General features: G+C 56.8%; 4 protein-coding genes across 12 annotated transcripts; 2 read left to right on the plus strand and 2 right to left on the minus strand.

Moving 5' to 3' along the window:
• The first annotated feature begins 5,339 nt into the window (after positions 1–5,339).
• Positions 5,340–26,745, plus strand: GRAP (GRB2 related adaptor protein). Of its 2 annotated transcripts, XM_032498967.1 has the most exons (5): positions 5,363–5,556; positions 12,446–12,543; positions 16,535–16,657; positions 23,234–23,402; positions 25,361–26,745. In XM_032498967.1, exons 1-5 carry the CDS (start codon positions 5,479–5,481, stop codon positions 25,544–25,546), a joined length of 654 nt encoding a protein of 217 aa, XP_032354858.1. In that variant the 5' UTR covers positions 5,363–5,478; the 3' UTR covers positions 25,547–26,745. The 2 variants fall into 2 exon arrangements, with proteins under 2 accessions (XP_014406934.1, XP_032354858.1); XM_014551448.2 differs by lacking the exon at positions 23,234–23,402 and having other exon boundaries at positions 5,340–5,556.
• SLC5A10 (solute carrier family 5 member 10) lies at positions 26,694–76,490 on the minus strand. 5 transcript variants are annotated; one of them, XM_032498964.1, is made up of 16 exons: positions 76,334–76,489; positions 73,488–73,559; positions 73,130–73,234; positions 72,741–72,800; positions 71,955–72,059; positions 69,644–69,749; positions 69,306–69,386; positions 67,670–67,875; positions 62,449–62,584; positions 33,591–33,698; positions 31,542–31,751; positions 31,279–31,429; positions 27,655–27,823; positions 27,337–27,552; positions 27,089–27,146; positions 26,694–27,003 (listed from the first exon to the last, which is right to left on the minus strand). In XM_032498964.1, the coding sequence occupies exons 1-16, from the start codon at positions 76,445–76,447 to the stop codon at positions 26,897–26,899; spliced, it is 2,004 nt and encodes a 667-aa protein (XP_032354855.1). In that variant the 5' UTR covers positions 76,448–76,489; the 3' UTR covers positions 26,694–26,896. The 5 variants fall into 5 exon arrangements, 3 of the variants coding, with proteins under 3 accessions (XP_032354855.1, XP_032354856.1, XP_032354857.1); XM_032498965.1 differs by lacking the exon at positions 31,542–31,751; XM_032498966.1 differs by lacking the exon at positions 27,337–27,552.
• Positions 39,842–68,108, plus strand: FAM83G (family with sequence similarity 83 member G). Its single transcript, XM_032498963.1, has 5 exons — positions 39,842–40,498; positions 53,104–53,271; positions 59,901–60,025; positions 60,654–61,902; positions 67,114–68,108. Exons 1-5 carry the CDS (start codon positions 39,977–39,979, stop codon positions 67,519–67,521), a joined length of 2,472 nt encoding a protein of 823 aa, XP_032354854.1. The 5' UTR covers positions 39,842–39,976; the 3' UTR covers positions 67,522–68,108.
• A 13,348-nt stretch (positions 76,491–89,838) lies between the features above and the next one.
• Positions 89,839–123,966, minus strand: PRPSAP2 (phosphoribosyl pyrophosphate synthetase associated protein 2). Of its 4 annotated transcripts, none has more exons than XM_032498969.1 (12): positions 123,823–123,957; positions 119,356–119,447; positions 118,962–119,112; positions 118,083–118,135; positions 115,903–115,969; positions 113,673–113,845; positions 111,561–111,676; positions 106,948–107,003; positions 99,478–99,626; positions 96,490–96,560; positions 94,204–94,350; positions 89,839–90,517 (listed from the first exon to the last, which is right to left on the minus strand). In XM_032498969.1, exons 3-12 carry the CDS (start codon positions 119,078–119,080, stop codon positions 90,359–90,361), a joined length of 1,110 nt encoding a protein of 369 aa, XP_032354860.1. In that variant the 5' UTR covers positions 119,081–119,112; positions 119,356–119,447; positions 123,823–123,957; the 3' UTR covers positions 89,839–90,358. The 4 variants fall into 4 exon arrangements, with proteins under 4 accessions (XP_032354860.1, XP_006175679.1, XP_032354862.1 ...); XM_006175617.3 differs by lacking the exon at positions 123,823–123,957 and adding an exon at positions 123,560–123,762; XM_032498971.1 differs by lacking the exon at positions 119,356–119,447 and having other exon boundaries at positions 123,823–123,966.
• Between the last annotated feature and the right edge of the window lie 15,168 nt (positions 123,967–139,134).

Raw genomic sequence — 139,134 nt, forward strand, 5'->3', positions numbered from 1 at the left:
TGACTCCCTCCTGGACACCGGCCGGCCTGCAGTCTGGCCTGCACCCCGAATCTCCTCTCTGCTGCCTCCCCCAGAACCTCCACTCTTCTTGACAGACCTCTAGGCTTGAATTTCCTCACTCTCTGCTGCAAATGAGGTCAGTCCCTTTGGGAAGAGAGTGGGAGCTCTCTGGGGGGCTCAGGAGCCAGGGCAGGGCGGCCGGGGTGCCGGGAACCTCAGCACACGGACTCAGGGCGGAGCCTCTGTTCCACGAAGGCCCCCCCCACACACCCAGGCTGAGCCTGCTCCTCCCAGGAGCTGGGGGAGGGGCCCTGTGTCCCCGGCAGGGACGGGAGGGGGCTCCCAGGTCTTGCACAACCTTCCTGAGTGGAGTCGGACTTGGAACCAGGAGGAGGTTGAGGGGCAGGAGGTCAAATACCGCAGACTGTCACTTTTCTTACAAATTTTCATAAATGTTCTTGCACAGATATTTCTCCATTTCTGTTCATCCTTTGGACAATTTCCAGAAAGTTTAAGTATCTTCTAGGGTTTTTTCCACCACTTTTCACCAGTCTCATGGGGAGCAGTTCAGCGGAGCTTCTCTGGCCGGGTGCTGAGCTCCGAAGGCAGGCTCTGCCATTCACCTTCTTGTCACTGGCAAGTGCACACCCCTGCCTGCCATCGGGCCAGGCACAGGGGACAGACTCAAGCAGCAGCTCGAGGACCTTGCTTTTCCCTCCACTCTCCTGTCCAGCTTCCCCTGACACGGCTGGCTTCCCTGCCCCAGGATGGAGCCCAGGGGATGTTTCAGTCAACCTCGCAGGAAAGTCCCACCTCTCCGCAGCGGCCAAGCTTCAGTCCAGTCTCGTAATTATAGAACCCAGTTTTCACGGGCAGTGTGGTCCCCCGAGCCCGCACCCAACTCCGGGCCTGGAAGGGGAGACTGTGGCCAATTCCAGCTCTGTGTCCTCATCTCCGGGTCCCCAGCTGCCACTTCTGACTTAGCCCTGGACCAGCCCTGGGGTTGTGGGGGTTCCTGTGGCTACTGTGACAAGTCACCGTAGGCTTCAGTGGTGTAACACCACCAGATTATTCTCTACAGTTCTGGGGGGGCCAGACCTGCATCCCCAGGCAGCGCTGGCTCCTCCTGGGGCCGCCGGGAGCACCCCTCCTGCCTTGTCAGCCTCAGAGCTGCGTTCCCTCCAGCCCCGGGCTCCCGGCCCTTCCTCCCTCTCCGAGCCGACAGCCTGACGTCACCTGCTGCTTCTGCGTCACGTCTCCCTCTGCCTCCCTCACAGGACACTTGAGATCACATCTTGGGCGTCCTGGTTAACTCAGGACCACCTCCCCATCTCAAAAGCTTCCACTTCCTGTTTGCCATCACATCGAAAAGGATGAGATACCTAGGAGCAAGCCTGCCCAGGGGGCACAGGACCAGCTCTCCCAAACCTGTAAGGCGCTGACTAAAGACAGTGAGGACATAAACCAGTGGAAAGACGTGCTGTGCTCTTGGATTAGAAGACTCGGTGTTGTTACAGTGGCCGTGCTGCCCAAGGCAGTCTGCAGGCTCAGTGTGGTCCCCATCAAGTTATCAACGACATTCTTCACAGCGCTGGGACAAAAAACGTTACAATTTGTATGGAAACACAAAAGACCCCAAATAGCCAAAACAATCTTGAAAAAGAAGAACAGAGCTGGGGGAATCACGCTCCCTGACTTCAGAGCATACCACAAAGCTACAGCCATCAAAACAGCATGGTGCTGGCACAAAAACAGACACACAGATCAGTGGGACAGGATAGAGAGTCCAGAAATAAACCCATGCACTCATGGTCAATTAACCTACGACAAAGGAGGCATGAATACACAATGGAGAAAAGACAGTCTCTTCAACAAGCGGTGCTGGGAACACTGGACAGCCACATGTAAAACAAAGAGATTAGGACATTCTCTAACACCATGTGCCAAATAAACTGCAAATGGATTAAAGACTCACATGCAAGGCCAGACACTATAAAACTCCTAGAGGAAAACACAGGCAGAGCACTCTTGGGCATAAGTCACAGCAAATTTTTTTTTTTAAATCAGCTGCCTACAGTCATGGAAATAAAATCAAAAATAAGCAAGTGGGATCTAATTAAACTCAAAAGCTTTTGTACAGCTAAGGACACCATCAACAGAACAAAAAGACAACCTAAAGAACGGGAGAAAACATTTGTAAGTGATGCGACCGACAAGGGACTTTGCAACAGCCGAGACACGGAAACACGCAGACGTCCGCCGACAGCTGACTGGGTGAAGAAGCTGTGGTGTGTTTACACAGTGGAACACTACTCAGCCATAGAAAAGAATAAAATACTGCCGTTTGCAGTATTCGCAACATGGTTGGACCTGGAGATCGTCATTCTAAGTGAAGTAAGTCAGAAAGGGAGAGAAATACCATATGATGTACGTGCTTACGAGTGGATTCTAAAAAACGGACACAAATAACCTTATCTACAAAACAGAAACAGACTCAGAGACACACAGAACAAGCTTATGGTTACCAGGGGTAAAGGGGGTGGGAAGGGATAAAGTGGGAATTTGAAACTTGCACGCCCGGGGGAGGGATGGAAACGCTGACCATCGTGACTGTGGTGGTGGTTTCATGGGCGCACACGTCTATCAGAATTCATCAAACTGTGCATCTGAAATATGTGTAGTTTGCTGTACAGGACTCATACCACAATTAAGGTGTTAAAAAAAAAAATAAAAGAGCCTCTACTTAATTCGGCTGCAAAGCCCCTCTGTCACCTAAGGGCATGCTCACAGGTCCAGGGAGCAGGACCCGGTGTCTCTGGGCGTTAGTCAGTTGGCCTACGGGGGTTTGGGGTCTCAGGACCGAGACGGTCTTATGTGGCCCGCACCCCACGGCCTGGCCTGGTCAGTGTCACCGCTGCCTTTTCCTCCTGGTGTGGGGGGCTTCTGAGGGGCCTCCATGGGGACCCAGCTGCGGCTGCTGGTGGGGCTTGGTGCTGTCCCAGCTGCTGACCCTGATGCCCCTCATTCTAGGCCTCCGCGTCCACCCTCAGGTGGGGCGCCCAGGCCCCGGGGGCCCTCCCAGCCAAGTCCCCTGGTGGGCTCCTGTCTGGCCTCTGGGAGTGGGGTGCATCAGCCCTCCTGCGAAGACTGGATGCTCGCGCCCACCCCGACCCCGGCTCTCCCGACTCCCCGCAGCCGGGCTGCAGGCGGGCCCGCGGGCACGGGGCCTATGGAGCCGGCCTGGGCTCCGCTCGCCCGGACTGGGCACCAGCCCTGCCCCCAAGCAGCCGCGGGCCCTTTGGAGAGACGCTCTCCTTTCTGCACAGAACAAGTGCTTTGAAAAGCAAAATAAGCCCCCTGCTGGGCCCCAGGCCCCTGGGGACACACACTCAGCTTCATAACAGGGGCCCTCCCCCGCCTCACCTCCAGGCACCTCAGATTGGGGGCGAGGTGGATGCCCCCACGCCCCGCATGGCACCACTCTGAGGCTTTGAAACCTCACTGAGAAGGAGCCGGAAAGAAGCGCTTTGTAACATCCTGTCCTGGGGGTCTGGGGCAGGGGAAGGAAGCATGAGGGGCTGGAGGAGAAGTGGGGAGGGGCTGGGGGGCGCCCCGCCAGGCCCTTAGGATGGGGGCGTCGGGGGGTTCTAAGGCACCTGACGGCTTCTGCCATCTTCCTTGTCTTCCCCCTCAACATTTTTTTTAACTAAACCTTTTATTTTGAGAGCACTGTAGATTCATATATATGTATATATATATATATCTTAGCAACTTTCTACATGGAAACATTTCAGACCTTTAGAAAAGCTGTGAGAATGGCAGACACCCACAGACCCCCCCCACCTGCACTCCTCGCTTCACGTCTGATTGGGTCCATGGCTTTTACTCTACCATCCACAACTCGGCAGGTACAGGCAGAGACCCATACAGAGCACGGCCGTGCTTCTGTCCGCCAGGAAACAGGACGCATAGTTCTAAAAATGTATATTATATTTTACATATATGTTCTGTATATGTATAAAGTTTTATATTATATATACATTTTATTTTATTATTTATTTTAAAATATTATATATATTTAATTATAATATAGATAAATTCATTTTACATATATATTTATATATATATATACACACACACATACATACATATACACACACGTTCACTTTTATGTTTATAAATTTTTTCCTTTCTCTGTCTAGGGAGAGGGTCTGGAAGCAAGGACACCTCCACAGTGACAGGCGCACGTCACACTGGGACCCTGGTTTCTACGCCTCATCCTCCTTCCCGCAGAGAGGGCTGTTCCAGGGCGGGGGCAGAAGTCCTGGACGAGCCGGAACAGTCTGTCGGAAAGGCAGGAAGTGCTCAAGAACAGTGGGGGTGTATCAGGAGGACAAGGGGCATCTGGAAGGGGATCCCACAGGCCAAATCTGGGACAGTGTGAGCCTCAAGAATAATAACAGTGACGGCTCATAATCCGTTAACTAAAACATGAAAGCATGTTGTGACCATATGGATGTACGTGAGGGAGGAAAACTCCTTTTTTACCCAGTCTGACGTCACAGTGATCAGCCCAGTTCCTGTCCGACACCCTGGGGCTCTTCCTCGTGTTCTCCTTGCAGGTGCCTGGAGAAAACTGCAGTTCCAAACAGCGTTGCTGTGTTATTTACACCTTTTCCCAGGATACTCGCACACCTGTTCCAGAATTGCCACACTGCTACCACCGCCTACAGCAAAACGAAGGGAAAGTCGAGATTTATTTGCAGGCCTTTTTCACCTTAGAATCACATCCCACTGAAGGTGCCTGGTGTTTAAACCAGAAGAGGCATTTTCTGAGTGGGCTTTGATGGATGAATAGGAGTCTTCTGGGCAGAAAAAGGGAATGAGAATACCAGGCAGAGGGACACGCACGTGGAAAGGCTGGGGGACGAAACGGGTGACATGGACATGTGGGGTGTCCCCCCGCTGCGGCTGGAACTCAGTGTTTGTTCAGAGGGAAGGGGAATAACAAAGGGGTGTCTGGAGAGTTGGGGTGGGGGTGGCGCCTTGGAAGGGGTCTGGTTGTGGGGTGATGTGGCGGGCAGTGGAAAGTCGCGAGAGGCCATCAGCATCTAGAAAGCGCGGAGGACAGAGGCAAATTAGTGGGGGTGGCGGGGACCACGAGGCAATGCCGGAGCTGGGGGAGGCTCTGCGTCCTTTCTGCTCTGGGACCTCGTTTCATCACCTGTAACGTGGGTGTGGGGGGAGGGCCCGCCACCAGGGCTGCCTGGGGACTCCCTGGGGTCTGGGGTGGGCCCGCGGCTCACGGCCCTGCTCTGGGACATCTCTGCTTCCTGTTTCCCCAGTCAGGGGAAGTAGCAGCCTCAGCTTCAAAAGCACAAACACGCTCGCAAAACAAAGGAAGACCGTCCTCAACCGCGGAGGAAGCAGGAAGCTGCCGGCCCTGCTCGGGGCCCGCGGCCGGCTGGGGACGGCGGCATGGAGTCGGTGGCCCTGTACAGCTTCCAGGCCACGGAGAGCGACGAGCTGGCCTTCAACAAGGGGGACACGCTCAAGGTAAGGGGGGCGCTTAAAACCGGGGCCCAGACAGACCCCTAAACAGAGCCCAGCCTCCGGAGGAAGACAGGCCCAGCCCCTCCGGTGACGGCTGTGTGGTTCAGGCCAGGCCACCTCTTCCCTCTGCGCCTCAGTTTCCCCATCTGGGAAATGGGAGATAATGGAGGATCCTTCCTTTGGGGCCGCAGTGAGGATTCGGGGAGACGTTAGTGCCTGGCAGGAGGTGATTCAACACCCAGTTTCCCTGGAAAGAATTTGAAAAGAGAGTGGGAGAAAGAGTGAGCGCAGAATTACGTGCACACTGACTTATCAGGGCCAAGACAACCGTGACGTCGGGTCATGCTGGCTTCCAGGCGGCCCGGGCGGGCGGGCCCCTGGGCGCTCTCTGGAAATGCCCTGGCTACAAGTCTGCTTCTGGAAACAGAGCTCAGGGGCCCTGCTCAGGAGGAGCCACGCCATGAGTCGGGCGCTGGACCTGCCACTGTCACGCTGAGGAAGTCCCTGCCCCTCCCTGGGCCTCCGCTCCCCTGTGGGAGCAGTGGGCAAGAGACCCGACTGTCCTTCCAGCTTCACGCACAGGAAGGGATGGGGCCTCCCGTGTGCTGATACCGTGCGGGGCCAGTGCCGAGGCCAGCAGGGCACACCAACGCCCCTTCAAGCTGCTGAGTCCCCATTTCACAGGCGGCTAGGCGGAGGCACAGCGGGTGGTATGACTTGCTTGGTTTGGGGTCAGATTTGAACCCCCTGTCCTTTGACTCTGGAACCTGTGTTCTGAACCCTGTGAGACTGAACAGGCTGGGCTGGGGCCAGGAGACTGGCAGTCCCCAGGAGGAATCACATCCTCTCAGGGGAATTCCCCCTTCTCTGTGCCGGGACACCTGCCTGGCCCCCTGAGCTGCTGGCTGGGGGCCCCGAGGACATGCAGCCAGCTGGGGATGGGGCAGGCTTAGTGCAAGCACTCTCCAGCCAGGGTATGAGGCGCTGTGAATGGATGGTCCACTTCAGCGGCCTCATTTTCCAACCTGAGAGCTGTCTGGGGTCTCTAGACCCAGACTTGGGGCTTGGGAGGGAGTGGAATGGGGGGGAAATTGGAACGGGGTGGGTGATGGGCTCAGAGTGATGGACTGAGGTGGGTGACATGGATTTGTGGGGTCCCCCCCAAGGCAATTGTTGTAAAGACCGTGACATCCCCGCTCTCCTGCCCTGACTCCGGTGCTCGCCACCCACCCCTAGATGAGTCGAGTTTCCCACTAAACTTTGCTCAAGCATTGGCTAACTCCTGCCGAGTTGGCCTCTAATGGGGGCTCCTGAGGGCAGGGACATAAAACAATGCCTGGCAGGGAGCAGACTCCTGGCAGGAAAGGAGGGAAGGAGGGATGGTGGAGAGAGGAAGGAGGGATGGAGATGTTAGCTGACACGGGGCACCAGGTCTGTGGAGACCGAGGAGGGAACCTTTCAAGGAATGACAAGCCATGGGAGGAGCTGCCTTTTCTTTCGTTCAACAAACACTTGCCAAGCCACTGAGCACCTGCTCCATGCCAGGCATTGTCCTGAGTGCTGGGGACTCAGCAGGGACAAAGCTGGGCCCTGCCCTCCCAGAGCTGAACTTCCTGAGGCTGAATGATGTCAGGCGTGACAAATGGACGGAAGAAATCAGTCAGTCAGGGAGCTGGAGTGCAGTGTTGTGGTGGAGGGGGCAGGGGGACCGCTGCAGATGGGGGGGTCAAATGAGGTGACACCTGAGCTGAGAGCCAAAGGATGAGCAGGAACCAGCCATGCGAAGAGCCGAGGGAAGGGGGGGAAACAGCTGGTGCAAAGGCCCTGAGGCAGGACCACAATCTAGTGTTTGAAAGTTAAAAGAAAGTTCTGTTGCTGAAAAGCAGTGCAGGAGTCGGGGCCTGTGGAGGATTTGGATTTTATTCTCAGCATGGGGTGTGCTCGTTGAAGGGTTTTCAGCCAGGAAAGGACTTGGTAAAATTTACCTTTTGAAAAGATAACAGAGGGGACAGGAGCAGGAGCAGAGGCTGCTGCAGTCTGGTAGGTAAGATGTGATGGCCTGGGTCGGACCCAGAGGTGATCACACTCAGTGAAGTAAGTCAGAGAGAGACAAATGCCACAGGGTATCACTTCTGTGTGGGATCTAAAAAAAGGACACAAGTGAATTTATTTACAAAATAGAAACAGACTCACAGACGTAGAAAACAAAGTTGTGGTTAACAAAGGGGAAAGGGGGGAGGGATAAATTGGGAATTTGTGATTAACAGATGCACACTACTCTACATAAAATAGATAAACAACAAGGTCCTACTGACCAGCATGGGAACTATATTCAATATCTTGTAATAACCTATAATGGAAAAGAATCTGAAAAAGAATATATATACCTATATGTATTCTTTTATATATATATAAAACTGAATCACTTTGCTGTACACCAGAAACTAACACAACATTGTAAATCAACTACACATCAATAAAAAAAAGAAACAAATGAAGTGCCTAAACTAAGAAAGAATACATGACAAAATGACTGAATATGGATGTCCTTCATATGTAAAGAGCTCTTAGAAGTCAACAAGAAAACTGCAAACAGTGTGATAGAAAAATAGACAAAGGATACGAACAGGAAAATTGCCCAAAAAGCAATGCAAGCAAGTAAGTGCCCAAGTTCACCAAGAACAAGGCGACTGACTGTTTCCCACTGGCCAGCTCAGCAACATTTTATTTTAGAAAGCATCTCCAAGGTTGCTGAGGGTGTTGGGAAAACATGCGCTTTTACACGTGTGTGGTGAACAGGCAGAGACACCACCATTCTGAAGGGCATTTAAAAACACATAAAAACCCTGAAAAATATCCATGCCCGGTGCGCCAGAAATTCCACGTCTGGGCTACTGGTGTCATCAGAGATGCACCTGCGTTCTTCCACGAGGACGTAGGGGCACGCAGGGTGCCCGTCAGGTCGAGGCACTGACGACGCAGCAGAGAAAACAGACACGTCACTGCTCACACCGCTGACGTCCCGGGGGCCACCACGGGCCGCACGCCAGATAAATAAGTAAAACAGTGTCAGATGGAGACAGCATGTGGAGAAAAACTGAAGCCAGGGGGCAGTGGAGACTGTGGGCGAGGGTTTGCAGCACAGAGTCAACCTAGCTTGCCTGCCCAGGGACAGCACAGGATACGACGGCCCCGAAACGTGCAGTTTGGGTGAAGATGCTCAGGAAGGAACGTGAAATGGCGAAAAGGCCGGAGGCCACGTATTTACACAGAGAACATGTGTCCACAGGTGTCAGCTTCAAGGAGGGAGACTGACAGTCAGCCACGGGGTCTGTGCCTAGAAAAATGACCAGAGAGAGAGAGACCTCGTCAGCCAGCCCCCGGATCTGGGCGACGTGCCCGGCAGTCTGTCCCTCCTTACTCTTCGGCCTTGCCCAGAGGGAATAGAAATAAGCAGGTGCTCCATCCAGGGCCACACGTGGCGGCGGGGCCCACGCCCTCACAGGCACCAGCTCAAGTTCTGCCTTGATTTAATTGTTTTAATTGAAGTATTGTCAGTTTACAATGTGTCAATTTCCTGCCTTGATTTAAGATTTTGATGAATTTTTTGTGTGTTAAATTTTAAATAGACGGTTTTTAGAACAGCTTTAGCGTTACAGAAAAATCAAGAAAATGATACAGAGGCACGTGCCTCCCCCCACCCCCACCCCACCTGGTGGTAACATTTTATGTGATTAACCTGGTGTATTTCTTACGTTAATGGACCAATACTGACACATTATTATTAACTAATGACCATATTCAGAGTTTTGGCATTAATCATGATTTTCGGATGGAGTGCCTTAAAATATTATTTGTCTTAACTCCCAGTATTTGGAGCTCCCTTAAATTCTGCACCCGAGGTGCCTCACTGGCCTCACGCTGGCCCGGGGTCCACTTTCTATCACCGTGAAAATGTGACTGTGATGTCTCCCGTGTCCCCTCTCCCGAGCCAAGGCCAGTGTGTGGGTTCGGTGACTGAGCTCCATGACCTCCATTCACGGGTCCAACGGGCGCCTCTCGATCATGCCCCGGCCAGGCCCCATCCCGGCAGCGCCCGCAGACACACACATCCCAGCCTCTGGGAGCCCGCAAGAAAGTGTCCTCCAAATCTGAGCTTTGCTCTTAGACAAAAGGTCAGTGCCACGTGGACCCGCTCTGGCCAAGTGGCCCCAGTGTCACTTCCCTGAAACAAAGAACCCCCACCCCAACAGGAGGCGTTTCTGGGTACACAGTACCTGCTGCTCCCCGCTGGAGAAGGGTTGTGGGTGGCGACTTCACCCTGGTCTCTTCACGGCCGGCCTGGCCCCAGGACCCAGACCTGGGAGCCCGCGGCCTCCTGGCACTTCCACCGAGACAGCTGGCCTGACTCCGGCCTCCACAGCCCGCCCTGAGAGCCCCACCTGCTCCCCGCAGCTGTTCCCCGTGGCAGCTGATGGCTGCCGCCACCTGCGGGTGCACAGGCCCAAAGCCTGGGGTCATCTCCGCAGCGCCCCCTCGCCTCACATCCAGACTGTCAGCGGCTTGGCCAGAACCCACCCCGTGTCTGACCTCTCCTCCACACCCCAGTCCAGGCCCCAGGGCTGCTCCCCCCGGCTCACTGGGCCCTCGCAGCAGCCCCTCCCTGCCGCCTCCCTCTGCCCCCAGCCCGGTCTCCACTCAGCAGCTCGACTCAGAGCCTGCCCTGCCCCTCCCCAAGCAGCCCTCCATGGCTCCTCTTGGTTCTAAGAATAAAATCTGGGGGGAGGGTACAGCTCAGGGGTAGAGCGTGTGCTTAGCATGCACAAGGTCCTGGGCTCAGTCCCCAGTCCTTCCACCACAATAAATAAATTCATAAACAAATAACTCTCCCCACCAAATAAATATTGTTTAAAAAAGAAACAGAAGAAAATCCACACAGCTTCCCTTGGGGCACAGGCCTCTGCGCTCCCGCAGGCCCCCATTCATCTCACAGCACCCACCCCCCTCACCAGCAGACTCACGGGACTCCTCTCTGTTCTGGGGCACAGCTTCCCCCCACCTCAGGGCTTTGCAATGGCTGTTCTCTCTGCCTTCGACACTGCTCCCCACATCTTCTCACGTCTGTTTCCTCCCTGTAACTCAGGTGTCTGCACACACGTCACCTCCTCAGAGAAGCCTTTACTAACCACCCCTCTGCCCCCTGTGGACAGCTCCCCCCAGCCAGATAGCCTCCATCTACATCATCCCGACGTGTTTTTAGACCCCTTACCACGACATTGTTACCTTGTTTACTGTGTCCTTCCTCGTTTGCTGTCTGCATCTGCCCGCTAGAATGTGATCTCCTTGCTCCCTGCTACCTCACCGGGCTGAGCACAGCGCCTGGAACACAGCAGGTGCCCAGAGCCTGCACTGGCCAGGGGACAGGCCCTCAGGACAGCCCCAGGGAGGACGGCATTCAGGGCAAGGCTCGGGGCAGGCCAAGGTGTGCGCCTCCCCAGGGAGGGGCGAGAATCCCGGGTCTCAGAGAGTCTGGGGGTTTTGAACAATGTTAACAGCAAGAATCCAGCTAATGTAACTGATCAGAACATTTCTGGGTCCTTATTTGGAGTGGAGGTGACAGGAGAGGAAAAAAAAGCAAAACAGACCAGGGATTGATTACTGTCACGCACCCACATAGGGCTCTGCAGTGTAGGCCATCCAGGTGCCCATTTTACAGGAGAGGAAACTGAGGCTGTGGTGAGAGGCAGAGGCCGACAGAGAGGTCTAGAGCCCCAGGGAACTGGCCCTGAATTGCAGGCCCTAATTTTCTCATTCATTTGGGGGAGTTTTTTTTGTTTTGTGTTGTTTTGTTTTCAGCAAAAGTTTCCCTGAGTCAGCCACCTGCTTCCGTCTGTCCCTGGGGCCGCTGACCTTGCCCAGACTGCGGGGCCAGGAAGGAAGGGGCTCCACGGGCCTGGCGGCTGGCGAGGAGCGCCTGCCTGCGCAGGCGGGGCCCGGCCGGGGCCCACGGGGGCAAAGCTCGGCCACTGGGGGCAAAGCCCAACTGTCTGAGCCGCTGCCTTTGCTCCCGCAGTGCCCCTGCCTGGGCGGCTGTTCCATGTCCGAGTCTTCTCTCTCGACAAATATCCCCACTGGGGTTGAGCTGACGTGGGGACCTGCTCCAGGACTGACGGGCAGATGGCCCCTGGGCCCGGGCCAGAGACCAAGTGGGAGGAGGAGTGAGGTGAAGCTGGGGGGCCTGGGGGGCCAGGGTCCTGGTGCGTGGCCCTGCTCCCCCCGCTCTCTGGGCCTGTGTCCTCCTCTGTGAAGGGGCCTCGGAGGAGGGAGCCCAAGCTTCACGCTGCCCCCGCGGCTGCCTGGCCGCCCGGCCGCCCTCCCGTGACGGCTCCCACCCCCGCTCTGGCGGTTTCGGTTCCTCACGGCCCACCTGCGGGCTGCGAGGAGCGTGTGACCTGAGTGGCCAGGCCTTCCCCTCGTCCCAGTACACAGACCTCTCTTATTTGCTCCCTGGTGCCTGAACCAGGTCAGCCCCTCTGAGCTCAGACGTGAGGGCTGTATAAATGCAAGTGACCCCAGGTGACCACCTCTAGGCCGGGGACCTCAGACCTGGGGTGGCAGAACCTGAGAGTCCGGCTCAAGCCCCCTCCCTCCAAAGCTCAACCCACCTGCCAGATCCTCCTGTGTTGCCCAGCTGTGCTCCCCAGGGAGGCTGCAACCCACCCCGGGCCAGGCTGGACGGTCCTGGGGCCGGGCAACCACAGCTGGCTCTGTGACCTTGCCCTCCTCTGTGGCTTGTCCCTGGGGCGGGCGAGGTGAAGCCCACCAGCGGGTCCCAGCAGGTGGCAGCCATCCCTCCTCAGTGACCAGGTGGCCGTGTCTCTCCCGCCCACAGATCCTGAACATGGAAGACGACCAGAACTGGTACAAGGCCGAGCTGCGGGGTGCCGAGGGCTTCGTCCCCAAGAACTACATCCGTGTCAAGCCCCACCCGTGAGTGCCGCCCCTGCCCCGCGTCCTCAGGGCGGCTCCCTGTCCCTGCAGCCAGACTCCCCACTCAGCCAGGCTAGGCTGAGCTGCCTGCGAGGCCTCACCCCAGCTCCCTCTGTCTGCGTGGGGCCCCCAGGCTCTACCTCGAGCAGAACTGGGGGAAGAGACGTGAGGACTTGCTGGGAGTGGTGGCAGCACCAGGGCCAGCCCAAGACACAGCACTGAGGGCCTGGGGCCCCCAAGGGGGCCCAGGGGAGCCCGGAGAGGACGGGGGGGGGTCCTAGAGCTCCCCCCGCGAGGCCGGCTCAGCCCTGTGTGGGGTGGGGGGTGCAGGACGCAGACCCTGTGGCCCTGCCTGTGGGGTGTCGGGGGAGCTGGACATTGCTGAGCAGAGCCTGGGACAGGATAGAGCGGGAGGCATGTGTGGGGCCCAGGTGTCCTGGGTCTGGGGAGCCCCCAGTCAGCTTCCAACGCTGACGCCCCATTCTCAGCCCCAGGACAGAACTAAGTGGCTGAGAATTTGTGAAAAACCACCGGGATGTGCCTGCAGTGAGGGCCGAGGCAGCCCCGCTACTGCTGACTCAGTCATTCACCAAACACTGGCCACGGCCCCAGGGGGCCCAGCCTGGGTGATGCTGGAGACACACATGAGATGCTGGGGTCAGAGCAGCCTGTCCCGCAGGAGAGACGGGACATAAAGTATGACAAGGGAAGGCAGTCAGCACTGAGGCGACTAACCAGGGAGGGGTTCTCAGAAGAGGTGGCAACAAATGAGGTTTTGAAGGATGTGTAGGAATTAGCTAAGAGGAAAAAGAGAAAGGCTCCCCAGGGAGGGGGACAGGGACGGCAGTGAGGCAGAACCCCCGGCGTGGGACTGGCAGGAGGCCCTCAAACGCCAGGTGGAGGGCGTGGGAGCCGCAGAGGTGTTTGAGCAGGGGAGGAAGTCAGCCAGATATGGGGGCAGGTGACAGGGCCAGGCAGGCTGGAAGGGGCAGGCTGGGAGCCGTGATGTGTGAGGCTGTGGGTTGGAGAGGGAGGGAGGTACAGGGCCAGGGTGGGGCCCGGAGCTTACTTCCTCTTTATCGTCTTCCTGTGCAGGGCACCCAGGTTCCCTGCAGGGCTCCAGGCACCCCCGCCTCCCCACGGGCACGACAGCCCCGGGGTCTCAGCCCCGCAGCACCCCTCTGGGCTGGGTGACATTGGGCAGGTGTCTGCCCTCTGGTCTTACGGTCTTTCTGTCGGTAAAGGGACAGCAGGAGGGGAGGGAACCCAGCCAGGGCCCCTAGACAGGGCCAGGCCAGTGCAGGACATGGTGGGAACAGTCACCACGGCTGGCTGGTCAGGGAGAGCCTCCAGGTGAAGGCCATGGCCAGCAAAGGCCAGGATGGGAGGACGCTGACAAGCCCCAGCAGAGGCTCCTGTCTGCTCAGGGAAGGAAAACGGACAGATTTGGCGGCCAGGCCTATCGGGGCAATGCCAGCTGTCAAGGTACTTTGGAGCCACAGAGGGTTCCAGTATCTGATGGCCCTGCGGTCCCTGGGGCCAGCTCTGGACACTCGTGTCGGGGACAGAGCACGGACAGGGGTCAGGCCCCCAGCCTGCCCAGCCGAGGCCCAGGTGCGTTCTCGGCCAACCTCAGCCCCTGCCCCGGCCCCAGAACAGCAGTGGGGAAACTCCAGCTCAACGCCCGACTAAGCCCGTCAGGTTCCGGGGCGTGTGGTCGGGGGAGCGCAGGGGTCCCAGAGGGCCTTGTGTCCACACCAGGCTGCTCCTTCCCTGAGCACTACTGTCACCCCCAGCTGCCCAGGGAGCAGATGCAGGCCAGGTGCTCCCGGAGCAGGCCTCACGGGCAGGGACCACGGAGGCCCCTGACCCAGCCATGTGGCCAGTGGGGTTCAAGGGGGGCTTCCTGGAGAAGGGCACTGAAGGGTGGAGCAGAAGTTCTCCAGGGGCAGCAGACAGGTGCGGGGGAGGGGGTCACAGCAGCAGCAGTGAGCACCTGCAGGCGGCAGCCCCCTTGTTCTCCCAAGGGCCCCGTGAGCTGAGCACTGCCATCACTGTCTCATGGGCAAGGAGACAGCGGCACAGAGAGGTTGCGTGGCTTGTCTGGGGTCACACGGCTGGTGGGAGGCAGAGTGGGCTTTGCAGGCAGGGTTGTGGGCCCCGGGCTGTGCTCACCAGGATGGGGTTGGGGCGCCGTCAGAGCAGCTGTGGGGCTGGGGGAGAGTCAGAGGCCAGAGACTTGCTGTGCAACCTTTCGGGGGATCCCTGCCCTTCTCTGGGGCCCTGTTTCCACATGAGGAAAATGGGGTACTGTGTGAGGCGGCCACGGGAGGGGTGGGCTGGGTGCTGGGGGCAGCAGGAGATGCTGGCTTCCCCCGCACCCTGTCCTTTGAGCCACTGAGGACCTACTTGGTGGGGGCAGGGCTGGCCCCCTCAAGGCTGTGGCTGCGAAACCCTTTGAGGATGACAGCCACCCACACACTGATGCCTCCTGTGGGGTTTTTGTGGCTCTGTGGAGACACCCAGCCCTCAGGAAACGCCCACTCGGGGCCCCATTGGAGTCCTGCTGCCGCAGCAGCGCCTACACCTGTGTGCTGCCGGGGGCTTCCTGGGGGAGCTCCCCCGGGGCCCCGAGTCCCCAGCCCTCCCCATCCCAGCTCAGCCTCCAGCCTCCAAAGTCCAGAGACCCAGGCCGAGCTCAGAGGGTTCCCCTGAGCCCCTCCCCCGGCAGTCACTTCCACCGCCTCCTCCCGGGGAACCCGCCCTGAGATGGACCCAGCCCCCCCTCCCAGTTAAGGGGCAGCAGTGGATTAGAACCTCCCGGCCGGCCGAGGTGTGGGCTCCCAGGAGCAGTGCCCAAGTAGTGTCAGGACCAGGGCTTTACTCCAGGCTGGGACGCGGGCAGGGATGGAGCCCCGTGAGGACAGGGCAGCTGCTGGTGGCCACTGGCCAGTGCTCCCTCTGGCTGGACCCAGGGGTTTGCCCGCCCGCTACCGCTCTCCCCGCCGAGACCGCTCCAGGGCCGGTCGCCCCGCGCAGGCCCAGGGCGTTAGTTGCCTGAAAAAAGCCCCTGGACGGAATCACCGGTTTTCGCGCTTGGCCGGGCGGGCAGGGAGCGAGCGGGGCTTGGGGCAGGACCTCGCGGGGCTGGGCTTGGAGGGCTCGGCTGTCACATCCTGAGACAATCGGGAAAGTCCTGCTTCACGTCCGCCAGGGCCAAGCTCGGACCCAGGGGGCGCTGGCGGAACGAGGGACGGACTCATGCCGGGAAGGAGGCTCTGGGCTGCCCGTGGGCACCAAGGTCCCGCTGCGAGACTCCAGCCACTTAGGGGCTCAGCTGCCCCATCTGAACGATAAAGCGTCCAAGCTGAAACCCGGGGGCCCGGGAGCCAGTCAGAGGCCACCCGGACCCAAAGAGCACGACGGCAGGGCTCCGCCCCAGGCCCTGCAGGGCTCGGGGGTTCACCAGGCACCACTGAACACCTGCTTCTGTTTGGTCAGAGGAAAAGGGACTCGAACCTGTGCGAGAACGTCTGAGCAGCCCCAGTCTGTGCGTCTGTGAAGCAGGCGCAGAGGGCGACCCTTCCTCACCCCATCAAAGCTGCTGGGGTTTTTTGGGTTTGTTTTTTTTTTTTATCTTTTAAAAAAATACTTTCTCACTTTTAAGAATCTACCGTGTGAAATGGAAACTCACCTGGGTTTGGCTGGGTCGGGGCTCACCGAGGCTGGATTTTCTGTTCTCATGAGGACATGTGTCTGTCCGGTGTGGTGGGAAAGGCTCAAGCTCAGAGGGCAGGACGCTGGGGGCGGACCCCAGCCTGCCCTTCGCGGTGTGGGAGCTGGGGCACGAGGACTCCACCTCTCTGCTGATCACCTGTACAGTGGGCACAGCCGTGCCTCCAGTGTCTTGGGACTGCTGTGCTGAGTGGCCTGGCACCGGAGGCAGGGCTGGCCTGGTGGCCTGAGGCCCTCACCTGTCCCCTCTCTGCAGGTGGTACTCTGGGAGGATTTCCCGGCAGCTGGCGGAAGAGATTCTGATGAAGCGGAACCACGTGGGAGCCTTCCTGATCCGTGAGAGTGAGAGCTCCCCAGGGGAGTTCTCCATCTCCGTGAAGTGAGTTCTGACCCGGAGTGTGCCGAGGAGGGTGGGACAGGCCCGTGGAGTGTGGAGAGAGTGACCTTCTGGGGGTCGGGGATGACATGGACCCTGGGGTGTGGCCCGCAGCAGTGAGAATGCTCCGTGGCCTTGGACACCGGGCTGAGGGCCCACAATTATTCTGTGAGTAGCTAGTCACCAGAGGGGGCTGATGAGCTGGACTGGGGGAGGGAGAGCAGCCGGGCACCAGGGCAGGTGTCCGGGATGTGCTCTGGACAGGGGCCCACCATGTGCTGACACAGTAGGGAGGATGGGCCCTAGGGCCGGGTGCTTTGGTTCAGATTCCAGCTCTGCCATTTCCCGGCTGTGTGACTTTGGGTATGTCTTAACCTCTCTGCCTATTTCCTCACGTGTAAAATGGGCTATTGCAAGGGGTAAGTGAGTCACTCTGTTTAGAGCAACGAGAACAGTGCTGGCACTGGAGCGGGGTGGCCATGGCGGGAGTGTCTGGCTTTGTGGCAGCAAAGAACCCAATCCCGGAGGCCACACCGGGGGCAGTGGAGGACCCTGGCTGGAAGGAAGGGGCAGGGACAGGAGTGGGGGCTGCAGGGGCCAGGCCCCTGGCTGGTCTCTGTCCTTCCTGCTCCCAGAACAGCAGGATCTAGGTGCCTTAATTCAAGGAATAGTCACTGAGCTACAAGCCACGTCCTAGGCTGTCCCAGGGACTTGGGAAATGACAGTGAAAAACCAAAGTTTCTCCCCTTCTGGGTTTGCATCTTAGCTGGGGAGGCAGATGGTGACTGAGGAGACAAGTGAACACAGCAGGAGCCGGGGTCAGGGACGGCCTCTGAGGACGGGGCGTTTGGGCAAAGCTCTGACCTGGAGGTGGAGGCAGCCAGGGTCAACGGGAGTGTGGACGAGGAGGAAACTTCCAGGCAGAGGGAATGCATATGCGAAGGCCCTGGGGTGGAAATGCACCCGGGGTGCTTCTGAGCCCCCTGGATCACCACTTCGTCCACAGCGCAGCCTCCATGTCCCAGGAGGTCCCCTGTGGAAGCAGGAAGTGGCGGGTTTCCCTGTGCCGGCCTCCAGGCTCTGGCCATCTCCTGGGAATGGCGCCTGCCAGGCAGGCTGGTCTGACTCCTGGTACAAGCCCAAGGTCACCCAGCAAAGTGGGGCACAGAGGGCTCCCTGGGACGGCCCCTGCAGCCTGAGCTGAACCCCCACCCCTCCTTTCCTTCCCCTGTGAGCGGATCCCACGGGCTGAAGTTCAGCCCGTGTGCCTTGGTGCCCTGCCCTGCCGTCTCCTGGAGCCTCCCTGTGAGTGCAGCCCCGCTGCCCATGGGCACAGGGTTGGCCCAGACCTGCCCAACCTAGGGGTGTGAGTGTGTGCATGTGAGTGTGTGTGTGCATGTGCGTGTGCATGCCACATGGCAGGTCGGGGAGCAGTCAGTCCGCGGAGCGTGGTGGTGCAGGGGTCTCCACGACGACTGAGTGAGGGAAGTTCGCAGACACACCTCGCAGGCTGAAGGAGGTGGCAACGTGGCTAGGTCCTGAAGCATGAATGGGAGTTTGGCGCACAAACAGGGGAGAGGGGATGCGGGGCACAGGGAACAGCCCGCGCAAAGCCGTGCAGGTGGGACAGTGAGGGGTGGGCTTGGACGGCACCTGCTTTGACCAGGAGGGGAGATGGGCAGTTCTAGGGAGCCGTTCTTGAGCTGGGAGCCAGCCCCAGTGCTGTCGTGGGACGGGGGTCTCAGAGCCACCCTCGAAATCCCAGCACCGCCAATCTGGCCAAGGCCCCTTCCCTAGGTCAGAACCCCCAGAGGCTTCCTGGGCCCCTGGGCCGCAGTGTCTGCACCGCACCGGCAGGTGGCACCCTCCAGCCTGGGTTCCGTCCCCCTGGGCCTGGGCTCCTGGGTCCTGCCCCCTCCTCCTAATTCTACGTCCATCGTCTCTCCTGGGCCCTTTCGGGGCCCTTGGTAGACCAGCAGGCAGGGATCAGAGCAGGAAACTGAGACTTGGGGCATTTGTGGCTAAGAGAGCCGGCTTTTGAGCAAGAATCAGCCCTGCTCCTGCGCCAGCTGCGCGAGCCTTGCCTGGGAAATGAGCACCAGCGTGAAGTGCTCGGGGTGAGCCGGCACAGCCAGGGCTCCAGAAGTGCCAGCCACCGCAGTAACCGTTACGTGCCGCCTGGCCCCCCCCCCGCCACGGCCCAGGGCCGTAGAGAAGGGGCAGGGGCACGTGGGGCGGGGGGCCCGGCTCGCGTCCCGGTCCTCATCTGCAGCGTGGAGACGGGAGCCCCGGAAGTCCACGGCCACCTAGAAAGGTGACAGCTGTGCAGACCCGTGTGAGAGCGGCTCCACCCGGGCTGGCTGGGCTGTTGGGGACTCTGACCCCACACGCGTGGCACCTCCTGCACGCTCACACTGAGCCCCATAAAGCTGCCAGAGGCGGGGTTTACGGGCTGTGTCCTTCCTCACGGGGTGACGGTGGCCCCGGCCAGCTGCCCTTTACCAGTTTCCAGAGGGCTGTGTCCCCCCGCCTCCGGGAGCACCCTGGCCTCCGCGGGGCGCACCGCAGGGCTGTAACGTGTGTCCCGCACCCCCATCCCGGCTGCCGTGGGCCCCTTCGCCAGAAGTGACAATTTGTTCCCAAGTGAGCTGCTTGGCTTCCTTTCCCACCGAAGGCGTCCTGGAGTCCGTGACGCGTGCTGGCTCTGCCCCTTGGCCACCAAGCCCCGCTGTGCACCGGGCCCTGTGCCTGGTGCTTGGGACTGAGCCACGAACAAACCAGATGAAGTTCAGGTCCTTTAGGCACTCACGTTCTACTGGGGTGACAGACAATTCTATATACAAACGATCAGAAAATTATATAAGATCTTGGAAGATGATAAAATCTCTTGGGAAAATGAAGCAGGGAAGAACTGGGGGGACACAATTTTACACATGCAAAGACAGGAAGTGACCCGGGAAGCCCAGCGTGCAGGTAAGGAAACAGAAGCTCAGAGACCTGCAGTAACTTGCCGAAGGCCACACAGCCAGAAACAGCCAAGCTAGTGCCCACCGACCTCTGTGACCTGAAAGACCGGGTTTATCCTCCCACTCTCCTTCCCTGAGGCCCCAGACCCAGCGGGAGTCTGTCTCCACAGCCGTCCCAAGGTCAGTTTGATTCGATCTCATGTCTGCTGCAGCACCAGTAATCCACCCCTTCCCTTTTCACAGATAGGAAAACTGAGTCTAGAGACGGGCTGGGTAATGCAGATCACCTAGCAGCAGTCAGCACCCAGGCCTCCACCCAGGGGGTCCACAGGCCCCGAGCGGGGCAGTCCTGGGGCTCCTGACCTTACTCCAGCCTGGTTTATCCTCCCTGGGCAGCCACTGTCACCTCTGCTACCGCCACCAGACCAGAATAACTTGCTAGGCGGGACGAGTGGCTGCAGCATCGGGCCTGGCTTCATCCTTGGGCTTTCCTGACAGCCCCCAGCCCCCTGGGTAGATGGGCGTGGGGGTCATAGCAGAGACCAGCACACCCACGTCCAGGCCCGCCCACAGAGCAGGGAGAGACAGGCGCACACTCCCGGCACAGGGGAGACAGACGCCACACTCTCAGGCCAGGACACACGCATGCACGCCCCAGGCTCTGTCCACGGTCTTGTGCCAGCTCCAGGGGCCCCCCGGCCACGCACGGGCCAGCCCCCCCAGGCTGTCCTCCCCTCCCCGAGCTCAGGCGGGCCTGCCCAGCAGGGCTGTCTGCACTGGGGCCGTCCCTCCCAGTCCAGGGGTCATCGGGACTCGGGCTTGAGCCCCCACGTGCCATGCACCTCCCTTGGGCCCGGGGAGGTGGGGGACAGGCTGGCTGGGGGAGAGAGACAGAGACAGAGAGTGCCCGGGGCTGGGTCCTCACCTGTCACGGGGAGGTGCGGTCACTGTCAGGCTGGGGCTGGCGCAGCAGGACAGGCCCCACCGCAGGCCTGGCTGCCCCCGCTGTGGGCAGGCTCCCCCAACAATGCGCGCTGCACACAGGCTGGGCTGGGGCCCGCCAGCATCGCGGGTCTGAGAACCCGCAGAGTCTCGGGCTGCCAGGTCCGAGAACTCCTGGGCCCCTTGCCCCTTTCCCAGGTCCCGTCTTCTGTTCTCGGCCCCCCGACCTCCGGCGATCAGGGGACGCTTCCTTCTGGGTAACCTTCCCGGCAACTGAAGATAACCCTAAAACACCTAAGTGTGCGAGCTGTGCTCACTTGCGGGTGAGATCTTTGCAAGCCCACCACACCCTCATCTGCGCCCTTGCCTGGAGGAGAGGGGCTGCCCGCGCCCCGAACTCCTCCTTGGGGCCAGCACCTCAGGCTCTGCTGTGGTGGCCCGGTGTGGAGGCGGGGCCCCTGCTCCTGGGCCTCTCGCCTGCCCAGCCGCTGGTCAGAGAGACACCCCTCCCCGGGCACCACAACCACAGTCCGGAGGTCAGGACAGGGCACTTGAAGTCTTGGGCCCAGGCAGGGATCTGTCTGCCTGCCTGCCCTGCTTCTATCCAGAAACAGGGACACGTGTGTCCCGCAGTCACAGCACAGCAGCTCAGTCACCTGGGAACAATGCCTGCTGGTCGCACATGAGTGGCTCTTGTCTCTGCAGGGATGATCGCTCCTCCCGGTCACAGAGCCTCAGGCATGCTCCCACCACAGTTCTGTGGGGGAAGGGGTTATCCTGAAAGTGGACCCCCCTGGAGAGGCCGGGACCACAGCTCAGAGCCAGCAGGGGATGGTCCAGGGACAAAGCACCCCATGAACACTTATGCCTTGGACTGCGACGCTCTATTCCCTGAGTCCAGCCTCTCCCAACTGAGCTAGACCCTTGGGCCTGTTCCTGCCTCCCTGCCTTTGGGTGTCTGGTCCACAAACCACTGTGTGCAGTGGGTTATAAGCAGGCTGTGCGAGGGGCTGAGGAACCTAAGGGGTCACCTGATTCGGACAGAGGCAGTCTGAGGCAGCTCGCAGGGTCTGGGCTGTTTTACCTGGGCTTTGAAGCATAAGTAGGAGTTTGCCTTGAGAAGAACTGGAGGACAGTGTATGCAGAGGCCCGGAGGCACGTTTGAAAGTGGAGAGAGGGCTTCTGTGTGGTTCAGACCCTTGACTGGGACCAGGTGGGGAGGACACACACACAGAACAGAAGGTATTCACCTGGAGCAAATCTCTGCCTTAAATCTTTCACCTTAACTTTTAACAAGGCAATCCGCCAGCCCCGGGGGCTGACGGGGGAGGAAGTGAGCCGCAGGCGGGGGTGGACAGCTCGGCATGGGTGGTGGACCCCGTGCTCCTGCTCAGTCCCTGGAAGCACTCGGACAGTCAGCCTGAGGGGACTCAGGCTGTGGGCACACCTCGGTTTGCAGACCCACCGCGTCCAAAGTTGTTTAATAGGATTTCACTTAGAACCAGGAGGTGTTTCCTCCTTTTTACCATCGTCTCCAGACCCCTGCTTGGTTCTGTTGGTGACAAAGTGAGAACGTGGCCTGTGGCTGGGGGTGGCGGGGAGCACCTCCCTCCCAGTGGCAGCCCTGTGTCCCCAGTGCAAATGCCTGGCCGTGTCCACCTGCCACTCGGGCCTTGGCTTCCCCCTACCCCTGCACCAGGGCCTGATTCGCTCCTCGCGGGCTGTGCACCAGGCCTGGCCTCCCTGCGGCCGGGAGGTGAATGCCATGGTTTGTGCTGCCCGTGGTCCCTGCCACACCAGCACCACCTCTGGCCTGGATCCGTGGCCTGTCCTGGCATGGAACCCGCCATGTGTAGGAAGGTTCCAGGCAGATCCCTCTGCCCAGTAGAGCAGGCTCCACCCCTCTGGCCAGCCTCGGAGTTGCAGGCCCTCTTTTCAGCTGGGCCAGAAGGGACTTGGTAGTGAGTCGGAAGGCTGAGCAGAGGCTGGCAGATGAGAAAGGGGCTCTGATTACATCAGAGAGTAGATGAAGGAAATGCGGCTGGACGTGTCACCAGAGCCAGAACTCAGGACAGAAGGTTTAAGACTTTATCCTGAGGACAATGGGGAGCCATAGAAGGTTCTTGAGCTGGGGTAGGGGTGGGTGGATGTGAAGGGTCATGAAGCATCCAACACACCTGAGCTCCTATCACATCAGCAGGTTTTGGTCTGAATCAGGATGGTCTTAGGGCTCAGTCTTCAAGGGACTATAACGCTGGGAGGGAGTGGGGGAGGGGGAAGGGTGTCCAGTCTGAGGGGAGGTTGAAGAGAGGAGAGGCGGTCTGACCACCTCTCTCAGAGGAACCCGTTGAAAGTTGCCAGTAAATGAGCACTTACCCAGAATGGAGAGGTTCTTGTGAGGAAATCGAGGTTCAGAGAGGTTATGCGATTTGCCTAAGGTCACACAGCAAGAAAGTACATGTGCAACAGCCTTCCCTCCACACTGCACTGCTGGGGACTCATCGAGTCTTTACCGGAGGCTGGTCCGTGGGGCCTGGGACCCTCTCTCCCACCTCACCCCTCCTGGCCCCAGCCCTACTGAAGAGAGCAAGGCCTGGTTCTGGGCGGCGGTGGGCCAGAGCGGGGGGCGATGCCCGGCTGAGTGGCCGTGGGGCCTCTCCCCCTCCCCTAGCTACGGGGACCAGGTGCAGCACTTCAAGGTGCTGCGTGAGGCCTCGGGGAAGTACTTCCTGTGGGAGGAGAAGTTCAACTCCCTGAACGAGCTGGTCGCCTTCTACCGGACCACCACCATCGCCAAGAAGCGGCAGGTCCTCCTGCGGGACGAGGAGCCCCTGGTCAAGGTGGGTGGGCCGGTGGGGCGGGCCGAGGGAGCGTCTGCAGGGGGCTGGCCTCCCCGCACCCGTCCCAGTCAGCCCCATGCCACGGAGCAGGGTCCAGCCCAGGTTCTGAAGTTCTCTCCTGGTGCTGCGGTGAGGCCGGCACAGGTGGGGAAGGGAGGCAGCAGAGAAGGGGAAGAGCAGCTGGAACTCCACGGGCAAACCAGCCCCCGGGGCCGTGTGGGGCACACATTAGGTGCTCAATGCATGTTTGTTGAATGAGTGAAGGCACTGACACCTGCTGGGCCCACTGGGAGCCACGCTCTGAGCTGGGCTCTGTATGTGGGAGCCTCGTGGTCCCCACTGAACAGGTAGGAAACTGAGGCTCGGGGAAGAATGTGACTCATCCAAGGCCACATAGTGGGCAGGGTCAGTGCTGGCTTCTGGTCCCAAGGAGCTGGCCTGGGGTGGCAGTGTCGCGGTGTGAGCGTTGGCGGGTGAGGTCCCAGCCCGGCTCCTGGGTGGTGGGTGGGGGTGGGGGTCCAGCCGCCCCTCATCCTCACAATAACAGCAATTTGCCGGCAGCTTTCATCAAGGGGCCCCGGGGACCAGCTCTCACTCTCATTAGGGTGACAACAGCAGCCAACAGGGTTATTAGCTCCAACGTGCTGTTTTGTTTGGGAGGGGATGTCAGCAAGGCCTGGGGCTGGAGGTCGGGACCCTGGACAGCCCAGTGAACTCAGGTCCTGCAGAGGGTGGGGAGCATGGCATGGCCAAGGCCTGGGGAGGGGCTGCCGGGCTGCCGCTCCAGTCCTGCCCTCCTCCTAGACCCCGCCACCGTGCACGTGTGCCCACAGGGCCAGTTCCTCCCCCTCCCAGGCCTCAGTCTCCCGTTTGCCCAGCAGGATGGGCCCTGGGATCTGATATGCTAGGAGAGTCAAACAGGCCTCAGGAGACCCCTCCTCAGGACGCCCTTCATCCTACCAGCATGCCTGGCCCGCTCAGCCTGACTCTGAGGGTCGGCTCAGCTTTGAGCTGGGTCTCAGGGACCCTTCCCTGCTGGGCCTGCCCCCCAGACTTCCATCCCCTCCCCATTGCTGCCTGGGCCAGCTCTGCCCTTGAAGAGTGAGAGAGGGCCAGGATGGAGCTGGGGGGCCGCCTGAGGGCTCCCCCACACCCACTGGCCCTCTCTGGCCTGGCCCTGGAGTCACCTGTCCCATGGGGTGACTCCAGGGCTGGCTCCATCCCCGGAGACCCAGGCCGCCTCCTCCTTCCTGGGCAGAGAACAGCTAATTGCAGCCTGTTTATGATCCTATCGCCTGTCTGGGATAAGATTCCGCAGGCTCTGAGCTGAGAGCCTGGTGGGGCGGGCAGGGCCAGGGCGCCAGGCTGACATGCCTGCAGAGAGCTCTCGTCCAGCTGCTGTGTGCAGCTGGGGAAACCAAGTCCCACGGAGGGCAGGGATTTTCCCAAGGTGCCCTGGGGCACAGATGGGCCTGGACCCAGGCCTTGGAGTAGCACGAAGCCTGGCCAAGGGCGACGGCAGTAACTGCTAGTAGCTACGCATCACTTCACAGCGTGTAAGCCCCTCCTGTGGTTCCAGGGCGTAGAGTCAAAAGTTATCCCGGCTGCCAGAGAGTCAGGAAACAGACCTCAAGCTGGGCAGGGACCTGCCCAAAGTCCTACGCTGCGGCCCAGGACTCACGTCCCCCTGGCCACCGGCCCTGTGGTCCCAGCTAGGCCACCAGGACAGTGGCAGTGTCCTGTGTGGAGCAGGGTCTGTGCTGCAGACACGCAGGGGGATGGCGGGAGTCCCCCTGGGCAGGTGGCTGCCATCAGGACCTGGATGCAGAGGCAGATTCAACCCCACTTCTGCCTGAAAGACCCTCCCCACTCTCAGGAAATCACTCCTGTTGGGGCCTCTTTGGGGACAGCTGGTGGGGCTCCTGAACGGCCCCACTAACTACTTCCTCCCCTCGCAGCCACCCCGGGCCTGCTTTGCCCAGGCCCAGTTTGACTTCTCGGCCCAGGACCCTTCCCAGCTCAGCTTCCGCCGTGGGGACATCATCGAGGTCCTGGAGCGCCTCGACCCCTGCTGGTGGCGCGGCCGACTCTGCGGGCGCGCAGGCTTCTTCCCGCGGAGCTACGTCCAGCCGGTGCACCTGTGACCAGGGCGGCCCGGGGTGGAGCCGGCAGACCGTTCGTCCAGCAGCCACTAAGGTCCAGAGAGAGGACTCAGGCACCCCCGGCCCAGGGCCTTGGCCTGGAACATGGGCCTCCTGACTGCCTGACAGGCCTCCTGCGCCTCATGCCAACTGAGACAGGCCCAGCGCCCCAGAACCCAAGGGCCGAGGGGAGCTCCTGGGCCTCCCGTCGGCCTCTTCCCATTGGCTGCCAGCCATGTGATGTCACAGCGTGCCGGCAGGGCCCGCCCACTCCAGCCATCAAGCCCCCATCCCCTGGGAGGGCTGGTTCCACCCACTGGGGACTCAACCCAAGGAACCAAGGGCTGGGTGGGTGGGTTCACCTTGGGCTGGCCACCCACTGGGCTTGCCGGGGCCCCTCCCTCCAAAGGCCCCAGAGGCTGGCTCTGGCGGAGGCGGCCAGGGCCCTGCACACGTGTTGACTTGGACTCGCTGGACAGACTCAGGTGGAGACTGATCTCTTGGCAGCCCCATGGAGACACTGGGCTCCGCGGGGGCACCTGACACCCTTGCCCACCAAAGACGCTGTAGGGAGGGTCTGGAGGCCCTGAGGAAGGGCGGGCAGAGGGGAGAGAAACAGAGGCAGCTGCTCCCTTCCCGCTGGCCCCGCGGGATGGACAAGTAGCCGCCTGCGAGACGCAGCCACCCTGCTTATATTTGTTTGGGCCCAGGTTCTGCCCAGACCGGGCCCTAGGGAGCTACAGGGGGGACTTTGGGCCAGGTGGGAAGCTGGGGCCAGACCTGGGCTCCCAGGTCCAGAACGGGGTGGGCAGCCAAGGTGGGGCCCGGCTTGAGGAAAGGCAGGTGTCCACGAGGAAGGTGCCACCAGCAGGGGTTCTAAGCAGGTTCCCGGGGGCCTTGGGACACAGGCAGACAGAGGGGGCTTGGAAAGGGCTTTGAGTGGAGGAGGTTGAACAGAGAGGGAGACACAGAAGGCTCCCAGCATCTGGGAGCAGGCGGGGCCAGGGAGGAGCCCTGGAGGGGCTGCTGGGGGGCTCTCCCTCCACCCAGGGCCAGCCTGAGCTCCTCGAGCCTTGGGCTCTGACAGACGGCGCTGCTCCTGACCTGGGCCCGCAACCTCAAAATGACAACAGCGAAGGAGCACAGGATGTTCATCAGAAATCTCATTTTTCTTTTCAATTACAACTACTATTTTTGAAGTATCACGCATTCTTTTTTCCCATTTCCTCCCTGATTTTTCAGGGCTCCTGCTTGGCTGGCTTGCCCGGTCGCTGGGCACTGACCCGCTGTGTGGCCGCGGGGGCACCTCCCTTCTCTGGGCCTTAGCGTCCTCGGTGGGGACGGGGGGCAGCGTCAGGCAAAGTAGGCGTAGAGGAAGATGTTGACACACACGAGGAGGATGGCGTTGACGCCACAGACCCGGGCCCAGAAAGCGTGTTTCTGCGCTGCCTGGCTGTCACCTGGAGCGGGTGGAAGGGGAGGGCTCGGTGAGGGCCACAGGGCCACGCCTGGCGTCCCTGCCTCGGCCTAGGGCCACACACACACCTGTTTTGGCTCCTGAGGGCAGGTCCTGAGCCAGGGTCCACCAGGTAAGGTTCTCGATCTGCAAGGAACGGATAGGGGTGGGGTGGGGGATAGGATGGGGAGGGGCCCAGAGGGGATCAGGAGTCAGTGGGCAAAGAGGGCAGCTGAGTTCAAAAAGGGCCGGGGCCCAGGGCCAGACAGGGTTACAAGTCAGGAGCTAGAAAGTTCTTGAGTCAGAGAGGGTCAGGGTCAGGGTCCAGGCAGCTCACCTGAACGCTCTGGGGGGGTGGCGTCAGCAGGCTCCCGGCCACCACCACGGCCGCACTGAGCACAAAGAGGGCGATGGCAAAGTGCAGGTAGTGGATGCTGCCCAGGATGGCGGGACGTGTGTCAGGGCGGCCGCAGGGCAGGGCCGGGTGCAGGAACTCCAGGACCAGCCTCGCGGCACCCGCCGCCAGCCCCGCCATCAGGCCCCAGAAGGCCCCCTGGGGAGGCGGAGGCAGGGTAGCTGGGGCCTCAGGAGCAGATGTGACCCAGGCCCAACCCCACTTCCTGACCCCCACCCCAGCTCTCCCCCTCCCACCCACCTGCTCGTTGGCCCGCCGCCAGAAGATGCCCAGGACGAAAATGGCGGTCACCGGCGGGGCCAGGGAGCTGGTCACTGACTGCATGTAGATGAAGAGCTGCCCGCTGTTGGAGCCCTGCAGGACGGGGATCCAGGCCACGCTCACGCCGACCAGCACTATGATGACCAGCCTGTGGCGGCAGTGGGCAGCCGTCCCTCCAGACCCCTCCTAACCCTCCCCCACCGCCCCCTACCCACCCTGGCCACTCAGGCTTGCTTTCCATCTGTCCCCTGCTGCCCCCTCCAGCCTCTCCCGGGCCCCTGGCCCACTCCTCCAAGGACAAGGCCAGTTCTGCTTGCTCCAGTCCCTTTCTTGGCTCCCTGCTGCCTGAGGAACCGCCCCCAACTCAGCCTGTCTGCCTGTTCTCATCCCTGGGGTCTCAGAGAGGCCTCCGACCCAGTGGTCTCCCTTTGTCTTCAGGGCACCGCCCCAACCTCTCCGTGCGCACTGCCCACTCCCACTCCGGGCTGGCAGCCCCGGGCAGGCAGCAGTCTCCCTGCCTTAGCTCACAGCTGCGTCTCCTGATACGCGGTAGGTCTCAATGACTGCGGGAACGACCCACTGCCCTCACATTCTGGCCACACTGGCCTCCTGGCTGGTCCTCCAACCCTGGAGGGCCGCCGCAGGAGCTGTGACCTCCAGCTGGCACATCCTCCGCCCCCTCCAGCCCTTGGCAGTGGACAGGGTGACCTCTGTCCCGAGTGCAAGGTTTGGAGCCCGGTGCTCTGGGTTTGGCAGAGGACCCGGTCTCAGCTGTGATGCCCCTTCCCCTCCCTACCCTGCATTGGTTCCTCCTGACAGCTCCTGCCTGCCTCCCGCTGGGCGTGGGCCCCTCCACAGCAGGGCTGCGCTGCACAAACAAAGCACCAGGAGGAGCCCACTGAGAGCAGGGCGCTGCTCTACGGGCCCAGACTTGGTGATGAGCGGGCCAGCACCAGAATCGAGCAAAGAAAACAGATGACCCTGTCACCCTGAGGGAGCCAGAGGAAGCACCAATCCAGGAGGGCTTCCAGGAGGAGGGAACCCTGCAGCCTTGAAGGGGTGTGGGACCAGGCGCTGGGGCGAGGTGTCTTATATGCTCCTCCCTGGCCGAGCACCCCCCACCCACGTCCTGCGTCAGCTGGGCAGCCCTAACCCCTCAGGTGGGTGATGGGTGAACCCCCCTGGAACCCTAGACAGGATGGCAGGAGTGACAGAGGCCACGTGCGCAGCTGGGGTGGGGCTGCTTCCTGCCCACCTGCCTCCCTTCCTTCCCTCCAGGCCTGCGGGGGAGGGTGGAGGAAGGAGGCGCCCCCCTTGATTAAGGCTAATTAGCCCTCCGCCGGCAGGCAGCCGGGCGCTGCCCTCTTCAAAGGCACCGGCAGGCTCCGCCCCGCCCTCCTTGCGCACAGGCACCTCGTCTGACACAGGCTCAGCACCCCCAGCCAGGCCTGAAGTGGGGCCCTGGCCTTGCCGCCCTCCTCTGACTCAGCTGCCACCAGGCTGCAGAGGGACCCCCACCCCAGAGGCTGCTCCTTCTGCCTGGAGTGCCCTTCTCAGCTCCTCCCCTAGCAACAGCCCCGCCCCATGTTCCAAGGCTCAGCTCAAGGCCCTCCTCCTCCAGGAGGTCTTTCAGATGCCTTCCCCATCTCACCCCACTCTCTGCCCTCAGGGTCACCGGCCCCCTCCAAGGCCCCAGGGCTGCAGCGTGGTCACAGGAGAGCCCCTCAAGGGCGGGGGCTCTGAGTTCTCCCTGGGTCTCCTCTATGGCCCAGCTCGATGCAGGGTTCCAGGGAGGCCCGGCACTAGGGGACTGAATAACAGAGAAGGGTAGACGTAGGGGGTGCGGGGAGGACAGGGGAGCGGGGCTGGGGACTGGCAAAGATCGGAGCCCCTGGTGTGAGGCTGTCATGCCCCCAGGCCCGTGACCACTCCTCCAGCCTCCGCAACCTGAGGGGACTGGTGGGGTCCCCAGCATCCCCATGACGGCCTTCTCCCCAGGTGTCAGGGTGCCCCCTCTCGGTGAGGCCCACCTCTCCTTTGATTGAGGCTCCAGAGATCCCAGACCCCACACAGCTAGAAACAAAGCTTGAACGGTGCTGTTTTAGGCAAAAGGAGGCTGGAGGTGTTGGGGGTGTCCCAGTGCTTCAAGAGGGAGGGGTAGTAGGGCTGAACCCTGGCTTGACGCCCAGCATTGGGCCCTCTCCCCTCGACTGGACTGGCCGCGGAGAGAACTAGGCCCAGAGAGGGTGTGCAGCTGGGCCAGCATCACACAGCGGCATGCCCAGGGCAGGGAGGGGCGGCCTGGGCTGACAGGCAGGGGACAAGGTGGGTCAAGGGCACCATGTGGGGGACGAGCGCACACAGAGGGGAGACCAGCTCAGGACTCGGGCTTCAGCTGGGAGCAGGAGGCCAGGAAGTAGCAGGCAGGGACAGGGAGCTACCAAGGGGGCACTGAGGCTGCCAGGGTCCAGGCCGGGGCCAAGGCACACCCAGGGCAGCAGGGCATCGTCTGGATCCCAGTTCCCAAGAAGCCAGAGCATGGAAGGGCTCAGGGAGGGGCCGGCCGGACAGGTGGGGAAGCTGCTGGCTGGGAGAGGTGGTCCAGGTGCTGAGGGAGAGCCTCCTGTTCTGGGATCCTGCACGTGAGCTCACACCTGCCGTCTGGCGTGTCCCGACAGGGCCCAGCTGTTTTGCGTCACTAGGACGACTAGACCCCACCCTGAGGATGGGTGCCACAGGCTCCCGGCCAGAGAGGGCACTGTTGGCAGAGCCCAGCACCAGAGGGCCGGGCACCTGGACCGGCAGAGTCGGGGCCTCATGGCTCGGAGGGAGACAGGTGGGGTGGAGCCCGAGAGGGCCCGTACAGACACATATGCCCATACCTGGAGGTACCAACCCCTCATCATTCACTGCTGAGCTTACCCCGAAAGGACTCCCGAGTACTTGGGGATGGGGGGCTGGGCCAGCACAGACCCTGCCTGCCCCCGTGGGGAGGGGGATCGGGACACCAGTTGGACCTACAAGGGCCACATGTGCTGTGGGGGCAATTGGGCAACAGTCCCTGTCGGAGGCTTCAAGGGGAGGGGGTATCAGAGAGGGCTGCGTGGAGGAGGGGCACTTGAGCAGAGTCTAGAAAGATCGGGTGAGCCATTGAGATAATGAGGAGGGGACAAGGAGGGCTAGGAGGAAATGGGCAGAAGCTCAGTGGGGCCAGGGGCATGGGGGCCAGAGGGACAGCTCTGGCCCAAGTGTGGCCACCCCTGAGTATGGGCTCCCAGCCCTCTCTGTGGCAGCTGGGAACCATCGTGGGCTAGGGGCTCAGATTTGGGGAAGACAGAGAAATCTTTGGATGGTCAGGGAAGGGGGGCTCTCCCTGGCAGAAATTCCCTCAGAGACTCTGCTCAGAGTAAGAGATGCATCCAAGGCGAGGGTTATGGCCATAACGGGGTGGCCAAGAGAGATGACGTGGATGGCAGCGTGGGCAGGGTGCTCTAGGCTCTTCTCCCCTCCCCTTGCTGGCGAAGTCCTTTCTCCAACTGGCAAACTCCTACTGCACCCCTCAAAGCCCATCTCTGGTGGTGCGGCCCCTCCCCCGGCACATACCGCCCCACCAGCAGCAGCTCCCGTTCGCCGGCCTGGGGCCGCAGCCGCCTCCAGATGTCCATGGTGAAGAGGGCACTGCTGCTGTTGAAGATGGAGGTCAGCGACGACATGAGTGCGGCCATCATCACGGCGATCATCAGGCCCCGTAGACCTGGGGCGGGGACAGGGGCCGCTGTGAACCTGCCTGGGCCCCACCCTGGCCCCCGCGAGCCCTCTGGCTGGGCCCGCTGTCTGAGGCCCCCCAGTCGGCTTCAGCCACTCACAAGTCCTTGCGAGCAGAGGGCCAGGAGGCAGGAGGCTGAGGGTGTTTGAGGTGCTGGGAGAGAGACCGCGACGCCACAGCTGGGGACAACTGCGGGGTGGCCTGCTGGCCACCAGGGTCTTGGGTGTCATCGTCTCTCCTGCTGCTGGAGCTGTTCTCAGCTTCTCGTTTCTGCTGAGCTCCCATCTGACAGAGCACCTTCTCACCCAGACTTCATTTGACAGATGAGGAGGATGGAAGCTCAGAGAGGGGAAGAGAGTTGCCCAGGGTCGCACAGCAGGCTGGAGGAAGAACTCAGGGGTGGGGCGGGGCAGTGGGGAAGGAGGGACCTCAGCCTGGAGGCCATGCCCTGGGCAGGGCGCAGAGGCCCAGGGTCTGGGTTGTCCTGATACTTCCTGAGTGTGGCCGCCCCGGCAGGCACAGGGCCTCCCCTTTCTTGCTGGTTCTGAGGAAGAAGAGATGTGGTTCCCAGAGGGGTGAGAAAAATCCACCTGGCCATTGGCTGAATCGAGCGAGGGGCCCCCCTGAGGTGGGTGAAGCTCTGCTGTGCAAAGCCTTCTGCGGGTCATGGGGCTTGAGAGGGGCTGAGGGTGCGGAGGACTCAGTGCTGTGCGGCTTCAGGCTGGTCGCTTCCCCTCTCTGGGTTTTGGCCTGAGTCTGTCTCCAAGGCCTTTCGTGCTTTTTCTTCAAGCACCTCCTCCACCTCTGCAGATTCCCTGTCTGTCCTCCACCGCACCGCAGCTCCTCCACACACACACCCCCGCCCAAGGATAAGCCACTTCCCCGGAGGGCTCGGTGTGACAGGGGCCTTTGGTTGCCTGGCCCTGGTTCTGTGTCTGACCTGCAGTGTGACCCCCAGGCATCCCACGGCCCTCTCTGTTCACTTGTTAGGCTGATGGGGATGGGGCCCGGAGGAAATTGAATTGAATCATGGTTTTCCCCCCAAACATTTCTCCAACCTTCTCCTGCTCAGGGAGCTGGGTTAACTGGGGCCTTATTCCATTTCTCAGACGGGGAGCTCAAGGCCTGGAGAGGGGTGACGGCCCAACAAGGGCCGGCTGTCAGCCCTGGGGGCTGAGTGATCCCCTAGAACAGAAGGGGAAGGGAGGCCCCGAGGGGGGACCCACAGTGTGGCCAAGCCTCGTGTCAGGCAGGGTCCCCAGGTCACTGACTTTAATCCCAGGGAAAACAATGAGGGGTGAGTCATTACCTCCAATTTACAAATGAGGACACGAAAGCGGAGAAGTGACTTGCCCCAGATATCTCGGCCAGCAAGTGGCAGAGCCTGGTCAGCTCCGGGAGGGAGGGAGGGAGGGACAGGGCGGGGCCAGGAAGCTCCTCTTTTTGTTTAGGTTGGACCACACCCCTGGCCACGTGGCTCCTGCCTGCATACCTCCCATGTTCTCAGTTGGCCCGCAGGGTCTCGGGGGGGAGGCAGAAGCTGCAGTCTCATGGTGGGGGCCGGGGCTCATGGGGGACCTGGTACAGTAAGCGGTGGGCTTGGGGCCAGAGAGACTGGGGCCTGTGTCTCAGCCGCAAGCTACAAGCTGTGGACAAGTCATCTTCCTCTCTGTGCCTCAGTTTCCCCATCTGTAAAATGCAGCTAAAACCCCTACCTCACAGCCCTAAATAAGGAGCAGTTTGCAGAAGGGCCTGGTGCCCAGGGGGCCTGAAAGGGGAGAAGTGGAGGCCTTTCTCCAGGGTCGGGGCATTGCAGGTGAGGACCAGCCTGGAGGCAGATCCCAGGGTTCAGGGCCCAGCTTTGCAGCTCACTGGCCACGTGACCTTGGCCAGGCCACCCTGGGTCTCCTCTCTGCCCTCTCTCAAGTGGGGATGCTGCCAACAGCAGCTTTGGTTCTCGAGAGGAGGACGCGAGTTAATCCCACGCGAAGCCCTCACACTGGGTGCCGTCCCCTTTCTATTATTACTTTTCTCTCTTCCCTTGCCCGCAGAACGTCCCACCTGGATGTCACACTGCGTCCAGAGTGGCCTCCACAGCCCCAGGGCCCCTCACCCCGCTGGCCCCTCCTGGACCCGGCCGGAGCCTCACCTGTGGGCATTAGCTCCATGACCAGCTTGGGGTAGGCGATGTTGGAGCAGCCGATCTCGGCCCCGCAGGCCCGCAGGCACTCGGACGGCACCACACAGCCCACATCATCTGCGTGAGAGGGATGTCCAGTGTCCCACACCCACCGCCTACCGCCCCTCTCGACAGCTGTGGACACCTAGGGGGGCGAGACCAGACCCTCGCTCACCACCTCCCACCTCTGCTGCTTGGTCCTGGGCTCAGCCTCCCAGCCCAGGGTGTCCAGGATGGGACTGGGCTCTGAGAACACCTCTGCCTGTTGTCCATGTCACGACACCATCTCCCCGTCTCCACACCAGGCCGGGGGCTCCTCTGAAGTGCGGCCCTGCCCAGGTGAGCATCAGTCCACTGTCTGAGCCCGTCTCCCTCCCTCGACCTCCTGCCCCCAGGCCACTCTCCCCAGATGGAGGCTGGAGACAGAACCCTTCCCTGCCTGGACCTTAGCTGTCTCCAGCAGCTCCCGGGGGACTCGAAATAAAACCATGAAGGGAGTCTCTCCGCTCCATCAGCCAGGCTCCCGGCTCTCCCAGGCCTTCCCTGGGCCTGCTCAGAAGTCACCTCCATCTGAAGTAACCCACCCCCTCTCCCGGGGTCCCCTCCCCTCCGACGACAAGGGCCGGAGAGATGGGGACTCGGCTTTGCTGTGGAAGCTCCCCAGCAGCGGGAGCGTGGACAGGAACCCATGATGTCCTGGGCCTCAGGACATCATGGCCAGTCTCCCCAGCCAGCTGCTTGGGGCGGGGGGCCGGCGGAAAGGGGCCCGTGGGACGCTGCTCCTTCACCGCCCACGGCAGCCGGCGGTGCGCCTCTGCCCGCCCACCAGCCTGTGCAGGTCATGGAGCAGTCGACCCCGAGTGTTCTGCTTCCTCCAGGAAATACTCCTGAAACACTTCTGGCCCCGATGCCCGGATTTTCAGCCGAGCCCACGGAGGAAAGAGCAGAGCAAGCAAACAGGAGATGGAGATTCCGGGGAAAGGTGAGGAGCAGGAGCCGCCGGACCAGCAGGCGGAGACCGGGGGCGGGAACGCGGCCACCTGGGCACAGGGGCCCGTCTGGGGGGGAAGCTCCCACGGGGCAGGCGTCCACGTTTCTGTGACTCAGGGCACTCCTGGGTGAATGTCCCTCCTTAGGTGCCTGACCCTCTAGGGAGGGTCTCAGATCCCCTCCTCTGGGCCAGGGTGTCACCCCCCCCCCACCCCGGACCCCGCATCCCCGTCTCCGGTCCAGCCTCTCCTGAGCCCCAGGCTTCCAGGACCTCTGCCCCTCAGCTCCCGGGCCTCCCTCTTCCCTCCCCCCACCCCCAGCCCAAGGCTTCGCTGTGGCTCTGTCTCCTCCTGCTCCCACCGGGGCACCAGCTCCTCGCTGCCTCCCCCCAGCCCCCTCTATCCTCTTAAATCACAGCTTTGCTCATACCACTTACTTCCCAGGAACCCCGTCCCCACCCAACCCGGAGCCCACGGCTTCCTGGAAAACAATCCTTCCCAGGGCATTCGGGGCCCCTGAGGACTGACCCTAAGCCCTCCCATCCCAGCACCAGGGCCAGCCGCCCAGGCCTGCTTGCGTGTTCTCACACACACCCAGCGTGTCGATGCCTGTGTGCCTTTGCCTCTTGGGGCTTCGTCCCTACCCTTGTTTACTCCCTTGTCATGGCCCCTCACAGAGGGCTTGTCCTTTGAGGCCTTCCACAACTCCCCCACCCCCAACGCAGAAAAGCTTCCTCCCCAGGGCTCCTACAGCCCAGGGTTGAATCACAATGGTCTGTTTGCATAGTTTACCTCCCCCACCAGACTGGGAGCTCCCCAAGGGTAGACCCTGGCTTTGAATCATCTCCTCTCCCACGTATCACCCAGCTCAGGGCTGGGCTCAGAGATACTCTGTGAACAGTTGTGAATGAATGAGTGAGTCAACGAGTGAATGGTTGGGAGGAAGGGGAAAGGCACAGAAGGAGAGGGGGAAAGGGAGAAAGGAGCCTACAAAGTGCAGTGAAGGAGTTCAGGCACTGCTTGATCCAGCTGTCCCACCCTACTACCCTCCATTCACCAGTAGTGGAGATGAGAGAACTCAGGACCAGAAAGGGCATAACTTGCCTAGGACACACAGTCAGACCCAGGACAGAGCCAGGAGTCCTGTGGCAGGACTCCGGGTGCCACTGGGGGCCAGCATTCAGAGGGCAGGTGACCGGCCCCTCCTGACAGGTTCTGGGCTTGGACTGGCTGGCTCTGACACTTGGGGAGGACCCAGCCCTCCTGGGAGGAACAGGTGAGGAGTCACAGCCACATAATGGCTCAAAAAGCCCGAGTCAGGAGATTCTGGCAGAGTTTATTACACCTACTTTCAGCCCATTCCAGGCTCCTGGGATAGGGCACTGCCTCTGGGCACCGCTGGCCCATCTACCTGAGTGTTTGTGCTGAACAGCAAGAAAGAGAAACCTCTCCTTTGTGACAGCATCAGAGGTGTTGCCACTTAAACAAAGTTCCCGTATGTGCCAACTCAGGAGGGAGCGGCCCCAGGCCAGGGAGGCCAAGGAGGCCAGGGGACTGGGCAAGGGGCACTTGGCTTTGCCAGTGTCGCGGGTCCTGCGGGGCCGCCATTACGTCAGCAACCCCGCCCAGCCAGGCCCACACCTTAAGCCTGAGGGACGCCTCTCTCCCTGCCCCCCACGTCTTCCAAAGTGATCCACAGATTCAGTGCAACCCCTCTCAAAATTCCAATGATATTTTGCCAGAAATAGAAAAATAAACGTACTGAAGTATTTGCATTGAACCATAAAAGACCCTAAGTAGCCGAAGGAATCTTAAGAAAGAAAAACAAAGCTGGACGCATCACATTTCCTGATTCCAAACCAAATCACGAAGCTACAGTAATCAGAGTTGTGAGCTAGTCACACAAAAACAGACACACGGATCAAAGGAACAGAACGGAAAGCCTAGAAATAAACCAATGGTCAACTGATCTATGACAAAGGAGGCAAGGATGTACAGTGGCGCAAGGACAGCCTCTTCAATAAATGCAGTCGGGAGAATGGACAGCCACGTGCAAAAGGATGCAACCGGACCCCATCTCACAGGTCACAAAACCAACTCAAAGCGGCTGAAAGATCTGAACAATGACCAGAAGCTGTAAACTACCAGAAGAAAACAGCGGTGGTGAGCTTCTTGACAAGAGTCTTGGCGATGACTTTTTGGATTTGACACCAAAAGCAAAGACAAAATAAAGCAAAAAACAAAAACAATAACAACCCCCAAAACACAAAAAAGAAGTGGGGCTCCATCAAACTGAAACGCTTCTGCACAGCAAAGGACACAGCCATCACGAGGAAGAGGCAGCCTGCGGAATGGGGGAAGCACTTGCAAACTGTGCATCTGGTAAGTGGTTAATATCCCAAACATGTAAAATACTCCTACAACTCAATAGCAGAAACAAAACCCCATAAACAGACCCCCCAAAATCTGATTTAAAGATGGGCAGAGGAACTGAACAGACATCTTTCCAAAGGAAACATACAAATGGCCAACAGGTACATGAAAAGTTCCTGTACAACATCGCTAATCATCGGGGAAATGCAAATTAAAACCACAGTGAGCTATCACCTCACACCTGCTGGAATGACCGTTACCAAAAATACAAGAGATGACAAGAGTTGGAGAGGACGCAGAGAAAAGGGAAGCTTTGCACTGCCGGTGGGAATGTAAATCGCTGCAACCACCATGGAAACAGTCTGGAGGGTCCTTTAAAAATTATGACTAGAACTGCCATGTGATCCAGCAACCCCGCATCTAGGTTGCATCTCGTAAGGGATTGAAATCACCATGTCGATGAGACACCTGCATTCCCATGTTCATTGCAGCATTGTTCACAAAAGCCCAGATGTGGAAACTAGGAACCTAAGTGTCCCTCAACACTTAATGATGAACGGATAAGGAAGATGTGACATCTATACATATGAAGAAAATGTTATTCAGCCATGAGAAATAAAGACATCCTGCCATTTGCAACAATGTGAATGGAGCTTGAGGGTGTTATGCTGTGTGAAATAAGTCAGGCAGAGAAAGATAAATACTGTATGATATCCTTTTGTGTGGAAGCTAAAGATGTGGATCTCACAGACACAGAGACTAGAGTACTATGGAGTACTATGGAGTACTGGTCAGCGACAGAAAGGGACAAGTTACGGATACACACCGAGCTGACGAATCAGCAGAGAAGGGGTTCATGGTTGTCAGGGTCAGGGATGGACGTGTGGGTTTAGCTGTAAAGATGGACAGGTCTGCATCTTGACTGTGACGGAGGTTACACAAATCTACACACACACACACACAAATTGGTGAAATCTGAACAAGTTCTGCGTGCACAGCGGCGGCTTTCTGCCTGGGGCACTATCACACCACGGTTATGGGAGATGACACCCCAGGGGAAACGGCGCGTGTAGGGTGCACGCAAGCTCTCTGTTGCTTTTCTAACAGCTTCCTGTGAATCTATAATTATGGGCAGGTAACTGGAAGGCTGGAGGCCCTTCATCCCTGAGAGCCAGGACTCTGTTTCTGAGCCCCAGGGCCTCTGTGCAGAGGTGAGAACTGCAGGAGAAGCTGCAGCCCAGGGAGAGTCTGGTGCTTCCCCCAGTGACCGAGGGTATAAATTAGGCTTCAGGACTCCTAGGGCAGTGCGTGCCACGGGACTGCCTCCCCGGCCTTCCTCCCAGGTGGGGTGGGGAGGATGCAGGTGTGTGTGCAGGGATGTGTGGGGCTGTGCCCAGGAAGCCCCCTGTGGGGCCAGAACGAGGTGCTGGACTTGAGGGGTCAGCGATGGGGACCATAGGGGTGTTCAGGCTAGGAGACAGCGGTCACTGCTCAGGGGAGCAGGACCCTAGTGTGACGGCTTGACCGGAAGATGGATGGTGGTGAGGGTCCTGGGAGAGGGGGACTGGCTGGCCCAGGCCTAGACATGTCCCCAGCCTCATCAGCACAGAGCAGTACTCTCAGGCCCCAAACCCAGCAGAGTACATGGGAGCCCCATCCAGGGCAGGGGCGGGGGGACGGGAGGGAAGGGCTGAGCCAGGTGCCTGGCTGACTGGCTGTGGCACCTGACGGGGTGGGGGCTGTTGTTGGGCCAGGTTTAATGGGCCTTGCTGTCCCCACCCTGGCAGCCTGCTTTCAGATGTGGTTCCTGCACACCATGATAACCAGGGGCCCAAGCCCCAGGGATGTAGGGCAGAGAGCTGGGCCTGACCCCAGCCCACAGCTACCCTCTCTGGCCCTGCCCGCCCCGGGGTTCAGGTGGGGCACTGCTCATCATGCAGGACCAGCCCTGCGTGGGGGGCCCTCCCAGCAGGGAGCAGGACTCAGACTGAAACTGGGTACCTGCTCTGTCTACACCGGGCTCTGTGAAGGCTCCTGAGGTTGGATCAGACCTGCCCTACCCCGGCCTTAACAGCTCCCAGCCCAGTCCCCCAACTCTACTTCCACGACTGGACAGTTGAGCATCTACAGCGACTTCCTCCTATCCCACCTGGAAACCGGGCGCAGGTAGGGCGGTGACCAACAGGCTGGGGAGAGGTGTGAGGCTGTTGGCTCGCTGTGTGTCCTCAGGAAGAACACTGTCCCATTCTGGGCTGCAAAGTTCCAGAAAATCTTAAGACTTCGGTCATTTTAGAATCCGGGCACCCGAGGCTGGTGGCAGAGGAGGAGACAGACACACACCCGCCCGAGGTCTGTCTCCATCGAGGGTGGGGGTGAATCAGCTTCCGGCCCCGCCCCCGGCCGCACGTGACCGCAGGTGGCGACGGCGGGGTGGGCGGGGCGACACTTAGTCACCCGCCGCCGCCTGTGCGCCCGCTCCACCCGCGCCGCCCGGTAACCGAGCGCGGCCCGCGCCCCCGACCCCGCGCCCCGCCCGCCCGCGCGCCGCCCCGAGCCTTCCCCGCGCGGCCCCTCGGGTTGCCGATCGCGGCGCCCGGGGGTTTCGAGAGCCCGTCCCGTCCCAGAAGCGCTCGGGATGCGGGGCGCCGCCGGCAGCGGACTCCGGCCTCCCACTCTTGGAAACTTCTGGGAAGCTCCCCGGCTGCCCTAGTTCCCCCAGGAAGTTGCCCAGGGCCTCAGGCAGCTCCAGAACCCTCCGGGCCGTGGGGCTCCGCGTCCCGCGGGCGCCGCCCTCCGCCCGGCCCCTCCTCCGCGGCCGCCCCTCCCCGGTCCCGCCTGCCCTCTGACCTGAGCCTGCCTGGCGCGCCCCTCCCGCAGGCTCCCGAGGGCAGAGCAGCAGCGGGCGTCGCGAGGCCCGGCAGCGCGCTCGCCCCGGCCCCGGCCCCGCCGAGCGTCCGTCTCCCGCCGGCAGAGGCGCGCGCGGCCGGTCGCACCATGGCCTTCTCCCAGGTGCAGTGTCTGGACGACAGCCACGTCAACTGGCGCTCCAGCGAGTCCAAGCCCGAGTTCTTCTACAGCGAGGAGCAGCGGTTGGCGCTGGAGGCCCTGGTGGCCCGCGGCCCCGAGGCCTTCTACGAGGTGCTGAAGCGCGAGAACATCCGGGACTTCCTCTCTGAGCTGGAGCTCAGGCGCATCCTGGACACCATCGAAGTGTACGACCCGGGCTCCGAGGACCCTCGCGCCGCCGGCCAGCCGCAGGGGCCCGAGGACAGCAAAGCCGGAGACTGCCAGGAGGCCAGTGGGGCAGGTGGGGCCCCCACCGAGGCCGAGCTGCTGCCCTCGCTGGAGTACTGGCCCCAGAAGTCGGACCGCTCCATCCCGCAGCTGGACCTGGGCTGGCCGGACACCATCGCCTACCGCGGCGTGACCCGGGCCAGCGTCTACATGCAGCCCCCCATCGACGGGCAGGCCCACATCAAGGAGGTGGTTCGCAAGATGATCAGTCAGGCCCAGAAGGTGAGCCAGCGCTGGGCGGGAGCCCCGGAGAAGGAGCTGGCCGGGCGGGCCCGACCCTGCCCAGCACCTTGGCTGCTACACACAGGCTCACTCAGAGCCCAGCCCCGCCTTCCGGCTGCCTCCCCTCCGGCCTTCGTAGGGTTCCTCTGTGTCTGTGAGAGGGACAGTGTGCCTGGGGCCTCTGGCAGGTGGCAGTGTGCTGCCTCGTCCCAGAGGGCCTTTGTGCCTTGTTGGGGGGTGTTTCTGCACTCCCTGGACCTGGCGAGCAGGTTCCCCAGAAGGTGCTGTGACGGGGTGGGGTGGGGAGGGAGCAGCGGGCTTTCTCTCACTGTCCCTCCGATGGCTCTGATTGACGCCTGAGAAGCCGGAGGCTCCCGCGCACACCTTAGCTTCCTGGAGTCGCTTTGGCGGGGTGGTGGAGGCAGTCTGGGGCGGAGGAGTAGGTGTGGGGACTGAGAGGTTGCCTGACTCCACCTGAAGCTGGCCTGGAGACCCAAGTTCCAATGTGCCTGTTTCCCGGCAGTGCTGGGCGACTGGCAGCGAGAGCTCACCCTCTCTGAGCCTCTTCATGAGCTCTGCAATGGCAGAGCCTTTCCGGCTGTCGCGCGATGGCGCGATCCTCGGGAGGGAAGCAGAGTGCACCCGGCTGAGGTGGTCCACCTGGGTAGGAGGGACCTTAAGCCTTGTCTGGACCTCCCTGGAGCGACCCCTGCTGGGCTGTGCAGCACGTGGAGCGTTCTAGCTGACACACACGTTCTGAGGAGGGTGCTCACCGACAGCAGAGACAGCCAAGACCACAAGCAGAACTGCCTTTCTGGGGTTTCAGAGCACATTCTGAGGGGACTGACGAAGCCTGCCTAGTGAGCTGTGTTCAGGAGGATTCTGAAGCCAGGTCTGGGCTCAGCAGAGGGCTCAGTGGTTAGCGTGTGGGTCCTGGCCTTGGGTTGTGGGGTGAGGTATTTCTAGTGGAGTCTCACCTCTTCACTGTTCCTGGCCCAGAGTGGGGCCCGAAACCGCACAAGACCCGAACCGTGGCTTTGGGGACCGTCCTGGCTGACAGACAGGGCCCAGGGGAGCTCTTGGGTAGAGACCAGAAGTGGGTCAGGTGCTGGAGGTGGCCGTGGCTTAAGTTTCCAGAAAGGTGGAGTCCCTGTCCCCGGAGGGGCCCAGCCCGGTCGGATAGCCTATGATGGGGAGGCTGGCTCTGGGCCTGATCCCAGGCAGCTCTGGGGCTTCGGGTTTCTGGTCTGTAAAATGGAGGTGGTGAGGATAAAAGCCGTAGAGACGGAATCGGGAATCGGGTGACGGACTGAGGAAGCGCTGGAGGAAGAGGAGGGGACAGGGCGGAGGAAGGGGCCTTCTCGGTGTTCAGGCTGAGGACCCACCCCACACCTGCGCGGGGTAGGAAGGAGCTGCTGATGGGGCTGGTGGGGGGGGCGGCAGGCGGGCTGGCTTGACGTCGTGGAACCCAGTCCCCTGGGAGGGCCTGCTGGGACCTCATTACTGAGCCTGTACCCCCTTTGCAAAAAGGCCCTGGGTAGGGGGCTTGACATGCTGTGTCAGGGTTCCCCCTCCTCCATGCCTCCCCCACATTAGGAGTAGGAAGGAGGCAGATCCCAGATCCCAGATGGCATGGGAACAGCTGGAGAGTCTAATCTCCCCCAGACAGAAAGACAGACGGCCTGGCCCAGTGATGGGGCCAGACAGAGGAGCCTGGGGCCAGGCTGAGCATGCGGGCCTCCTCCCCACGTCTCTGTGGCCAAGGCTGAGACCCAACCACCCCCTGCAGTCCCATGGGCCCCCCGAAATTTCATCTGCTTCCCACAAAGGCCTACCATGATTCTCAGCATCGCCCGTGTGAGGTGACAGACCGGGAGGAAGTCCACCCCGGGCCTGGAGCCCGGTCTGTGTGGTGCAGCTGGTGCCTTCCTGCAGCCCCCACGGTAGGCATCGCCCCCCTGCTTTCATCCGTCCTGGAGTGGGGGCTCACTGCTGAGCCCCCTACCCACTCTCAGCACTCACAGCAGGGAGCGGCAGGAGGTCCCAGCAGGACTTATCTCAGAGGCGACAGAACCTCATCTTTCAGACGGGGACACGGAGGCACAGGGGCACAGCCCACAGCACCATGGGGGTTGGGAGCCGGTCCTGCTTTCCAGCCGGCGTGCCTCCCTGCCACCTCCATCCCAGGCCCCGTGGCCACAGCGGTGTGTGCGTGGGCGGCTCTGATACCCACAGCTGCTGGTCTGAGGGTCAGGCACTTTATAAGCTCGTGTAGTGTTATCTGCACCATTTTCCAGATGTAGAAACTGAGGCCTGACTGGATAGTCCCTGCCAAGATCCCCTGGTTAGCTCTTGGGTGAAGGGGAGGGACCAGGCCTGTGTTGTCCTCAGGCTCTAGGACGGGTCCCTCGCCTGTCCTGCCCTGGCCCTGGCAGGATGCAGTGACGGGCAGGGCAGGCAGGGGCAGCTCATCCAAGCTCCCAGCACCCCTCCCAACTCCCCTGCCCGGCTGCTCCCCAGGCTCGCCGGGGGCCGGGCTGTGATGCTGACGGGTGCTGACGGACGGATGCTGACAGGGCGCTTTGCCGGGCCGCCCGCCCGTCTGCCGGAGCTCTGCTATCTTATCTCTCCCCGTGAATCACCCCTCTTCCCCGTGCCCCCGGTACCAACGCAGGGAGAACGCCCCCTCCCCACCGAACCATGACGGGGCTGCAGCGCTCCAGCTGCCTGGCTAAAACACTGGCCCCCCGCCCACCGGGCGCCTGGGCTGGGGCTGCGGCGCTGAGTCAGGGCGGCCCAGCCCACCACCTCCCCAGCCTGGCCTGTCAGCACGGCAGGCAGACCCCGGGGCAGGGAAGTGACACAGCACACACTCAGCCCATCCCAGCTCTGCCGCCGGGAGCGGCTGTGTTCCCATCAAGGCTGACACCGGGTCCCCCCTTTCCCCAAGCTGTTAGAATGGCACTCATGGGTCACAGTGCCAGGAGCCAGGAGTGCTGGCGTTAGGTCTCTGCTCGGCCTCTACCACCCCAGCTTCTCTCTGAGCCCCTGTCATCCCACCTGTATAATGGGTACAGGTGTTGAAGCCTCTTAAGGGTCCCTTCAGCTCGGACACTGGCTGCCCTGTCCTTCTGGACTCCTCAGGGACAAAGACCAGTGGGTCCTGGGTCTCACTCCACTGGCTGCGTGGCCCCTGGGATGGGAGGTCATCTGCCTGCCCCTCCCCCAGCCCCCGGGAGCCAGTGATTTATCCGGGGAAGAACCTGCCCTGGGTTCCAGCTGCATACCAGAGGCTGGGCCTGTAGCATCACGCCTGGGAGGCTGCAGCCTCTGTGAGACAGGGGTGAGGCCGGGCGGGTCAGGGCTGGGGCTGGGGAGGGCCTGCCTCGGCCAGAAAGGAGTGAAGATGTGTTAGAGAGTTGTTTTCCCAGGAGACGCTGAGCCCCCCGCCCCCTCCCCAACACACGGTCCCTTCACCAGCGCCCCAGGGTGGGGGTGAATCACGTGCGGGTGAGGAGACTGAGGGAGAGCGAGGCTGGACCAGACAGCTGGAGCTCACGCCTGCCAGACTAGGGCCAGGCCCAGAGACACTGGGTTTCTTGCCCAGGGCCACACAGCAGGAAGCCCCTGAAACCAGGTTCCATGCTGCCCAACGAAGCCCACGTCCTTTCTGTCAGGCTCTGCCTTCCCACGCCGAAGTCCTGGCTCACGGCTTGGCTCCAGGAGGATAAAAGAGCTTAATGAGGCATTTATTAAATGCCAGCTGTACACAGGTGCTGAGCGGGCACTTTACTTGCACTGGAATCGTCCCAGCTCCACCGCGTAGGTCCCCCCCTACCTTGCCCTCGGAGGCTCGGGAGCTCGCAGAGGACATGCAGTGCCCCCCGGAGGAGGTGGCGTGGGCTCTGAGCCCCCCTTCTTGGCAAAAGAAGCGTCTTGGCTGTTCTTTCTGACCTGCCCCTTGTGGGAGGCGCAGAGCCTCACCACCGGCTCCCAGCTTGACTCAGGGCAGTAAAAGCATTTTCACAAGGCTCCCAGACTCTGGACTCTGGCAGGGGCAGAAGTCTGACCACACCAAGGCCTGGAGAGAACAGGGAGCTGGGGAGCCAAGGGGCCCTTGCTGTCCCCAAGCGAGGCAGGACCAGCTCAGCCTCAGGACCAAGAGGGGCGCCAGGGTGGCCCAGATGGCTGCTCCCGAGGCAGCACCGGTCCAGGCTCATGCCATGGGTCTGGGGAGTTGCCTCCCTCCTGCTCTGGCAATTCCCAGCCCAGGGCCCCACCTGCTGGGTGGGGAACCATCTGATAGCGTAACCCAGGTGTCAGCTCCCATCTTCTGCAGAGGCTTCCTACCCAGCGGCGTTTGCGTCTTAATTGAGTTTGGGGAGAGTCAGAAGCAGCTGTGCCAGGGTGGAGGGCTGGCACCTCTGGGCCAGCTGCACGCTAGGCTCCTGGAGCGCCCCACAGCAGCCGGCACTGCCCTCCCTCCCACGACCCCGGGCTCTGTCATCATAGTCTTGTTATTCTAGAAGATACTGAGGCTCAGAGTGGTCAGGGCCTGTCTGCTGAAGGTCACACCAGGGTCTTTGGGTGGCAGGCCTGGACTGAGATCCTGGTCTCCCTGGTCCAGCAGGCTTGCCCTGCAGCTGGGGGTCCTCCCTGTGGGCCACCAGAGGGGGGCTGGTCCTCTCTGAGGTCCCCGGCCCACCCGCCCAGCTCACCACCCCTTTGCTGCATGACCTGGGTCCTGTTTCTTCATTTGTAAAATGGGGAATGGGCACTTGTCTGAAGGCAGTAACAGTTGTGAGGATGCTCCGTGGGGGAGCTGGACAGCCTCCGGTGGGACCATGCCCTATGTTTGGGCAGGCCCTGGCTGTTGGGCCGCACCAGCCTCCTTCCTGAGCTCCGAGTGACCTCCTGCATCGCCAAGCACCTCCCAGAGTAAATGCCACGTGGGGCGTTGGGAAGGCAGCCCCAGCTCTGCTGTCTAGCGATGCAGACTCTCTGACCCTTTGCCTGTCCCATCAGTGCCACAGTGATCCAACACCTGCTCCAAAGTTGCAGTGGGATTTACATGGAAAAAGCATGGATTCAGTAAACACCAGTTCTGGTTCCTGTTTCCATCCTCAGCCCTCTCCTGACAGCCTCTCCTGGGGAGTAGTCTGGCTTGAGAAGTGTGAGCCCCACCACCCTGGAGGAGTTCAAGCAGGGGCTGGGTGGAATGCAGCAGAGAGGACATGGATGTCAGGTGGCCCACGAGCCTCTGCCCTGCCCAGGCTCACCATGGACCTTGGCAAGCAAGCCCTTTCCAGGACAACTCTGGGGTGGGTAAGGATGCCCGGTGACCCTCACACCGTCTGCTGCTTTTGGTCCTGGAGAAGCTGAGGTTTTAAAGGTTTTCGAATTTATGATTCTGAGATCTTCCAGTTTGAAAATCCTTGGCTTGTGTCATTCTCTGACGGCTGCAGGGTGGTCTGAATCTGAGGCCTTGGGGGCTGGCAGGAAGAGGGAGGGTCTGGGCTCATCCACTGGCCACAGCCCTGGTCACCTGACCTCACACTCTGCCAGCCTCTGGTCTCTGCAGCATTCCTGAGCTGTGGCGAGGAGGCCGGAGACTCAGGGCAGGGCCCATGCCACTAGGGCTGGGCTGGGCCCCTGGTCAGATGGCTCTGGGTGGGACCCGCATGTGCATCCTGACCGCTTCTCGCTGCAGCCACTTTGCGCTTAGGAGGCCCAAGCCTCCTTTAATTGGCCTTAATGAGGCTTCTGTCTTAATAGCGCCAGGGGTGGGGGGTGCCAGAGCTGATGACTGTCAGAACCAGGGACCACGAGTCTCCCATCCGGCTCCTGTGTGACGAGAAGAAGTGCTTTGCCACAGACCAGCCCCGCCCTGGGAAGCAGGCCCTGGGCATTTACCTCCAGGCTGTGCTGCTGTTTCAGGACCCAGGGTGGGCTCTGGGAGGTGGTGGGTGGAGTCACAGCTAAGAGGCCTCTGCGGCCATCAGCTGACTCTGCGGCCCTGGGATGATGACCCCCCCACCCCTGCCGGAAAACGGGAGTGGTCATCACCGCCTCTCCCTGGTCCCTGGAAAAGGGACACCTGTACGCGCATCAGCAAACTGGCCCTGGCTGGGGTCAGCTTTGTTACCATGTACAGACTCCCCTCCCATCTACCCAGGAGACCGGGCTCCCAGGAGGCCTCCCAGGCCTTTCAGATCCTGCCAGCACCAGGGTGAGGAGGGCAGTGGGACCACTGGAAAACCGAGGCACCACAGCCATGTCTGCCCAGCCCTGCTGCCAGAGGAGGGGCTGGGGGCAGGAGAGGGACTCTTCCTCCACCCCGGGCAGCTGCAGTCCCCTGGGGCCTCAGCCCCCCACCTGTGCAGGGGCTGGTGACAGATGTGCAGGCTGGCCAGGGTCAGTTCTCTCAGCATTTGCATCCTGAAAAAGTCCTTATTTCGCCTTCGGCGTGGAAAGCCACTGTCACTGGGTATGGAATTCTGGGTTAACGGCTTTTCCGTTTAGTTGCACCCATTGATTCTGAGAAGTCTGCTTATCTTTGTTCCTCAGTGTGTGATGGTCTGTCCCTTCTGGCTGCTTGTAAGATTCTGTGACTGACTTTGAGCGATGTGACTCTGACATGCCTGGTGTGTTTCCTTCATGTCTGTTCTGCTTGGAGCTCGTTGAACTTCCTGGACGTGGGGATGAAGTTTCCCTCAATGTGGAAATGTTACAGCCGTTCTTTTTTCAGGTGTTTTTCTGTCCTCTCCCCCACTGCCTTGGCACCTTCGGAGACTCCAGTTCCATGTACTCTAGACCTTTGAGGTGACTCACCGTCCACTGACGCTCTGAGCCTGCGTCTCAGTCTTTTTCTCTGTGTGTCATTTTGAATCATTTCTGTTGATAGGCCTTCAGGTTCACTAATCTTTTCTTCTATAGCTTCTAAGCTGCTATTAATCCCGTCCAGTGTAGTTTTCATTTTGTGTTGAATTGCCTCACCTCTTGAGTTTCAATTGAGTGTTTGTTTTTATTTTTATTATAATTTTTTTTAAATTCAATTTTGCTCATTCTCGGGGGTAATTAGGTTTAGGTTTGTTTGTTTGTTTGTTTATGTTTTAAAGGAGGTGGTGGGAATTGAACCCAGGACCTCGTGCATGCTGAGCACGTGCTCTGCCACTTGAAGCTAGACCCTCCCCCCAGTGTTTGCTGTTAAATCTATTCCCTGTCTCTAAGTGACTTTCTGATATTGAGAATACAGTTATAACTATGTACATTTCTTCGTCTGTCCCTTCTAACAGCTGTGTCTATTCTGGGTTGATTTTTTTTAAACACTTTTTTGAAAAATGGAGGTACTGGGGATGGAACCCAGGACCTCCTGCCTGCTGAGCACGTGCTCTGCCACCCAGCTGACAGTGCCCTCCTCCCCCAGGTTGGTTTGGATAGATTTTTTTCCTCACGCGGCTCATTGCTTTCCTGTCTCTTTGCATGCCTGTTTAGTTTTGATTGCGTGCCAGTCTTGGTGACTTTTATGTTGTAGGAGTTTTGCCTTTTCCTTTAAATATTTTGGAGCTTTGTTCTGGGATGCAGTCGTTCGGAAACAATATAATACTTCTGAGGCTTTATTAGATGGGGCCAGAGCAGATTTTGTCCAGGGTAGGAGTTGGCAAACTATGGACCAAATCTGGCCCAGGGCCTGCTTTTGTAAGTAACGGAGCAGAGACACGTCCATTTGTTCAGGAGCTCTCTGTGGCTGTTGTGTGCTGTGACAGCAGAGCTGAGGAGTGTGTCAGAGGCCTGTGGCCTGCAAAGTCTGAGACATGTGCTCTCTGGCCTTTACAGCAAAAGCTCGCTAGTCCCCGGTGCAGGGCCTGCTCGCCCACTGCATAGGCTGTGCCCTTCTGAGGACCGCCCGCGGGCTCTGAGCGTCAGAGGGGCCTGCGCTCCGGCCGAGGGGACGTGATGACCCCTGGGCCTGCGTGAGCACCGGCGTTGTTCCAGCTGCCCCTTCCCAGCGGGTCCGTTCCAGCCTCGGTGGTTTCCGCCAGTGCCAGTGCTGCTCGGGCCCCAGCTGAGGCCTCGACGGGCGACCCGCTGTAGGTCTCTGGCGCTCTGTCTGTCCCGAAAATCCTGGCTGCCAGGCTCTGAGCAAACCGTGTCTCCTCACCTCGGGGAGACTGCTGGACTGCCCGGGGCCCCCCTGTGCGGGGGCGATCCTGGAGGCAGCCGGGCGGCCCTGCGGCAGGCCTCACCCGTCTCCCTCCTCCGCTCGCTCGCTGTGCTGCTGCCTGCTGGCCGTGGCTTCCTGGGCTCTGCCCGGCTCTTCATTGCTAAGGCAGGTGGGTAAGTTCTGGCTCCGTTATTCCATCATGGCTGGGACTGGAAGTGGAATCCCAGGTCTCGAACGCATTGTCCCCACCCTTAGGACAGTCTGCGGTGTTCCCAGTGTGTTCCTGTGAGTCCCCGCCTTCCACCAACCTTCCAGCTGACACAGCGGTCCTCCCCCCACCCCCGGAGCTCAGGGCGGGCTCTGTGCCTCCATCAGTTCACTTCACCCTCCGACAGGAGGAAACTAAGACACTTGCTCAAGGTCATGCAGCTTCCCAGGAGGACTGTCCGGAGCCCTCGCTGCCACCGTCCGGTGTCCATCCAAGCCTTAAAGCGACAGACCCAGGGATGGGCGACTCTCCCCACCTCTTGCCTTTCCAGGTGGTGGAAGTGGCCCAACCAGTGCTGGGAACTTGCCCGCCATGCACCATGTCTGCCGCCACCTCTGGGCTCCAGGGTGGGTGGGGTGTGGCTGTCTCCACTGTCCACTGGGGAGCACTTTGCAGGGAGAGACCCCGGCCAGTTCTCTCTGAGCCTCCTGCAGGCATTGCTAGCCCTAGGGGGTGGGGCAGGCAGGACCAGGACAGAGGCAGCTCCAGGTGGGAAACTGTTCCACGCTGACCTGGGTCTCAGTGTCCAGGCCTTGGGGACACAGCGTGCCACTCGGTGGGTTGCTGTGGCTTCTCCAGAATTGCAGATCTGGTGACCACAGGAGGGGGTGCTGCTCCTTCGTGGCTTGGATGCTGCCCCACGTGCTCGAGCTCCCCAGGAAGTGCCTGGGTGATAGAGGTGTTCATGGTGGGGCATCAGGCCTGTGCCGGAAACCTCAGTGTCCACCACCCGAGCTGGTCCCCTCCCCTCTCATGCCAGTGTCTGCATCTCTTAGTTAGAGTGGGTGTCCACCACCCCAAGGATATTTTCGGGATTCTGAAACCATCAGGAGATAGGCAGAGAGGCCAGAGAGCAGTCTTAGCTGCACGGAGTGAGGCGGGGGATTCCAGACACAGGTAGGAGGCAGGATGGAGAGACCGCAGATCTGTTGTTTGGGGGAGGGTGTGGCAAGGGAAAAGGGGGTGGGGGGCCCCTGGAGGGCATCCAGCATCCCCCCTCACTGAGAGACACATGGAGGCCTTTGGGGACAAGGCATAGCGAGTCCACCGCTGGTGCCAATCCCTGCCAGGTCGCTCTGCCCCAGCCCCCACCCCTGCCTCTGCACCATCCTCGTCGCCCCTCTTGGCATGGTCCTGCTCCCCCACCCCCAGGTATCATCCAGCCCCCACCCTGATGCTCTCAGGGCTGGGATCCGGGGTGGCTGTCATGGGCGTCTGGCCCCGCCCGTTCTGTGGCTGCACCTCTGAGAGGGCTTTCCTGTCAGTTACACTCGGGGACCACCTGGCTCCCTCCCTCCCTTGGGAACTGGGCTGTGGCACTGCTGCTGCCCTGTCAGCTCCCCGCGATGCCTGGCCTGGACACACACCTGCCTGCTGCCCCCTCCTCTGGACATTGGGCACTTGGTCCAGGTGCTGGGCCAGGTCCAGGTGGACACAGCTGGTTCCTGCGGTCACGAGGAGCCAGCCTCAGATGCAGACTGCCCGCCTCTAGCCCGGTGCAGCCTCTCAACCCACACGGGGCAGGCCGTCTCCAGATGGCAGCCTCTCTGCTGCCTTGCCTACCGCCTTGGCCCTGGCCTGACCCAGGACCTCCACGGGGTACTTGTGGGCTGGCGTTTTCCTCCAGGCGGGACCAGCATCTTTGTGCTCGAGTGGTGAGTGTGTGCGCTGGACAGACCACAGGAGCGGGTCAGGGCGGACACACCACGTGCAGATGGGAAAGCGAGGCACCAGGGGGGGCTGTGGCTTGTCTGGGTCCAAACGCTCGACCACATTCTCAGTTGACAAGAGCTCCCAGGGCTGCCCTTGGAGCCTCGGGCGAGCCAGCCACCCAAACAGACAAACAATTAGGAAAGTGAGTGAATCCCGCCGTGCCCCAGTTTCCTCGTCTATAAGATGGGAGCAATAACAGGTGCCTCGCAGTGGTCTGTGAGGACTGGCCGGGTGGCAGTGGTTAGGCAGACAGCGGCCCTGGGTTGCAGTCTTGAGTCTCTGGCACTAGGTCCCCACGTACAAAGCAGGGAAGGACAAGCAGGATGCGAGCTGCCAGGAGACCTCGTGGCTCTGAAGTGGAAAGGCCCTAGAGGCCTTCCTGGGAGCACAAGCCCCCCGCCCCACTGTCAGCCGGCACCGAGCCCAATGCCTGGGACCCCAGGGGGGTGCGCTGGTGGGGGGCAGGCCCCAACAGACCCAGTGCAACAGCAGGCAGCCTGGACCAGGTGCCCCGCCTGCTGGAGGGTGATGCGGGGACGACGCACGTGGGGCGGGTCCTGCTGGGCACGTCCCCAGCCTGGGCCCCGGGCAAGCCTCGTCTCCCATGGTGGGCTGAGCCCTCTCCAGGTTGCCACGTGAGGCCATGGCCTGCAGGAGGGCAGGAGTGGCCATGGAGCTGTGGGGCCCAGGCCAGAGGGTCCCTGCTGCCACCCTCCTCGGGGTCCCATCACCCTCCACTGGTGAAGGCCAGGGCTGTCGTGAGCCCACCAGCTCTGACACCGTGTTTCGTTCGGCCTCATGTCCACCCCTGACCCAAGCAGTCTCTGGCCCTTCTGTGCACATCTGCTGGGGTGGGGAGCTCACCCTCTCCAGACTCCTGCCGAATGCAAGCCGGCTTCCTCAGCCGGCCTGACGTCCGCCTCCCCGGCTTCCCCTGCCGTCCCAGCCCCTGCATGCACTGCACCTGCTCCCTTGGCCCCACCTGAAACATCCCTCAGAGACTCAAAGAGTGAGCGGTTGTCCCCAGGGGCCAGAGAAGACCCTGAGCCTCAGCCACCAGGGAGCCCTGGCTGTTCCCACAGGAGAAAGTTGGGCCCAGAGAAGCTAGGTGTCTGCTCAAGGTCACACAGAGGTCGTGTCCGCGGAGGGCAGGGAGGAGCCCCCAGAAGTACGGGCTTTGGTGCCAGATGCATGACCAGCATTAGCAGGGGCCCGGGGCCCAGGAGGAGCTGAGACGGGCCTGTAGGGCCAGCGGTGAGCTCACAGGAGTGTGCAGACATGTCCCTGGCAGGCCCCAGGTACCTGCCAGGCCACCTTCCTGGCAGGGGTTGGGGTAAGCCTGGCTCCCCAGCGGGCCTCGGTAAGTTCTAGCCTGACCATCCCTTGCTTGTCATGTGGCCCAGGCCACCACCCCTGCTGGCCTGTGTGAGGCTGCCCCAGGGGGTCCTCAGACCCAGGATGGGGGCCATGGCGCCCACCCTGGAGGGTGGGAGGGGCTGGAGATCTGTCAGGGTCAGGGGCACCCGGCCTCGGTCTGACATGCTCCCTCTGCTGCCCAACATGACAGGGATGGGGAGTGAGAGGCTGAAGGCCAGAGCCTGATGGTCACTGAGCCCCACCAGGTCCAGGCGCCCGCTGGCCACCCCCTGGCCTTTCCCTGTGTGGCCCCGCCCACCAGGCCTGGGCCCTGTCACTGCCTGTGTTGGACAGTGGCCGGGCTGGGGTGGGGTCGGTGCATTCTGACCTCTGGGGCCCCACCCTGAGCCAGCCCAGGAGGCGGAGTTCAGCTGTTGTGGCACAGACGCTGTCAGGTGACAGGAAGAGCATGCATGCTGGTCTGGGCTGTCGAAGCAGACGGGAGAGGTGGCAGCAAGGGAGCCTGCCAGCGTCCACACTGGCCCGGGAACCTGGGGCCGACCCCCTCCCTGGCTGTGGGCACATCTGGTTCATCTCAGCGTCCCGGTGGGGTGGGGGGAGGGTGTGGCTCAGGCTGCCCTGCTCTGGAATGCAGCCCAGGAGCAGACCGAACGGCCCTGGGCTGAGCCCTGACCCCCGGGAGGGACCTCAGGATGTGCACCCTTCCGACTGCAAGCCTTTGAGAGCCCGCCCTTCCCAGGCTCCTCCCGTGGCTTCTCTTCCCTCCACACTCCTCGCCTGCCGGCTACTGGGCTTTGTTGTCCGCGGTCTTGCTTTACAGAGACAGCAGGGTCGTGGGCTGTGCTCCCTTCCCTTCTTCCCGCTGCCCCAGAGAGTCCCATCTGCACTACCCCGGGTTTCTTGTGACCCGAGTGTTGAATCTACATCAGCAATCCAGGGCCAGAAAGGACTCCGGCTCATCACATCGCCGTCCTGGCCCTGAGCTGCGGGGAGCAGGGCCAGGGTGCAGGTGCCCGGAGCGGGTGGTGGGCAGGGTCCCACTGCCGCACTGCCTCACGACCCTGTGTCCTTTCCTGCTCACAGGTGATCGCGGTGGTCATGGACATGTTCACCGATGTGGACATCTTCAAGGACCTGCTGGACGCCGGCTTCAAGAGGAAGGTGGCCGTGTACATCATCGTGGACGAGAGTAACGTCAAGTACTTCCTGCACATGTGCGAGCGGGCCCGCATGCACCCGGGGCACCTCAAGGTGAGCCGGCTGGTTGTGAGTGACTGGCTTGTCATTCAGTCAGTTGACAAACACTTGGAGCACCTGGCCTGTAGGTTCGGAGCCAGGCACATAGGGTTCAGTATCCTCGAGCCGCCCACCAAGCGGCCACACAGCCTGTGCTCACGCGCCCTGGGGCACGGGACAGCACCTGGGAGCGGCTGCTGAAGCGCACGCGACGTGCTGCTTCGCAGGTTGTTTCAAAGCAGCCGGTGCCGCAGTGGCCACCGCCAGTGACCCTGGCCCCACGTGGAGGGCTCCCACTCCCACGAAGTCCTTTCTTTCTCCGTATAACGTCCACCCACAGCTTATATCTCCGACAGACGACGCTCCCTTGGGCCGAGGTCAGGGAGCGCTTCTCTGATGGCTGCGCAGTTGAAACGGATTTGAGGAGTAAGAGCCGAGTAGAGAAGGACGCAGCGGAGCAGAGGCGGAGGGGCAGGGCGGCCTGGGTCCTCAGCACTTTGCTGTGTGTCCTGGGCACGTCACCTCCTCTCTCTGGACCCCAGGATCTCACTGGTCCAACAGAGGGGCAGAGGGGCCGTACGGCTGGGCTCTTCTGCTCAGACCCCCTGGAATTTAGTGCCTTGCTTGGGGGTGGGGGAGCCCTGTGTCCACCCAGCCATTGCTTGGCACCAGCTGTGTGCAGCGCGTTTCCTGGAGTACAGATGACCCTGCAGAAGGACAGCCCGGGCCTCGTCACGCAGCCGCTCCTCTGGACAGCCCAGCAGGAGGGCAGCTGTTTCATTTCACAGATCAGGGAGTCACTTACTGCTAGTGTGTTGAGGATCAGGGAGGGGGGCAGCACCGAGCCCCTGGGCAGGTCAGGATTCCTCGGGGTGACGCCAGGCTGGTTAGCAGGAGGCTGGGCTCCTGCGCCTGTAATTTGTCAGCATTGAGTGATCCCCCCTTCCCCACCCCAGCTGAGTCCTTTCAAGTGGGTGTGAGCTCTCTGGGCGGTGAGTCTCTGGCTGTTGGGACATTTTTATGTGGTCTCCCTGGCGGGTTGACCCCACGCCGCATGCTCACCCACTGCCCGCCATGTAATTAGCACCAAGAACTGACTCCCGGGCAGACAGCTCATGCCAGAGAGTCCAGAGTGTGGAAGAGGCGTCTTTTGAAAGGTGACTACAGAGGCCTCAGCCCTGTGGGCAGCAGACCACAGAGTCCAGCCCTCTGCCCGTGCTCGGGAAGAGACTGACGGGCACCCCCCGGCACCCCTCCCCCATGCCCAGTGGGTATGCTGCGCACGTCACGTCCCTCTGTCCCCATGCATCCCCCCCATCTGGTGGGTGGATGAAGAGACAGAGAACGGCAGGTCTGTGCTGAGTGGGGATCCAGACCCTGCATGGCTGCCCCAGGGGCCTCGCCCCAGCCAGTGCCCCAGGCTCTTCTCAGCAGGGAAATCCCAGATGCCAGGCTCCCCACAGTGTCCGGAGCCCCCAGGAGGTGGGAGGCAGGCAGGGCTGGGCTGAGGACGCGGCTCTGGGCCGCACGGCTCCCTCCCCATGAGGCCGGGTCCTGCCAGCCCCCTCCACGTGGAGCAGTCAGGGACTCAGAATCCACGCGGCCCCCCAACTCCACCGCAGCCTGGAGCACCAGAGCCGGAAGGGGGCTGAGGCCTCCAGACCAGGCTCCCACTGGACGGATGGAGAAACTGAGGCCTGAGGACAGCTGGGCCCTGCCCAAAGGCGTTCCACCAAGTTGGGGCTGAACCTGAAAGCCAGTCATGGGAAGTTGGCCCAGACAAGAGGGCCACACACCCTTGGTGCCCATGTCCTTGGCTGAGGCTGCACCTCCCAGTGGGGCTGCCCGGCACTGCCCCCACAGGACCTGGTGTGGGGCCCTCTCCCTGAGCCTCCAGCACCCCACGGCAATCATAACCCTTCATCTGGTCGTCTGGGGGTGAAGGCAGGGGAGACGACGGTTGTAGGGTGCTCTGTGATGTAAGGGGGGGGGTCACACAGCTGCAGTAACAGGAAATGGCGACCCCGGGCGGAGGGTGTGAGGCCTCCTCACAGCTTGAAAGGAGGCTTCAGCCAGCAGCGTGGCGGCGGTTTCCAGCCCTCCCTGCTCTGGGGAGGTGCTGGATCTGCTTCGTGACACGCCCAGCGGCTGGACTCTGTGGGAAGGCCAGGCACCTTTGTGGGAAGGAACGTGGGACCCTGGCCTCCTCATCCTCGCCACTGAGCCCGCCCCTTCCCAGGCTGGGCAGGTGGCCAGAGGCTCCTGTGGGCCCAGCCCGGCCAAGTGTCACCTTGTCGAGAGCCTGCCTCCCTGCCCGCAGGCCGGCTGGGCCCGGACCTGTCTCGGGAGCATTTCCTTTGCCGGTAATCCCTGGGCCCGCCCTCGGCGCCTGCCGCCCCTGCCCAGCTCTGCAGGGCCCTGCCCTCGGTCCTGTGGCCCTGGGCGTTGGCTGCGCCTGGTGGGGTCCTACATGTGACCCTGGGTCTGTTGGGAGCCAGTCTCGGGGCCACGCCAGGAGCCAGCCCTGAGCCCCAGCAGTGCACTGTGTAACCTTGGGCAGAGACACTCAAATCTTTCTGAGTCTTAGTCATCATATCTGAAAAATGGGAATATTGTCATTTATTTTGCAGGGAGGCCGTGTGGTGGGCAGGGCGCTCAGTAATGAACTCCTTTCCTGTCTTGTCTTCAGATGGGGGCAGCCGCGGCCCCTCCCATGGAAGCCCAGCTCTGGTCTGAGTGCCGAGAGCCTTCCCTTCTCTCTCTGAGCTACGGTCTAGCTGGGGACCCCTTACATCTCCCCCTCCAGGCAGCGCCACAGCCTGAACCCTGAGCCTCCACAGCGCGTTCTGGGAGCAGGTGCGGTACTGCCTGGTTTCCAAGGAGGCGGAGGATGTCTGCCAGCACCCGCCTCAACACGCGTGAGGTTCCGGCTGTCCCCAGGCGCCCCCACCTGCCGGCCCAGCTTAGCCCTGACTCCTTCAGGGAGGGAACGTGGAACGAGGACCCGTATTACAAATAGGAAACAGGCCTTGAGAAGAGGGCGCAGCCCTCTCACGCCAGGGCCCAGGGCAGGCCACATCTGGGGATGAGGCTGGGTCCTGAGGGTGCCCAGAGCCGGTGAGAGCCTGGCTGGGCCTCGAGGCTCACAGCTTAGGACAGGACTGGAGCTGTGAGATGCCTGGTGATCTGAAAAACTCGTTGGCTTTGTGCAGCCAAACTGGAAAAACCAGCAGCCACTTGGGCGAATGCTGGACCCATTTCTGATGAACAAAGAAGCACCAGGCAGGGTGTCTGTGGGAAGGTGCTGGGTGAGCATGTGCACATTCTGGTGCCCGGGCCTCCTCCTCTCCCGTCCTGCCTTCCCTGGCCCTGGGCTGGCTCTGCAGTGGACTCAGCACCCTGCTTCTCCGCCTAGAGGGTCTGCTTGGCAATCTCCAGAAATGTTTTTAATGGCCGTGATTGGGAGGGTAGTCCCGGCGCCTCGTGGGTGGTAGACAGGGATGCTGTTAAACAGCCCGTGACACACAAGACCTCCCAGCAGAGAGCCGCCTGGCCCAGGATGTCAGCAGGGCCGAGCGGCCTGGCCCAGGGGAGGAGCCGGGAGCCCCCAGCCCTGCCCCCCGCCCCCAGAGGTGCTTCCTGTCCCAGTGGCATGACAGCCTGGGGGAGGCCAGGGTGAGTGCTGGTCCCCCTGCCCCATTACAGAGAGTGACACAGGCCCTTGGGAAGAGAGCAGAGGCTGGCTGGGTGCCCAGCCTGTGGGACACGGTCTCTCTGTCCCTGTGCTCCGTCCACACTCCTGGCCTGGTCTTGCTGTCACCGGTCAGGCCTGGTCAGGATGCGTCCTCCTCCAGCCCAGAAGGTGCCAGCAGGCCCCTAGAGGGAACGGGTGGACGGGTGGAAGGTGATGGTCCTCAGTCCCTGGGGCTGGAGCCGCCCACTGGGAGGCCCCAGGCAGGTCACTCTGCTCCCCGAGCCCGCCTGACCATCACGCACAGCTGACAGTCCTGGCCTCCCTGGGCCGGGGCCCACACCGACCCAGCTGTTTCCTGGCCCTTTGTGTTGGCCCCCACCTGCCCACTGAGTGGGAGGGACCACACCCTGTGGCGCTCGCTGCGCGTCACAGCGCACTGCAGGGCCGCCCGTCCACGCCCCCTCCACGCTGGGCCAGGAGCGCCCCCCGGTGGATGAAGCCCTGCCCAGCCGTCCTCCCCAGAGGCCCCTTCAGGGGCCGATCCCTGCCCCGGCCAAGTACGAGGAAACAGGTTCCAGCGGATCTGGGGACTAGCCAGGGCACCCCACTTGTCCTCCACCCTGCCTGCTGCCTGCTCTGCTGGGGGCATCCCAGGCTCAGAGACAATGCGGCTTTGTGGGATCCTCCACACCTCTGCTCCCCGGGCCCTGAGTGCTGAGACGTTACCTCATCTGGGCCAGGCCCCACGGGGCGGGACCCACCCAGGAACAAACAGCTGGGGAGCTGCTGGGGTGGGGGAGCTGCCACAGGCCCCCGCCTGCTCCTGAGCCCCAGGGCGGATGGGCCTAGTGTTTGAGGCCAGGCCCCCAGCGTGCAATCAGGGAAGCGAAAGCTCAGAGAAGGCCAGAGACTTGCTTAGAGTCACACAGCACATCTGGTGCAGCTGGGGCCTGCCTCTCCCAGGGACTGAGTCACTGAGATGTAGGTGGTGACCTTCGGAGCCCTTCATGGGACAGGCTTTGGGGTGGGTGGGGACAATGCTGGTGAGACGGAAACAAGGTGCTGGCTGTGTTCCCTGGCTGAGAAGAGGCCTGTGGCCCCAGCTCTGAGCCAAGGAACCCACAGAAGCCACGAAGCTGGGCCGCGGTCAGGCGCAGGTGACAAGGGAAGGCCTCACACCACCTGCAGGGTCTTTGTTCAGACTTCTGTTCCCCGAGCGTGCTCCGCGTTGGGTACAAAGTCACGGGTACTAATTGTCCTGGGCTGCAGCCAGCTTCCTGCTTAGCTGGCTGTGAGCTGGCTGTGTGCAGACAGGCAGCTGGGGAAGGGGGCAGGGGAGCCAGCCTGGGGAGCAGGCCCAACAGGATGACTGCCCCCGCCATGGCCAGGTGGGCATCCATGGGGACCTGCCCCTCAGCCTCTGTGGACTCTGCCTTGGGGCTCCCCTGAGCAGAGGGGTCCGGCGCCCATCACAGAGGGGACAGAGGTGGGCTCCAGGGCTCTCCGTTCTCCCCGCTGCCCCTGCCCTGGACTAGGCCCCACCCTCCTGCACAGAAGCCCCTCCCCATCCTCTACCTTCCCGCTCCTTTCCCGAATCCTCCAGCTGGAGGCCAGAGCTGTCCTTGAGGGCAGCTCCACCTCGTGCTCCCCACTCTAAATGCTCCATGGCTCCCTTCTGTCCTGTCCCTGCTGGGCCCCAAGCGGCCTTAGGGTCTTTCATCGGCACCTGGCCGGGCTCGCTCTGCAGGATCCGTCACCCACCCTCCTCCCCCGATGTCCTCGAACGTTCGGCTCAGTCAGGACGCCACGCTTGCTGCCGGGCCTCTGTGGTCCCGAGTCTGGAATGCTGCGCCCTGTTCCTGCCCCACCACTCGCCCTACCTCGACTTTCACACAGCAGCCCAGACGGCAGCCCCGCCTGGGAGCCTCCGCTGCCCCCCACAGTGGGTCGTTACTTATCTGCTTCTCCCTCTCCTCCAGGGTGGGGTCTTTGTCACTGTCACCTCTGTGTCTGCAGCTAGGGACCTCGGCAGGGGCCAAGTTAACTACGGGGGCCAGTGAGCAGGCGAGGGCAACAGACGGGGATGTCCCAGGAGGTGGGAGGGCCCAGAGGCCTCGGAGGGAGTGAGACTCCTGTCTCAGGGGCCTGTGCGGGGTTTCTGTCCTGGGCAGGTGTCCGGTGCACTGGGACTTGTGTTAACACGGAATTCCTGGCCCTGGTCTTCCTGAGTTGCACCTGGGGCAGCCAGGAGCCTGTATGTCTAACAGACGGCCTGGGCAGGCTCCCATCCGTGAGCCCACGTCCGCTTCCCGCCCTGAGCCTCTACCTTGGGGTGCCCTCAGCCACCCCCTCGACTCCGGGTCGCAGCCAGGCCCGCCCCGCCCTCCTCGCGGTCTGCTGTGCCCACCACCAGCTTTTCACACGGATCAAAGACGTCTCCTGGGGAATGTCCATCAACTCCGTACGGGGGGTGGGGGGGGGTGCTGTGCAGCCAGAGTCCAGAGAAAGACCTCGGACACAAGGCCATGCTCGGCCTGCATCTGCTTAGGACACCCAGGAGACCCCCCTTCCCTCGGGCCTGCTCCTGAGCTGACGGTACAAGCCTAGTGAGGAGGGAGGTGTGGCCACTTCTGGAGCCACTCCCGGGACTGCGCAGTGGGCTGGCCCGCGGGAGCAGGAGAGTTTGCCGGGAGCCCTGCCTTCGGTGCGTGGTGTGCGGGGCTCAGGGAACAATAAGAGCCGTGTTGGGGGACCAGGGAAGAGGCCCGGCTAGTCCCCCACCCTGGGAAGGCCTCAGATGGCCCCCTGCCTCCCCAGCTGCACCCCCAGCCGTCAGCGGACCTTCCTCAGCGTGTCCTTCCCATCCCACGGTCCCCCGAGGCCCCCCTGAGCCCCGGACGGTGTGTCAGTGCCGTTGCCATGTAATCCTGTCCCCTGTCCCCCAACACAGAATCTCAGGGTGCGCAGCAGCGGAGGAACCGAGTTCTTCACGCGGTCGGCCACCAAGTTCAAGGGCGCCCTGGCCCAGAAGTTCATGTTCGTGGATGGAGACCGGGCCATCTGTGGCTCTTACAGGTGAGCGTCTGGCCTTCTGGGGGCTGCGGGAGCGGCAGCTCCAGTTCCCAGCTGGTTTCTGCCCTTAATCCTGCCTTGTGACACCCCGGTTATTCCAGTTCATGGGCCCCAAAACTGCTGAGGTGTGAATGGGGTTGGGCACGCCCGCCTGTCTCCGGAAGCAGGCAGGGGCGGGCCTTTGTCCGTGAGACTGTGGTTCCAGCCTCGAGGTGTCAGCAGCCCAGAGGTGGGGTGTGGGCCAGGCCCACAGGACGGTCACTCAGAGCCTCCCTCGCGGATGGGGCCGCTCAGGGGTCAGAGGGTCGGAGCCACCCACGGCCACATGGGGGATGGGGGTGACAAAGACACCAATGTCGGCATAAGCGCCTGTGCTGGATGACACCAGGTGTCCAGGGCTCCACACCAGGTGGGGGGTGGGGCTCGTGGAGGGGCTTGCCTGGGGCCCCAGACTCCACTCTGACCCTGCTCACTTCTCAGTCCCTTCTGTGCCACAGTCTGGTGGAAACTGGCCATGGGTGCGCAAGTGGGGCTCACTTAGAAGCCCACTGCAGGGCCCGGGGAGGACTCCCCAGTCCTGGGACCGGGGCCTCGCGTGCCTGACCTGGCTGCCCCGCCCCCTGTGTTGCAGCTTCACGTGGTCGGCCGCGAGGACGGACCGGAACGTGATCTCCGTGCTGTCCGGCCAGGTGGTGGAGATGTTCGACCGGCAGTTCCAGGAGCTGTACCTCATGTCGCACGGCGTCAGCCTCAAGGGCATCCCCATGGAGAAGGAGCCGGAGCCGGAGCCGGTGCTGCTGCCCTCCACGGTCCCGCTGCTGCCCTCGGGCACCGTGGCCAAGAAGCTCGTCAACCCCAAATACGCGTTGGTCAAGGCCAAGAGCGCCGACGAGATCGCCAAGGCTTCTTCCGAGAAACAGGGCGCCACGAGGTCCCCAGCAGGGCGGGGCCCAGCGCCAGCCGACCAGCCAGGGGACCTCCCCGAGCCACCCTCCTCCATCCACCCGGGGCTGCTCAACCTGGAGCGGGCCAACATGTTCGAGTACCTGCCCACCTGGGTGGAGCCGGACCCCGAGCCTGGCAGTGACATCCTGGGCTACATCAATATCATCGACCCCAATATCTGGAACCCGCAGCCCAGCCAGATGAACCGCATCAAGATCCGAGACACGGCCCAGGCGGGGGCCCAGCCGTGGAGGCAGAGCCAGGGTTGTGGCCCCGCGCCCGTGCCCCGCGCCTCCACGCCCAGCGCCCCCCAGGACGGGGTCCCAGCCGAGAACGGCCTCCACCAGGGGGACACCGAGCCACGGCCCCCTGTACCCAAGCCCCGGACGGTCCCCGTGGCAGACCTGCTTGCCCGGGAGGGCGGCGGTGTGGGCTGGGCCCTGGAGACACCAGAAGAGGAGGCGCCCCAGAATGGGACAGACCACGGGCCGCCCAGGACAGAGGGCCCAGGCCATGCCCCGCTCCTGCGGCCGCCGTCTGTGACCCAGGGTGACCCGGATGGCGGGGGCGCGGTGGTTCCCAACGGGCTGGACGGGGAGGAGGACGATGATGACTACGTGACCCTCAGTGACCAGGACAGCCTCTCAGGCAGCTCCGGCCGTGGCCCCGGTCCCCGGAGGCCCTCAGTGGCCTCTTCTGTGTCCGACGAGTATTTCGAGGTGATGGATCGGTCAGCCACTCTCCAGAGGCGCTACTCGGAGCAGGTGGCCAACGGGCCAGCCCAGCCACCCCGCCGACAGCTTAGCGCCCCCCACATGACCCGTGGGACCTTTGGTGGACCCCTGGCTGGCTCATGGGCCCAGGGTCGGGAGAGAGAAGAGGTGGGCACTCTGAGGAGGATACAGGCCCCACGCTCCGCTGACAAGGAGGCACAGGTGGGTCAAGGTCCCTGTGCACCTGGGCGCTCCCAGCACCTCCCCCAGGCCTGAGCGCCCAAAGCTGTCACGTCCTGGGCTACTGCGTCCCCAGCGCAGATGACTCTCCTTGTTACAGACGGGGAAACTGATGGATGGGGGTGGGGTAGCAGCCACGCAGGGCCACATGCAGCAGGTCATCCATTACCCACTCGGGACCCTCAGCCCCACATCTCTTAAGAGGCAACCTGAGCCAGCTACCAGAAGCCGAAAGGAAACACACTTAATGCACCCAGGGTTTCAGGTGTGCGGTGTTCGTGGGTGGTGTGCACCCTACTTTGTGGACGAGGAAATGGCGGCGGCACAGAGATGTTCCCTTACCCCGAGGTCACAGCAGTGGGTCCTCTTTGCCCGGACCTCATGCCAAGCCCCCTCTGTGTCGATCCCTTTGGTTGTGGTCCTGGGGACCACTCTCCACCCCTCTCCCCCAGGCAGGAAATAGCGCGCCTCCTCCCAGTGACCCTACAGAGCAAGGCCAGAACTCTGGGCACCTGCAGCCTGTCCTACCTGGGAACAGCACGCGGCTGACCATGCCCGGCATGACGATCAGGCCCATGGGCAGCATCTTGAGGTAGCTGGCCAGGATGGAGCCCCCCTTGGCGTGGTTCAGGTCCCGGGCGGACAGTGACCGCTGCACGATGACCTGGGGGCGCGAGAAGGGAGTGAGTCCTGCCCCTCGAGCTTTCTCCCATGGGCTCAGGGAGCGTGTGAGGGGATGCTGTCCCGCTGGCCTAGACCCACCCAAGACGGACACAGCCGACCCTGACACCTGGCGGGCGGGTGGCATCCCGGCCAGATGCAGAGCTCACCTCAGCTGTCTGAGCATCTGGGGCCGCAGCTCTCTCTCTGGGGACTCTGTCTCCCCGTCTGTTGAGGAGGAAGATGTGGATCCCACCCAGCAGTTGTCAGGGCTGGAGGAGACCTGGGTGGGAGGGTCTCAGGGCCCCCCCATCTCCTGCACCCTCACAGGGGCTGGCAGGCTCACTAGCACCAGCTGTGCTCTGTGCCATTGGCCGAGGTCTGGAGCTCAGACCTGGGTTTGGGGAAGCGTGCATTTCAGTGGTGGAAAGGCGCCAGAAGCCCCCTGAGGGCTACTCCTCAGGTAACTTCAGGCAAATCCTAACGGGGCCTCAGTTTCCAGATCTGTGGAATGGGAGGAGAGCTGGGTGGTGGGAACTCATGGCATCAGATCCCTCCCAGATCTGGCATTAAGATTCTCTGATACATTTTTTAAGTTTGACTTTAAACAGCTTTCCCGAGATATAATTCACATACAGTTTAGCCACATACACTATATGATTCAGTGATTTTTTTGTATGTTCACACAGTTGTGCAATCTATAACTTTAAAATACAAGCATTTTTCTTCGGCTGCTCTGTAGTTTAAGTCACCTCCTACAATTCAGAAGTAGGAATTACTTGTGATTTTAACTCACTTTCCCAACATGCTAGGTTAATAGACAGCTCCAGCATCTATCTCCCTGTAAGCCACGGCTCTCGGTGGAGCGTTGATTATAGGGTGCCGGGTCTGGGTGAGCTCTAAAACAGATACTTCACAGGAAAACCAGGCGGGGATGGAGTGCCTGTCAAAGCTCTGGGGGTGCAGCTAATTGAATCCATTCGAGTGTTCCCTGGTGTCCACCTGGAGAACCCGCCCCCCATCACCAGCTGCCCGGCTCATCCTCCAGCACCTTTCCATCGACTGGAGAAAATAATCTGATTTTACGTCAAAGCCAAGGAAGGACCTCAGTGGGAAACAGTGGTCAGAAGCCTGTTCCTCGTCGGAGGATCTCAGGTGTCTTCTCTACCTGATCTCTTCCCATCTTTCCCAGCTTCTTGTCTGGGTTAAGATAACTAATGGAGCCAGGGGTCCGTGCCCAACCTCACGTCTAAGGACAGGGGCACAGCGGGGCACACGCAGACGCACGCCGCATATGCGAGAGCAGAGGCAGGCTTTGTTTCGTGCTCCTCGTTTCTGTCGCTGAACTTGAGTCCCTCTGTTTCCGTGAAAGTGACTTTTGTAAAGGCTAAAACCTGTTTGTCCGCATTCAGCGTCTGTCTCAGCGGCTCCTCAGTGCCCACGTGCGTCGAGTCCTTTAGAGAGACTGTCGTGTGGCTGCAGACACCCTTCTAACTGTCTCGGAGAAGGTAGCGTGAACATTGTGAACTCTCTCCTATATGGGACTCCTTGGATCAGAGATGAGTATTCCTCAAAATTTAGGCTCATGTGCAAGATCAAAACCATGATGAAGTTGTGCTCTGGAGACGTGCCCCCTGGCTCCTGCTGTATGCAGTCCCAAGCACAGAGGTCATCTGAGAGACCGAACAGCACGCGGACTCTGGCCGGACCACGTGTGAAAACAGCTCCGCCCCACAGCCTGCCCAGGCAGCCGCCCCCTTATCTACAGTCAGCAGCCCGGGAAGGCGGGCGGCTGTCGGAGCCCCGCAGAAAGTCAGATTTCTTTCTCCAGTAACAACCCAGGAAGCCACACAGTAACTTCTGTAACAATCAGCCCCAGGTGGCCGGGACCTAACTGATACCTGGCAGCTTCTCTAACTTGTGTCCCTACTTTCGGCTTGGGACCAATCAGAGAGGCAAACGCCCCCTTGACCAGTCTCGCGGGGCGCCCTGTTTCGTCAGCCCGGCTCCCTCCTCCCGAGGCCAGGAGCCTGCGGTCAGGGCTCCCAGAGTCCATCCTCTGTAAAGCTGCCCGCTTCTCCGCCTGCCTTCGAGTCTCTGCAGATGCGAGTGATGGGGGCCGACTCCCCTGCTGTAGCAAGCCCAGAGTAAACTGCCTTTGCTTTTCTTAAAAGAAAAACTCACAGGATGCCAGGGCGCGCAGCATCGGGCGCGCAGGACGGCCGGCGTCGGCCCTGCCTCTCCGCCAGCGGCGGTGGCCTGGGGCCAGGGCTTTCCTCACTCTGGGCCTCCTCGCCCTGTCTAGACCGTGAGAGGCTGGAGGTCTTCTCTGTAGACCTCCCCCTTCAGAGTCCTGTGATCACACGAGCCTGGGGCCGCGCTCCTCACGGGAGAGGAGTGTCCCTAAAACCCTGCACGTCGTCCGTGACTTCAGGCTGGCCGGGGCCTCCCTGCAGGTCACGGCTGCTGCCTCCCAGCCTCTGTGTTTGCCCCGCCTGCTCGCTCAGCCACGCAGCCTCCCTGAACCGTGGGTCCTCGCCTGCAAGATGGGATGTGACCACCGACCCTCAGGACTGCTGCAAAGCCTACGTGAGGCCACCGTGTGGACGGCCGAGCCTGAGCATGCAGGCTGCGAGCCCCCAGAGTCGCGGCTTCCACTGGGGTGCACCTCAGTTCAGCACGGCTCAGCACCACCCCAGGAGCGTTTGGACCCTGGCCCTCCACTTCAGGGATGTCCTGAACTGGCCTGGGCATCCCTCTCGTCGGCTGTGAGATGAGACAAGAACCCCTGGGAACACGGAACGCTGTGCCTGGCCTGTGGCCAGAGCCTGAAAAGTTGTGGCCGCTGTCAGGACTGACGCAGCTGCTGCTGAAAAGAGTTTGAAACCGCAGTGGCAGTGGGTGACAAAAACTGCACTGGCAGAGCGGGCAGCCCGGAACCCTCTGGTCTGTGCGCCTCCCCATGGTTCAGACCGGGCAGCTGAGGTCAGGGAGGGTGGGGCAACACCCCGATGGGAGCCCAGGCCAGCTCTCTGCCCCCTGGGCCTTCTGCCTCCTGTTTTCGTGGTTTTATTGGGTTCTAATTGAGTGTCACCTCCGCACTGTGGACGAGCTGGCAGACAGTGAAAAGTGTAAAGAAAAGGAAAACCTCCCGTGGTCTCAGCACGCAGAGCCGCCACCCTGTTCTGACCACGCCCTGGGGGTCTGCCCCGGCCCACGCGCTGAGCAGAGTCCTGCCAAGCCCCCGGGACCCAGTGGGCCAGTCCCTGCCATGTGGGGGTTCTGGTGCAAGGCCCAGGCGTCCCCCAGGCAGGCCCAGCCTGAGCGGGAGGTGGACGGGGAGGTGAGGCTGAGGCCAGGCGTGGGCCCCCAATACCAGGGGCACTCTGGACACCCTTGGGATCAGCAGTGTCCCGCCTCCACCTCCCCATGCGACCCTCATGCAGGAAGCAAGTCCCTTTCAGCCCTGACCCCCAGGCCGGGCTGTGTGCTGGTGCACTTGGCCTTCGTGGGAAAGTCTCCTGAATGCTGTCCCGCCCAGAGACACCAGTGCCCCGCCAGGCCATGCCGAGTGGGGAGGGAACAAGAGGCACCCTGGGGTGGAGGGGCTCCAGCTGGCCCCACAGGACAGCCCCGGCACCCACAGCACACCCTCCACTGCCGGCCTTTCAACCAGCATCTCACCCACCAGGCTGGCCCTCAGGCCTCCCGGGGGCGCTGGGAGGACACCTGCTGTGGGCCCAGCCTACGAGGGCATCTCAGGGCGCCCTGTCACAGGCAGGGAAACTGTGGCCCAGCCCCCCAACCCGGATGGTTTCCCAGGGTCACAGCCTGGGGAGGGTCTCCAGCAAGCATGTTCACTCAGGAGACACAGAGCGCCCCTCACCAGGCAGGCACTCTGCTCCGGCCTCAGTTCCAGCCTGTAGACGGGGCTGCCGGCCAGACCTACCCCGCAGGCAAGGCTGCCCCGTTCACCCCACTTGGCCTGGCTGCCTCCCTTCGTGGGGGGCCCTCGGGGCCGTGAGTCCAGAGGCAGGAATACTCATGAGGCCTGTGCCCACTGAGGGTCTGCTGCTTCCTGAGGCCCCTTCCCAGCCAAGTGCCGCCTGGAGCTGCCCAGGGCCTTGCAGGTGAGCAGGGCAGGGGCATCGTCTGCTTCTGCCCGGAGAGGCCACCAGGTGCGCTCACAGCCCGGGAGGGACTAATCAGACTCTGGAGGAAGACCCAGTCCTCCGCATTCACCACAAACTGGCCCAGGCGGAGGCACTGGCGTCCCATCCCACTTACAGATGGCGGAGGCTGGGGCAGGGGCAGCGGGGAGGGGGAGGCACGTGCCTTATCTCACCACAGAGTGCGGGATCGTTCCCACAGGGCCCCCCAGGGAAACGAGGCACAGAGTCGCAAGACAGACTTGCCCAGGGCCAGCAGGCAGACCCAGGTGTGCCGGCCGCAGCACCCCCAGGAAAGTCCTATGGGAACGGGCAGAGCTGCCCCAGGCCTTGGGTCTCACGCCCTCTGCTCTCTCTCCCCCAGGGTCAGCGGTTCCACCACTATGGAGTCTCTGCCTCGGGGACCAGGGATAAGGACGGCTTCCCACGGCCGCTGAAGACCCCAGGACCCCCGCGGTACCGCCCTGCCACCGACGGCACCCAGAGCTCCAGCAGGAAAGCAGGCCCGGCCGTGGCTGGCCCGCAGCACTGGCAGGCCAAGGGTGGCCCGGTGCCCCGCACGCTGCCAGGCCCTGGGAGCCCAGGGCCAGCCCGAAACGCCAGCCCCCTGGCCGACAGCAGGGCCACCGAGGAGCGCCCAAGTCCTTTCGGAATCCCGTACTCCAAACTGTCCCAGTCCAAGCACCTGAAGGCCAGGACGGGTGGTGGCCAGTGGGCATCGTCCGACTCTAAACGGCGGGCCCAGGCCCCCCGGGACCACAAGGACCCCTAGAACCCTGGGCCCAAGCCTGGAGCCATGCTGTCCACGGCCTCCGCCCCAGCCTGGGCTCACTGTGTGGGTGGATCCCGAGGCCTCCCGGGCCTCCCGAGCCTGCCCTGGAAGGCAGGAGGGTGGGGTGAGTGGTGACCTGGCCACTCACCTGGTCAGTGCACCAGTACCAGGTGGCCATGATGGTCAGGCCAAAGGTCATCCCAGTCCACGGGAGGTCCCCTGTGTAGGGGTCTCGGAACATGTGCATGGCGTCTGCCCGCGGCAGGTGGCAGGTCGTGTTGGAGATGGTCCTGGACGGGACGGCCCGGGCGTAGGCTGCTGCCAGCTGCTCATACCCACCAATCTGCTGGAAAGCTGGAGCGGGCGGGGCGGGACAGGGCGGTCAGCGGCTGGGGGCCTCCTCCCACCCCCACTGTCCTCATCTCACAAGTAGCTTCTTCATGCACCAAACTTGATTTTTTCCCACTTCACCTTTCCCAGTGTCTGGACAAGTACGGAGGGTAGAGGGTTTAAAGAAGGTGAATTCAGATGACTATTTTATTTGTATTTAAAATAATGCTATTAAATGAGCATTTTGCACACGGGCACCCAGTCTCCTGGCCTCTGGACGCCCGTCGGCCTCAGGCAAGGAGTTCTCTGCCCGGCTTCCCCCTCGACTGTCAATTCAGGGAAGCAAACCTATCTTTTCTTGGCAATCGAGGACTTTGCTGAGGAGTCTGAAGGGCCAAAGTCCTGACCCAGGGGCTCCCAGAGTCTAACTGAGAACAGCGGGGGTCATGTGACCCTGAGGGGAAGCAGACGTCCTGGGAGGCGCAGGGCCACCCTCAAGGCCACCACGCCAGCAGCCAGCCAGGCCGAGCCAGGGCTCTTCCCTCTGGAGCCTAGACCATGTCCACCCCTCACTGCTCCTGTCCACCCAGGGTCTGGGCCCACCTGTGACTTCTGCTCTGTCTGTGATCACCCCCGACCCACCCCTGCCCCAGACCAGGACAGGCTGCCTGGGCCCCTCTCCTGCCGTGGGCTCTGGGGCCCCTGGTCTGTGACGAGGCGGGTACACAGAAGCGCGGACAGCCCCGCTTCCCCATCTTTCCCTAGCAGGAAGCCCGCTGCCCGGACTCCAGGGGGCCCCCTTGGGGAGGGGTGGGTGCTCAGAGCAGGTGCACAAATACTACACGAGGGCTGGAAACTGCCCGAAACAGGACCTAGAGTCTGAGTCTGGAGGAGACCGCGAAGGCCTCTGTTCGCCCTCTGTGGGCTCCTCCTGGCTCTGCTTGCATACTCACTGGGTTGGGCGGCTCACTAGCCCCGGGAGCAGCCCATCCCCCACGGCCGAGCTTCCTGCCTGCTCCCAGACCAGTGTCCCCTGTCTGTCTAAAGCCCTCTCCTCCTCCGCTGCCTTTGTCCTGCGGGCCGGAACAGCTTCCTGGGATGTTGTGCATGGTTTTAAACAGTGGGAGATGTCCGGGCAGGTCTGCAGGCCCCTCAGTGTCTGCACACTGGCCCCAGCCCCTCCTCGCTGTCAGGCCCGGGGCCGGGCGCGTGCTGCTGGCCCTGCTTCCCGGGTCACGAGCTGCCCGGGGCGAGGGACACACGTACCACTGGCCAGCGGGGGTGGGTGGGGAGCAGGCGGCCTCTGTCGCCCCGGGGAGGCCACTGGGGGCTGACCACCTCGTGGTTTAACCTCCTGAGCCCACCCCCACTCCCAGCACCGACACCTGGGTCCCAATGGGCAGCACCCAGACCCCAAAGGGCCTGCTGCTGGGACAGCCCCCCACAGGCCTCACCTCTGACGGTCAGGATCACGGCCCCCACCACCATGATGAGCGTCTGCAGCGCGTCTGTGTAGATCACGGCAGCCAGGCCCCCTGTGGGTGGAGACGGGAGCTGGAGGGGGCCCTGGCCTCTGCCAGGAGGGACAGCTGTTCCACACCCACGTCCCCTGCCCTCTCACAGCTGGGAGAGCTGTGGGCCGGCAGAGCCAGCCTCATGAGTCCACTTGTCCGACTCCAACCGGCCACTTCCCAGGCTGTGGGACGAGGTGGCCCCTGCCTCCCGCCAGCCTGTTTCCCAGGTGTGTCCACCGGCCACATCCACACTCAGGCGGGGTTTCGGGGCGCCGCACCTGCGATGGTGTACAGGGCCGTGATGGCGAGCATGAGGACGGTGCACAGGTAGAAGTCCCAGCCCAGGCAGATGTGCACGAAGAGCGCCCCCGCGTACAGGTCCATCTGGGGGTGGGAGAGGAGCCTGTGCAGGGGCCCGGGGGACCGCGGGACCCAGAGTGCCACTTGCCCACCATGTGGCCTTGGTGCCTCGTGGACGAGGGAGGGGAGCCCCCCCACCCACCAGGGGCTGTCATGAGGGGGCGGAGGTCGGGGCCGTGGACAAGTGGTGCGCTGGGGGCGTTGCTGACGTTAGTAAAGTCCGAAATGGCCTCTGCCCACCAGGAACCAGCACTGCTGTTCAGTCTGGACCCTGCCTGGGATGGAAAAGAAGGCGCCCTGTGCCCTCAGTGCCCAGGGGTCCTGGAGAAGGAGTCCAGGAGGGCTTCCTGGGGGAGGGGAGGCCCAAGAAGCAGCCAACCCCTGGTGGATATTTATTGCATTCGGTCCCATGAGGTGTGCTGGGCACATAGTAGCACTGCAGATACATCAGTGAACAAAGGAAAAATGGGGGAGGCAGGAGACATTCTAATTAAATCATCAGCGTACCCGAAGTGGTGCGTGTGTGAGAGGGAGAGCAGCTGTGGGCCCTCCAAGAGAGTGAGGGGGCAAGCCATGTGGATACCCAGCAGAAGAGCTTCCTGCCAGAGGACAAAGCAAGTGCAAACGCCCTGGGGCAGGGTCATGCCTCGTGTTCACAGTGTGGCTGGAGTGATGTGTGCAGTGGGAGAAGAGGGGGAGGTGAGGATCCTGTCGGCCACAGCTGGCCTTCACCCTGAGTGGCCTGGGCTGGGAGGACAGTGACGGAGCCCGGTCCCCCCAGCCCGTCTGAGGGTCCGAGCAGTGATCTCTGCCCCCTGCCACCCATCGCATGTTCTCTCTACAGACCAGTGTCCCGGCATGGGAGGTGGCAGCAGGCAGGCCCTGTGGTCTCCGTCTGGACAGGCTGCAGCTGGGATGCGTCCTGGATATGCAGACACTTGGGGCTTTCCTGGGGCTCCGCCCAGTGAGGTCAGGGCCTCTGGGGGCTGGCCGGGCACGTGCACTTCAAACAGCTTCAGCCCCAAGCCACCAGCCAGGGAGCCCCAGTCCCTCCCAGACTGATCCCAGCAATTAGCTTTCCTCCTTTTTCCCTCCTGGCTTCGTCCAGGCATCCCTGGCATCAGCGCTGAAGCTCCGGCCTTGAGATCAGAGGGTTGTCCCCATTTTATAGGTGGGGACACTGAGTCACCCCATCACGAAGTGGAGTCTGAAGTGCACGTCCTGGCGGCCTCAGCACTGGGGGGCAGTGGCTGGGCCCCTTGGGCTCTAAGTTTGGTCTCTGCCGGATTTGCCACAACCTTGAGCAAGTGACAGCCGCTCCCTTGGTCTCAGTCGTCTCTTAATGGGGCTGGGCACAAGCTGGCTTGTAGGGGCCCTTCCCACTCAGGCCGCTGCCATTCTGGGAGTCCCACCCAAGCTCTAGTGTGAGGTGTGGACTGTGCGGCAGAGCCGTCAACAGGACGGAACCCTGCGCCCAGGTGTCGGCCTCGCAGGACTGCACCCTGGCCTCCCCTCCTCTCACCTCTGTCCCCTCCAGCTTATCCTCTGGGAGGTACCAGAGGCAACAGCACAAACCTGACTGTGTCACGCCCCTGCTCAAAGCCCCAGGGCCCCTGGGCACTGCAATCCCGATCAGAACCCCCGGCCTCATCTCTCACTGCAGCCCTCTGGGCTGGAGGTGGGAGCTGGACTCAGTCCACTTCTGAGCCCTCGCAGGGAGCTGCAGCTGGAGAGGCTGGACGGATCAGGAGGGAAAACCGGAGGCCTGGTGCTGCCATGGAGCCCTGCAAGGCTGGGGACCAGCTCCTTGCCCTCCTGGCCTCAGGGCACTGCAGGCTCCCCCTAGTGGTGGAGCTGAACCACCTGACCACCACCGGCGAGAGGTGGCCGAGCCAGTAGACTGCAGGCGCCGGGCGCCCTCTAGTGGGCGGTCCTGGCTCACCTGGTGCCGGCCCAGACCCAGAACTCCGACACCCTGTATCCAGAAGCCCCGCAAAGCAGGAGTCATGAGACCTGTGTTCTCCCCTAATGTGTGCCCACTGCTGAGCCCCGCCCCCAGTGCCCCGGACCAGCTGTGTGGCCCTAGGCAAGTCAGTGTGCCTCTCTGGGCCTCAGTTTCCCCAGCTGTTAGACAAGGCAGAGACAGAGGAGAGATGTGAGGTACCTCCCAGGGGCCCTGGAGCGGGACGTTCCAGCTAAGCTGGCCGGAGGCTGGGGGGAGCAGCTCACCGATATCTTGGTGAAGACGGACAGCAGCAGCGACAGGACCGACAGGTACATGCGAATCCGCCAGCCTCCGTAGCGCTTCTGGATGTATTCAGGCATGGTGACAATCTGGAGGGGCAGGGGCAGGGGCTGAGCACTCCCCCGAGGCCACGGCCAGAGTTCGGGGCCAGCAGCTTCTCAAGGGCAAGGCCCCGGCCCGCTTCCCAACACTGTGAGCAGCGGGCCTTGCGTTCCAGGCGCAGGGTTCCGACCGCATCCTGAGGGGCTCAGGAGGGGAGAGGAGGCCAAGGCAGGAAGGGTGGGCTGGAAGGGCTGCGTCTGGAGACAGAGGGACAAGTCTGGAGGCCGTGAAGACACATCCAGGTGAGCTCTGGCTGGACGGGGAAGGAGGTGGTTGTGACAGACTGCGACCTCCAGGAAATGGGGTCCACTGGACTCAGTGACTGCCTAGCGGGGCTGGAGGAGTGGCAGAGTCAAGGACAGTGTCGTGCAGGTGTGCTGCCCAGGTGTGCAGCCTGCGTGCTCAGGCAGACGGAGCACCCCCCCCCCCCCGGAGGCCGCACACAAGCGCAGCAGAAACCAACATGCAAGGCACCGCCGCCGAGGTCCGAGGGGACCTGTCTTGGCGGGTTGATAGGGGTTAGCTGTACCAATGATGAACCCAGACCTGAGAGCTGTGGCTTCACTCACCCCCTTGGGAGTGAAGCCAGGGGTCCTGCCCATCATCACCCCAACTCCAACCAAGGCCAGACCCAGGGGGGCCAACCCAAGGCCCGGGAGCAGACTCACCTCAGAGGAGACGTAGATGGGCACGAACACCCACGCCAGGGCCAGCAGCACGTACGTGGCCTGAGGGGAACAGAGGCGGAGTGAGGGCCGCAGACGCAGGGACGCAGCTGGACCCCCGGGTCTGCAGGCCTGACTTCCCATGAGAGCCCCATCCCCTCCCGGCACCTCCAGAAGCAGATGGCCGGGCCAAAGCCAACGGCTCCCTCCCCGCTGGTCTCTGGCATTGTGAAGACCAGACTTCCCCAGGAACACTGCCCGCCTGGACACCGGCTGCCCCGGCTGCTGGGAGCTGCCCCTCCGGCCATCAAGGGGTAGGCTGAGGGAGCTCCATCCAGCGCCTCTCAAGGCTGCGGCACCCCCACAGCCTGCGCCCGCCCCTGGGAGCTCACGTTCCACTCGAAGCCTGCCACTGCCAGGCCTCCAGCTGCACCCGAGCCCGCCAGTCCGATGAAGAGGCCGGAGCCCTCGCTGCTGGCGAAGAGGGAGGCTCCGATCTGGGGGGGGAGGGAGGGAAAGGAGCTGGCTGCAGGCCCACCCAGTCTCCGAGCCCCCACTCTTTCCACGACTTCCACCGCCTGGTCTCTACACCCCCAGCTTAGGGGCCCCCTGCCGAGCCTCAGCCTGCCCATCACTGCCTGCTTGGGTCACTTGGGTGAGGAAGCCCTCAGGGATTCAGATGCTGGCTGACTGAGAGGTCAGCTGCGGCCTCACCGGCAGGAGGGGTGGGAGGAGTCAGGGTGCACTCACCGGCCACCACGTCATGTCCCGGCTCGCCAGGAAGTAGCCACGCACCGTGTTCCTGCTGGCTCGGCATGAGGACTGCAAGGACAGAGGCGGAGTTTGGAGCCCGCACGCGCTGCTGCTCCGGAAAACAGGCTGGTGGTTCCCCCAGGAGCTAAACACACAAGATACCCCATGACCCGCAGATCCCCTCCCAGGTATACATCCAAGAGGACTGAAAACAGGTGTTCAAACAAAACTTGTGCACAAATGTTCACAGCAGTGTTATTCACAACAGCCAAAAGGTGGAACCAGCCCAAATGCTCATCAACTGAAGGATGGATGGACGGACGGACGGACAAATGCAGTGCGGTCATACAACGGAATGTTACCCAGCTGCAAAAAGGAGTCCGTACAGACATGCGTCACAGAGTGTGTCAAGTCAATACAAGGCCGGGCTCCTCCTGACTTCAACTGCCTCCTCCCCGCTCCCCTGATATTTGATAGCCGAGGTGCCTGGCTGAATTGTCTGGGCCTACTGCCCAAAGCTTCTGCCTCTCCCCCACCTCAGCCCCTCCACCTTCCCTCTCTGCACTGGTGACCCAGCCACACCACGTGTGGCGCAGTCTGCAGACTCGCTGGTCTAGGCCAGGGCGGCCTCGTCCAGCTGTGCGGGCTGTGCACTGCACCGCCTCCAGAGCAGCTCTGTTCTTAGCCGGTGTCTTTTCCTGACATGTCTTCTCATCCTCAGGGACACAGTGGGTGTGGCCAAGTGCCTCCTGTTTCCCTGTCCCTTCCCAGAGGGCCTCGTCTTTCCCAGCAGCTGGTTTGAGTGGCCCCGACCCACGACCTCCAGCTCCAGCGGGCCTGTCGCACCCCTTCGCTGGCTCAGGGCCGTCCTGGACTTAAGAAGGTGCAGTCAGAGTACAGCTGGGATCGTGCCTCGCCTCCAGCGAGCTAGCCCCGGAAGCCAAGGCTCTGGGGCGGCTGGGGGCCACGTACACCTAGTTAACACTCACCGAGTGCCCCAGCTGGCAGAGTTACCCGTATGAGGGGTTCAGTCTTCACAAAGCCCCATGAAGTAGCTGTGGCTTCCAGAGGCGAAAAGACAAGGGGCCAGTAAGGGATTGAGCCAGGATTTGAACACAGGCTCAGCCAATAGGCTGGGCATCTCACCTCCATGAGGGAATTTGGGATCAGGACAGAGCCACACGTGGGCAGAGGCTGAGTGAATCACAGTGAAGTGCAGCTACAGCCCTGGAGCATACTGGACCTGAAGCCTTCCCTATTGCTGACTTTTCAGTATGGACGTCATTACATTTCCTTCATTGAGCTCATTTGGAATCGGTTTTCTGCCACATGTTAAGATACCCTAACAGATGCAAAGGCTCAGCTCAAGATCCCTTCTCCAGGAACACCTCCCTAGAGGCCGTCCCCTGGGCTCTTCTAGGCCCGACAACAGAGCCCCTTTGTGGGGCTGCAGCTGGCCAGCTTGCTCTGCCTGCGTTTGGGCCACGAGTGCCTGCATCTGATCGCTGTGGGATCGCACACTCCTTGCCTGGCCCAGCTCTCTTCTGCGTATGCTCACAGCTCTCTGGCCAGTGCACCTGCTGGGCCCACGTGGCCTGCCTGGAGGGACAGGTCAGAACTCCTGCAACCCCATGCCTGTGGCACCAGCTGCAGTGGGAAGGCTGAGCTGGGAGAGGTGGGAACTGGGCAGCAAGGCTGACGGCCCAAGCCACCGGGGGCAAACGGCACGGCCTCTGATGCCACCTCTGCCACCCCTGCTACCACTCCTGCCCCAGAACCAGCAGCAGCAGCAGGTCCATACCCGTGTGGGCCCTCAGGTAGGAGGCCCCCCCCTCTCTGGGACCTGGGACCTGGGACCAGGTAGGTCTTACAGATCTGACCCTGAGACCCAGGAAGCTGAAAGCCAGGCAGTCTCCCAGGATGCTGGAGCGGGGACATGACCTGCTCCGGGCCCCGCTCCCGGGTCCCGCTCCCGGCCCTCAGGCTTAGGCCATGGCCAGGGAGGACAAGAAGAGGGCACTCGTTCTTCACTCGCAGATGAAGACCACTGCCAGTCAGTGGCCTGGGGACCTCTCGGGACAAGGACAGGGAGCCTGATCTCTGCAAACCCAAGGCTGGCTGGCTTATGTCCATCTCCTGCCAGGAAGCCTCCAAGATCAGCGTTGTGAGTAGACAGGAGGAGCCCCTCCCGCTGTGCAGGGTCCTGGGGTTCACTGGGCAAGTCCCTGTCCCCTGAAGACGGGGTTCACTCGCAAACAGGGCTGCCTTCGCCCTGGGCCGTGGGAGGATGGGCGATACACAGCACCTGCAGTGCAGGGGCCCTGCGGCTGGGATCTGCAATGCCCTGAGTCACCTCTCTCTCTTACCAAAGGTGGGAGAAACTGGCTTATGAACTAGGCTAGGCTGGCAGACACAGAGTTGTTTGAAAACAAAGACCCCAGGCCCTGTGTGCCCCTCCCGGCGTCTGGATCCTGGCCCAGCTGGCATGGGTGCAGCCGGGAGCCCCTGTGATTCTGTCATTCAGGGAGATATTCACCCCGTGAGCCCATCTGACATCGGAGACGAGGCCAGGGGGACGCCGTGCTACGTCCAGGCCCCAGCTTGTCGGCTGCACAGGAGCCCCTGAGCTTCCCGCCCCATCTGCCCTGAGAGGCCTTCCTGTTCCTCACTTTAGAGCTTGAGAAGCCGCTGCCCGAAGAGAGAAAGGGGCTTGGTCAAGGTCTCCGACAAATCTCCCTGGGGCTGGGAGGAGGACCCAGAGGGCACCGGGCCTCCAGGGACTTGCAGGCCAGTTCCCACACCCCAGCGCCCACCCTGGCCAGCACCCACCACCATCCTCTCACCCATATGCCCACGGCCACGTTCAGGGCAAAATACACGGTGATGATGACGATGTCGGCCACGGTCAGCTGTGGCCCGGGACCGCGGGGGTGGCTGGTCGAGTTGTCTGCCGCCATCCTGCGGCAGGTGCCGGCTGTGAGTGGGAGGGACTGAGGGCCGGACCAGGGCAGTAAGGGCTTCCTGGCGGGCAATGAATTGATGATTAAACCGAGCTGGCCGGGGGCATCTCCAGCCCAGTGTGGCCCCGTGCAGGGAAGCTGCTCCAAAGTGCAGCTGCGTCTCCTCCGCCCCCAACCTGGTGGGCAGCGCGGGAGGGGGGACAGCTGGGGCAGGGAGCATCCTTCAACTCAGAGGCAGCTTGGGAAAAGTAAAGGGGTTTGATGGCCCCCAAGGCAACCAGAATAGCCCCAGAAAGAAAGGACTCATTACCTAATGGGTGGCCCAACGTGTATTTAATTCGGATAAGAAGCACGGGAGACTGGGACAGGTGCCTCACCCCTGGGGATGCTGCCGTGACAGCAGCCATGTCCTTCTGCCGCCATCGGGCCGAGTGGACCGAGAGGGACCTGGGATGGTGACCTGCGTCACACGGTTCACTTCCAGGTGCAGCCCTCCCGGTCTTAGAATGTCCTCGTGTTGGACGATAAAGGCTTGTCACCAAACTCCTCTCTTTTCTAGAGCAGTGACCAGACCCAAGGCCCCCACGCTGATCATCCTCTCAGGTCCCTGCGGCCTCCCAGGACCTAGCAAGCGCCTGCGGGGGCCGGGACCGTGCTCGGCATCTCTGCACACCATCCCATTTTGCATTCAGAGTAGGCGATGTGGGTCCTGGTCACGGAACGGAGGTGGAGGCTGGCTGGCCGTCACCTCACAGCCACATGGGGGGCAGAGCTGAACTCCAGACACTCCCTGCTGGCGGCAGCGATGGCTCTGGTTCCACCGGGCCCTTCCTGCTTGGATGCTCACTCACCAATTAAATCAGTGACTCGGCCCATGGCTCTGCAGAGCACTTGGAGTTTAACTGGGACACACAGCCCCTCCAGAAGTGCTAACGAGTGAGCGGCTGGCATGGGAACACGCTGTGCCTGTTACTCTGTGACCGACGCAGAGGGTTTAAAGATTAATCTCCTCACACGCAGGACTAGACAGGGAAGAAAAATTAAGTCACTGCTCACAGTCAGCCCAGGCCGGCGGACTGCCCCCCGTTACCCTCACCTCCGCCCAGCCAGCCTCCCAGGGGGCTTTACGTCCCCAGCCACTGCCAGAAACACCTCCTGAGTCAACGTGTCACTTCGTGCCAGTCAGAAGGACCCAGCTGGACAATGTGCAGATTTATTAAACTGCTCTCCTAGAGATGAAGTAGCTGAAAGAACAGAATTCGGCCCCCTCTCCTCAGCCTGGGTCTCCGAAGGAAGTAACGCACTTGCAGGAAATCCCCTTCCGCCTTCTGATCGAAAGGCCTGGGGACCGGAGTTCGTGAGGTGCGGACGCCTGGGCGCAGGGACAGGGACAGGGAGGCGGCGGAGGAAACGAGCAGAGATGGTGCCACATGGGAGTCGAATCACAGTCCACACCCCGATCCAACCCGGCGCGACCGCACCCACGGACCCAAGTCCTCCGGCGCAGCCGCCCCAGGACGGGAAAGGCAGACCCCGCCCAGCCCAGAGCCGCTGCGCCACGCCCCGTGAGCTGCACGCACCCAGGGGGCAGCCCTTAAATCCGCGTTCAGACACCGCTTCTGACGCCAAACGTGCGGGGTTTTCCCACAACCACCTTTCTCCATCTCTCTGGACACCAACTAGGTGTCCTGCAATTCAGCTCAGTTCTGACATTACCTACGAGTTCTCGCAGACCCCGCAGGTGAAGGGCTCAGTCCCAGAAAGCTGCCCCCGCTTCGGACGCCAGGCGCAGGTCCTGGGCCTCCCGTACTCGTGACCAGGGGTTCCCATACCTTTCCTCAGGTGTCATAATTTGCTAGAATGGTTCACAGAACTCAGGGAAACACGCATGATTACTTTTTATTATTCTAAGGGCTATTATAAAGGATTCAGATGAAGGGGTATACAGAGTGCAGTGCAAAGGGTCCCAGCACGCGGGCATGGGCGTGGCCGGGGGGGTCCCTGAAGCCCGTGCACCGTGTAGGGTTTCCACGGAGGAGTTGCCACCCAGACGTGGCGGATCTAATCGCTGGCCTCGGTGATTAACTCGAGACTGAAAGCTCCCACCCTCTAACCATGCCTTGGTCTTCCCGGTGTCCCGTTCCCATCCTGAAGTTGCCGAGGGGCCCCTGGATTGTATACTTTGAAATGGTTTAAGTGGTAGATTTTATGTCATGTGCATTTTACCTCAATAATGAAAAACAGGCTCCTGGAATTTAAAAGGCTCCAGAGGCGTTGGCTTCCTGCAAAGATGTGCTGAGTCAAAGCAGGACTTTGCACCCATTAAGAAGTTTCTCCTCAAATAAACAGCAACACAGTAAGAGCTGGGGACTTTAACGCCCCACTCTAACAATGGACAGGGAACCCAAACAGAGAAGCAGTAAGGATGCAGCGGGCCCGAGCAGCACTGCAGACCAAACAGACCTGACAGACAGACACAGAACACTCTGTCCGACAGCAGCAGAACACACATCCTCAAGCACACAGGGAGAGCTTCCTAGGGGACACCATGTGTCAGGCCACAGAACAGGGCACAGCAAATTCAAGAAGACCAAAACCACGCCAAGTATCTTCTCTGACCGCGAGGGATGAAACTAGAAGCCAGTAACAAGAGAAAAACAGGAAAATTCAGATACATGGAAATTAAGCAACACTCTCCTCAACAACTGATGGATCAAGGAAGAAGTGATAGGGGAAGTGAGAAAGTTTCTTGAGACAAACAAAAAACGGAAACACAACATACCAAAATTTATAGGATGCAAAAAAAAAAAAAAAAAAAAGCACAACCAAGAACAGGATGCAGCAAGAGCAGCTGCAAAAGGGAATTACATAGCAGTGAGTGCCTCCATTGAGAAGCAAGAAAGCTCTTAAATAAATAACCTAACACTATGACTCAAGGAACTAGGAAAAGAACAGATGGAGCCCAAAGTTAGCAGAAGGAAGGGAATGATGCAGATTAGAGTGGGAATGATGCAGATTAGAGTAGAAATGAATGAAATAGATACTGGGGAAACAGCAGAAAAGATTAACCAAATTAAGAGCTGGTTCCGTACAAAGATAGACAAAATTGACAAAACTTTAGCTAGACTAACCGGGGAAAGGAGCTAGAGGATGCGTCACAACAAAATTACACAGGAAGGAGGAGACGTTGCGGCGATGGCACAGAAAGACAAAGCGTCGTAAGAGGCCACTATGAGCAACCAGCTGGATGCCCTGGAAGAAATGGAAAGTTCTCAGAAACACACAAACAACCAAGACTGAGTTGGGAAGAAAGAGAACATCTGAACAGAGCAACGACTAGCAACGAGACTCAATCAGTCATCGCACGTCTCCCAGGATCAGAGGGCTTCACTGGGGAATTCAGTCAGACGTCAGAGAATTAACGCCAGTCCTTCTCAAAACCTCCCAGAAAGAAAGGTGAAGAGGAGGGAACACTCTCAAGCTCATGACAAGGCCGACGTCTCCCTGATACCAAAGCCAGAAAAAGAAAAGGGCCGATATCCCTGATGAAAACAGACGTAGAACTTCGCAGCAGAACACCGGCAAGGCGGGCCCTGCGCGCACCGCAAGGGCCCCTCACCACGAGCAGGCAGGCTTTACACCTGGGGTGCCCGCGAGGCTCGGGACTTGCAGGCCCGTCGGTGGGCTGCAACACGTTAGCAGAGTGAAAGGAAAAACTCGTACGATCATCTCCATAGATGCAGAAAAAGCAACTGGCAAAATTCAACATCCATTCATGATAAAAAAAAAAAAAACCTCTTAACAAATTAGGGTTAGAAGGAACCTCCTCAACATAACAAAGGCCACGCGTGACAAGCCCACAGGCAACGTCGCACTCGGTGGTGAAGGGCTGACAGCACTTCCTCCAAGGTCAGGGGTGAGACGGGGGGCTCACCCCACCACTCTTACTGACGTGGTGCTGGAAGCCTGTGCCAGAGCAGCCAGACAAGAAACAGAAATAAAAGGCGTCAGAACTGGAAAGGGAAAAGCAAAACTGTCCCTATTTGCAGATGACATGATTTTATGTGTAAATATCCTAAAGACGACACAAAAGAACTGACATCTAGTCAGTGAATTCAGTACAGCTGCAGAAAGCAAAATTAACACACGAAACTCAGCAGCATTACTGTGCACGAACAACAAACTATCTGAGCAGGGAAAAAAGAAAATGACCTCATTTCCAGTAGCATCGAAAACGATAAAATACTTAGGAACAAACCTAACCAAAGAGCTGAAAGATCTCTACTCTGAAAACAACAAGACATTGATGAAAGAAATTGAAGAATTTACAAATAAATGGAAAGGCATACTGTGTTCACAGGCTGGAATACTTGATATTGCTAACATGTCAACACTCCTGAAACCCGTCTATAGAGTCAATGCAATCCCTATGAAGATTCCAAAGGTGTTTTTTTTTTTTTTTTACAAAAGTAGAAAAAAAAAAATCCTAAAGTTTACACGGAACTACAAAAGGCCCCAGACAGACAAAACAATCCTGAGAGAGAGCAGAGCTGGCAGCGTCACACTTCCCGATTTTAAGCTATACTCCAGCTGCAGTGATCAGAACAGTGTGTACCGGCATAGAAAACAGACAAACAGATCGGTGGAACAGAACGGAGAGCCCAGACAAACCCAAGCATTCACAGGCAACTAACATTTGACAAGGGAGCCAAAAACACTCAGTGGAGAAAAGACCGTCTCTTCAATAAATGGTTCTTAAAAAACTGGAAATTCACGTGGAAGAGAATGAAACCAGATTCCTGTCTTACCCCACTCACAAAAATTAACTCTAAATGAGTTAGACTTAAATGAAGACCTGGAACCATGAAACTCCTGGAAGGAAACATAGCAAAAAGCTCCTTGACATGGGTCCTGGCAGTAACTTTTTTGGTGTGACCCCTAAAGCTCAAGCAGTAAAATAAAAAGTAAACAGGAGGGACCACATCGAATTAAAAGGCATCTGTGCATCAAAAGAGGCAACCGACAAAGTCAAAAGACAGCCTACAGCGGGGAGAAAGGTTTCCAGGCCTGTATCTGGTAAGGGTTTAATGTCCTACCCCGAAAAAACCCACAGCAAAAAAAAAAAAAAAAAAAAAAAATCAAATTTAAAAATGGGCAAAAGACCTGAATAGACGTCTGTTTCCAAAAAAAAAAAAAAAAAAAAAAAAAAAGTATACAAATGGCCAACAGGCACATGAAAAGATGCTCAAAGTCACTAGCTGTCAGGAAAATGTAAACCAAAGTGACAGTGAGATGTCATAACGTTGCTGAAAGTTTCAAAACATCGGTAAAGGAATTAAAGACCTAAATAAATGGCAACACACCCCGTGTTCAGGGGCTGGAAGACTTATACTGTCGAGACGGCAGCACCCCCAGCATCTCATCCTTCCTGCTGCAACTCCAGACAGACTCTCACTGGCAGACTGTTCATCTCCAGGTTGCAGAAACGCCCTGGTCTGGGCCACTGGTCTCTCACCCTGCAGCTTTGCAACCTTGTTTACTAGCGCCCAGGCAGGCTTTGGTGTGGATTCTTCAGGATTCTCTATGTATGATAGTTTTACCTCTTCCTTTCCAATTTGTAAGGTGTTCGTTTTATTTCTTGCCTAATTTCTCTGCTCAGAACGCCCAGTACAATGTTGAACAGAAGTGGTGAGAGAGGACATCTGGTTCTTGATTTGAGGGTAAAATTGTCCTTCACTGTCCAGTATAATCTTAGCTGTGGGCTTTTCTTAGATGCCCCCTTCCAGGTGGAGAAGTTTCTCTCCTGTTCCTAGTTTGTTGAATGTTTTTATCATTAAAGCATGTTGAGTTTTTTCAAATGTTTTTTCTGTATCAATTGAGATTTCATTCTGTTAATAACGCTGTGTGACACTACTTGATTTTTACACTTAATTCACTATTTTACTTTGATGTCGTAGGATCCAAACTCAGTAGACTCTGACAAACCCAGGAATGAAAAGTTTCTTAATATTGACCGGTTGGTAATTCTTCTCTGTTCCTGATTAGAATTTAGTTGGATTCAGCATCGGAGGCTGAACATTGCCACTCTGGTTAGAATGCAGATGTCACTGGATGGACCCTTTGTGTCTTATTTCACCTGGCACAATGCTTCTGAGGTTCACGACACAGCTTCTGGCTGGTCCTGACTGATCTTTGTATACTGATCTACCCTTGCATTCCTGGAATAAACCCCACTGAGTCATGAGTATGGTCTTTTCAAAGCAATACGGGATTTGATGTGCTAGTACTTTGCGGAGGATTTCCCCGTCTGTAGCATGAGAGATAATGGTCTACAGTTTTCTTTCCACATGATGTCTTTGGCTGTGGTATCAGGGAATGCTGGCCTCGTAGAATGAGTTAGGAAGTGCTCCCTTTTTGTCTTAGCTCAGGCTGCCGTGGCAAAACACCGTGGCAGACTGGGTGGCTCACACAACAGAAATTTGCTTTCTCACAGTTGTGGTGGCTGGAAGTCCCACACTGAGGCGCCAATTGTTTCTCTCCCGGGGAGCTGCTTTCTAGGCGTGTAGATGGCTGCTTTCTCACTGTGTCCTCACACAGAAGGGAAAGGCAGAGAGAGAGACAGACAGACAGACTGATCCTGTCACTTCTTACAAGGAGACTAACCCTATTAGATCCGGCCCCAATCTTATGACCTCAATATTTAGCCTTAATTACTCCACAAAGGCTCTATCTCAAAAGACAGCCATATCAGGGGTTGGGGCCTCAACACGGAAGTTTGAGGGGACACAGACGTTCAGTCCATAACTCTCCTCTGTAAGGTTTTGGAAGAGTCTAGGAAGAACTGGTGGTAATTCTCCAAACGTCTCTTGGAATTCGTGGGTGAAGCCGTCTGGCCCTGGGCTGCTTTGTTGGAACTTTTTGGCACTGATTCAGTCTCCTCACTTGCTTTAGGTCTGTGCAAATGTTCTGTTTCTTCTCGAGTCAGTTTTGTTGGTCTGTGTGTTTCCAGGAGTCCGTCCATTCCCTCCAGGTCACCCAGCCTGCTGGTGCGCCCGCTCCCAATCCCTGCTTCTGTGGAGTTCGTGGTGAGGGTCCCACTTCGGTCTCTGCTTTCAATCGTTTTGGTCTTGGCTGTTTTCTCCTTAGCCGGTCCAGCTGACAGCTGGCCAATTTTGTTGAACTTTCCAAAGGACCAACTTCTGGGTTTCACTGATCTTCTCTATTGTTTTTCTATCTTACTTATCTCTGCTCTAATCTGTATCATTTTCGTCCTCCTGATAGCTTTGGGTTTAGTTAGTTAGTTTTTTGTAGGGGGAGGTACTTAGGTTTATTTACTTGTTTTCTTAATGGGGGTCCTGGGGACTGAACCCAGGACCTCATGCTAGCAAGGCATGCACTCTGCCACTCAGCTATAACCTCTCCTTTTTTTTTTTTAAGTTTCTTAAAAAAGATTTTTTCTTTTTTAAATATAGCCACTTGCAGCTTTAGATTTCTCTCTGGAGAGTGTTTTCACTGTATCATATAGCCTTGGTATTTTGCTTGCATTTTCATTCATCTCCAAGTACTTCCTAACCCCCCTTCCGATTTCTTCTTTCACCCCTTGGTTCTTCTACAATGGTTTTGGTTCCCACGTGTGTGTGGTTTTCCAGACCTCCTTCTGTCACTGATTTCTATGTTACTGTATTCTGGTCAGAGAAGGCACTTTGGATGGTTTCAACCATTCTAAGTGTACTGAGATTTGCTCTGTGGTCTCTTTTAGGGTCTCTCACGGAGAGCGTTCCGCGCGCACTTGAGAAGAACGCGCACGCTGCTGCTGTTGGGGGAGTGCTCTGTGACTGCCCACTAAGTCTAATGGTTTACAGCGTTTGAATCCTTCTTTCCCTTATTGGCCATTTATCTAGTTCTATTGATTATGAAAGTCAGTGCCGAAGTCTACAACTGTTGTTGAATTGTCTATCTTGTTCCTTCAGTTCTGCCAGTTTTTCCTTGTTTACTTGGGCTCTGTTGTTAGATGCCCATGCATCTGTAAGTTTTGTATCTTCTTAACCAACTGATCCTTTTGTAACTGTGCAGTGTCTTCACCTCCTACAGGAGGTTGTGCCTTGAGTACTTCTCCTGGTATCTGTACCCAACATCTTTCCCCATACGTCCACGTTTACCCTTATCTGTGCCTTTGGAGACAAAGTACTTCTCTTATAGACAGCATATAGTTGGATCACTTAAAAAAAAAATCCATTCTGCCCATGTCTGTCCTTTGATTGGAAAAAACACTTACATTAACGTAATTACTGACGAGGAAGCACTTACCTCGGCCAGTTTGCTGCTTGTTTTCTGTACGCCGTATCTTCCTTGGTCCTCAGTTCCCCCACTGCTCCCTTTGTGGTGTCACACAGGTCACGTGCCACCCTGCCATTTTGGTCCCCTTCTCCGTTCTTTTCTTATGTATGTTTTACTTATTTTTCTTAGTGGTTGGTTGCTCTGGGAATTACAATCAATATCCTAATGTGATGGTTAATTTTAATAGTCAACTTGGCTAGGCTATGGTACCCAGGTTTTTTTGTCAAACCAGTCTAGATGTTAAGGGTTTTTTTTTTAAAAAAAAAAACTTTATTTTAGAGCAGTTTTAATCACAGCAATAATGAACAGTAGGTAAGAGATTTCCCATATGGCCCCCGCCCCCACACATGCAGCCTCCCCATTATCAACATCCTCCACCAGAGTGGTACACTTGTCACAGCAGGTGAACACACAGGGACGCATCATCACCACTCAAAGTCCATAGTTTACTGTAGGACTTACTCTTGGCGTTGTAGGTTCTATGGGTTTGGACATACGTATGCCATACCCTCATCGTCACAGCATCATACAGACTGTTTCCTCTGCCGTGGAAACCTTTGGTGCTTGACCAGTTCCTCCCTCCATCCCCCAGCCCCTGGCTACCACTGATCTTTTTAGTCCCTGTATTTTGCCTTTTCCAGAATGTCATGTGGTTGGAATCATATAGCATTGTATCTTTTTCAGATTGTCCTCTTTTCATTTAATGAGATTCATTTTAATTTCCTCTGCATTTTTTATGGATTACTCATTTCTTTTTGCTGCTAAATAATATTCCATTGTTTAAAGGTACACAGTTTACGTATCCATTCACCTACTGAAGGACACTCTGCTTCCAAGTTTTGACAATTATGAATAAATCTGTTATAAAATTCCACAGTGCAGGCTTTTATGTGGACGTAAGTATTCAGCTCCTTTGGCTAAATACCAAGGAGCACGACTGCTGAATCACGTGGTGAGTGTGTTTAGTTTTATTAAGAAACTGCCAAACCATCTTCCCAAGTGGGCGTTTTGTACCCCTACCAGCAATGAACGAGTTCTCGTTGCTCCACATCCTCACCAGCATTTGGTGTTGTCAGTGTTTCAAATTTTGATCTCCCTAGTAAACGCGTAGTGTACCTCATTGTTTCAATTTGCAGTTCCTTGACGGCACATAACGTAGAGCATCTTTTCATGTGCTTATTTGCCATGCGTCTGTTTTCTTTGGCGAAGTGTCTGTAAGGTCTTCAGCCCGTTATTTAACTGGGCTGTTTTCTTATTACCGAGTTTTAATTGTTCTTTTTTTACCAGTCCTTTATCAGATAAGTGTTTTCCAAAGATTTTCCCCCAGTCTGTGGCCCGTTTTTCACTCTTAACAGTGCATTTCAGAGTAGAACTTTTTAATTTTAGCCAATTCCAGTTTATCAATGATTTCTTTCATGGATTATCCCCCTGGTATCATAACTAAAAAGTAACTGCCATACCAAGGTCACCTAGGTTTTCTCCTACGTTATCTTCTAAGAGTCACATGGTTTTGACTTTTACATTGAAGTCTACGTTTTTTTTTATGTGACTGTCCAGTGATTCAAACTGCTGCTGAAAACTCTTTGGTTCATTGTATTGCTTTTGCTCCTTGGTCAGACTGGTTGGCTGCATTTGTGCGGGTCTGTTTCTGCACTCTCTATTCTGTTCAGCTGGTCTACCTGTCTACTCGTTCAACTTGGTAACGGTAGCTTCAGCGTTGTCTTGAAGTGAGGTACTCCACTCCAACTTTGTTCTTCTCCTTCTGCCTTGTATTGGCTATTCTGGGTCTTTTCCTTCTCCATCGAATCTTTGGAGTCAGCTTTTCAAAATCCACAGAATAACTTGGTGGGATTTTGATTGAGATTGCACTGAATCTTTAGCTAAAGTTGGGAAGAAGTGACATCTTGGCAATAATGAGTCTTGCTCTCCATGAACATGGACTCTCTCTCCATCTATTTAGTTCTTTGATTTCTTTGATCAGTTTTATAGTTTTTCTTATACAGATTTTACACATATTTTGCTAGATTTTCATCTACGTATGTTATTTTTGTGGTGCTAATGTAAATGGTATTTTATTTTCAAATTCCATGTGCTCACTGCTGATACACAGGAAAGCAACTGACTTTGTATCCTGCAGTCTTGCTATAATCACTTATTAGTTCTGGGGGAGACGGGTGGTTGTTAATTTTTTCAAATTTTCTACATAGATGATCATATCACCTGAGAACAAAGGCAGTTTTATTTCTTCCTTCCAATTTGTATACCCTTTAAGTCCTTTTCTTGTCTTACCGCATTAGCTTGGGTTTCCAGTACAATGTCGAAAACAGTGATCAGAAGGGCCACCCTTGCCTTATTCCTGATCTTAGTGGGAAAACTTCCAGTTCCTCACCACTAAGTATGATGTTCACTGCAGGCTGTTTGTAGATATTCTTTATCACGATGAGGAAGTTCCCCCTTTATTCCTATTTTACTCAATTTTTATCATGAATGGACACTGGATTTAGATGCTTTTCCTGTATCGATTGATATAATCATGTAACTTATTTTTTAAAGCCTGCTGATGAGATGGATTACATAAGTTGATTTTCAAATGCTGAGACAGCCTTGCTCATCTGAGATAAACCCACTTGGTTTATACGCTGTTGAAACCGATTTGCTAATACTTTCGCTGAGGGTTTCTGCACCCATGCTCACAAGATATTGGACTTTGGTGTTACTTTCTTACATCTTTATCTGGTTTTTGTATTAGGGTAACGCTGGCCTCACAGAATGAGGACGTACGTGTTCACTCTTCAGCTGGAGGGGGAGGAGCCTGCAACAACGAGGAAGGTGAAGCAGCAATGGCCTCCAGCCTCTCTGCACCTCTGTGATCAGAGGCGGCAATCAGCCATCAGAGCGCAGATACCGCTATTTGGGGAAGGGGGACTTTTCGCCCACCCTGGCTCCCACAGCCTGCGCGGACTGCTCCAGGAGCACGTGCACAGTTGCCTGCCGCAGGGCTGGGAGCGGGGCGGGGTATCTGTAACTGCACTAAGAGCTGGATTTGAGCAAAATTAACTGCAACTTACTGTCCAATCCTCCCCCTAGAAGTTGCAAACCTTCAATGGACTCTGGAGTTCCCAAATCACCAGGTGGAATTCCCACTGCAAGTCTAGGTGGAGACAGATTCTGGGTGCCTCCTGCTCCATCTTCCTCAAATCCTGTTTGGCTCATTTTTATTATTTCTGTCCCCTCACTGATATTCTCTATCTGGTGAGACGTCGCTCCCATGGCTTCCTTTAGCTCCTTGAGCGTGTTTAAAACGGTTGATTTGAAGTCTGCATCTAGTAAGTCTAAAGGCTGGGCTTCCTCAAGGACAGTTTCTACTAATAACTTTTTTCCCTGCATGCGGGCCCAACCTTCTTGTTTCTTTACATGCCTCAAAATGTTTTTGTTGTTGAAAACTGGTATTTCCCTATGATAACGCAGAAGTCTGGAGACCAGATTCTCTTCTCTCTACACGGTTCATTTGTGCAGTGGCTTTTCTCAGCTGATCTTGTAGTCTGCACTCTTTGTTGTTTGTGGCAACCGCAGTCTCTGTTCAGTCAGCTTAGTGGTCAGCCAGCGAGTCATCACACACTTCCTCAAAACCCTGAAACAAACAAACAAAAACAAACAAAAAAAAAAAAAAAAGAGAGAGAGAGAGAGAGAAACTCTTCCAGTCTGCAGATGAGCTGAGAGCCTGGGGCATGCATTCAACACTCAGCCAGCCAGTGTACAACCCTGCCTTGGGCTGCACAGAACCTCACTCATTCCTTGCTTGCACAGAACCTCAAGGCCGGCCAGAGGTACAGCTTTCCCAGGTATCTTCTGAGCGTGCATTCAACCCCGTGCAATCACATGGCCTTCTAGGTGCCCAGGAAAGTGTGGGAGCTTTTCAGAGCTGCTTTCTCCCAAAGTTTCATTCTCCAGCCTTTCCTCCCAAGCTTTCCGGTTTTATTGTTTGCCCCAAGCAGCAAGGGTCGATATATTCAACTTTTCAACAACTGTCCTTCTCTGCCACAGAGAGTTCCAAGCTAGATAAAATCAAGTCCTTCGAGCCACAGTTCTAAGCAGGAATTAATGTGCCATGTTAACACCACAGAGTTTTACTTTGATGAGACCCTAACATCAGCGTGCATGGGTAGGAGCGCGACCACCGTGGGGAGCGCAGTTGACACTGTGTCAGGACAGGGCTGGGCACTGCTGGGTGGCATGAGCGCAGAGGGGATGCTCAGGAGACCATCCAACAGCTGGGACAGACACCGGGAGTGCAGGCCTCAGTGCCTCTGCACACACGGGGCCCCAGGCCTGCTCCAGGGCAAGGCCCCAAAGAGTCAGGCTGCTCTCGGAAGTGGCAAACAGTAGGTTACTAATCTTAATTTTGTGCTAAATCAACTGCTACTTTATTCCAGATTCTAACAGAAACAGGCAGAAAGCAAAGGCTTAAGGTTTTCTGGAAGAAAAAGTCATCTTTTCTTTGTAACAAAGTCTTAATTTTCTCCTGATGACCTAGGAGGGGACTGCCATTACACAACCTCATGGCATAGCTCATGGGACCCCAGTGTGTCACAGCCTGGTAAACTCTGACGTACCGTCTTGAGTTCTGAGCTCTAAGACAAACAATACTCGGTGCCTGACACAGAGAAAGGTCGCATCGCTTGCCCTCTGTAACCACCCCCCAAGCATCTGCCAGAGCATGCAGTGGTTCCTTCTGTTCCGAGAATGACTGTGCTGCCAAACAAGCAGCAGAACAAAGCCACGCCCAGATGCGACGGCAGCGCACACCAGCTCCTGACCTGCCCCCTCAGCTCACAGCTGGCGTTCCAACTCCTCTGCTGCTGCAGTCAAGTGACTATGCATCAACGTGCAGGGCCCTGGACAGACAGAACAGGGAACATCACACCCCGAAGGCTGCCGTGCCACCCGGAGCTGCAGACAGCCCCACAAGCGGCCATACACCTCGACATCCACAGCACTCACATTCAGCTTCCATTTTATTTCAGTTATAAAACAACTGCCAAAACACAAAATTTAAAAAAAACCACACACAAACACGGTAAGTTTTTATTCCTTCTTTTTTTGCAGAAAATAAATAACCGTCACATATTCCATAAGCTTGTCTATAAAAGCACTTCTGGAAGTTTACTGGAGTTGACAGGAGAATCTTTTTCGCTTCTCAACTGTGGTATCATTAGTAGATCATTTTATTTTATTAACTTTTTTAAGCACTTGGGCTCAAGCAACTTTGGAAAAAGGCTGTTTGTGAGCTTAAAAATCTTATTCCCAGTTATTTTTTAAATAGTTAAACTGAACACAACCAGGTCTTAACGTATTTAAGAGGACAATACAGTTTTTCTGTTATAAAAATTGCCCCCCAGATTCACAAACACCCACGCAGACGTAAGAAGTTGGTCTGTCTCTGTAGGAATGAACAAAAAGGAAGGAACGAGACACAGGTGGCCCCTGTGAAACACACCCAGCCAGCAACACCTCACGGCACTCATTCTCAGATCCCAGTTTGGCCCTCAGGAGTTTTAACAAGGGAACCCGTCAGTCATCTAAACCTATGTTTCTGAAAAGGTAGGACATGGACTCCCCATTGTGAATCCGACGGATGGCTTCTGAGAGGATCATGCTGATGTCCACAGTTTTGATTTTGGGGCACTGGAGCTTCTGGATTTCGTGTGGGATTGTGTTGGTAACCACCACCTGCGAATCGAGAAAAAGACCAAGAGATCATAAAGCTAAGCAGCCCCCGGCTTGATGCGAAAATCTGACACACGGTCACATCACTCACAGGAGGGCCGTGGGTCTGCTGTGCCCTCAGCACCGTTCTCAGTCAATCTGAGCGCTACCTGTGTCTTAGGATAAGGCTTGAGAACCGCACACCCACTATAACAGCAAAAGGCAAAAAGACAGGATACGAACAACCGCTGGCAAGGGTGTAGAGAAACTGGAACGCTCATACACTGCTGGTGGGAGTGCAAACTGGCTCGGCTGCATTGGAAAGCAGTCTGGAGACTCCTCAAGAGGTTGAACAGAGTTTCTGTGTGACCCAGCAACTCTCCTGCTAGGCAGACACCCAAGAGAAATGAAAATGTCTCCATCTGAAAATGTGTAAGTAAACATTCATAACAGCATTGTTCACAATAGTCAGAAAGTTCTAAGAACCCAAATTTCCATCAGTTTATGAACAGAGAGCAAAATGTGGCCTGTCCACGCAATGAAATGTTCTGCAATCAACAGGAACGGAGGACTGACAGCTACTACAACATGGGTGAACTTTCAAAACACAGGTGCTAAGTGAAACATGCCCGACACGAAAGGCCACACACTGCACGAGTCCACTCACACGAAATGGCCAGATTAGGGAAGCCTACTATGGAGATGGAAAGTGGGCAGTGGCTGCCTGAGGCAGAGCGGACTGGGGAGAGACGAGACCCACGGATAAGGGCACGAAGCTTCTTCCAGGGGATGAAAATGTCCCAAAGGTGACTGTGGCAATGGCTGCACAATTCTGGGAAAATATTGAAAACCACTAACTATGTATTTTAAGTGGCTGAATCACACAGTGTGTGAATTACTGTCACCCCTCCCCCATGGATGCATGGTTTCACTTCCCATGGTCAACCTTGGTCCAAAACTATTACATAGGAAATTCTAGGAATAAACAATTGACACTGTTTTAAACTCTGTGCTGCTCTGAGCAGCACCATGAACTCTCGTGCTGTCCCTCTGTCCGGCAGTTCCCGCCGTCCACCAGTCTGCAGCCCTCTCGGGCATCAGATCACCTGCTGTGGGGTCACGGGGTTTGTGCCCAAGTCACCCTTATTTTACTTAATAATGGCCCCAAAGCACAAGAGTGGCAATGATGGCAATTCAAATATTCCAAAGAGAAGCTGCAAAGTGCTTCTCTTAAGCACAAAGGTAAAAGTTCTCAACTTAAGAAAAGAAAAAAATTGCGTGTTGAGGTTGCTAAGATCTATGCTAAGAATGAACCTGCCATCCGTGGAACTGTGAAGAAGGAAAAAGAAATTGTGCTAGTTTTGCTGTCACACCTCCAACTGCAAAAGCTATGGCCACAGCGTGTGATAAGTACTTAGCTAAGATGGAAAAGGCATAAAATTTGTAGAATACTGTACATTTATAGTTGTTCTATTTTATTAGTTACTGTACTCTCTTACTGTGCCTAATTAATAAATTAAGATTTGATAAAAATTTTAAAAAGGAGAAAGAGCTTTTCAACATCTACAAATGGAAAAAGATAAAAATACTCAGCCTTTAAAAGCACAGGGGGCGGGAGTCATTTTTAAGTTGTTATTTATAACGCATACTCCCTATTTCCAACACAAGCCTCAAGACAGCTTCAGACTACAAAGTGCACACGCAATGAGACTGCTGAAACAGAGGCGGACAGCCAGGGGCGCTGAGAGCCAGCGCCGGCTGCGCGAACCCAGCCGGCGCGATCACTGCGCCCTCCCGTCTTCTGTCTGCTCTTCCCGGTAATGAAGGCGAAGATAAGGGTAGGAAGGGCCGCATGCGTCTCACGACCTGTAAAAGGAACAGCTCCCAAAGGAAAAGACCTGCCCGCTGGACTCAGACACGAAGTTTGTTCTCTTCTGCTTCGCTTTGAGGGGGGATCGGGTTCACTTATTACCGTTATCTTTAACGGAGGGACTGGGGACTGAGGCCAGGACCTCGTACGTGCTAAGCACATGCTCTCCCTCTGAGCTACACCCTCCCCCATAGACGCAGAACCTTTGGCGACGTCCACAGAGAGTCACCGTGAAGGGGGCTCTGCGCAGTGCCTCGGGGACAGTGCCCCGGGGGGAGGGCGCCACCCAGTCACCGCGGAGGGGGCAGGGTCCTCGCCAGGTAACCCGTCAGGGGGCGCGCCTTTTCCCATGTACTCTAACCACCTTGTAAAGTAGCAGCGTTACTGAGGTAAATCCACATCCTGTGCAATTCGCACGTTTAAGGTGCACGAGGCAACACTTCGGGGACACTCAGAGCTGTGATCACTGTCTCCCCCACCCTGTCCCTCCTCATGTCGCCCTCCCCAAGCCCCTGGAGACCTCCCATCTACTGTCCTTACAGACGCCTGTTCTGGACGTTTCATGCAACTCGTTGTACTACTGTTAAAAAAAAATAGGAAGAAAAACACTTGAAATCTTGATTTCTCAACCCACGCACCGCCTCCTGGCTACTGTTCTCCACTCCTCCCGCCTTGTCGACCCGCCATTACGTTTACTCACCTATCACTTTACAATCTACCAGGCAATCGTGCTTTGTCTACAGGTTTATAGGAACCCGTTCAGCCATCAGTTACAGACCCAACGCCCCAGCATGGCTATCAGTGACCAGTGACCGAGCCCCCTTTCACGGGGCAGCCTCCCCCAGGAGCTCCCGCCACCAGACTCGCACGTGCTTCCATCCGCTTTGGCTGCTGTACGTCCCCCCCCACAAAGCCCACCCAGCTCTGCGGGCTCCAGCAGCGCCCCGACCCCGCACGCTGGTTCTGACCCGCCCGCACACGGCTCCCCGCCTAGCGCCAGGTGGACAGACGGGTGAGCGCCCCCTTGGGCCTGGGGTCTTCCCACTTCATTTAACACAGGAGTTCTGCCTCTATTTTGCCACCCTGAGTGCTCTCAATGTCACTCCTGGTTTTCAGTTCGTGCTGTCCAGCGGAGGAACGAGGCTGGACGGACCGAGCCATGCAAGTCTGGCTTTCTACCTGCACTCAAGCATCCCAGACCCATCAAGCTGATGACCACAGGGCCAGGCTAGAGAGAGCGACTGCTGAAGAGTAAAAATGTGGGACTCCGAAAAGTAACACGAGTTTGACTAACTTAAGATTCAATACCAGAAACAGCCAGGAGACAGCACTTCTGTTTCTTGAAAGAGAATAAAAAAGTGATTCATACAATCAACCCCTCGGCTGGCTGGCCCCCAGAACGAGGGGGGACACCGCAGGGCGTGGCAGCCCAGCTGGCCTCACGTCCGGCCCGGGGCTGGAGGCGGCGTAGGCAGGGTGCCTGTTTCTCACCTGGGGCGTGCGCACCAGGGAGGGGGCCGGGCCTCTCACCAGGCCAGCCGAGGGCTGCCCCTGCAGGCTCGGCCCAAGGCCGTCCCACGGGGAAGTCTCCCGCAGTCCCCGCGGGGCTGTGCCGGGGCGCAGGGAGGGTGTGTGCCCGGCACCGGGCGGCGCGGCAGGGGACCACGCGCCCCACTCTGGGAGCTACCACAGCCGTCCGCGCTGCCGTGGGCACAAGACAGGCTGACAGCCCACAAAACGCACGCACAGCCCACACCTGACGCCACTCCTAACCGCACAACGGCGCACCCCTCGTGACGGCAGGCTCCAGGCAGCTGCGCCCCACCCCGGGCCCGGTTACCTCGTCAATGGCAGACTCCTCGATCAGCCGGGGGGCGTCGGAGGACAGCAGGCCGTGTGTGGCCATCACGAAGATCTTGTAGGCACCCCTCTCCTTCAGGGTCTCTGCGGCCGCGAGGAAGCCGTCCACGTCATCGATGATGTCGTCCTGCCATCAGAGCCAGCAGAGGGCGTGAGCACCTGTGAGGAGGGGTCTGGACCACGAGGAGAAAGGAGGGGCCGACGAGCCCCCCGCCATGCGTCTGCAGCCCCCGCAGACGCGTCCAGACAGTGAGGTCCCCGGGCCCGGCACGGATCGCCCACAGCACAGGGCGTCCCTGCAGGCTGTCTGGGCGCCACACCCGGGGCTCCCTGGGTCTCAGTTTCTGTGTCCCCCTGGCCACAACTATTCCCCCACCAGGTTTCAGAAATTCGCCCAGTGGTGTTTTTCTAAATGTAAAATGTAAACTGTTAAAAGATGCTTTTGACTCTGGTTGTTCCTTCCTCTTTTTCTTGCTACTTTTCCTTATTTTCCAAATTTTTGTCACTCAGCAAATGAGAAATATATCTTTTACATATATTTTTATAATGGGAAAACAATCTTATTATTTTTAATAAAATACTCAGCCTACTAGTTTCTAATCTCACAGATTCTCAGAGATAACAGAAGAAATATTTAATAGGTCTCTGCCCCTGGTTCCTGACAGGGGCCCCCAGCCCTGTAAACGCCGTGACAAGAGCGCCAGGACACTCTCCTGTTCTAATGAGGTGACTCTGGGGTGCTTCCCGGACGGGGGCCGTCACCAGGAGGACCAGGCCGTGACGAGAAGCTGGAATTGGCAGCCCCCTGCCCACAGCTCCTCCAGAGAGGACAGAGGGCTGGGAATGGAGTCAACGGTCCATCCTGCCTGGTCAGGGGGCCTCCACGAGACCCCAGCAGCACAGGGTGCAGGGCGTCCAGGTGGGCGAGCACATCCACCCTGAGAGGTGACGCAGCCCAGCTCCACGGAGGCCCCCAGACCTCGCCGCGCGCACCCATGCCCTTTATCACACCCTTAACAAACCGGGGAGCAGAAGTAAGTGCTACCCTGAGCTCCGTGAGCTGCTCCAGACCACGCGCAGATCTGGGGACGTCACGGGAGCCTCCTGTTTGCAGTCAAGATGGACAGACGTCGTGGGTCAGCTGGGGACCCAATACTGGCGACTGGCAAGTGAAGAAGGGGGTGGTGCTGTCTGTGGGACTGAACACCTAACCTGTAGGGTCTGTGCTAGGCCTGGTTCCGGCCAGAATTGAAGGGAACTGCAGGGCACCCAGCTGGCGTCGCCGAGATCTCCACACGCGTGGCGACGGGCCACACGGGGACACACAGGAGGGGACACGGGGACACACAGGAGGGGACACGGGCCCTTCCTACTGCACCACGGCTACCGAGCTTCTTTTAAGTCCATTAGGACATCAAGCACTGTCTAGAGTTGAATAAATATTCATATATTTATTTTATAAACATGCATTATTCTTTTCAAATGTATACTAATATTACTAGGATTGAAAAAACACATATACATATAACTATTTTAAAAGTGCTACTGGTAAATGGCACAGCCGCTCTGAGAAGTATTCTGACAAGTTCTTGTAAAACTAAACTTGCAATCACCACGCAACAGCCAGCAAGTGCACTCTGGGTTATTTACCTCAGAAAGATAAAAACTCAGTTCCCACAAAGCCCACACGCAGAAGTGCACAGCGTCTCACTCCTAACAGCAGAACACTGGAAACGACCCAGATGTCCTTCAGCAGGGGAGCGCAGACCCCAGGCGTGGTCCCCGGGGACATGGACCGCCGCTCTGGAACCAGGGGACGAACTGCCCACACACTCAGCGAGGGTGGGCCTCAGGGGGGTCACGCCAAGTGAAAAGGCTGCGTTCTGTACAGGCCACCGTATGGCTTTCCTGAAACACCATCGCAGAGATGGAGGCAGATGGAGACCGCTCCACGCGGCGGGCCTGCGGAGGGGGAGACCACACCCCGCTCGCCTCGCCCTCCTTCACGCCGCCCAGCACCGCGCCCACTCCTTCCGAGGGCCGTGTGAGAGGGCGTGCATTCTGCACCGTCAGAATCAATCCTGCGCCCTGCTCTGAGCACAAGCTAGCTTCCCAGGTCGTGACACACACCTGCACAGCAGTTAACTAAGCCGTCAGCAATTCCTTAATCAACGAGCGGTACTCACCTGGCCACGCCGCTCCCCCTCCCCCACACCATCAGAACAACGGCACAGGTGACAAGGGTCACAGCGAGGGGCCTACGTACCACAATGATGGCGATCCTTCCGCCCACGTCGCCGACAACCGTGATCGGGGGCTTCTCCTTGGGAATCAGCACTGGTCAGGATAAAGCACACACAGGCGTCCAGGTTACAAAGCAGGCCCCGGCCTTGAGGCCACTGTCTTGTGATGAAAAGACCCAGGAAACCAGAAACAACCTGATAAACGGCCGCCGTGAGAGACCACCGCTAACATCACACTTAGGGAAGGACTCCTCCCCTCAAGTCAGGAACAAGACAAGGACGCCCACGGTCACCGCCGCTGCTGCACTGTGCTGGCTGTGCCACGGCCATCAGGCCAGGAAAAGAAAGGCATCCAGCTTGGACAGGAAGAAGGAAAAGGACCCTGCACACAGAAAATACCTAAGAATCCACAGAAAACTACCGCAGCTAACACGTGAATTCACCCAAGCTGCAGGTACGAGGTCAACACGCTGAAACCAGCGGTGTCCCCACACACCAGCCACGAGCCCCCGAGGAAGCAAAGAAAACAACTTCATTTACAAAAGCGTCAAAAACAAAAAAGCCCCCCAAGAACAAGTTTAACCAAAGGCGTGAAAGATTTGGACAGTGAAAACGACAAAGCACTGGTAAGAGAAATGAAAGGACACAGAAATGGACGGAGAGGCGGCCTGTGTTTAGGGGCGGGAAGACAATGCTGCTAGGATGGCGGCTACGTCCAGAGACTCCGTGCACCCCTACCGGAACCTCACCTGCTTTTTTTTGCAGAAATAAACTTAACGTTCATGTGAAAATGCAAGGGACCCCAAACAGCAAAAACCATCTTACTGAGAATCCAGAAATAAACCCGATCATCCGTAGCCAATCGATTTTTCCCCATCTTTACTGAGATGTCACTGACAGACAGCATTTTGTAAGTTTAAGGTGTGCACTTGTGTCTCACAAGATGATCCCCAGGACAAGACTAGCTAACACGTCCGTCACACTGTGTGTGGTGAGAACATGCAAAGCCTACGCCCCCAGTAACTGTCAGTATACACCCCAGTACTGTTAGCGGGGCAGCTGCTGTGGAGGACAGTCTGGTGGCACCTCAAAAGGTTAAGATTACCCTGTGACCCAGCAATTCTAACCCCAGGAACAGGCCCTGGACAAATGAAATCACACGTCCACCCGAGACGCGCACACGACTGCACGCGGCGGCGTCACAGCCGGAAGGGAGCCAGCTCCAGCCTGGGTCCCGCGGTGAACGGCAAACCGGCTGGAGAGCCACACGAGGGGGCGCCACGCAGCCGTCAAGGGGAAGGAGGCCTGGCACACGCGGCAGAAGGTCAGACACTGTGCTCAGAGAAGGGCCACACCCTGTCCGGGCCCACAGGCGTGAGTGAAGCGTGCGGTCGGCAGCCCCCGGGACGGGGCAGGCGCCGCCGGCAGGGGCTAGCGGGAGGGGCGTGGGGAGCGACTGCCCAGCAGCCAGGGGTGCTCTTCGGGGTGATGCAAAGTTTGACAGTGACAAGAAACGATGGCTGCACAAGCTGTGCGTGCACTCAGTGCCAGGGAGCTACACACTTCCAAATACTGTCATGAGACTTTCACTTCAGTTTTCAAGAAAGGTCAGTGTCACTGAAGCAGCAAGCAGCAGGCCTGCCCTAGATCAAGGCTGCTCCACCGGCACCGCTGACAGCCTGGGCTGTGGGCGTCCTGTGGGGGGGCGGTCAGCAGCGCCCCCCCGAGCTGTGACATCAAGAATGCCCTCCGTGCCCCTCCCCCGGCTGCCCCAGTGAAAAGCGACGGAAGACACGGGGCAGCTCAGTGCAGCACGCGAGCCAGGCCGGGCAGAGGAGGGCGGGCGCCGCGGCCAGGCTGCCCCGCCTCCCGAGGCTCCCCCGGCACCTCAGCCTCTCCCTTCCGGGACGCCCCCAGCCCCTCTCCCGACCCGCAACACAGCACGCTCAACACACTCGGGACACCCCGCCCGCCCCAGCAGGACCCGCCCCCTCACCCCACCTCCCAGGGCCCCGCGGCCTCATCCCGGAAGGAGCCGTGTCCGAAGCCCCTCCACCGGCTTTCCCGGAGCCCCAAGGCCCAGCTGCTGCCTGGCTCCTCCAGGCCATCCCAGGACACCACTTCCTCCTCTCAGGTTTCCTGTTCACAAGGGAGCAGACTCGCAGGCAGAGCAAGCAGCTGGGGGGCCCAGAGGACACGCCACAGGGGCACGGAGACCGGCTCAGCTCGAGGCACGGGCACTCGCCCAGATGCGCAGGCAGCGCGGCCCTCCACCCACCTCCCCTGCGGAGAGGGCACGCGAGCCCACCCCCGCCTCCTCCTGAAACCCGGCTCTCCCCTTGCTCGTCTGTCTCCTGTCGGCCTTCGCTGCGGCTTCCGAGCACCGAGCCTCAGGCGGGGAGGAAAAGCTCTTCTCCACAGACTCACACAGAGCCAGTATTTGCTTTTTTTTAACTGCAAAGATGTTATTAAAGCTTGAGGGGAGTTTCTCAAACACAAAACAAAGTCACGCATACCTTTCACCCTTCACACTTCCTCCGGGCCCTGCAGAAGACGGGTGGACACGCCTGCATCCCGCCTTACTCACACACGCTTCCGATTCTCCCGTTTCCAGTCTCACTGGTCTCACGGGGCCGGGCGACGAGCTGGGTTGACCCGATTCTTGCCCAGCCCCACCCTCTGCCGAACCACTCAGACTTTCCCAGTATCTCGTAGGAAGAAACGCTGCCTCGCTGCCTTGGCACCGGAAGCTTTCTGCTTATGTGAGGCCTCCTAGAGGACATGCTATGGACGGATGAGGGACATCCCCAACGTGCCATGAACCGGCCTCAACTGGGCGTCCTCACAGGTCTTGCCAGGACTGCTAGGATCAGCCTCGAAGGGACATCAGAAGTGCACTTGTCACAACAGGGCCACCAACTCAGTTGTTGCCAATGCAAAAAACAGAAAGAGAGGAAGCACTTCACATTCGGGAAAAGAACCAGAGGACAGCCAGGCGGCAGCACACTTACTGGGGATCTCCAGGCTGGGGTGGATGGCGGCCGCGCTCCGGACCATGGGCGGGGAGTGCCGGCCGTCCACCAGGTCGGACTCGGCGTCCTGCGCTTCCCCGTGGATGACCGCGATCCCCAGGCGCAAGCGCTCCGCAAAGGACTGTGCCCTGGGGGAGAGCACGACATGGTCACTGTCACACACCTGCTTTCTGTCTGCGCCTCCAGACGAACATTACGGGAATTTTTTAGAAAGTGTAGTTGCCCAAAGAATTTATGAAAAAGGAGAATAAAATAACCCCAGGCTCTTGGAACCCAGGACGAAGCATGGAGAGCCCGCGTGCAGACCTGCCCCTGACGGGTGGGCCGCCGGGCCTCCGCGTCCGCCCTCGGAACTGCTAATTCTACCTCCACCACTTAACAGGGAGAACCGCCACACGAGACAAGGGCGCTAAACGCTCGTCAAGCGCGAGGCACCGGCTTCCTGAGTTTTCCTGAGGTGCAGCCGGGACACAACAGGCCGCGCGTGCTTAAACCACAGGCTCCCAAGCCCCGGGGCAGGGACGCAACGGCGTCACACCCAGGCTGACGACGCTCTGTCTCTGCCGACCTTCCTGTGGCCCTTCTGTGATTTCTCCTTCCAGCATCGGCTACCGGTGACCCGCCTTCTGTGGCCACAGTTCTAGTTTCCCAGCATCCTGAGCGCACCATGCGCTCCTTTCTGTCTTGCTCTGTCCACTCAGCACAACGCGCCGGAGGCGGACCCACGTTCCACGGTCATCAGCAGAGCATCGCTCTCGGTGCTGAGCAGCGTCCTTGGTGCGGGTGCTCTCCGCCCGTCCACTGACCTGCTGACGGAGCTGCGTCTGGTTCTGCGTTATTACAAACCTGCCACAAACGTTCGGGCGCAGACATCCGTCTGGACTCACGCCGTCTTTTCTCTGGGGTGAAGGCCTAGGAGCGGAATGGCGGGAGCACACGGCTGCACACATCTAACGCTAAGCAACGGCCATGCTGTCCTCCGACGTGGCTGTCACACGGCCCCACATCCCCGCCCCTCCGCGCCCGGGGCTCCCTGGTTTCACCATGGATGGAGCCCTCCTGACCGACGCTGTTGGACACTTTTTCATGTGCTTATCTGCCACCCGTACAGATTCTCTGGAACAGGGTCTGTTCCTCTTTTGCCAGTTTTTAAATGGGGTTGTTAGTTCTCCTACTAAGTTAAGAGAATTCGCCGCATGTCCTGAGTACGAACCCTTCGTCGGGTGCGCATGACGAGGCTCTCCTCTCCATCCGGCCTCCTCCCGTTCCTCTCCCGTCTTCTGAAGAGCAGGTTTCATTCTGACGACGCCCAGTTTAACATCTGCTTTCCTTGGAAGTTGTTCTTTTTTCAAAGGTGTTTGGTTTTTTGGATTTTTTGGGGGGGACTATTCTAGTTCTTGTGTTTTCATCTAAATTTCAGACTCACTTTGTCAAATTCTATAAAAAGCCCGCTGACATTCTGATGGGATAGTGCGAGTTCTACAGACTCCCGCGAGGAAGGAGATCTTAACACTGATCCTTCAACCCGTGAACACAGTGCACCTCTCCATTCATTTTGGTCTTCTGCTCAGCAGTGTTTTGTATTTTTCAGCGTGCAAGCCTTGAGCCTCCCTGGTTTATCCCTAAGGGTTCCACTTAATTTGATGTTATTGGCTTTATTTTTCATTTCAGTTGCTCGTTGCTAGTACACAGAACCATAGCTGACTCCTGCATGCTGACCTCACGTCCTGCAGCTCTGCCGCGCTGACTCACGGGCACTAAGAGCATCCTGCAGACGGCGGCAGGTTTTCCTACGCGGCTGCGAATTAGGAGTGTTTTGCTTCTTCCTTTTGCTCACTCGATTCCTTCCCCCGCCCCCCTTCTTAATCGCAGTCTCCAGAACCTCCAGCACAGTGCTGAACAGAAGCAAGGAAAGCAGACACCTGGTCTCCGGATCCTGGGGGAAGCAACCGGTCCCATCGCTGAGTGTGATGCGAGCGGAGGGTTCCACAGGTGCCACTCTCGGGGTCAGGGAGCTCCCTTCCATTCCTGGCTGCCTAAAGCTATTACCAGGAGCAGAAACCGGACATTGTCAAGTGCTTTTTGAGTCGACTGAGATAATCATACGGTTTTTCTCTTTCAGTTTATGCCCAATGGTCCTGATGTACTAGCCTTTTTATGTATTGTTGGATTCAGTTTGCTAAAATGTTGCTTAGAATTTTCATATCTGTGTTCATGAGGAATCGTGATCTGTTGTTCTTTTCTTCTAATGTCTCTGCTCTGTCATCAGGGGAACGAATGCCTCACAAAATGAGCTGGGAAGTGTTCGCCCTTCTTCAATTTTCTGGAAGAGTTAACAGTACAACCAGCATCGTGTGCCCTTCTAAACGTCCACCGCAGGGGTCTTACTCTTCTTCCATCTCCAGGACCTAATGCAAGGTGAATGTTCAAGTGCTTACCGACCCAACAAGGTCTCCCAATGCCGGTTTTCAAAAATCAGAAATTCAAAGCAGGTCCTAACAGCTTATAAGAACAGCTGAAAATAAACAACAGCAAGGGCCACGGTCCCAGATGAGGCACTAGGCTGACCCGTCAGCACTGCCCGCACCAGACAGCAGCCAACGCATTTCACGCCACGGGAAGAAGGCGGGCGCCTGAAAACACCATGCCTGCTCCCAGCGTCCGGCTCCCAGCGGGGCAGGGCCTCGCCTCCACCAGGGCCCCTGTCTGCAGTGTCAGCAATTAGAGCAGAACAGCAAACTGATGCCGGAAATCTACTTCAAATTACTTTCTTACAAAGTTACATTGTGCCTCCCTCAGCAGAAAGCACGATGTCACTACGCAGTGCACACAGCTGCCTTCTGTGGTATTTAAAAAAAAAGCCCTCGAATGCACATAAAAGAAACACATACTGGGCTGGCCCTTCCTACGATGAATCCAGTTTATTGTCTCCGAGGAAAAGATAGTAAGACTTCACAGGAGCAGAACTGTACTGCACCATCTGATACAGAAAATGTACCCGTGTGTGTGTGTTTACTTAGAGGAAAGGGGGAATTAACGGAGGAAGAATATTTTAATTAAAACTGCTAAATACCCTGAGAGTTGAGATGTAGTATTTGCGTAACTTTAAATTCATCCTTTTAAAAAATTCAAAATTGTTGTCAAAGAAGTCCTCACAGAAAAACCTGCCCAGACAAACACCCACCCCAACCTCAACCTCATGGAGACGGGCACCCAGAGACCAGCTCCTCCTCCTGACTCAAGGCTGGCTTCGCAAACAAGGTCACCGTCGAAGCAAAGGCCGCTCAGGTACCCCCAGGAAAGCCTTTTTCCATCGGGAATCAGCAGAGATCCCCAGTTCCTAGAATCACGCTATTCCACCTCTACTGGCGTCTTGACAAGAACGCAGTCCTTCCCAGGTGAGCGCAGCCCTCGCCTGCACGCCAGCGCTAGCTTCTGGAGCCTTTATGTGACTGGACACGCAACCCGGATTCCCGACTCCGAAAACAACCAGGCTGTTTTCTGACAGTCACACTGCACTCCCTTACACACCAACAGTCACAGGACCCCCAAAGCACCTCAGCCTTGCTCCCGGCTGTGCAAGGATGGCGGCTGATTCACATCAGGGGCCAGAACGAGACACAGGGTCTCAGATTTCTTTTTCTATTCACTCAGCCATGCTGAGGAAACAATTCTAAACAACGCATTACAGCAAGCTGTTTCTTCTTAAAGCAACATTATATTCTCAGATGAGCCCTTTTCTTCAAAACAACAGCTCACTGTCCAAGGGCCCCACAACCACGGCCGCAGAGCCCGGGGCACTAACCACCACCCCTCCACCAGGCAGTGTCTGGGTTGGGAAACCCTCTCCGGAGCAGGTGACAAATCTGCCAGGGCGACAGCTCGGCGTCACCCGCGTTTCACCGCTGAGGAAACGGAGGCGTGGACCCCGGTTCTCACAGAGACTGGCTCAGCCCCAACCTGACTCCTGGTTCCACTGTCTTCCTGTGTGAAGGAAAACCCGGGCTGGGCCTACTCGTAAATCTAAGTGTAACAAGTGTCGGATTACTGACCTGAGTTCTGCTGGGCTAACTCATAAACCTAAGATAGTGAGTGTCAGTTTGCTGATTCCCTGCTCATGTTCTTTTCTGCTAGCCAGCTGGATTTTCAGAGACATATCTGGCCTTGGAACGTCGGTCTGCTGTCTCCCTGCCTCTGCTTGTGTGATAATGATGCTGCTAAAGCTGTTCCGTGCCTATTGGCCGAACACCCCAAGCTCGTAATTAACCCTGTAAAACCTCATGCGCACGTCTCGGAGGTGCTCCGAGCTTCGGAGCAGGAGCCCCTCTGAGCCCACCGGGGTAATAAACCTGAGTGCTCCTACCCTCCGAGTGGTGCTTGTTTCTTGGCTGGCCTGTCGTTTCCGTAACACCTGCTGCCTCAGGGTGTCTCTTAAATTAACTACAACGGTTTTCTAAGGTTAGGTACCAAATAAGAAAACTTGGAGGAAGCAGAAACAATCAGATCAAACATGGCATGTTGCGAAGCAAGAAAGTGCCACCCCAAGCTCCAACCCTGCAGGAACACGCAAATCAGGGCGTCAGAAGAGAAGAGCCCGCCCCTCAGCCGGGGGACACAGCCAGCCATGAAGCCGACTGCACCACGTCAGGTGCAGCTGCCCACAGGGCTCTCACAGCACCCTCAACGCGGGCAGCGAAAGGCCCAGCCGCAGCGACACTGTCTCGCTGTCCCGTCCCCCTCGCAGTGACTGTCCCCACCCTACAGCAGGGCTGTGTAACTCATGTGGGTTCCATCACAGGAGGCGGGCAGAGGCTGGACCCCCCACCCCACCCGATAACCTACCGCAGACAGGGCCACCAGCGGTCTTCCTGCTCACCCTCCAAGGAAGCGCCATCGCAAGTTTTATCCCCAGCAGCTGGCACGGCGCCCAGTGAGGGTGGCCTCACACGTGCAGTGAGTGAGGACTCGGAGGACGGGCAGGCTGGCCCTCGCTCACAGCCACTGGAGTGGAAAACACTCTAAGAGGTAATCAGTTGGGCCACCACCTTCCCGGAGACAGCACACGGCTGAATCACCCTGGCTCCGTCTCTGCCGTTTCTCCTCTCACCTGCGAGAGGGACCAGAGGAACAGGCGGTGTGGGTCCCCCATCTTTCTTCCCGCCTCGTCACCCCAGACTCGCAGCTGGGCCCAAAAACAGCCCCTCCTGCCGGAGGACCAAGATGGGCAGCCTCACAAACCAGGGGACTTCCAACAGAAACTGCCCTGCTCCAGCCAACCCACAGGCTTCTGGGGGCAAAAGAGCAGCTCAGGTCGGGGTACATTAAGCTCAGAGGTCCCTCAAAGTACACACAGATTCAGTGTATGACCCAGCAGCTTCACCTCAGGGCACACATCTGCGAGAAATGAAAATGCACGGCAACACAGATGTACAGGGCTGCTATTCCACGGCCAGCAGCTGGAAACAACCCGAATACCCGTGGATGGACGAATGGAGTAACAAGGCGCAGAACATCTGATACAATGGAGTATCATTCAGCCATAAAGACCGGTGGATTCCTGATCCACGCCACGATGCCAGGGACCTGCAAACACTGTGCTGAGTGGAAGAAGCCAGACACAAAGCCCACATGTGTATGATTCCTTTTACGAACCATCTAGAATAGGCAATTGCTCAGAGGCAGAAGCAGATTAGCAGCTGCCAGAGAACGGGGAGCGATCACTCAGCAAGGATGGGGTGTTCTTCTGGGGTGATGAGAAAGTCCTGGAACTGGAGAGAAGTGGTGGCTGCACAACACTGCGAACGTACTGAACGCCAGTGAACTGCATACTTTAAAACGGTTAACTGCGTGTTATGTGATTTTCAACTTCATTTTAACAAGTGTGTGTATCAGAGAAATGCAAATTACTAAACTGAAATTCAGCCTTTGCACAAATGTGTTGAAGGCTGTGTGAAACGTTTATATTCCCAAACAAGCCCTGGTGCACTACGACTTAACAAATGGACGACGCGAGACTGGCGGGACAGGGCTCCTGCAGGAAGCGCGGGCAGGCACAGCCTGGCTGCACCGGGAGGCGGGCTCCGAGGGCGCGGAAGCACATGGTCTTACCACGAACGCCAACTCCATCTACTTGCTACACTAAACGCTAGTCTTGCTTTGCAGTGGAAACCGCTCATCTGTGACACTGGTGACACTGGTAAATGGGCGGCTCACGACGCACCGGCTGCCCTTCGCCCCGATCCAACGCCCGTGGCCGAGGACGGCAGTAACTACCTGTCTTCCCCCCACCGGCCTCAGCGGCGATCCAGCCCACAGCAGAGGCTGAAGCTCAACTAGAGGAGGTTATTTTAAGAGCTTTCCTTAGGAAAAAGTCTCCATCCTACACTTGATTTTGACCTTTCCCTCCGCAGCGGAGTGGCATCCCCAGGCAACGTCAGTGCAGGCAGACCTCTTTACTGCGCTCCGTAGACACTGTGTTCTTACAAGCTGAAGGTTGGTGGCGACCCTGCCAGTCTCTCGGCGCCACTTTTCCAACAGCATTTGCTCAGTTGGTGTCTGTGTCACATCTTGGTAGTTCTCAGTACTTCAGACTTTTTCATTACTATTACATCCTTTATGGGGATCTGTAGCCGCTGATCTTTGAAGCAAGAAGATTATGTATGACTCACTGAGGGCTCTGATGATGGTCAACACTTTTTAGCAATAAAATACTTTTACACTAAGGTATGTATAATTGTTTTTAATACATAATGTCACCGCATACTTAGAAGACTACAGCACAGTGTAAACATAACTTTTACACCCACTGGCAACCTAATCTCCATGAGACCCTCTTTACCGCGACCCTGGCATTCCTGGAGCAGTCTGGACCCCAAGCACAGGGTCTCCGAGGCACGTCTGTGTGCGATGTCCTTTCAGCTCAAGTGCAAGCTGAAGTTCCAAACCACTGACCCATCAGTTACTGCCGGTTACACGTAACTCTCAGCGCTGCCTCGTCTGCACCCCTTAGGGTGTTTTAGTTTTGTAAACTGTCACCCTTTAACACATACCAATCAGTGGCCTCTTGGATGGATACAATCCTGTTAATAAATTACAGAGTTTCTGAACACAGGGCAGTGAATGACCTCGGAGTATGTTCATTGGTATTTTAAACACCAGATCTGAGGGCCTACACGCGGCAGCCAGCCTGGGAGGGAAGGGAGCCCTGGGCTGGGAGTCCCCAGACCTGGACCACTTTGGGCGAGAAACATGACTGTTAATCACAGACTGAGACTGAAGAAAGGGGACGAAAATAAATCATCACTTAATAAATGGAGTCAGCGGATAATCTTCTAAACCATCAGTCCACGGAATAAAAGGAAGGAGCACGTGGGAACCACTGAGACAGAGTCCAGAACATCTGGGAGTCACGGAGCTGGGCCGTGGGTGCAGCCCTGGGCCCCCACCTACCTCTTGGCTGAGGCTGGAGACTTGGCCACAATCACCGCGTTCCTGTAATCCGGGATCTGTGACAGAGCAGAGGTTGGGGATTACTGCCATGTCTCCGCAAGGCTACTCATGCCAACACCCCACGACCAACACAAGTGAGCGTTCCAACAGCGCAAGATGCCATCGGGCCACTTCAGCATCTTCCAAGGAGACAAAAAGTTCAAAGCAAATTTTGTCTTTGGAAAAAGAAATATTATCAAGGCGTGAATCTCCTGGACTTCTTTTAAGGAACTACTCGAGTAGGGCTAATCACAATCAGCTCAGGTCTGTGTGGCAGCAAATACTGACAGTCGTGTAAAGACATTTCCACAAAGCCAACAGGGAGCCCTCTCCTGACCCCCAGGTGCCGCAATTTCACGTGCAAGGGCGAGATCCACCCAGCCCGGATCCAGGGTTGCCGTCAGGTTCCAGACAGACAGCTGCAGGTCTCAGTCACAGCAGCACGAAGAAACGATCTGTTTCAGGAATCAGCTCAGTGCTGTTTTATGAAGATACTAAGAACCCCCAGCAAAACAACCAAAACGCCAGCCTACTTTGGAGTCTGTGCTGGTGACGAATGTGACTAAAGCCACACCCGTTACCAACTTCTGAGGGTTCAGAAGGCAGAGTTACTTTTAAACTGAGCAGTAGTTTGTTGTTTCTGATTTCATCTTGGCAATATGTTCAAATTATGTTCTTAAAATTTAATGACTTCATTAAATTATATTATTTCATTCAAATATATCCGTGTTGATTTTTTTCTCACAACTATTCTGGATCAATGAATTTTAATATACGCACCTAGTAACATCGAGCACCCGTACAACCCCTAGCACTAATGGGGAGCACTAAACAATCAAGTTAGCAAACAAAAAAAGACCTGCTATCTTAAAGAAGGCGCTATTGTCAGTGTATCTGGCATAACCACATCTCTGCATCTGCCTCGTCTATACACATAAAAAGCCTCATTTATCCAACAGTGTCGGGGAGGAAGTTTAAGGTAGCAAAAAATACTTTCATTTAAGCATTTTCCTTATTTTTGCTGGAAGTCTTTCTAAACTGTTTTATGTACTTGCCGCACCAAACATCATCAAACAGCCCCAAACCAGCCAAGAGGAAAAATAACTGAAGAAACAGTTAATAAAGAAAAGGAAACCTTGAAAGAAAGGACTCCTTAATCAAAACAAAACAAAACAAAAAAAAGGCCTGCCTTCTGCCTGGGAGTCTACGCGCGAAGAAAGAACAAGTGGTTATGAAGAACCAGAAAGAAGCCCAGAGGCTGGAGGGTGTCACAGTCCTGCTGGAGCCCAGCCGCTGGCTGGCTGCGGCAGAGGGGCCGCGGCCGAGAGCAGGCGGGGCCGGATCCAGCGCAGGACCCTCCCCGGCGCGGTCCGCGGTCCGCAGTCCACTGATGCGAACCTTGAGGGAACAAAACAGCTACACGGCACCCAGACTGGATCCTGGGCCTGGGCCGGCCCAGGGAAGCCGGTGCCCTCGGCGCTGTCAGGATGACCACACACAGCACCCGCCCTCACGGCCGCTGGGAACCTGACCCTCCTCCTTCACAGCTGAGACGATTACTCTTCTTACCAAGCGCAGGGGAAACACACCCCAGCCTGTGCAAGTCTGCCGACCAGGCTCCGCACAGCCCTGCCTGCACCCCTGGTTTTCCGTCTCTTGCCGCTTATCTTATTTCTGCAGTGACGAGAGGGGCTGATATAAAGACACCGAGAAGGATACAGGGGAAAAGCACTCAAGAACCAGAAACAGCATCACCCTGTAAGCTCCTGTTTAACCCTGCTGCGAGGGGAGGGGACGGTGTCTCTGCAGGCCCCGAAGCCGTACGCTGGGAGCCTCCCCTCTGTCGTTTCCTCAGGAACCCTGTGCAGACCAATGGCCACGAGGACTGTCACCACACACTTAGGCACTTCTTAAAAACTGGAAGCCAACACAACCTTGAAAAAGAGGAACAAATCTGGAGGACTCACAGGTGCCAATTTCAAAACTCCCTACAAGCCTTCAGTAACCAAACTGAGCGAGGTGCTGACATGAAAGACAGACACAGCAGACCAGTGAGGAGAGCGGGGAGTCCAGAAGCGCGTCCCTGCATCTGCGGTCAGTCGTTTTCTGTCAAGGGTTTCTTGACAAAGTCACTCAATGGGGGAAACAACAGTCTTTTCAACAATGGTGCTGGGAAAGCTAGGAATCACGCGCAGAAGAATGAAATCAGGCACCTACCTCAGTTCACGTACAAAGTTAACTCTGAGTGGATCAGCTTAAATGTCAGAGCCAAAGCTGCAAAACTCTCAGGAGAAAACACAGAGGTAAACCTTAGGAACCTGGGATTTGACAATGTTTTCTTAGATACGAACGCAAAAGCATGAGCAACAAAAGAAAAGGCAGATAAACTGGACTTCACTGAAGTTAAAATCCTTTGTGCCTCCAAGGACACTATAAACAAAGTGAAAAGATAAATTACGGGACAGAAGAGAGTATCTGCAAGTCACGCTGTCTCTAAGAGTCTACTGTCCAGTGTATATAAAGAACACTTCAAACGCCACAGAAAGATAACTCAGTTAAAAACTGGGCAAAGGATTTGAATAGACATTTATCCAAAGAAGACATACAAATGGCCAAAACACACATAAAAAAGATGTTCACCAGCATTAGGGAAGTTCAGTCAAAACCATCACGAGACACCACTTCACAACCAGTAAGATGGCTATACTAATAAAAAAAAAAAAACCCTAAAATAAAAGTTGGCAGGATGTGAAGATATCAGAAATCTCATACACTCCTCGATGGAATATATAACGGTACAGGCCCTCTGGAAAACAGTGCAGTAGTTCCTCAGAAAGTTAAACACAGAACCGCCATATGCCCAAGTAATTCCAGCCCTAAGAACACATTCAGGAAATGAAAAGTATGTCCACAGTGAAAACATACGTCCACTCTGAACCCCGCACACGGTGCTCACAGCAGCCAGAGGGCGGGGCCGCCCGGCGCCCAGCCCCGCGGCGGAGGCCGGCAGTGGCCAGCGGGCTGCTCCGCCATTGGGAGGAGCAGGGTCCTGACAGGCGCGGCGGCGCTGATGGGCCTAAAGGCACTAAGCCAAGTGAACGCAGCCAAACACAAAAGATTACATACAGCATGATTCCATTTATATAAAACGTCCAAGACAGGTAAGTCCGCAGAGAAAGAAAACAGATCAGCAGTTGCCACGGAAGGGGGGGTGATTATTCAAGAGTACGAGGTGTTCTTTGTGATGAAAAGTTCCAGAACTAGAGGGGACATCTGTACACCACTGCAAATACACAAAATACCAGACTTGCCTGTGTTACAATGTGTTTGTGTCAAAATTTTGTCAATTTCACCTCAATGAAAAAAATCTGAGTGTGTTTGTCAAGACCCCCTTAAAGGAAACAAAAAGGCCAGCAACAAGCTGGGAGAGTGAAACAAACACGAACGGCTGGAATCGAGAATCCAAAACGAAGGCCTGCAGCTCAGGAAGAGACCACCCACCACCCACCACACAACAGGCACCAGGCGCCTTTCAGAGGAGGCACTGTGAAGAGATGGCCACCATCCTGAGGCGTCAGGACACACCCGTCAAAGTAACGAGGGAGCAGTGCAGCCACGCAGCGGGCAAAAGCTCCAGACCCCGATCACATAAGCACGAAGCAAAGAAGGACTGGCTGGACAGCGAAATCCCTGCTGGTGGGGACAGGAGCCGGCAGGGCTGCTCTGGGAATGCTAAACCCAGTGATTCCACACCGGGTACACGACCAAGGCACGTGGCTTCCGTAGCACAGGAGACTCATTCAGGAGTGTGCACAGGACACTCACACAGCAGCCAAACCTTAAGAACAAGCCCGACAACAGCTGCACGAGGAGCGTCTCTCAGCAGTCAGAGCGGGTGAACCGGCACAGACACACGGTGAGTCTCACTAATGCAGCGCGAGCGGAAAGCTCCCAGATCACGTGGTTTGACTCCGTTTATAAAGCTAAACTTATTTACATATGTGTGTGTGTGTATAGTGTGTTTCTGTCTTTGAAATACATATATTTGTCACATGTACATATACACATACATGTGACAAAAAGAAACTGAGAGGAAGATGAAACAGTCAGGACAGAGGTCCCCTTGGCGGGAGGAGGCAGCGGGACAGGACAGGAAGGACCACATGGGTGAATGCAAGTTACCGCAATGATTCTTGCTGTCCTGCTGGGGGCAGGGTCACGGATGCTGACTACCACAGACGGACGGACAGAGAGAGAAGGCAGACAGACGGATACGAAAGAGGCCCACACAGGGACCAGTGACACAAGTGAGTTATCTGTCAGAATCACTAGTCCAATTCTAGGCACCTGAGGTCCAAAAGAAACAAAAGCAGTTTTAAAAGCTTGGCAGAAGAAACAAATTGCAGATTAAGGCTGTTAAAACACGCCAAATTACATTTATAAACTAAATTGTACTTTAAGCAGAACACGTTGTTTTATTTCTTCATGGACAGCCCAAGGAGGTGGAGATGCTAACCTTAAACAATGTTAAAACAGCTGTTAAACAAAAGTCACAGCAAGTCTGACCAGCTCACCTCTTCTTGAATATACTGTAGTAAGAAGGGGGACGCCCTTAAATTGTCAACAGGGATGTTGAAGAAGCCCTGGATTTCCTTCTGGTGCAAATCCATGGTGATGAGATGAGTGAGACCTGTGAAAACAAAGCAGACACTGACACAGATGGTTTCACAGCCAGCCGCACTGTATGAAATAAGTTCTATATAGAGCAAGATACGGTATGTAACAGATTACTATTAAAAGTCGCTCTCTCATCAAAACTCAGCCATCTTTATTTCTGAGGTTTTTTTAGTACAATGAGATTATAACAGAAAATATACATATTCACCTCTGCCCCGGCTCCCGACCCAGAGCTCCCACAGCCCCTGGGACGTCCTCGGGGGGGAGGGCGCCAGGGGCACCTCTTGTCCCCGTCTGCTCTCTGACCCGGTTCCTGACACACAGCCCCCGAGAGTCTCGTAAACTCCGCACCGATCAGAGCACCGGGAGCAGCTCCTGCTCTGGCGAGGCCACCCTGCATGGGCTCTCGGGTGGGGCTGGCGCTTCCAGGCTCCTCACCACCCCCTCTGCAGAGAGGGCACGGGCTGGACGTGGAGCTAACAGAGGGCCATGCCTTCGTGCGGAAGCCGCCGAGAAGTCCCAGCGCACGGGGGGCTTCCGGGCTGGTGATCAGGCCGGCGGCCCCGCCCCACACCCTGCCCGCCCCCAGGAGGCTCGTCTGATTCCTTATCCTGTCGTTTCTGAGCCAACCAGCGAACAGTAGGAACAGTTCCCCGAGTTCTGTGAGTGGTTCCAGCAAATGAATGGGACCCAAGGAGGAGGCTGTGGGACCCTCCCGACTGCCAGCCAACTGGTGAGGAGCATGGTACCAGCCTGGACTTGAGACTGGCATCTGAGGGGGCCGGGGGGGGCCATCTCACGGGATCTGATGCCACCTCCGGGTGGACGGGGTCAGGCCTGAGTTAAGATGCAGGACACACGGCTGGTGCCGTGCAGAAAGCCTCTACGCACTTGGAGGCAGAAGTGTCGGAAGTGAAGTGCTTCTGTGTGAGGAGTAAAGGAAACTCAAAGGAGGCGGTTTCCCTCCTCAGAAGGGAAGACTAGGTGGTTCTGCTTACACGGAGATGCGTGACTTTCACACCAATTTCAAGTCTTGAAACAGCCGAGATCGCAGTGACAGAGAAACGTCTCTGATGACCATCAGAGTGGCCTCCTCTCCCTGAAGTTCCGTCAGTAGGTGTGACAAAGCCGTATTAAGACAAATATACCGCCTTCAAATACTAGAACAAACTGCACAGGCCTGGAAGAACCTTCATCCCATTGACTCCTTAACAGATATTTGAAATGATCACCCGCAAAATACAAGGAAAATTCAACTGGAAATATTTTAAAAAGCAAAGCTTGCTGAAAAGAGCAGGAAAAGTGAGCCTCGGGGCCCCCCCAGAAGCAAGGCCAGAAGGGAAGGGCAGAGCTTCCTGGAAGGCTCGGAGGGTCCCCCCGGCCCCGGCCCTCCAGAGCTCTCAGCAGGCTGCGCTCCAGGCTGCTGGGGTTCTTTTTATCGAATTGTGTCTTGGTTTTGCCTTCTCTGAAATGCTACAGCAGAAAGCTTATTCTACACGAAGTGTCTGTGTTAAAACAGTGATACGAGGACTTTTTATTCTTTCCTCTGTGCAAATGCCCTGTGGTTCGTGCCTTCTGCAATCACACATGCACGCACACACGCAGGAACAGCTCTGAAGACTTAGAAACAAGGGGCAGACACTCAGGATGTCACCTGAAAACGCACAACACAAAACAATGTGTGTGGTTTGAAAGCTACACCACTCTGTCCTGGGAAAGGAAGAGGCCGGAATAAAAGTAGCCGCTGTGCTGGAGCAGGTCGTTCCAAACGCCTCCCCCTTAGAAGCAACTCAAGTATGGCTGTCACCTGTCACCGCAATGTAACTTCTCAAACAAGGAATTCAGGGACTGGGGACAGGGGAGCACCCGCTGCACTGTCTTCTCACCATAAATGGGCCGTCTTCAAGCTACACCACTGTTTTTACTCTGTTCAACCTTCTAATCTAGGTAAAACAATGTTCTGTAATTCCTAAGGTGAAGCTTGAACTCCCGACAGCCGCCATCCTCACCAGCTTTGCACATCATCGACGCCAGCAGCTTGGAGACGATGGAGCCGCGCTTCCGCATCTTGCACTGCTTGCTGTACGGGAAGTAGGGGATCACGCCGATGATGCTCTTGGCACAGGACGTCTTACACGCGTACACCATGATCAGCAGCTCCATGATGGTGCTGTTCACGTCCCTGGAACCCAAGAGGCAGGGCCCCAGCAGCGAACGTCAGTCACTGGGAACACCTCTCTGTCCCAGCAAAGGGTCGGGACACGCCACGCCCACCTCGACCAAGACGGGCTCCAGACACAAAGAGGGCAGATTCCTCCCTGCTCGGCCCCCATCCGCTCTGCCCACCTTCCCTCGCAGCCGATGACCCTACTTAATTTTCCACCAGTAAAAGCACTGGCAAGAGAGAGCCGCCCGCCCCCCACCACATGCACTCCACGAGCCTGCTGGCCCCGAGCCACCAGCTGGAGACCGAAGTTACTCTCCAGTTGGCCCTCCCCGCCACACGCTGATCCCCCCTCCGTGCCCCCCAGGACAGGGCTCTGCCGATTCTCTCTCTGGACACCATCACCAACGCCACCCCCCGCCGGGGCTCTTACCAGCAGCCTCTAACCACTGCTATTTCCCCCACTAACAATAGCTCAGCCCGCTTCCCCATTCCCTAAGCTCCTCGTGCAGCACGTCTCCAGAGCGCTGTCTACACCGGCTACCTCCAACTCATCTCTCATTCTCTCCCAAACACGCTGCAATCCAGGTCACCATGTGGCTGAAACCAACGGTCAATTCTCAGCCCCCCTCCGCGCCTCCCAGTGGTAGTGTCTTGCCGGGTGCTCGCCTCTGCTCCCTGACACCCCGACCACCCCCACTTCTCCACAGCTTCCTACCCTAACGCCCGTCCACCTGTCCTCCCCTCCGGTCTCCCCTCACCCAGAGCCCCCTGCAGGTTCATAGTTTCATCAGTGAGGGACACTCGGACAAATCGCCCCAGCCCAGGCTTCTTTTCTCAACTCTAGTCTGACGAATGCAACCGCTCCTGGACAATTCCACTTGAACGTCTGTTAAGACATCTCAAAACATACCCCAAACTGAAATGCTCTTTGCCCCTCACAGCCTGCTTCATCACAAAAGCTCTGCCCTCTCCGCTGACGGCAACACTACTCCCACACGCACTAAGCACAAACCCCAGAGGCATCCCTGCCCGTCCCCCAGCCAGAAAGTCGCAGCAGCGCCCCACTCCACTGCCACAGGGCGGCCGGGCCCCAGCCCCAGCCCCAGCCAGGCGCTGCTGACCACCCGCACCACCACCCTCCCCGCCCCTGGGCAGCCCCTCTGCCGTCCACCCTCCAGAGCATCCAGCGGATCTTACAGTCAAATCCCGCATTCTCTGCCCAGAGATGGTTTCCCACTCTGCTCTCGGCAGAAGCCCAAGGCCCTGCGGTGCTCCCGAGGCCCCCCCAGGGTCTGCCCTTCACCCCGACCCTCCCACCCCGCACTCCACTCCTCCCCCACGCCCCACCGCAATGCCAGGCCTTACGCCCACCTGAGCACCAGCTCAGAGATGTTCAAAACTCAGGTGAAAACACATGTGTTCCAAGTCTAAATTCTCCTGAAATTTGGCTCATCCACCCTTTCCTTGGTACGTACACACATAAACAATTTTAGCGATTCTGAGGGTCTCTAGGCTAAAAAGTGATGCCCTAACACAAACTGCCCCGAGCGGAACGCTCGTGCACGGAGGCGCTCAGGGCCGCCTGTGGACAGGGGCCATCTGACCACTGCACTGGGCACCCACACCTCTGCCGCACACCCTGCGGCACACACGGGGGTCGTGTCACAGACACACACACTGTCCTTCAGCCTCCTCGGCTCCTTTGACTCGCGCGACAAGACACTAACGGGTGATACTTAAATCACCTGCAGTCAAAGCTCCAAGAGCCCCGAGAAAGCCAGCCCCTCCTCCCGCCGCACTTTCTCTCTTTTGGAACCAGAAAGCCCCCCTGCAGGTTTCACGGAATTCTGGCTGCTGACGGCAGGTGTCAGGGCGCCGCCGTTAAGGGCCTGTGCCGACCCGCGGCCACTTCCGCCCGTGGAGGGTGCTGCATGTGTCACAAGTCAGCACCGAAAGACGCACCAACCTCCACCCTACCTCAGCTCCTCCTGCCCAGTGGACCCTTGTCGCCCTGAACGCCCGCGCTGCACGGGGACCAGAGAGCTCGGCGCTGCCGTGGGGCGGGCACCCACCTGGACACTGTCTGGATGATGAACACGTCCTTCCCCCTCACGGACTCTTGAATCTGTACTCTTGTTTCTGGCAGGAGAACGGGAAAACGGGAACAGGGAAGAAGGCACGTGGGTTTTAAAGATACACACAAAACATCTGCATCATTCGCAGAAGTTACGAAGTATGGAAACTGGAACTGTTACAGAACTCGCTGGGCTTTAACTGCTGCCGAGGACGACGAACATGCTGGGACTAGTCACACTTTTTACAGTACAGGACCTGCTCAGGAAGGAATTACACGTCTGTCTTGAAACAAGTAAATCGACCCTCCTCATTTCTTGTACAGAAACAGTGCTGGACCACTGAGCATCAAGTCTTCACGGGAAATTTTACACTCATCCATTCAAGAATTGACTAATTAATTAACAAGAAAGAACTTATTAGGCACAAACGTTACAATAACGTTGTGAAAATAAAGATAAACAAGGCCCAACCCCTACTCAGTACGCCTGTCATCAGCCACACGGAGACAGGCAGGTTCAGGAGCGAAGTTCTGCAAGACGACCTCTTCAAAAAGCCAACGTTGTGGGAAGGAAAAACAGGGTGAGCAGACTGTTCTAGGCTAGAAGAAGCTAAAGAGATACAAAAACACGTCACCTGAACCAAGAATCCTAGTGAAAAAAAACAAAACACAAAAAACACACCACAGCTATAAAAGGCTCTTCAGGACAACCAGGAAATCTGAACATAAACAGACGACAGAATTATCATCATTTATGTGACAGTGGGAGTGCACTGACGCGGGGGAAGTCCTCGCTTTCAGGAGAGGCAGGCCGCGCAATCAGGGGCGAAGTATCCTGGTGTCCACAGCTCACTTCCAAAGGGCCCCGCACACACGTTCCCAGAGCAAAGCACCCACTGCTGCATCCAGGTGGTAGACACTCACGTGGCTATTCGTTGCACTATTTCACTTTTTTTTTAGGTTGGAACATTTTCATTAAAGATGTCGGAAAAAGTAGAACATGAGTTTACAAAGGAATGTGGCATCATGGAAAGAAAACAAGTCAGGGAGATCTCGATTCGAACCCTGACTCTGCACTTCTGGAACCCTGGACCTAACGTCGTCCCTGGGCTCCATTCCCCAGCATCTGGTAACAGTAAGGAATCCATAATCGTCAGCTCCCTCCTTCCTCCCCAGCAGACACCAGAGACGCCCTCTCCCTCACTCGTGAGCCTGGCGGGTGGACCAGCCTCCTCCAGAGTGTGCCACCACGGCCCCCCAGCCCTCCCTCCTAGACTAGACACAGGACACCATCTGACTCCCTCCAGCAGTATAATCTTCTCCAAACATCCTGCAAATTTTCCTCAATTATACTTTTTTCCCACTGAAGCCACGTGGGAAAAGGATCCTGGGAGACGGGGAAGAGGAAGCAGTCGTGCAGAAATAAAGGGGGAAGAGCAAATCTGTGTCCTTCCGTCAAAGTGCCTTGTGGGTCTCTAACACACAGCTGACAAAATCCTACAGTAGAAAAGGGGAAGGAACAGTATCTCCTGAGCACCTACCTACTGCGTGCCAAGAACTGTGTCAGGCACACCAGGCCTCCCATTCACCCCTCAGAACAGCCCAATTATTTGCAGTCTGGAAAGGGGACAGGGCCCGACGAGGATCTGCTAGCTGACCCTGTGCGGGCCGTCCACCACGCCTGCCAGAATGATTTCAAACACCCACCCTTCCTACAGAAACTACACAGACACTCCTTACAACTTGGGGTGCTTATGCAACAACATAAATCAGTCAGCAAAAGCACCTCTGAACAGGATAGCGTGGCATCTAGCCCGCGGGGGAGGGACGCTGGGGTAAAGCACAACCGGCGTGCTACCGCGGCCACTTGGATGTACGCGCCCCGACTAGCGTGGCAGGTTCAACCGCCTGCTAGGCTGATGCTTCCCTCAGCTGACCAGCCGCCTCCTGCAGCCCCGCGGCCGTTCCTGGGGGAGGTCTGAGGACAGGCGCTTCAGCCCAGCCGTGACTTGCCCCGGGATGCTCTACCTAGCAGAGACACTGCTCTGGCCCACTCTGCCCACCCTCCTCTAACAGATGGACCCTGAGTCGGCCTGCTTCAGTGGTGGAGGATGAGGGACCGACCAGCACGGCATACGCCACAGAAAGACCCCCGCAGGTGCGGAGAGCCCCACTCACCTCTGTCTGGCTCCTGGTACACCTGCACTTTGCCCATCTCCACTCCCAGCCGCCTGCAGAGGAGAAAGAGAGAAAACACTGAGAAGGGAGTGGAACACACCCAACATCTTTACTATTAAGGATGACTTATCAATTGATAAAAACAAAACATTTTTAAAAACAGAAGTAATCCTATTATAAAATGTAAGGTGTGGTGGATGGAAAGCTGTCGGTAGCTCCCTTACCTGACCTTCACCCCAACCCTGGGCCTGAGCAGGTGCTCCCTGCCCTCCAGCCACGTCCCTGCTGCTCCCTCTGCCCACCCCGGACATTCCCTCTGATTAAGGTTTCTCAATTCACATTCCACCCTGTGGTTGCAAGACACCTGAGCACCGGCTCCAAGCAGCCGGCCCAGCCCTCACCAGTCCTTCCAGGCTCTTCTTCAGAAGCCATCCTGCTTGTTTTGTTGACCTGCTTCTTGTCCAGCTCCCCCACCAAGCCCAAGAAGAAAGGACCCTGACCAGCTTGTTCACTGTTAACCCCAATATCCAGACCAAGGTCTAGAACCATACTTACTTAATAAATAACTAAATTATGCTTTACTATAATCTACAAACACTTGCGGATAGGACACACACTTACTTCACTGCTCTGTATTCTCAGAGACTCCTACACACAGGCAGCGCCCAGCACCGCCTGGCACTCAGCAGGCACGCAGAGAAGGTCTGCTGAGCCGTGTGCAGGAGTGATAGCAGCTTAGAGGCCAGCCCTGGATACACAGGTGACCTGCAAATTAACTCTAAAACATCTGCTTCCAAATCTGACAGCCAGCGCTAACCCGACGAGCAAACTTAAACCCCACACAATGAGCACGGACGTTGGTGGTGTGACTGCACTCACTCGGCGATTTTCTTGGAAAGCTCCATGCACGAGGAGTTAGAATTTGCTGAGAACAGCACCAGGCCGCCTTTGGTTACGTTCATCTTGGCTTCTAATTCAGGTGACGCCACACAAAACATCAAAACCTTCTTGGTTTTCCAATTCTCAGAGCCTAGAAGGATACACAATACGTTAAGAACTGCTGTACGGTACCCAACACGCCTGAACAGATACTCTGAAGTAACAAATGACTTAAGCTGAAGGAAGTTAGTTTTTGCCACAATGGAGACTTTTCTATTAAACATGTACATGAACAAACAGAAAGTCTACTTGGATTTCACGGTTCCAAGTTTATGGAAAGATGGCACCATATAACTTAGTTTTCATGACCACTGGGAACAAATGATAAACTTACAAGAAAGGCGGAGCTGAAGAGCTCAGTGTTTTAGTGTTTGCTGCTTAAAGTCAATTACGACAACCTCCTCTTAGGCTCTGACAAAATTCCTCCTGGATTAACACACAGAAAAATGGCAGAGCCATTAGCAAGGACCAGGCTGACTGTTCCTTAAACAATGACTGAACAACCCATCCACGCCCAGCTCTTCCTGTGGGGCCTGTTTACCACAGAGCCTCCCCCTGGCCTTGCAGCTCCTCTGAGATGCCCTGGGTCAAGTCTACACCTGACCTTCTCATCTGCACTTTCCTCAACTGGAACACGAGGTTGACCAGATAATGACGACCTTGAAGAAAAGGGAGTCAGCCACCCAGCGGACTGGGAGCAGGGCACAAACAGGAGGACCCTGGCTCAGAGGCACCAGAGATGAGGCTCTGCTCCCACAGGCCCTCAGCGTCTCCCACCTTCCCCTCTCGGGCTGTGTCCTCATCACGAAAGGGAGGCTGGGGACTGGATGCAGGAGCAACTCCAGCAGGCCTGAGGGATGGAGGCACTTTCCCAGTGAGCCCAGGGCATCTGTCCCTGCACGCCCACTCAGGGTGACCCTGGGAAGGCCAAGGCAGGGGGCAGAAGGCTGGAGCCGAGCAGCTCTTTTCTGTTATTCTTAAATTTTAGTTACACAATAAACAAATTCACCCTCCTTGTAAAACACTGAAACATGAGCGTCTAGCCTAAAATCACCAGCTGCAGTCCCAGGCTCCTCCCACCCTCCTCCCTCAAGCAATGGCTCCTGCCACGTGATGGAGACACCACAGGCTCCACACATTCACACGGGTGGTCCCCATGAAAAACGTGCACACGAATACATTTCTAACACAAAAAGGGGTCATCGTACAAATCCATCGGTAATCCGTTTTCTTGTTAATTAGACTTTGATGACCCAGGTAGAAAGCATGGATCTATCCTGTCCTTTAAACTGCTGCCAGCATGCGCTGGTGCGGACATGCCACGCTGAGTGGGTAACCAGCCCAAACAGCGTCCTCGTGCACATGTGTCTGCAATCGAGAGGGAGCCAGTGGGTCCTGGGCTGGTGTGACTCACAGTCCCACAAGCACACTTCCGGGGCATTCCATAATGGGAAATGTGGGCCATCACAATGGACTTGGCCTAAAGACTATGAATTACAAACAGAAACGTATGCACAACTGACCAAAGCCCTAAGGAGACCCAGGAGGACCATGGGTGCGCACCGTGGAAAGTGGCTTTGGAGAGGGATCAGCACAGTACAGCCCACAGGCCTGTAAGTAAAACTGTACTGGAACACAGCCATGCTGCCTACAAGTTGTCTATGGATGCAAGGGCAGATTTAAGTATGGGTGGAGAAGCCCTCGGCAGAAAGAGTGCCCACCCAGCTTTACAGCACACGTGGGGGGGCCAGCTCGAACAAGGAGAGAAGGAACATTCCACCATCCACAGTCAGAACTCAAGGAGATCCGAGGTGCGTTCCAACACCGTCTCTCAAGCAACCTATGTCTGTGTTTAGGAAGAGGGTACAGGTCTGGAAAAGGAAACTGCCACGGAAATAAAATTCATTCCCCTGTAGTTGTAAACACGGACTTTGGAGTCAAACCCAGAGTTGTACCTCAGCTCCTACTTCCCCAACCTCACTGCAAGGCCTTGCAGAAATGAACCCCTCACAGCCTCAATCCCTCATCTGCATGACTGTGAACACTGCCCTTGCAGGCCGCTGTAAAACTGGTTCCTGTGCAGACTTAACAGTGTCCCACATACAGGACATGCTTGGTAAACAGAAGTTTCCATCAGTCAGCTTCTAATGTTCCAGTTATCGACCCAACAAGGCTGGTAACACGCATGCCGTGGCCATTTTTACATGTCCAGCCTTCAGCAAGAAGCTGCTTAAAGTACAACAGTGCTCTTGAGAGGACCTGGAACCCTGAAAATGAAGGTATCTGAAAGGCAGGAAGCAGTCTTGGAAGCAGCTCAGTCCATCTATAGGACTCCGGCCAAGAAGCCACTCCAGACACCTGAGCAGCCACAGGACCTGAGGCCCACATGCTGAGGGCCCACCCATTCCAAATTCTTCCCCAGAACACACAGCGATCCCTCTCCTGGCAGCCTCCACCTCCTGGTCCTTGCCCTTCCCTTGAAGATTTGAGGGAAATCTCAAACTCCTCTCCCACAGGCAGGCCTCCAGCTCCCTCAACATGGCTCTCTTGAGATAGTCCCCGGAGCCTTTCCCTAATGATCACGGTTTAAACGTCCTTCTTTGCTGCCTGCGTTCTCTGGGGCTCCAGCCTCAGCTGCCAGGTTTTAAGTGTGGACACCTGACCCGGGACCACACGCAAAGTGGCGCAGGTGGGGAGTCCGCCTGGAAAGGGCTGGCGGTTCAGGCACGTCCTGTGACTACCCACTTCACAAGCCGGCCCAACCTAGCGGCCGTCGCTAGTTTTGGTTCTCCTTTTCCTACCGGAAATTCAAGTTGTGCTTTACCCAGCTTCACGAGGACTGAGTTTTAAAGACTGTACTCAGGAACATGAAAATCACCAGGATGGGCTGGCAGAAGACGCGCCTGTACGAGGCTGCGGAGTGAAACGCAGCGGGAAGAGAGCACTTCTGCTTTCTCCCCCTGAACTGCAGCTGCTCCTGTGTTTCTCCTAATCTCACACCAGAATGTGTGAGGATTGCAGCACATATGAAAACACACCCTTTGCAGGGAATCTCAGCACTTTACAAAAAGCTAACCATCCTCCTCTGAATGAGACCGCGAGCTGCTTAGTCTGCTGGGTGAAACCACCCTGAAAGGCCACTTGCTTGGGAAGGGCCAGCAGTCATTTCAAAGCCACTCGTCCACATTTCAGGTGAGGAAGGCCTGCACTGAAGTGTGTTCTTTCCCTCTAAAGCGTCTGCTGTGTGAACACCTTCTGTCTAAAGATAGCCGGAGGCGGACACGGTTTGCCTTCCATGGTTACCGGCTACGAGGCCTTGCGCAGGTCACTGGGCCATGGCCTTCTGCTTCCGGACACCAGAGATGGACACTTGATAAAAACAGCTTCCCCCACCAGAATTCACGGTCTAGGACAGCAGAGAATTTTTTTTCACTATTACTTTCTTTGCTGTAAATCCAGTGCATAGAGCAGCACCTGGCAGAGGCAGAGGCTCAACAAATGCTTGTGAAATAACAAATGTTCACTGAATAAAGCCTGCCTCTCTGAGTTGAAAGCAGTTTGCAAACTAAAAGGCATCATCAAGTGTAAAGAACTATTGTTTTCATTAGTGATGTACCTCACTCAAAGCAAACGTGCTTTTTGGGGGACAGTATTAAAGACAATCAGGACAAAACCTAAATGGAATTAATCCTCCATGCCTCTGTGACCCCAGGCACCATGCTGTCTCTCCATCAGAACGTTTTCTTTTCTTGAGGCTAATACACCATTTTCTGAATGCTCTGAATTCTTACGGCAACTCAACTAAGCAGGTACTAGTCGGTGACCCCTTTCCGACATGTGAAGTGAGCGTGGCCGTGAAGACACTTCCTCCAGGCAGCATGCCTCAAAGCAGCAGGCGCCAGCTCAGCTTCAGCCTGACTTGCTACAAAGCAGGTACCCCAACAGAGAGTGCTGAGCTCCGCAGGCACGGGGACAGAACCCGACAAATACCCAGATTTTGAAAAACACGCCTTGTTTGGAGAACGAGTTAGATCAAGTGCCAAAGAAAGAGCACATAACTTTGACTCAGTGTCCTCCCTTTGGAGACTTTCTCCTAAGGAAAGAAAGAAAAAGCTCCATGAAGGTCACTGCATGGTCTTTTTGAAGACGAGAAACGCTGAGCATATGGCAAATTTACATAACGGGATAATTAAGTGCAAATCTGAATGTACAGCCACCATAATGAAAACGGTAAACATCCGAGACTACACGCAGAAATGCTGCCGTTAAGTGAGCAGGAGCAGAGCTGCATCGCCTCCAACTAAGACCGGGAAAAAATGGTACAGAAATAACGGAAAGGAACAGAACAAGAAGGGAATCATTGCGCGCGGTTCAGTAACTGTGCGGGAATGACTTGCATCTGTGCATCTCAAGTTGTTAAGCATTAGAAATCACACGTCCTCACGCCCCAAATCTCCACTCCGCGTTTCTTATTCCTCACAAAAGCCGAACACCCACACCGCGCCGACACCAGCAAAAGGGGGAAAAGCCCTTCTCACCCGTGTGCTCTCCGGAGGGGACCACTCAAAAGGGGGGCAACGCCGACACGTCCAGGCGGCCGCTCGGCCTCCGCGGGCCGAGGGCCGGGACGGCGAGGCCCGGCACGGGAGGGCGGCCGGGAGGCTGTACCTCCGCCGCGGCCGCGCGTCCCGGGCCCGGCTGGGCCCGGCCGGGCCCGGCCGAGCCCCCGCCCCTGCACCTGCGCCCCGCAGCCCCGGCCCGCCGGGCCGCGCCGCCGCTGTCCCGGCTCCCGCCCGCCTACCTGGCCCCGACCCCAGCCCCGGCCCCGCCGCAGCCTCGGCTGCCGAAGGAAGAAAGCGCCGCTCCCCAGGCGGCGTCTCCAGGAGCAAAATGGCGACTCGGGGAAGGAGAACGGCGTCCGCGACGACTGCGAGGCCTGGGGGCGGGGCGGGGCCGCTATGGGGCAGGGCCGTCACGTGGGGGCGGGGACGCGTGCGGGGCGGGGCTGAGGGTGGGGCCCAGCTGAGGGGCGGGACAGGGGGGTGGGGCTGGACCTCGAGGCCCCAGGAACGCCCTTTGCCCCAGCACGTGAGACGGAGTGTGGACCATGATGTTCGGAATTAGTGTCCGGGTTCAAGTCTTTACTGGCCTGTAACCTTGAGCAAAGTCACTTCACCTCTCTGGGCCTCGAATTCCTCATCTGAAAAGGGAGGTGATAGTTGCACCTGCTTCAGGGGTTGCAGTGAGGATTGAGTGAGGTAACACCTGCAGAGCTGGTAGCATAGTTCCTGGCGTAGAGCAAACGCTCAGGTGTTATATCGTTTATTTGCTTTGTTGCCCTTCTTTCATTTTGAAGGAAGGAAATGGTGCTTTTGGTATCCACTGCCAGGATTCCTTACAATGTAATTGTGTTTACCCTTTACATATATATATTGCCCTTTATTTATATAATATAATACAAAAATAATATGACAATAGCAAACAAGTGTGGAGCACTGACCGCATGTCAGGCCAAGTTCTCTTAAGTGTTTACCATATATCAACCGTAATTTATTCAATCCTCACAGGAGTATGAGTAGGTGTTACTATCTCCACTTTAATAATTGTGGGAACTGAGGCACTGAATTAAGTAACCTGCCCCGTGGCAAACAAACAGTGGACAAGAATTTCAAGCCAAGCGGCCTGGCGCCTGTACCTCACGGCAGCTCCAGGTCTGCCCTGGATTTTCCACTAGAAGAAGGCATGAAATTGTCGGAGGTTGTGCAGCCAGCTGGAACCAGCCAGTCCTCAGGGTCAAACCTCTTAACTTAGTGTGGAATACAAGCATCTTAACTTATGAATTAGAAATTAATTATAAAATACTTTCTGAAATGGAGTCGTTTGAGACATTTCCTTTGCCTGACAGCTTTACAAGGCCGTATCTCTGCAAAGAGGAAGGCCTGTGAGCCCACAGATGGGTTGATGGATGGAAAATTACTAAGAGGAAACATCTGGGGTAAGGAGTAAGCATTCTGGCTAAACAAGATTTTTGCTGAAGGCAGGTGAGGGTGAGCAGGCACCACTCAGGGGCAGTGAAGGCTGAGGAATTTGGTCAGATATCCTAGGTGATCAGATATCAAAGGTGGGAAGGTCTGGCCAAACTAACTTAGCAAGAGTCTTGCTAAAATTGGGCTCTTGGAGGACATGCCCAAGGACAGGATCAAGCCAGGCTCGGGGGGCCTAAGTAAAGTTTGGTCAAGGAGAGAAGCTTTGCCAACAATCTTCCACTGGATCCGTATTTTTAAACACTAGCTATAAAGAATATTTTGGGGACAGTGGAGGAAACTGGGAGATAGACTGCGTGTGAGGTGGTATTTCAGAATTTAGAATTTTCTTGCATGTGATATAATATCTTTTTGGTTGTGTAGGATATCCTTATTTTTGAGAGAAGCATGCCTAACAATGTCGAGGTGAAAAATCACACCAGACCACAGCAGTGGGTTTTGGGTTCGGGCTGACGATCAAACTCACCATAAACAACACTCACCTAGCACCTAACTGATTTAGAAAGGATGTAGAACAGGAAACACAGCAGCAGCTTCACTGAGACACAGAGCACTTCATGCAGCTCTCCACGTCGCTCCTCACTGCATACGGGGCAGGTTCTAGTCGCTTCTAATAAGTTCAGCAAAGAGAAGCCACTGGCTCCCGTTCCCGGCTAGCCACATGGTGCTGTGGAGATAAGGGGCCATGTGTGTTCATCACCTCAGCTGCAGCCCATATGTAAGTTAGGCCAGGATAACCCCAATAGCCAAGGACAGCAGGCTGAGGGGCGGGCTTGGGCCAGCTTAACAGCTCACACAGGTCCTGCAGGAACCCCACGTATGTGTGGATGGAAAGTCACTCTCGAGGCTGGAGGAGGGACTCCCAGTTCAGCTGTGAAATCTCTCTCCCGAGTCACGATGTCTGCGACGCCTTTTTAAGTGGTTTGACAAAACAGTTAATGTAGTACGACAGAAGGTAACACCCGTTGAATTGTTTCAAAGCTTTGTTAACCAAGCAGGACCCTGGTGGGGGGGGGGGGCTTGCAGAGTCAAACCTCTCCCCTCCTCTGCTGCAGCTCCTCTCTGAAGCACCCAGATAATAGTATCTTATGTAAATTTCCTGAGTTTTTCAGACGCTCAAAACCACCACCAAAGGGAAGAAATTAGCTACTTGACAATCGAGGGCACACTGCCCTCAGACCTTCTGGTGCCTGGGGGTTGATGGTGTTGATGGTCCTGTTACCTCCACATCAACCAATCAGAAGATTGTGCACAAGCTGATCACATACCTTGCGACTTGCCCTCCCTCACTTGGCCTTTACGTATGTTCAGGGTTTTCTTAGGCATGAGCCACACCATCCTCCTTGCTCGGCCCTGCAATGAAACTTTCTCTGCTCCAAACTTCGATGTTTCAGTTTGTTTCTCCTCGTGGTGTGGGGGGCACACGAACTTGCCTTCGGTAACAGCTTGAGTGGTGGAAAATTGTATTACAGGAAATCGGAAAAAAAAAAAAAAACAAAACCTAAAATGGAGGAATTCACCTCTTGCTTTCATTTCCTGTGTGGTTTACCGGTTAGTTAATTCTGTCTAACTCTCCTAGCTCTCAGGTCACAGCACAAGTCTCTCCTCTTGCATCACCTGACCGCAGGATCCATCGCTCCCACCAACCCAATTGCTCACTCTGCTGGAGGCATGAGCTGTCGGGCCCTTTCTGTTCCCTTCCTTCAGTTGCAGGGCACAGGGGGAAAAAATGAAACTTTTCCACATAACCAAGCAGTCCTAGAGTCCACATCAGGCAAGCTTGGAGCCAGAGATCAAAGCATGAAGGCCAGGCCCTTTTCCCGGGCTCCATCACCGGCCCTTCCTCCTGCGCAGACGCGTCGCCAGGTGGCAGCCTCCAGCTCCCGGAAGTCTCCCTCCGGAGGGACTGTAGCAGCCTCTGTCCCAGCATGCCCAGCGAAAGTCCCGAGGCTCGCTCTGATTGGCCAGGCTCAGTCACATGCCCGCCACCGGAACCAATCACTCAGGCCGTGGAATGTCGGCCCTGATTGGCCTGCCCGAGTCACGTGCTCCACACCTGGCGCTGCGTGAGTGAGCAGGCGCCGACCTGGAGAAGTGGCCGAGGCGGAGACTCTGGGGCCGGGGTGGGGGCAGCTGCGAGAGGCGAGAGCGGAGAGGGACGAGCTTGGTTGTTGACCTGGTCCAACCCACTTCAGAGGACATCTGGGTCCGAGCCGGTTCTGAGTGATTCTACATCCTCTGAGTCCCCAGAGTGGTTTTCTGGACCCTGAAAGGCTGGACTGACTGGCTGGACTTTTTCCCCGGAAAGTTCTCGTTAACCCGCTTCCCTCCGCCTTGTCGGGAGCCCGCCCCGGCCGGCGTGGTAGTTCACAGGGCGGCCACCAGGTGGCGGTGGAGAGGCGAGCAGCCGCCCCCAGGCTCCTCGGCTTGGGTTTTTCTCTGTAACTTCACAGCGAGGCGTGCACTATAAATGGAAGAGGGCCTCTAGGCGTTCAGATGCATGCATCCTCGCAGACGGAACGCACCTGTGAGGCCGTTGTCGGCCTCGGGAGACGGGCCCGGGCCCCTCGTGCCCTTCCCGGCCGCTCGGCCCGCCCCGCTCTCCGGACGCCCAGCCGGGTGGTTTCCGTGCCCGTGCCCGTGCCCGCGTCCGCGCCCTCGTGTCTGCCGTGCTTCCGCGGGGACACAGCCCGTCCTCGGGGCGCCGCGGTCCCGCGCGGGTTTGCTGGGCGCCTGGGCGATTTCCGGCCTGGACCATCCTGCACAGGGCCGCTGGCAGCCTTTCACGGGTTCCGAGGACACCCACTAGTGCGGTTGCGGGCCGGAGATTGTATAAAACTTTTAGCATTAGCAGGTACCGACCGCCACGCCCTTTCCTACACAATTGATTTACGCTCCCCGACAGTTCCAGCTGCACTGGGGATTTTCTTTTTTTTCTTTTCTTTTTTTAACGGAGGTGCTGGGGATTGAACCCAGGACCTCATGCATGTTAAGCATTCTGCGCTACCACTGAGCTACGCCCTCCCCTTTGCACTGGGCATTTTCCATCTTTTCCATTTTAGCCATTCAAGTAGGTTAGACTTTTTTTTTTAACAGCTTTATTGAGATATAATGTACTCACTGTTAAATTCATCTGTTTTTATGTGTACAGTTCAACGATATTTTAGAAAATTTACAGGTTGTGCAGCCACCACTATGAACCAATCAGAGAACATTTCCACCATTCCGAGAAGCTCTCTCATGCCCATTTTAGCTTGGTTTTTAACCTCTTTTTTTTTTTTTTTTTAACAGCCTTTGGGCACTTACTGAGTGCCAGACACTTTGCTAAGAAATGTGAGCTTCTAGAATGTTTTCTCAAAAGACAGCTCGTGGATGTCCTTTGTCCCTTCTTCTCTGTTACTTAGAAATGAGATGTGGTACGGGAGTGCCTTCTGGGAGCCCGAAGGCAGAGACGCACCCTGGGGATGGGAGACCAGAGAGCTGGGTCAGCGTGAATCGGGGCTGCGGAGACAGCACAGCGGCCCTGGGCTGTCCAGGCTTGGGCTCTGATGTGTAAGACACACCAGCATCTGTCTTGTCCGAACCGCTTTTGTTTCCTGTGGCTGCTGGAACAAGTCATTGCGCTCGGGGTGGCCTAGAGCCACACGATTATCATCTCACACTTCTGGAGGCCAGAGGTGTGAGATCAGGGTCGCTGGGCCACATCAGGGAGTCAGCAGGGCTCTGCTCCTGGCCTCTGCCAGCTTCTGGTGGCTACCAGCCTTCCTTGGATTGTGGCCACGTCACTTCAACCTCTGCCTCCATCTGCACACTGCCTTCTCTCTGTGTGTGTGGAGTGTCCCCCAGTTCCCACTTAGAAGGACATATGTGACTGCATTTAGGATCTACCTTCATAATCCAGGAAAGTGTCCTCGTCTCGAGACCCTTAACTTACTCATATCTGCCAAGACCCTTTTTCCGAGGAAGGGAGCATTTGCAGGTTCCAGGGGTGAAGACTTGATGTCTTGGGGGCACTGTCTTGCCCGTGACACCACTGTTCCCGTGGCCCTGTCAGTCAGCACTGAAGTGAAACCCTAGTGAACTGGGAAGAATACATGGAAAGGAACATTCTGGGTAGCATTTTGTGTCTTACAAAAAGGATGGAGATGACCTCACCGATCAGCCCACACAGGAGAATCTGTCTTGGGACCTTACCCAGGGATGAAAAGGGGCGAACCAGGGCTGCATCCATCAACATGGATAAATCAGTGCAGAAGTAGACACTAACTCCGGGCTGGGGGTTGAGGGTCTCGAGTGGAATTGGACCCACCCCTTCCCCATAGGAGCCCCCAGTACAGTGATGGACACCCACCCAGTACACCCAGAACTGGTCACAACCGCAGAGTGTTGTGGAACCTCTGTCTCTGCTGGCAGGTCAGGAAAGGATCACTGAGAAGGGTACTGGAGGAAAAGCAGGCTTGCACCAGACGGGCATGGGGGACAAGCATCCATCACGGGGAGAAGTCCTGGGCAAAGGCTTGGTGCTGTGAGAAGACTAAGGGCAGAGAAGTTGCAGGCAGGGTCCTGTCAGGCTCAGACAGCGGAGATCCGTACCGGAAAGGGGATTTCCTGGCCCGAGTGAGGCTGTCGCAGGAGTTCACGAGCGGTGCGATCAAGCCTGCCTCCCCCCAGGTGTCAGCTTCCTCCCTGATGGCCAGTGGTAGCCAGGGCAACAGCCTTCCTCACTGAGTCCAGGGCAAGAAGACGTTTCCGCCGCCATGGACCACAGTCTTGCATCATCCTGGGTACAGCTTTCTCTGCTGGCCGTGCTCCCCTCCTGCAGTGACCCAGTCATTCCCCACCCGTCTCTGCATCGCTCTGCGTCCTAGTAACGACGTGGGTAAATAGCGAAGCCAGTGTTGTTGCATTTTTGCTTTGTAACTCCTCCTCTTTTTCTTATCTGACTTAAAAGACAGCTGCGTAAAGCAGTAGTTAGGAAGGTATGTGGAGGGGTGCACAATGTATAAAGATGTACTTTGGCAATAATGGCATGAGGGAAGGGACGAACGGAGCTGTTTAGGAGCGAGGTTTAGTAAACCACTGACGTGAACATTCATCTTGAAAACACGATGTTAAGTGAAAGACTTGGGGCAACAAAAGGCAACGTACTGTGTGATTTTATTTATGAGAAACGTCCAGAACAGGCAAATCCACAGAGACAGAAAGTAGTTTGGTGGTTGCCAGAGGCCAAGGTTGGGGCTGGGGGAGTGAGGAACAGAGTGACTACTAACTCCTTTTGGGAATGATGAAACATTCTGAAACTGGATAGTGGTGGGAGCTGCACAGCCTTGTAAATATACTAAACGAAACAAAATAAAATACTTTACACTTTGCACTGGCGAGTTTCACAGTATGCAGATTGTTTCTCAACTTTTCAAATGAAGAACCCCAAAACAAAAAAGAAGCCCCTACCACATTGTGGGTAGCAATAGGAATGTATTCGGGTGCAGACAAAAGCAGACGCCCAGACATACATCCAGAGGGAATTTTACTTTGAAAAGACACACGTGCCCCAATGTTCATAGCAGCTCTCTTTACAACAGCCAAGACATGCAAACAACCCAAATGTCTGCCAACAGTTGACTGGATAAAGAAGTTGTGGTGTATTTCTACAATGGAATACTACTCAGCCATAAAAAAGACTAAAATAATGCCATTTGCAATAATATGGATGGACCTGGAGCTTGTCATTCCAAGTGAAGTAAGCCAGAAAGAGAAAGACAAGTACCATATGGTATCACTCATGTGGAATCTAAAATATGATACAAATGAACTAATATTTACAAAACAGAAACAGACTCACAGACATGGAAAACACATTTCTGGTTACCGGGGGGAAGGGGGTGGGATATATTGGGGGTTTGAGATTTGCAGATACTAACTAATACATACAAAGTAGACAACAAGTTTACACTGTCCAGCACAGGGAACTATATTCAATATCTTATAATAACCTGCAATGAAAAGAATATGAAAAGAAATGTATGTATGCATATGGATGCCTGAGCCATTATGCTGCACACCAGAAACTGACACAACATTATAAACTGACTATACTTCAATAAATAAAATAAAATAAGCAGAGGCCCAGAATGGATGCACTCGGTCTCACGCTCCCAGCGCCACGCAGGGGCACGCCAGGGCTGCACAGAGTGACGTGTCCAGGGACCGGAGCTGGAGCTGCAGATTCTGGTTCTGAGGGTCTAGCCCAGAGAGCCTGGGTTCCCTGTGCTCTCCGGGTGATGCTGAACTGCCGGCCCCGGGACCACACCCCCGTAGCAAGGCGGATCTGGGCACCTATTGCCACGTAGCAGCCTTTCGCAAAATTCAGAGCCCTGAAACAACAAATTTCACATGTCACGGCCTGTGTTGGCTGGGCCCCACTCGGCGGTCTCGGGCAGGATGGCTCGTGCAGGTGTGTCAGATGGTCCCGGGGCTGGGATTCTCCAAACACTGCTCTCCCCAGCCCCCGTCTGGTCCCTGGGCAGGGATGGCTAAAGCCGCTCATGCTTCTCCGTCCTTGACCTCACTCTGTGAGGCCTCTTCACATGGCTACTTCTCCACATTCCTAACAATAGTCTGACAGGTGACACAGGCAGCCATCTCTCCCCAGGGGAGTGTCCCAAGACACAGAAAGTGGAAGCTCCAGGTTCCTAAGACCTGAGCCCAGGGACTGGCACATGAACATCATTCTGTGGTACTCCAAGGGTCAAAGCAGTCATGGGGTCCACTTGAATTCCAGGGAAGATCACATAACCCCTCGGTGGGAGGGATTTTTGAAAGAATCGGGGCCATTTTAATCCTCCAAACAGGTTCCGATAGATCCCCCAGGAAAGGCTCATGGGTACCCTGCCCCCTCCTGAGTTCCCGCACCTTCATGACAGTCTCCTTGCACCTGAGTTTGTTGTAGATTCAGTCCATGAGGCTGTGCTATGCTATCCTGGCTGAACAGTTTTTCTGTAGGAGTTTGGGGACACTGAAATGCTACACCCCCACCGCCACCATCATCCAGTCTCTTCCCTCTGGATTTCAATTCGGATCTCTGTAGTTTTCCATTCCTGAAGCATTGCTCACCCAGTGTGGGGGGCACAGGGCTCCTGGAAACTGTGGGAACGGTCCGGCCGGTGACTCTCATCTGCGTTTTGTCTGTGACCTCACGTGACTTGAACTTGCCAAGTTTCTTCACTAAGAAAATACTGAAAATACTCACTTTGGGGAGATGCATTAAGAAATGGTAGAGAAACTGTACGAGACAGTTAATAAAGAGTGGGTATGAGAAAAGTCGAAAGTGAGGCAGTTGCCAACAGATTGAAGAGAAAAACAAAGATGGGGGGTGTGGGGGGACGGCAGTCAAGCCAGCCCTCCTGGAGCGAGGGGCGATGTGTAACGAGAGCTGGACAGCGTTCTCTGCTTTGGCCTCAATTTCCTCATCTGGCCATAAATTCCACGGAAATCATCCCCACAGGGAAAATGTGCAACTTCTCTGCAGATGTTTTTAACAGCACTGTTTGTGATAGGAAGTAACTGGAAACAAAACAACTAACTAATAAAAAAAAAGTCCTGAAAAAGCAGAGGAAGAGACAGCAACAGAAAATGGCCGTGTAGAGCGTTCAAGGGGTCAGTCTCCCCTGAAGCAACCAGTAAGCAAAACCTGACAGAACTAACTTCTTTTGGATCTCTGGGATCCAGTCAGGAGCTCACAGCAACCAGGGGGTGCTTCCGGAAGGCCACACAGAGTCACGTCTGGGTAAGGAAAGGCCATGGTGCCTGCCCGCCCCGCCTGCCGTCCCGGGGCCCGTGCACTGGGCCAGGGGTCAACGCGGACTTCGTTCTCAAACACAGTGCTGGAGTGTTTTAACCAATCTGGCAGTTCCCTGAGGCGTTGGCGCAGAGGTTGATCTTGGTTTTGCCAGGCTGAGGCTGAATCAGCTTTCCAGGAGGTGACTGTCAAAAGCATTAAAATACAGAGAGTCCTGTGAGCCATCTGCGGCAAGGGACAGAGGACAAGGACGGCAGAAGACGGACTGGCAGAGCGGGGACAAAGGAGGGTGGGGGAGAAGCTGGGTGGAACAGCGGCTCTGCAGGGCTGTAGCGCACACCGGGGTGTTTGGACTGCAGAGAACGTGTCCGGGGCCAGGAGCCCACACAGAGAGGGTCTCACGGGGCCCTGGACACACGGGCCCGGGGCCAGCCGAGCGCGGCGGGGGCACCCCAAGTCGCACCCAGGCTGCAGAGGCTGACAACGGTTGTTGTGTTCTTCCTTTTGGCTCCAGGCTTTTATGAAAATCTATGTCCACTGAGATAACAGAACAGAGAGTTCAGTGATGGCCCAGGGCAAAGAACAGAATTTTTACACAACAGTTCGGAAAAGTCACCAAAAAAAACCAAAAAACAAACCACATCATTCTCAACAATCAATAACAGCAAAGTCTGGGGAAAGGGAAGAATGTGACTTCCAGGTACCACATCACAGCACGCAGAATACCCAGCTTCCAGCCACAGCGACATGATGGCCGGGGACGCAAAGGGCCAGAAAAGTGAGTCCCGCTCGCAGGAAAGAAGGAAATGAAGAGACACTGTCCCCACAAAGCCCAGATATTCAACTTCCTAGATAAATACTTTATTTTTTTAATAGTGGAATTTTTAAATCTTGCAGAATACAAAAAAATTCAAAGTCAGTAATTTTTCAATATTAACTAACAAAAAACCAAAGTGTGAAAATTTCTATCCACAAAGGGTTTTTAAAACAATTTTTTTATTGAAGTATAGTTGATTCACAATGGTGTGCTAATTTCTGGTGTGCAGCACAGTGATTCAGTTATACGTATACATATAAATAAAATTCAGTCATTTATATATATGTATATATAAAATACATATACCTTTTCATTTTCTTTTCCATTATGGTTTAACTAGATTCAACAGCCTGTAATAAACCCATGAAAACAGAAAAACTGTGCATAAAGAGACACCACAGTAGACTAAAAAGGCAACCCAAAGGATGGGAAAAAAATATTTGCAAATCATGTATCCAACATGAGATGAATATGCAGAATACACACAGAACTCCTAAAACTCAACAACAGAAAGACAAAAACCCAGTTCAAAAATGGGCATACAACTTGAATAGGCATTTCTCCAATGAGTATATACAGATGGCCAATAAGCACGAAAAAAGATGCTCAACATCACTAATCATTAGGGAAATGCAGGTCAAAACTACAGTGAGACATCGCCTCACACCCAGGAGGATGGCTACTATCAAAAACAAACAAACAAACGAACAAACAAAATAACACGTGTTGGTGAGGATGTGGAGAAACTGGAACCTTGTGCGCTTTGGCGGGAATGAAAAATGGCGCAGCCACTGTGGGAAACAGTATAGCAGTTCCTCAAAAAATTCGAAATAAAATTACCATGTGACTCAGCAGTTGCACTTCTGAGTATGTGCCCGAGTAACTGGAAGGGGAGTCCCAGAGCCTCTGCGCTGCTCACGGCGACCAGGACGAATGAATAAAATGTGGTACCTGCACACCGTGGGATATTACTCAGCCTTAGAAAGAAAGGAGATTATGACACCTGCTACCACGCGGGCGAAGTCTGTGAACATTCACCTGAGTGAGCTGAGCCAGTGGCCAAGAGACAAATACTGTGATTCCACTTACCTGAGGTTCCTGGAGTGCTCGAACTCAGAGAGAACGCAGAAGGGGCTGCCGGGGCTGGCGGGAGGGTAGGGGTGCTGCTGTCGAACGCGCACAGAGCTTCCGTTTTGCAAGATGAAAAGGATTCTGGAGAAGGATGGTGGTGACGGAGGCACAGCGGTGTGAATGTACTCAATGCCAGGGAGCTGTACACTTAGAAATGGCTGGGGTAGGAGGCCCTACAGGTATTAGCTACCGCTACCGGGGCAGTCACGTTGCGGCACGCGTGTGCGCACACAGGTACCAGATCAGTATGGCCTACACCTTCAACTTACACCTCGTTATAGGTCAAGGATATTTCAATCTGAAAAAAATGGTGAAGACAGTAAATTTCATGTTATGTTTATTTTACCACAATAAAAAGAAGTCTTTTAAAAACCAAACACAAAAAGAGAATCTGGAAAGAGCAAGACAAGTGACTCGTCCGGTGCAAGCGATGCTCAGTGAAGTAACAGCCGATTTCGTCTCACAAACATGGAGGCCAGAAGATAGCAGGAAAACGTATTTAAAGTACTGGGGGGAAAATCCTCCAATGAAAAAATCTGTATGTGGCAAAACCGTTCCTCAAAAATGAAGGAGAAATTAAGACATTCCTCGATAAACACAATACAGAACTCTGACAAAGGTAATTACATAGGTGGATAGAAAAAACAGCATTATTGTACTTTTGGTTGTAGCTCTTCTTTGTGTGTCTCATATCATTTAAAAGGCAAATGGCTAACAAAACTATTACAAACCCATGTTACGGGCACTCGTGTTTAAAGATGCAGTTTGTGGCAGGAGCACGTGAAGGGGGAGTCAGAGCTGTGCGGTGCAGGCGCCGAGGGTTTGTGTGCCCCTGACGCTACGCGGGTATCAGGTCAAGCTAGCGTGGTGTACATTTAGGATGTTACTGTGCTGCTTAGGGTAACCACGAGAAAAATAACTGAAAAATACGCCAGGAAAGAAGAACCAAGGAGGGAATCAAAATGGCACATTAGAAACAAAGGAATCAAATGCAGAAGAAGACAGTATTTGACAATTTGAGACACAAGTAAGAAACAAGCAGAAAACAGCACAATAGCAAAAGTAAGTGCGGCTTTGACAATAATGTAAATGGATTAAATCTTTACATATAAATGGATTAAACCCAGCAATCAAACGTCAGAGACTGGCAGAATGAAGTAAAAACAAGCAGAAAAACATGACTCAAATATATACTGCCTACAAAAGTCTCACTTTGGACCCACAGACCCAAATAGGTTGAAGGTGAAAGAATGGAAAGAGAGTCCACGTAAACAGTAGGTGAAGGAGAACTGCAGGGGCTGCACAGACACCGGACAAACAGACCCAAGATGGAGTGTCACCACGGGACACGGAGGAGGACCGTGTCTGACAATGAAAGGCTGGCTCACCAAGAAGATACAGCAGTTGTACCTTGTTGTTACAGCAGCAGAACTCCGAAATGGACAAAGCAGGTATTGAGAGGTTCGAAGGGAGACAGACAGCTCTGCAATAGGGCTGGACGCCTCAACGCCCAGTTTTCAATAATGGATCGAGCAGGACAAATGACCGTTAAGGAAACAGAGGCTTGAACCTCCTCATAGGCCAGTTGGACGTAACAGACATCATGACCCTCGGCCCCACAGAAGCAGAACACGCCTGCCCCGCAGCGCGCCCAGGACGTTTTCCGGGAGAGACCGTATGCTCGGCCACAGCCTAAGTGTCAACAGGGTTTAAAAGGCGACAGTTGTAGAAGTGTCTCCTCCAACCACGGTAACAGAGCTAGAAGTCAGTAAGAGAAGCAAGCTGGGAAGCGCGCAAAGACGCGGAAATTGAGCAGCACACTCTCCAAGGTGCCGTGGTCCACAGAAGGAAGCACGAGGAAAGCCAGGAAATACTTCGGGACGGAGGAAGATGGAAACACAGCACGGCGAACGTTGTGACGTGCAGTGAAACAGCGCTCAGGGGAATGTTTGTATCTGTAAGAGCCTCCATTAAAAAAGAAGCTCTCAAATGAACAATCTCATGCTGAAACTTAGGGAACCAGAAAAAGAGCAAACGAAACCCAAATTTCACAGAAGGAAGAAAATAAACACTGGAGTGGAGATCAATGCAATGGAAAATAGGAAAACAGGAGAATCGATGAGACCAAAAGCTGTTCTTTGAAAACATCAACAAAATCAACAAACCTTTAGCAAGATTAACCAAGAAAAAGGAAAAGATGCAAATAACTAAAATCAGAAACAAACACGGGGACATTACAAACAACCTTCCATAAACAGAAAGACGTGGAAGAGAATACGATAAACGCTACTGCGTGCCGGCACACTGGACGGCCTGGACGGAACACAAAACTTTCCAGAAACACGTATTAGTAACAGTGACTGAAAAAGAGAAGGAAAATCTGAACAGACCTGTAACGAGAGATTGTCACCAAAAACCTCCCAACAGATCACAGTCTAGGACGAGACGGCTTCACTGGGGAATTCTCCTGAGCATTTAGAGAATTAACCAAAACTTCCCAAACTCTTCCAAAGTGTAGAAGAGGTGGAAACATTCCCCCACTCATCCTATGAGACCAGCATTTCTCTGATGTCAAATCCAGTCAGATACATCAAAACTACAGACCAAAATCCCTATGCGTATAGATGTAAAGCTTCTCAACAAAGAAACTAGCGAACTAAACCCAGCGTCATATTAAAAGGATTGTACGCTATGAACAGGAGGGATTTAGCCCAGGAATGCAATGGTGCGTTCTACACACGAAAGTCAATCAATGAAATATAGCACATCAGTAGAAGAAAAGGGAAAAAACCCTCACATGATCGCTTGAATTGACACAGAAAAAGCATTTGACAAAATACAATTATTGTTTAGTGATTTTAAAAAATACACAGAAAACTAGGAATAGATGGGAAACTCTTCAACATGAAACAGCAGTATATATGAAAAATCCACAGCTAACATCATATTCAATGGGGAAAGATTAGAAACTTTCCCCCTAAAGTCAGGGAGAAGGCAAGGACGTCCGCTTCCACCACTGCTATTCAACGTCAAACTGGAAGTTCTAGCCAGGGCATTCAGGTAGGAAAAGAAGCAAAAGTCATCCAAACTGGAAACAAAGTGAATCCATTGGCAGATGTTATGAAAACTATGTGGAGAACTCCCAAAGAACCCTCACATGATCAAAACTACCAGAGCTAATAAAAAATTCAGCAAAGTTGGAGGGTGCGATATCAACGTGAGAGATCATTTTTGTTTCTATATCCCAGCAATAAATAATTCAAAAATGAAACTGAGAAGACAGTTCCACTACAGACAATACAACTGTATTGTAAACATTAAACCTGCTAAGAGACTGGGTAGTGGTTGTTCCCACGAGAAGCGAGGGCTGTGGGGCTCAGCATAGGTGTTAACTAACCCTGGGATGGCAATGATACTGCCATATACGTGTGTCAAGTCAGTACGTTGTTCACCTTAAACTTATACAATGTTCTTTGTCAGTTGTATCTCAAAAATCCCTTTGGTGTAGGTTGTTGGAAATAAGCTCTCTCCCAGTTTTTATCAAACAAAGGAAAACGATGAGATCCACTGTGCAGCGCAGGGAAGTGTATTCAATGTCTTGTAATGAGCTGTAATGGAAAGGAGTCTGAAATAAATACATACGTGTGTGTATGTGTATAACTAGATCGCTTTGCTGTATATCTGAAACGAACACTGTAAATCGACTACATTTCAATAAAAAGTAAGAATTTTTTTTTTTAAAAAGAAAGAAAACAGTTTCGTTTACAAGTAACATTCAAAAGAAGGAAATACCTGGGAATAAATGTACACAAAAAGATGAAACTTACACACTGGAAACTCTAAAACACTGCTAAAAACATTTGAAGACCTGAATAAATGGGAAAGTATCTTACGTTCACGGATTGGAGGACTCAGCGTTGTTAAGGTGGTGACACTACATAAGACAATCGACATACAGGATGTGGTTCCCGTCAAAATCCAAAGGCCTTTCTTGCAGAACCAGAGAAACCTGTCCTCAAAGGTGTATGGAATTTCAAGGGGCCCCATATAGTCGAAAGAATCTTGAAAAAGCAGAACAGAGTTGTGGGCCTCGTAGCTCCTGATGTCAAAGCTTAGTACAAGGCTATTGTCATCGAAACTGATTCTGGCATAAGGACAGACATACAGGCCGATGGAATAAAGCCAAGCTGCTAGAGATGGTTTAAAGTATGCGGAGGGTGTGCTCAGTTTATGTGCAAACACTACCCCGTTTTATAGGAGACTTGGACATTCACAGATTTTGGTATCCTTGAGGGGTCCTGGGACCAATCCCCCATAGATAGC

Source organism: Camelus ferus, chromosome 16 (genome assembly GCF_009834535.1).
Source record: "Camelus ferus isolate YT-003-E chromosome 16, BCGSAC_Cfer_1.0, whole genome shotgun sequence".
Classification (NCBI taxonomy): Eukaryota; Metazoa; Chordata; class Mammalia; order Artiodactyla; family Camelidae; genus Camelus; species Camelus ferus.

Coding starts and splice junctions, on each gene's coding strand:
- GRAP (XM_032498967.1), top strand. CDS start 5,479: ATGGAGTCGGTGGCCCTGTACAGCTTCCAGGCCACGGAGAGCGACGAG. Junction 5,557..12,445: donor ACAAGGGGGACACGCTCAAG/GTAAGGGGGGCG, acceptor TCCCGCCCACAG/ATCCTGAACATGGAAGACGA. Junction 12,544..16,534: donor ATCCGTGTCAAGCCCCACCC/GTGAGTGCCGCC, acceptor CCCTCTCTGCAG/GTGGTACTCTGGGAGGATTT.
- FAM83G (XM_032498963.1), top strand. CDS start 39,977: ATGGCCTTCTCCCAGGTGCAGTGTCTGGACGACAGCCACGTCAACTGG. Junction 60,026..60,653: donor GCCATCTGTGGCTCTTACAG/GTGAGCGTCTGG, acceptor CCTGTGTTGCAG/CTTCACGTGGTCGGCCGCGA. Junction 61,903..67,113: donor CCGCTGACAAGGAGGCACAG/GTGGGTCAAGGT, acceptor TCTCTCCCCCAG/GGTCAGCGGTTCCACCACTA.
- SLC5A10 (XM_032498964.1), bottom strand. CDS start 76,447: ATGGCGGCAGACAACTCGACCAGCCACCCCCGCGGTCCCGGGCCACAG. Junction 31,430..31,541: donor CCCTCTGCTCGCAAGGACTT/GTGAGTGGCTGA, acceptor TCCCCGCCCCAG/GTCTACGGGGCCTGATGATC. Junction 27,004..27,088: donor GCCCTCAGGAGCCAAAACAG/GTGTGTGTGTGG, acceptor CACCCGCTCCAG/GTGACAGCCAGGCAGCGCAG.
- PRPSAP2 (XM_032498971.1), bottom strand. CDS start 119,080: ATGTTTTGTGTGGCGTCACCTGAATTAGAAGCCAAGATGAACGTAACC. Junction 113,846..115,902: donor ATCATCCAGACAGTGTCCAG/GTGGGTGCCCGC, acceptor CTTGGGTTCCAG/GGACGTGAACAGCACCATCA. Junction 99,627..106,947: donor TCTCCAGCCTCAGCCAAGAG/GTAGGTGGGGGC, acceptor GCTCTCCCCCAG/GGCACAGTCCTTTGCGGAGC.